The sequence below is a fragment of the Nelumbo lutea genome, chromosome 2, assembly GCF_056320005.1.
Source record: "Nelumbo lutea isolate HS-2025 chromosome 2, American lotus-T2T, whole genome shotgun sequence".
Taxonomy (NCBI): Eukaryota; Viridiplantae; Streptophyta; class Magnoliopsida; order Proteales; family Nelumbonaceae; genus Nelumbo; species Nelumbo lutea.
Window position 1 is genome coordinate 47,532,469 of NC_142685.1, and position 144,179 is coordinate 47,676,647.

General features: G+C 38.7%; 4 protein-coding genes, 4 long non-coding RNA genes and 1 pseudogene across 11 annotated transcripts; 4 read left to right on the top strand and 5 right to left on the bottom strand.

Moving 5' to 3' along the window:
* Positions 1 to 8,101: 8,101 nt before the first annotated feature.
* LOC148870434 (uncharacterized) lies at positions 8,102 to 10,215 on the top strand. Its single transcript, XM_088972728.1, has 5 exons — positions 8,102 to 8,741; positions 8,831 to 8,907; positions 9,017 to 9,053; positions 9,187 to 9,298; positions 9,398 to 10,215. Exons 1-5 carry the CDS (start codon positions 8,390 to 8,392, stop codon positions 10,002 to 10,004), a joined length of 1,185 nt encoding a protein of 394 aa, XP_088828854.1. The 5' UTR covers positions 8,102 to 8,389; the 3' UTR covers positions 10,005 to 10,215.
* Positions 10,216 to 18,549: 8,334 nt separating this feature from the next.
* Positions 18,550 to 38,031, bottom strand: LOC148870435 (uncharacterized). Of its 2 annotated transcripts, XR_016107523.1 has the most exons (4): positions 37,134 to 38,031; positions 31,173 to 31,486; positions 19,381 to 19,852; positions 18,550 to 18,984 (listed from the first exon to the last, which is right to left on the bottom strand). It is a non-coding gene; the product is annotated as an uncharacterized LOC148870435 (long non-coding RNA). The 2 variants fall into 2 exon arrangements; XR_016107522.1 differs by lacking the exons at positions 19,381 to 19,852; positions 37,134 to 38,031.
* A 334-nt stretch (positions 38,032 to 38,365) lies between these two features.
* On the top strand, positions 38,366 to 42,136 carry LOC148870436 (uncharacterized). The gene is made up of 2 exons (XR_016107524.1): positions 38,366 to 38,988; positions 40,230 to 42,136. It is a non-coding gene; the product is annotated as an uncharacterized LOC148870436 (long non-coding RNA).
* On the bottom strand, positions 38,979 to 46,107 carry LOC148870437 (inactive receptor-like serine/threonine-protein kinase At2g40270). The gene is made up of 9 exons (XM_088971207.1): positions 45,806 to 46,107; positions 45,586 to 45,724; positions 43,198 to 43,269; positions 42,934 to 43,077; positions 42,705 to 42,842; positions 41,889 to 42,262; positions 41,213 to 41,403; positions 40,990 to 41,122; positions 38,979 to 39,865 (listed from the first exon to the last, which is right to left on the bottom strand). The coding sequence occupies exons 1-9, from the start codon at positions 45,912 to 45,914 to the stop codon at positions 39,267 to 39,269; spliced, it is 1,899 nt and encodes a 632-aa protein (XP_088827333.1). The 5' UTR covers positions 45,915 to 46,107; the 3' UTR covers positions 38,979 to 39,266.
* Positions 46,108 to 71,516: 25,409 nt separating this feature from the next.
* Positions 71,517 to 72,778, bottom strand: LOC148870438 (uncharacterized). The gene is made up of 2 exons (XR_016107458.1): positions 72,462 to 72,778; positions 71,517 to 71,820 (listed from the first exon to the last, which is right to left on the bottom strand). It is a non-coding gene; the product is annotated as an uncharacterized LOC148870438 (long non-coding RNA).
* A 7,714-nt stretch (positions 72,779 to 80,492) lies between these two features.
* Positions 80,493 to 81,966, bottom strand: LOC148870439 (uncharacterized protein At5g39865-like). The gene has a single exon (XM_088970958.1). The coding sequence runs from the start codon at positions 81,575 to 81,577 to the stop codon at positions 80,795 to 80,797; it is 783 nt and encodes a 260-aa protein (XP_088827084.1). The 5' UTR covers positions 81,578 to 81,966; the 3' UTR covers positions 80,493 to 80,794.
* A 3,600-nt stretch (positions 81,967 to 85,566) lies between these two features.
* LOC148870440 (protein translation factor SUI1 homolog pseudogene) lies at positions 85,567 to 86,000 on the bottom strand (annotated as a pseudogene).
* Positions 86,001 to 89,564: 3,564 nt separating this feature from the next.
* LOC148870441 (uncharacterized) lies at positions 89,565 to 97,708 on the top strand. The gene is made up of 2 exons (XR_016106575.1): positions 89,565 to 89,716; positions 97,316 to 97,708. It is a non-coding gene; the product is annotated as an uncharacterized LOC148870441 (long non-coding RNA).
* Positions 97,709 to 109,316: 11,608 nt separating this feature from the next.
* Positions 109,317 to 113,171, top strand: LOC148870442 (protein LIGHT-DEPENDENT SHORT HYPOCOTYLS 5-like). 3 transcript variants are annotated; one of them, XM_088972001.1, is made up of 2 exons: positions 109,317 to 110,415; positions 112,846 to 113,171. In XM_088972001.1, the coding sequence occupies exons 1-2, from the start codon at positions 109,789 to 109,791 to the stop codon at positions 112,954 to 112,956; spliced, it is 738 nt and encodes a 245-aa protein (XP_088828127.1). In that variant the 5' UTR covers positions 109,317 to 109,788; the 3' UTR covers positions 112,957 to 113,171. The 3 variants fall into 3 exon arrangements, with proteins under 3 accessions (XP_088828127.1, XP_088828128.1, XP_088828130.1); XM_088972002.1 differs by lacking the exon at positions 112,846 to 113,171 and adding an exon at positions 111,236 to 111,720 and having other exon boundaries at positions 109,354 to 110,415; XM_088972004.1 differs by lacking the exon at positions 112,846 to 113,171 and having other exon boundaries at positions 109,354 to 110,612.
* The last annotated feature ends 31,008 nt before the right edge of the window (positions 113,172 to 144,179 follow it).

The following is a 144,179-nucleotide window of genomic DNA, read 5'->3' on the forward strand; positions in this document are numbered from 1 at the left end:
ATGATTGAGGTAATGGCAGCTGCACGACATCCGGAGTTAAGAGCTGCTTCAGCATGTTTTCAGTATTTGAAAAGTCAAAAATCCCCTGATTCCCGTGCGCGCATTTAATATGAGCAGTCAATCAAGTTTGAATTTCGGTCAAATCAACCCGTCACACTTCATGAACTCGTCACGCTAACGCAACACTCTTAGCCCGAGGAGTGGGGGGCAATTGATGGAGGATGATTTGACCTAACCTACTAAGATGATGACACATGGATCTGACTCAGCACGAACAACAACTCAGCATCATGGCCTGACTACAGCTAAGTAATGAGCCTGTAGAGCAACTCGCTACGTCATAGCTCGCTATAGGGGGAGCTCGCTATAACACAAGCTCCAGGTCCCCTGAGCTACCAAGAAGAAGGGAATACTCCAAGACTATTTCAACTCACAAGCTAGGGAAACTAGCTCGCTCCAGCAAGAACTGCCCCAAAGACCAACCTTGATGAGGGTCACCTCGAAATACTCCTAAGAGCTTGATACAAAGTAGCTCGCTGCGCGACAGGGTAGCTCGCTACAAAGTAGCTCGCAACTAAGCAACGCGACGCTCTCAGGAAGCTTCTATCTGACAAGATCGTACTCGTCAAACTGCACCACGTCTCTTGACTGACGGCGCAGTTTCTGCCCATTTGACATTCTGCACTTACGTCTCTCGACAGATGGTGGTGTGCCTGTCCCTTCAAAACGTGTAACTCATCCAAGCGGGTAGTACATTGCAACGATTACCTACGCATCCCTGTCAGGTAACGACTGCGGCAGGAGCCCAATGGCGGTTACACCCGATTTGGCAAGAACGCCCCTATAAAAGCCTTTTTATCGAAGGGGAGAATGCTCTCTCGAATTAGATCTGAACTTGAACTCTTACTTGCTCACAAGCTAATCTCAAGACACAGTGATCTAGCGCAACCTACACTCTTAGCCTTTTATACTCTTTTCTTCTTCCCCAGCGTTCCAACTTAAGCTTCAGAGTATTCCCACTAGGTAAATCCCCCGGGAATCCTTCACCTTCATCTTCTTAGGTGTCGTCCGTTACCAGCAAGGAGCCAATTAGCAGCCAACTAGGAGTGCCCGGATCGTGTCGCATCAAAAAGTATTTTTCTATTCTCTCTCATTAATCCTATATTTAAGATATGTTTTTCTCATCATTAAATTCTTGTAATTAAATCTACAATATTAATTTTAATAATTTAAAAATAAATTGAAAACAAAACCATTTTCTTCCCTCCCAGTGGTGGGTAAGCAATTCAACTATTTGGAGTTAAATGGGTTAATAAATAATGTCATAATTTAATAATAAAAAATTAAAATAAATAACTATTAAATGTAAGAAGTATTTTTATTAATGATGAAAATGAAATGCCAAATTCAAAATCTACCTAGAAATTAAATGATGTCATAGTCAAATAATAAAAAAAACAAAGAACTACAAAAATAAAAAATAAAAAAGATTGAGAAAATTTTGGGCACATATCTAATGTTATATATTTATAAAAAAATAAAATATTGGATACATCTCTAATATTGTGCATTCACTATATTGAACAAAAATAAGTTTTATACATAAGAAATAATTTTGTCAATGATGGAAATGTAATACAAAATTTAATGTCAACTAAGAAATCAAACGATTTTTATTTTTAGATGGCAGGTTAGTGGTTTGAGTCAAATGATACCATAAACATACAAAAATTAAGTGGAATAGTAAAAAAGTATTTTATATAATGTAAATAAAATATATAATTTAAAGGAAAAATTATAGTCAAATTCAGTTGTACATTTAAAATTAAGTTGTAAGTTGGTCCAAAAACCAACAAAACCCTAACAACCGGCTCTACATTTCAAATTATAAAAACCCCCGCCATGTCATTGGAGGCTTATGTGATTGTTGCCAACATGGGACTCATAGTTCATGTTGGACACATCAAAAAACTTATACCGAAAATATGTTTCTAGTTTCTCTCCCACTCCCTCTATCTCTCGATTTCCCTCCCTTCTCTCTCATTCTCACAATCATCTCTCAATTTCCTGCATCTTCTATCTCTCCCACTCTCTCAGCTTCGGTCTATAGCCAAATCAAAATCTCTCTCTCTATTATTCTTCCTCAATCTTTCTCATTCTCCTCCCTCACTCTCCTTCTCGGTTAATATCTCATTCTCCCTTAATCTCTATCATTCTCCAGTTGGTGTAAATTTTATAGCTAAGAGTTTTTTGTGAATTTTTATCAAATTGGTGTAATAATTTTTGAACCATACCAAGTTGGTCTCATGTTCTTTTATACAATCTAATTAATACCATATAAGTGTATAAGATAACAAAACAAACAAGAGAGGGAGCATGAGAAAAATTTAGGGAGAACGATAGAAATTAAGGGAAAAGGATAGATCAACCAAGAAAGAGAATGAGAGAGATTGAGGGAGAACGAGAGAGAGAGAGAGAGAGAGAGAGAGAGAGAAATTGATATAGAGTACGTAAATATAGAAACCAAAAACCATTTTTATTTATTTTCAACTCACATAGTCATTGAGCAAATAAAGATGACTATGAGTGAGATAGAGTGATGAAGATTGAGAGAGAGAGAGAGAGAGAAAAAAAAAACTAAAAACCCTTTTTTATTTTCCAATCACCCAACATTAAAGGGCAATTTCAGTATCAGCTTTTTGTTGTGTCCAACATGGATTAAGAGTCTCATATTGGCAACAACCACAATATAAGCCTCCAATGACATGGCAAGGGTTTTTATAATTTGAAATGTAGAGCTGGTTGTCAAAGTTATGTTGGTTTATGGGACCAACTTATAGCTTAATTTTAAATATATAATCAACTCTGACTATATTTTTTTCTAATTTAAAACTAATCTAGAAGCAATGCTATTTTATTATCTAGATAATAGGTCAATGATCCAACTTTTCTTAGAAACCCATGATGTCATAATTGATTAATAAATATTTAAGCTTATTTTTAATCGTACTGTTACTTTTATTAATTTTTAACTTCTATTTTAATTATGATATATCTAAAATTCAAGTAATTAATATGAAGAAAAATTTCTCACGTGCAATGCATGTGCTTAATTACTAGTGCAAATAAGTGTGAATACAAATACGTAGAGTGTAAAGCGGTTCATATAAATTGCAAAATTGGGTTAGGTTTGGACTAACAAATGTACCTTCTTACCAAACAGACTTTTAGCTGTAATGGATGCAAACATGAATTCCAATAAAACATATGTTTTTTTTAATCAAAGGCCCACTTGAATGCAAATTTACTCCTTTTTTATTGATATACTTGTACGTCTTGTTATCAATGTAAATACGCATTGATTTATCATTTATCAATGCATATATAATATTGCCAAATACAGACAAAACTAAACCAGAGTACAAATTTACCCTGAATCGAGATTTACACTCATTTTCAACACTGGATTAGTCGGAACCAAAATAGGACAAATGGCTTTTAACCTATGAATCTGAATTGGATGGAGATAATATCATATACAGCGCGAAGGGTAATCTATCATGAGTGAATATATCGATTGTTTCAAAGGCATAAAATATGGGTCTGTCATAAGTCCTATATGCACAGAGGACTGACATGTTTACATAAATTGTCACATCAGTGTACATGATTTTGTCTCTAAACCATCCCGTGGCTTTAAATATATCATTCAAAATCGTATAATTAGATGTCTTTTCTATATACCACCACAACGGTCCACCAGAATTTCAATTTTTTTTCCTTGTATTTTATGCTTATTATGACACCTCAAGCTTATAATAAATTAGTAATACCTAACAACAATAGTCAAGAATATGCGATAGATCAATTTAAAATGAGTAAGCTGTCTATTGATGGCAGGTATAGGTAAGATGTAACTAATGTGGGGACGCAATGAAGATTTACAGATACGAAGAAGAAGACATGAAAATATTTGACACAAATATAATATCGTAATATTATTAAAAACCTTGCACATGTACGTTTTGATAAATATGTGTAAACCACTACTCAACTTCAATAGGAAATTGATAATTAAATTCTACTCAACTTCAATATGTGTACACCCCTGGATTAAACCCTTCCTAAAGGGTTATTATCAATCCCTGTTTCCTCCATTAATGTTTTCAGTTCTATCTTGGCCTGTTGGTTTTTTTTGGTTGGAATAAAGTTCTCTTTTACCAAAAAAAAAATTCTGTGTGGTTTGAAGGAAAAAGTAGGGAAAGGAAGGGAAAGATAGGAAAACTTATACATGATTTGTAAAAATTTTTCTATCTTTTCCTACTTTTTCCTTCAAACCAAACACAGTCAGCATGAATTTTTTTTTTCATTGGTTTTTGGAATTGCTACATCAGCAAAAAGATAAAACATGAATATGTTTTTGAACTTTTTTTTTATTTTCAAAGGGAAAAATAAGTTAATTTTTTTTCAAAAAACATTAAATATTTTTGAATTCAACAAAATATTAGTTTTTAAAATAAAAATAAAATTTTCAGTATAAAAATTATATGATTTATAGAACATGAGGTTGAATAATCAGATGAAAACAAGTGTTTGAAACCAAGTTTAAGAATATGTTTTTTGTTTCAATTTTGAAAACAATATATATATATATATATATATATGCACACATAATCAAAAGCATGTTATTTGTGTTTTTTATTTTAAAAAACAATTTATTTTTAAACAAGATGATTTTGATTTATTTTTGAAATCGACAACGAAAAACAATTTACGTGATAAAACACCCCTAAATAAATTCATAAAATTTATTATATGCTTTTATTACAGTCATGATGGTTTTATATGTTACATGTTCACGTCTCCGCCCCACAAGGGGTCACCCCACAACGCCCTACAACACATCTATCTCCGGATGATAGTACCAGTCCCAATAATATCATCATCCAATACACAGCGGGGATGTGCTGTGGAGCGTTGTGGGCGGAGATTTGGCCTTTTACATTGAACAACACGAAATGCGGAGTCCTTTACACCTGCATGTCTGCCATGTGCCTAAACCATTATAATAATGTCTATAAGTTGCATCCGGTTCAACCATTGGCTGAGCCTGAGCCCAAAAAGGGCAGAAAAATGGGCCTAAGGTATTAATTAATAGGACCGTACGTACTATGACCTGGACGATCGAGGGTCGACCAGCTTCTTAATTGAATTGTGTCTCACCATCTCCCACAACAATTTTAAGAAAAACCTGGAGAGCCAAGGCCCAAGGGGGAGGGGGGTCCATTTCTGTAGCCACCCGGTCCCACTGTCTAATCCCAGTCAGTCCATCAGCTGATGAGTCCGGTTACTTCATTGTATTATTGGCGTACGTACATTTCCACAAATTATTAAAACAGAAATATATATATTAGCATCGCCTTCAGCGATGAGCTTAAGGGGTCAAAATTAATGACCAGCCGTGGCATGTATGAATCATGTAGGAGATGGCATGCCATGGGCTATGTGAGATCATGGTAGATTCACATTAATAGTTTCACGTATTGAGATTTGATGCAACAAAAGAAAATTTACCCAAAAACAATGGTGGGTATTGTTATTAATGTTATTCTCTCCTTTATTACTCTCAACTAAATCATACATAAAACCTAAATTCCTTGCAACTGTTTTTTGATCGCCCAGCGGATCAGAGATAAACTTTACTTTTCTTTAAGGCTGTGTTTAATTTGAAGGAAAAAGATAAAGAAAAGGTAAAGAAACCTTTATAAACATTGTATAAATTTTCTTACCTTTTTTTTCCTTCAAACCAAACATAGTCTAAGGGATTTATTTATAGCAACTTGTATGACGCACCGGCTGCAGCGTACAGCAAATTAAATTTGGATTTATAAAACATTAAAAGTATATTTTGTAAAACTTAAATCAATGAAAATGTAATGGATTTAAATTTGGATTCAACATATATATATATATATATATATATATATATAATCAATATTATTGATATTGAATATACCATAATGAAGCTCTTAATAAGAAGCTTAGATTATCAGATTTCTGTTCTTCCAACGATGGTTTTATCTGATTTGATCTTTGTTTCAACCCTGGTCTCATTTTCAATTTCAACAGAAAAATAATACCTCGCTGTGTAACTGAATAGACTAATGGAAAAAATCCAAATCATGGGCCTAGATGTCGCACTACCAGTGGGATATTGTCAGTTAGATCCAGGGAGACGGATGGTTTGTTTATCTTTATATTTGGAAAATGGGCCAAGTAGTGGACCGGTTCCAGCCCATCCACATAAAACCATTAAGTTAGTTGACTTTGGATGAACAAACCACCTGTATCAAACTTCAATAGGGTGGTTGGTTGGGTTGGGGTCAGCTTCTTATCATTCGGTATGTATCGATATCCCTACTAATTAAAGTTATAGATTTGGGATCAATGAAGATTTTAGATTAGATTACAAAATTAAAAGTACTAATTGTCGGGCCTGGAAAAAGCTAGGCATTGTTGGACTTGAGGCAAGGCCAAAAGCCAAAACCTGCCAAACTTGACTGACAATATTGTCTTGGGTAACAAACAACTAAAATTAAGGATGGTACTGTGAATACTGATGGCTCCCAAGTCTCAATTCTGGATAGTGTGTAAAACCCGTCAATTGAAAAGGATCAAACGGGTCTAAGCATTCGGCTAGCACGGTAAAATAAAAATACATGCTTGCCGTCTTGTCTTGTTCAAGCAAGAAAATACCACACAAAACGACAAAATAATATATTCGTCCCTTTCCATACATGGACCCTACCCAAATATCTACCCCATTGCTCCTTAATTGACTTATATTTAACGGATCTTTTTCTTTTACAACAAAAAATTATAATATAAAATAGCTCCAACGAAACCTTTCACTAATTTAAAAAATTAATAGAGATTTTTATAATTTAAAATGTTTTAAAAACTGAGTTAATTACAAAACACAATAACAATGCAACACCACTATACCAAACACCCCTTAAGTTTACATTTTTATGTTAATTAGTATTTTATTTCTTTCTATTTATTTATTCCTTAAATTAATTAAATATGATTAATCATTAACATTAATTACGAGCTACTAAAATTCAACAGAAATTAGTTATTATTATTTATTTTTATTGACAACAAAAAGAAATCTGCATGATTGGACCCATAATTTATGTGTAAGTATTAAAGAGTTTGTATGTCAAAGTACCAAGAAAAAGAGCAAAAGATACAGGAAATTTTGGTTTTGATAATTTTAAATTGCAAGTTCAACAATTCAGGCCTAACTCTTAAGTAATTAGGTTAGAGACTTGGATGGCAAATTGACATATTGATTGACATCAGTATCTACTGACTTCCAAATCAATACTGATCTAAGTTAATAGAGTGGTGACCCACTAAAAAAGTTGATAAGAAGCCTTCAATTGATGCCATATAATTGTCTTCTGATGATCGAGGTTCATGCATGGGCCAAAAGGCATGGGAGCATGGAAGCCGTTGATCTTCCAACGCAAGGCTCACCTATTGGAGTTGAAGCGGCCTTTCTCAGGACGACTATCGGCTGGGGGATTGTAAGTGACTTCAGATCTGTGCCCCACTGTCTCTCACAGCACATTTTCGTTGTGTATTGGGAATATCTTCCGAAGATTGATATTATCATCAGAAGATGTTTTCAATGCTACTGTGGGATACCCCTTTGTGGGGCACAGGTGTAAACTCATTCTAAGTATCGATTACAGAGGGGTTCGGATGTAATAGGCATGTTAGGTAAGCACAATGAATGAACATGTAATAATTGTGTGATAAATATCTCAATTAATATGTTTTTTTATCCAAACACTTTTATTCTGTTAGATTGAAATTATCTATTATTTTATTATCTTTATTAAAATAATTACAAATAAAAATAATGAAAAAGGAAAACCTAAATATGTAGAGAATTAGAATTCATTTATATTTTTCTTTTTATTAGTTTTTATTTTTAATTATTTTGACAAATATAATAAAATAGTGGATACTTTTTCTCTAACGGAATAAAATCATTTGGATAAAAGGCATTAACCGGGACATATATCACACACCTATTATATCTTCAATCATTTTGCTTACCTAACGTGCCAATTACATTCGGATCCATCACAAAGAGGGTCAAATCCGTGATTCTCGATAAGAAGGGAGTGGTCTTTTTCTGAGTTTTGGGTCCTTTTTGGAGGTAGCAAGCATCAATCCATCAGCGACTCGAACCCTCCACACACATGCACCAGGCGTTCTCTATATATTTAATTAATTAATAATTTTCTCTATCTATATTTCATTTCAATTAATTCCCAACTTGTAGCTGGCGCCGATCGAGGTCGGTCGTTTTATGTCCAATTTCGAAAGATTGAAGATTCAATTGTTCCCATCTACTGTTGAGTGTATCCATTGTAGTATGCTGCTTGAAGAAAGAGAGATGAAGGAAAGTGGTGATACCGAAGGTTCTGAGACTAATAAATATCCTTCTGACAAGAACGAGGACGAGGAGGTAAATTGTGAGAGCAAGCCTAAAAATGGAGGGAGCTCCAGCAACAGTACAGTAGAGCAGAATGATCAGAGAAGCTCGGCAACTGCTGGGTCCGTCAGACAGTATAACCGTTCCAAGTTGCCCAGACTCCGTTGGACACCAGATCTCCACCTTTGTTTTGTTCACGCCGTTGAAAGACTTGGAGGACAAGATCGTGAGTGTTCATCTTTACATCCCACCTGTACAAACCCTCATAATAAGCTACTCCTAAGCTAATTAACGGGCTTTCATCATTTGGTGCAGGAGCTACTCCTAAGCTACTTCTCAACCTGATGAACATCAAAGGCCTTACCATTGCTCATGTCAAAAGCCATCTACAAGTAATTTGATCAGTAAACCTCATAAAACACCGAACACAATGTACTCATTTAATTGATTTAGTTCAACAATCAAATAACCATATATGTCCTTTTCTTTTCCATTAATTAGATGTACAGGAGCAAAAAGATTGATGAAGCCGGTCAAGGTAAGAAATTTCTTCAATGGATCTCTCTCTCTCTCTCTCTCTCTCTCTCTCTGACTAGGGTTTTTGGTTTGGTTTCCAATGCATCTCCTCTCAAAAGGTTTCGTAGCCTATGTAAATGACTGTTATTTTACAGTGATACCCGAGCATAGGCACTTTGTGGAAGTTGGGGATCGCTACATGTACAACCTTACTCAACTCCCCATGTTGCAGAGGTTTAATCAAAGAACTAGTTCCTGCAGTTTCAGGTTTGGAATTTGACACCCTGAACACACTTCTGTTCATGTTGGTATAAATTTTGTGACGAGCTTAGCCTCATAGAACATACTTCATCTTAATTATCAAAGATATGAGGAGACTTCTTGGAGAGGAAATGGAAATTGGATGTCTTGCGCCCCTTACATGGTGGAAGCTACAACCAGATCTGGATATCACGGTTCGCTGTCCAGAAGCAACTTCAGCCTCAACAGCGGCAAGCTGACTCCCACTCCTGATTTCAATTTGGACATTTCTCCATTTGAACATGCCACTAAGATAACCCATGAATCCCGGGCGCGGTTGTCCCCGTTTCACCATCCTAAATCCTGGCTAACCCCAATTAATCCAAATCCAACTGAGACCAACCCCACGACACAATTATGGGACAACGGACGGGAGCAAATGGGTTGTCTGAACAATAGCATTATTCCAGAGGCGAGCTGGAATATCACTGTTGAAGAGAAAAACACAGCAAAAAGGAAGGCTTCAGATTGTAACCTCGACTTGAATCTCTCTCTAGAGCTAACACCGAGACGTGATAAATGCACAAGAAATTCAGAGGATGTCGAAGTTGGTAGTAGTTTCTCTCTTTCTTTGTTCTCATCTTCATCCTCAAAGCAGTTTAGCAGGTTAAGAGGAGGAGATGATAGTAGGAAGCTTGCAAGAAGCGCAAGTACTCTTGATCTGACTATATGAATGGTGTTCATTTTCAGTGAGATGTTGAGGTACTTGTCAATGAGAAATGGTAGATCGTTATCGATCCTGTACCAGTATTATACCAGGTAGATACCACTTATTCCCCTTTGTTTGTTTCTTATCGTTTTGCTATGCTTTATCTAGATATATCAAACCCAATTTGTGAAAAAAGCAGCAGAGATTAAGTTTAAAAAAAAAGGCCTTGATGGAACTAGAGTACTTTCGTTATCGATCTTTAGTCTAGAAGCAGATTGACAAAGGCTATTTTTAAGGGCTAATTATATTTAGGTTATATATGAAAAAAAAAAATGAACCTGCTAGTCACACTAGACATTCATAAACAAATTTAGTGTTGATCATATACAAACTTCTTGTATACACAGATTGGTTACAAACTTTTGGCAATCAAATCTGAAAAAGAATATATATCTTAGACTAGACATTCATGAGAAACCATATCTTACACTAATATCTTCCTTTTCCTTTGGATCTAGGAATTCATATTGCTAGACCTCCCAAGACTAATATGATGGACTTTGTACATTGATCAGTAAAGATTTATGTTTTCTATATAGTACGTGGTCAAAATTCTCCTAAGGCAATAGCAAATTGCACCAGAAACTCTTACATTCAACCTAGCAAACATCTCGTTACACTTTCACACCCATTGGAGCTTGAAATTTTGATTCCAAAGGCTTTTAAAGTTCTTTTTTGGATTTGGAGGGGGAGAGGATTGGAATAAGAGGTGCTTATTATTTGATCATAAGCTTTCGGGGGTTGTTGTGGAAGAAGCACACAAACCCTCCACTATATCAACAATGAAGTACAAGCATAAACAGTCTCTCGCAAGCCCTAACACCCTTCTTTACACCCAAACCCTCTCTCTCAATCTATTTTCTTATGCTGAACCCTAAAAACAAGTACAATGTATATATGAGACCCAAATAAAAGAAAATGTTTCAGGTGACTAGGGGTGTCAACGATATTTGAAAATCCGATTTCGAATTCAAGATTTGATATAATCGAATCGAATTCGAATAATTCGAATATCTAATTGGTCGAATTCGGATATCCTATTCATATCGAATAACTAATCATATTCAAATTTGGATACGATCTGATTCAATTCGATAAATATCTAAATTCAACTGATTATTTAATTCTTATATATAATATATAAAACATTTAAATGGCTAATGTAATTTATATATAATAATTAAATTATATGAATAATTTATATATGTATATATTTTATATAAATACAATATTTATTTTGTATATTTATTAATTACCTAAAATAATTAATTAATCGAATCGAATATTTGAATATTTAATCGGATTTGAATTCGGATAATGCTTGATCCTATTCAAATTCAATCCTTTTACACCCCTACAACTGACAGCCGCCCAAACCATCCACATCCACCACATATTGACAGACCCCAATGATATTTTCCCTTTGGGTTCTTCTCCACCAATGTCGGGTTGGGTCACGCACAACAGACCACAACCAGGAATTCAAGGCACATACACAACATAGGCCATATGAACCATCAAGTACTAGTACCGTTAAGAAGCATGAAGCCTCAAGTGTAGAATACATGAAAAGAAAACAATGTATATGAAATACAATATATCTATGCTATTATGGGGTAATAAAATATAGTGTGTATTGTATCTAGACCAGGATCAATTACTTAGGTTGCGTTTGAAAACAATGCAAATAAGTGTGAATGTAAATATGAAGAGTGTAAAACAGTCCATATAAATTGCAAAGTTAGGTTACTTTAGTACTTACAAATTTACCTTCTTACCAAACAGATTTTTAGGTATAACGGATGCAAACACAAATTCCAATAAAGCATGTCTTTTTTTTATCAAAAGCCCACTTGAATGCAAATTTACTTCTTTTTTATTGATGTACTTTTACATCTTATTATCTATATAAATATGCATTGAAAAATATGTTTTCTATCATTTGTCAATGCATAAATATAATGTTGTCAAACAGACAAAAATGAACCAAGGTGCAAATTTACTCTAAACCTAGATTTACACTCCATTTGCATCATTTCCAAACGCAACCTTAAAAAAAATAGCATGAACAAACATGTTGACTGCCTTATATTTAGGTATTTAACCCGTATTGATTTCTCTTTATTTTATGTAGGGGGGAAGGGGGTGTTAGTTTAAATTAGGTACATCAGAACCCGCTATTGACTGGGTCTCATCTAAGGTATTATCTAGCCGGCAAAAAAGTCAGCATGATAATTAAGATAAATAGAATAATTTATTGGTTAATGGTTATATATCCTGGCAAGTTTTCAAAACTTACCATATATGCCTCAAAATAGTACTAAAATATCTTTATATTCTGTGGTCTAAATTTGAACTCAGAGACACTCTCGTTAAAGATCGAAATTCTGAATGAAGATTATTAGAGACAGAATTCGATCAATAGAAATATATTTCCTATATGTCAATCACGAGCATAAAATATAAATAAATACGAATTTGGAGGGATCAGGGCACACAGGCGTAGCAATTAGCAAAGTTATGGTCGCGGTGAAATCATCCATCCCGGTACCGGCCGATGCAAAGCTAACGCCAGTAAGCAAGTGTTGATTTGTCACCCGTGGATCTAAGTAGCTTGGCCGGCAGGAGTTCCTTGATGCCCAAGGAAGAGACGTACGGTGAAATCGGTCACGAGCTTCCCTTTAGTGAACCTATGTGACCAGGGGAGTCACGCTCATAGGCAGGATGATCACCTCGAAAGAGTGTACTGAGGTGGTTGTTATTGCATCTCCTGCCTAAGTCTATCCATAATACATTTTCTCATGAATTGAGAATATCTTCTCTTACATGATATTATTTAGGAGGATGAGATGTTCTTCATGTGTGACTGCGATGTTATGTAAATAGATGTAAGTAAAATTTGTATGAACAGGAGATTCAAACTCGAGGGTTGAATGGCCAAAAGCAAAAACGGCCCATAAGGCAGAACCTCATTGCGAGAGAGAGAAAGAAAATATAAATTGTCTTAATGAAAGCCATGGTTTGGTCATTGGTGAATGATAACCGTAGTCGTTGCAAACTCGTTAATAGGCTGCTGTTTGGGGCTTGTGGTTCGTGTGGTGACGCACCGCACGCTTATATAAATTCTTTTTCCAGACTGCGGCAAGCGGCATGGTCATTACTAGCTAGTTCATGTCGAACTGAAACAAGGGCATGTCAACATTGACTTCCAGCAAAGGCATAAAGTTTCCAAGTCCCGAGGATTCCAATTTGAATCAACATACACTCAACTATGATTGACGCTGTATGCTGAAAACAAGGGCCGTTGTTTTTCAGCGATGTGCAGTTTGCCTCCCAATGAGAAATCTTTCCCATTCATTATGCTAAAATACGCTCACAGATTTGGCAGATTATTACACCTGCAGGATGCTGGAGTAAAACATGAGTACTCCGTAATTATCCGGAGACAAAATCCATACACAGGGAGCTAGCTAGCGGTTTAGGCAAGCTATGAGGACTGAACTCGCCGATTGTCCAGTCCGCTGTGTATGATTTTGTTTTCAACCCATCCTGTTTCTTAATTGCCGATGATCATTCGAGATATTGGGGTTTCACTGCACTGTAGGGGTGTCAATTGGATTGGATTTGGTCCAATATGATACAATCCAATGTGAATTTATTATAAACGGACCAGGTCTAAATCAATTGAATGAATATTTTGGACTAATTTAGACCGATCCAATTTAATGTCTGAACCATCCAATCTATTCAAATTCATTTTGATTTAGATTGATTTCAATTCAAACCTAATCCATTGACAGATATATTCTTATCTTATATTAATGAACCAGATATTATCTTAATCTAACCCAATCCATGGATCAGGTCCAATCCAATCTAATAAATATTTTAGACCGAATTAATCCAATCCAAAATGTTTTATTGATCCGTCCAAATTGATTTTGAATTGGGCGGAGTCCAATCCAAAACGACCCATCCTGCACTGCATTTGATAGGTACATTACAAAACAGCATTTATGACGGTAAAATCATAAATACTGAGATAAGAAAGTCATACACTAAAGCCATGACAATGCAGCTAAGCAGCCAAACCCCAACACCCGGTAGCTAGAGGATGAGTGGGAATAGCCAAGGCATAAATTCATTAATTCAATCCAATTAGATAAAAGCGTGGGATTAACGCATTGGGATATATAGAGCAAGTCCCTTAATTAAATTCAAAGAAACCAAATTTTGACGAGTGGGTCAATATGGGTCAAAGGAATGGGGTCAGGGTGAAGGCTGGAAGCATTAGGAAAAATTATGACTGAGTTATCAATTGAAAACAATACTTGGAAGTGGCACATTCTAGCTCCCAAGCAGGACCGTTCCAATATTTCTTTCATGGCGTTTAATTTGGAGAGGAGTGAACCAGAGTTAGCGGTGTAAAACCTGAAGATAAAAATGCACTAGACTAGTTTGGGTGCAGTGAAGCAAGGGAAAAATGGGTTTCAGGTTGGAGTAGTGGAGAGAAGTGAACGGAAAAGAAGAAGAACAAGGGGAGAGAGAGAGAGAGATGAAGCAAAGACGGACCTCTGCACAAGTTTAGCGATGATAGTGGTGAAGTGGAATGGGAAATGGAGGTTGGAGAAGAGGGAAAAGGACGGATCTCTGCACAAGTTCCTCCAAGTCGTATGAAGAAAACGATGAGCATCTCTAATTAAATTAAATTTGAAACCTTATGGATTTATAAAATAAGAGCAGTTTTTTTAAATATTTAAAAGTTTGGCTGATCATATGAATGGGTTAGGGTGGGTTGTGAGTGACCCATTAATATCCTTAAACATGCGAGGCAAATGGGTTAGTGGGTCAATATGAATGAATTGATATATATTCAACCACAACCCACGACCAAATAGGGGTGTCAACAGACCAGTGTTAGGTTGGACTCTGTCTAAATCAAAGCAATTTGGATGGATTGCATGGACCAAAAAATATATTGAATTAGATCAATTCAGGTTTGATGGTCCAAAGTATTTATTGGATTGGACCTGATCTATCCATAATGGATTTATAATGGGATGGGTAGGGTTGAACAGATATCTGGTCCATTGATAGAAGATAAGAATTATAAGTGCAAATAGACCAATTTGGATTGAAACCAATCTAAATTAAAACCAATTTGAATAGATTGGACAGTCTGGACATTAAATTGAACTGGTCCAAAATGATCCAAAGTATTGATCAAATTGGATTGAACCTGCTCCATCTGTAATAGACTTATGTTGTATGGGATCGGATTGGACCAAACCTGGTTCAATTGACTCCCATACACCCAACCCACCCATTTGTCACCCCTAACTAAATTATTGGATTATATATAATAAAGATCCATAGACCAACCACCGGATGTTCTATTCTATTGATTCTCTGTTGCTCCGGTGGCTACAATGTATTTGTCATGGGAAATTATTTAGGCTGCATTTTTTTGGGGAGTAAAACCTTATAGATGTAAAAGTCCATGGATGGAGTTTGAACCATTGAGCTTTGAAAAATGTCGATGTAAAACTTTACTATAAGTGAGGTTTTACATTAATTTATGATGTAAAACTCCACTCCATTCAAACCCTAACAAATCTGAATCAAGAGTGGAATTTTACATCAATCTTGATTTACACTACAAACAAACACCAACAAAAGCGAACTGGCAGTGGACTTTTACATTGACAAGGTTTTACACTGCAAACAAACACAGTCGTTCGTTTCCTTTTATCTCTTACCTCTTAAAAATGTAATTATACAACCTTTTGCTTTTCAATGGTACATGTGGACATATTAGTCAATGGTCACGCGAGCACCTTGTCTTTTCTTTGCAAGCTTTCTTTCTTCATCTTTCTCCCCCTCTTCTCAACTACTCTAAACCTGAGACGGGATTCCTTCTAAGAAATCTCTGCACATTGTGAAAGTATAGGAATCTATACTGCATATTGAAAACATTTTTTCATGAATTTAACATAAATGTATGAGAGAAATTTCCAATGTGAGGTTCGATATTATTTGAGCAAAATTTTTGCTTGCAGGAGATTTCCACTCTCTAAACCCTACCCATTCTCTCTCTCTCTCTCTCTCTCTCTCTCAACACCCAACCATCTCCATATCATTGGACCTCCACGTCAGTGGCAACTTATTTTCTTGGGCTTTGAATGTCATCATATTTCATTCTAGGCCCAATGCATGCTAGGCCCAGAATTTTGTTCCAGGCACCTCTATTTTTAACGTATGAATCAGGAGTAGCAAAGGTCTCTGTAATGCAATGTAAAACAACACTGCTATACATAGGCATTCTTCTAGTAAGGATAGAAGGGTTGTTTTTTATTTTTAACCTTCAGTTTACTTCAGATGGAGGGCTGGCCATAATCACTGTCAAAAGAAAAAAATAACTACATAGGAGGACGTAACCTCCTCCTTGCCCCTAGACCCAAGCATACTCACCAATTCAACCCAACTCAATACAAAGTCTTTCACAAGAACAGAAAAAACAATTAAAATTACAAGCAAAATCCATCAACCAGTTCGAAGAACAGAATCAAGTCTTAAATAGTCTTCGCGAAGTTGTTTAAGCGCACTCGAATGCTTGATATGCTCTGCAAATAAGTGAACACTACTTGAAACCTCCATCAATGTCCTTATTAACCAGAAAATCTACTTCTCTTGATCTTACGAAGAACATATGTAATCGGCCAAGGATAATCAATCTTATCAACATCTATCTATCTATCTATATATATATATATATAAAACACACAACATCCAAGATAGCAAACTGAGCGCCAAGAGTGTCATTTAGCAGGACCTCTGCTCAAACCCAGATTGCCACAACATTTTCCACCCATATTCAATTTGTAAAAGGAAATTACTGGGAAAGCGCTAAACAAAAGACATAGTTTGCGATTCCTCAACACATGTTATTCAGAAGACCATACCTCCATCTAATAAGCAACGATTCCTCAGTCCCAATCACGGACAGAGTGCAAATTTGCCGTTGCTTTTGAATGGGGGATACTTAATATGTAGAAAATTGCAAAACAAAAAATGTAGAAAATTGCTGAAATTTTGCAAAAATTAGCAAAATATTTATATAAATTGTAGAAACATTGCAGGAAATGCATGAAAGTATCAGGAAATTTGCAGAAAAATGGAGGAAATTGCTCAATTTGTTGAAATTACAAAAAAAATGCAGAATATGCATGAAAATTACCGAATTTTCATGTAAACTGCAGGAAATTTAAGAGTGTCAAAATTTGCAGAAATTGTAGAAAAAATGCAAAAAACATAGATAGCTTTTTTGGGGGGTGGGGGTAGCCTTTAGATAGTGGGTTATTAACTACAAATCAAACCTAATTTAATCATTTACCAAAAATGTCTAATTTAATCTCTAAATGAAATAAAAAAAAAAAGAAAAAAAAAAGAAAACCAACCTAAATGGGCTGCAAAAAATGTAGGCATAGTTGCCCCATATTTAGTATGGGTTGGTCATTGACTAATTATCAGTAAAAAAAATGTTGATTTTCTGGGACTGATTATTGGTGAATGGAATATATCCAGGACTCATTCATCAGTAGGGTACCATGGAGCAAAGTATCAAGCCCCTAGGACTATTTGGGTCACATGGCCATAGAGCCAAGATATGATGGAAGTTATTGTATAAATGTATAGTGGAAAAGCTGTTTATTGTTAGGTCAATTGGTTGGAAATCTCAATTTACTGCACTGTTGTTTGGAGGTCAGCTTACTTTTTCTATAGAAATTGTTTATTGTTTGTTCGTTGGTTAGTTAGGATCCTCGATTTCTACTGTCCTGTTTCACTGTTTATTCCCCTCCTGAATCCGAGATATGGAAAAACATTACGGCATGTTTCTCACCGGGGCTGATGGTGACCATAAAGAAGCAGATGCAATAGCAGAACTTTCGAAAGCCATAGCTTTTACTTTAAGACAGACCTGCAGCTACTTCATCTTCGAGCAGCATTCCATGACTCAATAGGTGACTCTGCATCCACTCTTCGGGACTGTGAGGCAGCTCTCTGCCTGGATCCCGGGTCCCAACCACACAGACACCTTGAATTGTATAATAGAGCACGATGGTGAACAGAAATAAGTTCAGATTTATGTTGCTCAGGAAAAATGGTATCTCTATTGGCATCCAATCGCTCCCAAAGTTTTTATTGCCACAGGCGAAGGCAAAATTCATAACCTCACACACTTAGTCATGGGATTTCGAAGTTCCAACTTTTGCTTGAGAAGAGAGTACGGTAGTATGTATATAGATTATAGACGTATACCTGGGCTTTGAAATTATTGGTAAGTACCAAGTAGTGCAGAGTATTGCTGGCTTGCTGCTGCCCGTTGGACCACTCTGGTGCAGACGGTGCTGTAAACGAAAAGGCCAAGGAAGGAAAAGAGATTTTGTACATGATAAAAAACGGCAAACCGGTGATGAAGTCTGTGGAAAGATCTGGATACACATTAAAATATTAAGAAAACCCTTGTAAATCCGATATACAAATTAATTATACTTAAGGTTGAGAATACAAATACGTAAGAATATATGTAACTTCTGTGTTTTGTCTCTGCCTCATAGAAATGCATCTTTCTGGGAACTTAAAATTTCCCATGTCTCAAGAAAAAATTGCTGTCAGCTAGTGGAAATCCCAATAATGCGATCACAATATGGTATACAATCCCAAGTTGGGTGAATAAATGATTAAATAACAAATACATACTGGAGAATAAGAAGCTCAACTTATCAAGAATAACATATTCGATGTGCCAATTCAAGAAAGAATGATTTGCACCAAGCACGGAATCTTAAAAGTCCAGCTTGTAGAATGGAGAAGAAAGACTAAATTGTACTCCCGTCTTCCCGCAGTCATGTTCAAATTGTTTCAGTATGTAACAGTAGTTTATCTGAAAAGAAAATCAGGTGTGTCAGAACATTTGAAGGGGGGTGAGTGATTAACAGAAATATATTTTTAAAAAATTGGAAGAAATCCATCTTCCTGCTTATTATAAGGTGGTAACATCCAGGGAATATCATCTTCATGATCCAAAGATATCGATCGGTCAAAATTGATCCAATCTCCTTTTTCCTTTCTTCTTTATTGTTTTTGGGAAAACCGGGAAGATAACAAATTCCTAAGAGTGGTTCAAGTTCAAGATATTGTAGGCGAAAGGAAGGCCATGAATGACATGAACCCATACTTCAATAGCAGCACATGTGCAGTATATGTACATGAGGACAGTTCCCATCTTCAGCTGTGCTAAATTGGATATAAGGATCTAAATGTAGATTATAATATATACCTCCATGCGGAACAACACCAACTCCTACAGTGCTACAGAAAGACTCCAAAACTTTGAAATGAGAAATCTCGAAATGCATTTTCTGTTAATTTAGTGAGATTTCCAGCACACATGAATAGGTATCCATGGATTCCAGCTTCTCTGAACATCCACAGTGGAAGATTGAAAGATAGGTCAGCAAAGGCAGTAACAGCAACATCTCGGGGATGAACCTGAACTTTCATTGTCAGATTCGTCAACAATCAGCTTTTTTGGTTCAGTCCAGTCCTCTACACTTGAACCCCGACAATGTTGTTGGCCCCCCTAAGGCGCAGATAGGAGAAGAATGACCACCTAAGAAGAATCTCTCAGGTATAGGGGAAGGCGTGTTCATGAATCCGCATCCCCATGGGAAAATAACACTCGCAGAGATTCCAAAGTTAAGCGCTACATTGTAAAAGCCCAATGGGAAAGCATAATGAAGGTCAAACTCCTGTCAGATATGAAAGGAAAGCAAGTTCATCAAGTAATACTATATGTTAGAAAGAAAAGGTATGCCTAAAGGTCACGGATCATAGAAAAGGGTAAATTCATCAATACCAATATTAAATTTCAAAACATTTATGTTGTCAGCTCATTTAGCCTAAAGGAACAAATTAGCGATAGAAACATATGTAAAATAAAACCTTAACAGAAGTTCCCAAGAAATGGTACATTGTAAATGGACAAGGTAAGCCAAAAGACAACTAATCCAGTACAATAAACACTTAAGCATCCAAAATAACTCATTAAGAGCAACCTAAAAGGCATTCTTTTTTATTTTTTTGGTAATAAACCTAAAAGCCATTCATGTGATCCAAGAAGCATCTCATTCTTCACCTAATCTTTATTTTTATTAGCGAAGTTGCTAACCAATTTTCTTCCAGGGTTGTTAAGCATTCGATCTAACAGTTTTCATGCATCTCTATTGCCCATGATTATACATCCAGAAAAGCCATAACAAAGTCAGATTCCCTTCAGAAGATCAGCAGCAGCAGCAGCATCCAAGCCTTATCCCAACTAAGGCTTGGATGATGATGATGATCTACTAAAGGGAATCTGACCTTGATGATGATGATCTTCTGAAGGGAATCTGACTTTGTTATGGCTTTTCTGTATCTTATTCTTCCATTAATAAGATATAGACCTGAATTCTTAAGGCAATATCTTCTTCAATGCCTCCCTCGTTGGCAGACAAACTTAGGTATTAAAATAGATGCTAAAGGATATCCATCATCCACCAATACTTCTGATCATGCCTTTTTTTCAATGAAAACATTTTTATGGAATCATACACATTTACATCTCCTCTTTTTCATGTATCCTTTTAGCACCAAAACCTCCCTCTTTCTCATGGAAATATGACAAGTGTAGGTTGTTGATCATCTTTCAAGTTGGCAATTAACCTGTCTCTCCCCCTCCACCACCCCCATGTCTATCAACTTTCTTGTTTCTAAATACCAACTATATCATCTCTCCTAATAAAGCAGGATGGGAAAAATGGAGAGGTGCATCCAGAGTTGTATGTGATAGGAAAATCTCACTTAGATTAAAAGGAAAGTTCTATAAAATAGTTGCAAGGCCAGCTATGCTATATGGAGCAGAGTGTTAGGCAATCAAGAAACAACATGTCCAAAAAATGAGTATGGCAGAAATGTGTATGCTGGGATGGATGAGTTGAAAAACTAGAAAGCATAGGATCAGTAGGAACTTAGGAGTAGCTCCAATAGGTTATAAAATGAGGTAAGTGTGCAGAGTTCTCAATTATGTGTAGCAAATTAGCAATGACTTGGCCAAAGTCACATGTTTCATTAGATGACCACCCCATCAGAGCAGTTCAATCTGGTTTCTAATTTAGACTGTCAATTGCTAAACTGGTTGGCAGTGTGCAGTGTTCTGGTCAACCAGCCTGACAATCTTAATAGATCTAGATTTTTGAGAATTGTCTAATATGGAACTAAATACTCGTAAAATCAGTTATCTTTGGGCCTTTTCTTGAAATTGAAGAAAATGGCATAGTCAAACCCTGGTGAGTTTCCGCTCACCTCGGAAACCTCTTCGAGGGAGGCTTGACCTCCTGAAACAGAAGATGGAGAGAAAAGAGAGAAGGGAGGGAAGGAATAAACTGGACTCGGGGAGAATCATTCCTTGCTTTCATTATATGATGATGGCCTTATATAGCTGGCCTACAGGTGTAATATCAGAGGGAATATCCTCTGATTTCTGGATAACTAACTCTGGCAGATAACATGGGTGGAATATCTTCAGGCGGCAGAGTAACCAACTCTGAGTGTAACTAATTCTGGGGCTCTGTCGCCTGTCTCCTCTGTCTTCTTGTGAATGGCTGATAGGTGGTGGCCTGCTCCACTCCCCTAGTGGGTTCTGGAGGGAGTGTTTGGGTCTCAACAGTTCCTCCCCCCTTAGCACTGACCTTGCCCTCAAGGTCTAGGTTGGGAAACCTCTCATTCAGCCTTAGATAAGGTTCCCATGTGGCCTCTTCTGGAGGCAGTCCAGCCCATTCAACCTTGGCTTCTAGCACAACCTGCTCTCCTCGTCGAACCCATCGGAAATCCACAATCTTGATAGGCTCCGTGTAAATGTCCCCTTCATCTGTAAATTGGGATAAGTTGGGTGAGATAGGGGTATGATTCCCCACAGCTTTCCTGAAAGTGAGATGTGAAACACCGGGTGTAGCTTCGAGGTAGCAGGGAGGTCCAATCTGTAAACAACAAGGCCCACTCTCTCCAGCACCTTATAGGGCCCATAATATCTGGGAGCTAGCCTGTGCCAAGCCCGTCTCATCACTGAGACCTGGCGGTAAGGTTGGAGCTTAAGGTAGACAGAATCACCTTCCTGAAACTCTAGTGGGCGGTGGTGAGAGTCATAGTAGGCCTTCATCTTTTGCTGGGCTTTAGTCAAATTGGCCTTGAGCAGTCTAAGGATCTCATCTCTTGCCAGTAGGCGAGTCTCTACTTCTGCCACCTTAGCCGACCCAAATTCATAAGGTAATATGGGAGGCGGTTCTCTGCCATATAGAGCCTTGAAGGGTGTCATTCCTGCTGCTGACTGATAAGTTGTGTTGTACCAGTATTCTGCCCACGGAAGCCAGTGAGCCCACTGTTTGGGCTTCTCCCCTATGAAGCACCTCAGGTAGGCTTCTAAGCACCGATTAAGAACTTCAGTCTGTCCATCCGCCTGGGGGTGGTAACTTGTGGATGGGTGCAGTTGGGTTCCTTGCAATCGGAAGTATTCCTTCCAGAATGAACTCAGGAAGGCAGGGTCCGAGACAATGGATCTTTGTGTCCCATGCAATTTTGTGACGTCCCGTATGAAGATGTCGGCCACCGTTGCTGCAGTGTAAGGGTGAGGCAGGGCAGAGAAATGGCTATACTTGGTGAGACGGTCAACTACTATCATGATAACTTCCCTAAAGAATGGGGAAGTCCAGTGATGAAGTCCATGGAGAGGTCTTCCCATACTTGCTCTGGAATCTTGAGGGGTTGTAGGAGGCCCGCGGGAGACTGTGAGGAGTATTTCTGTTGTTCACAGGTCTGGCATTCAGATACATAGTGTAACACGTCCTTGCGCATTCCTAACCAATGGTAGTGGCTGCTGAGCCTCTTTAGAGTCCTTAGCACTCCTGAATGTCCTCCCAAAGAGGAATCATGAAACAACTTCAATAGTTCTGTTTTGTGGCTGGAATTTGGAGCAATCACGAACCGGCCCTTAAAGAAGAGGTCTGGTCCGACAATTTGGTACCCTGCAACCTGGGAAGGGTTCTGCCTCAATTTTTCCCTAATGTCCTGCAGCTACGGATCAGACCTTGCTTCTTGCCATATGGCTTCAAACAAGGGAAAACTGGGCTGAGAGTAGGTTAGTTGGGCCAGCTCCTCTACCCGCGATAAGGCATCAGCTACCCTGTTGGCAGGCCCAGGTTTATACTCTATTCGGTAGTCAAAGCCCATCAGTTTACTAAGCTATTTTTGCTGCTCTGGGTTGTGCACTCTTTGTTTGGCTATATACTTCAAACTTCGTTGGTCTGACCTTATGATAAATTGGCATCCCAATAGGTATGTACGCCATTTCTGGACTGTCGTTACCACTTCCATCATCTCCTTGACATAAGTGGACTGGTTCTGGTGGGCGGCTGATAAGGCCTTGCTGAAGTAAGCAATGGGTTGTCCTTCTGCACTAGGACGGCCCCCACCCCTGCACCTGAGGCATCACACTCAATCTCAAAGGGCTGGGTGAAATCCGAAAGAGTAAGGACTGGAGGGCTCGAAATTGCTATCTTTAAGTCTTCAAAGGCCCGTTGGGCCTCATCAGCCCAGCTAAAAGAATCCTTCTTCAACAGATGTGTTAGAGGGGTGGCCATGAGCCCATACCCCTTAATGAAACGCCTATAATACCCAGTAAGCCCAAGGAAACCCTTGAGAGCCTTTACAATAGTGGACGCCATTTTTGGATGGCATCTATCTTTTCTGGTTCTGCCATGACCCACCCTACTGCAACCACATGGCCTAAGTATTGTATCTGTTTTTGTCCAAAAGAACACTTGGTCATTTTGGCATGTAACTAATGTTCCCTTAGAGTGGTGAGGGTAAGTCTCAAATGTTCCATATGGGTGCCCCAATCCTTGCTGTAAACCTGAATGTCATCGAAGAATACTAAAACAAATTGCCTTAAGAAAGGCCTGAAAATGTCATTCATGAGGGCCTAGAAGGTGGAGGGGGCGTTTGTGAGCCCAAACGGCATAACCAGAAACTCATAATGGCCATCATGGGTTCTAAAGGCAGTCTTGTGGATGTCGGCCTGGTGAACCCAGATCTGATGATACCCAGATCGCAGGTCTAGTTTGGAGAACACCTGTGCTTCTCCTAACTCGTCTAGCAGTTCATCAAAGAGGGGTATCGGGAACTTGTGCTTCACTGTAATCTGATTCAGGGCCCGGTAATCTACACAAAACTGCCAATTACCATCCTTCTTTTTTATTAGGAGTACAGGGGATGAAAATGGACTGGTGTTGGTCTATATATGCCCTTTGCCCTTTGTTCATTAGCTCTCTTACCGCCTTCTCAATTTCTAGCTTGGAAATAGGGGTATCTATATGGCCTCACATTGGCCGGTTTAGAATCTGGTAATAGGGGTATCTGATGGTCATGCGCCTGGGTGGAGGTAATTGGCTTGGTTCCTTGAACACATCACCAAACTAATCAAGTATCGATCGTAGTGCCTCGTGTTGGGCTTCTGTGGGTTGGTCACAGTCTTGATTGTTTAAAGTTGGAACTGTGGGCTGCATGCCTAAGTGCATAAATAAGGGCTGTCCAGTATCCTTGGAGGCCCGTAACATGGAAGCTACAGTATCACCTTGGGGAATTGGAGCCACACCCCTTGTAGATGGCAAGTCTGACCATCCTGATAAAAGTCCATTGTCATTTTGTCCCAATCACATAGTGCAGACCCTAGGCCACGTAACCAATGAATTCCCAGAATAATATCAGCCCCTGAGAAATCCAATGGGTGGAGATCTACCACAAAATAGTGGCCTTGTATAAGGATCTTTTCCTTCTTGCACACACCAACACATGGCATCTGACTTCCATTAGCCACATAGATTGAAAAGAGTGGAGTGGGTTGTATAGACATACCCAGTTGCCTTGCTAATCGACAAGTGGTGAAATTCAGGGTAGAGCCACTGTCAATCAAGATCATCACAGATTGGCCCACCAACCTTCCTTCTACTCGCATGGACTAAAGAGGGTTGAGGCCCATGAGGGCGTGTAAGGAGATCTCGGCTCCAACAGGTTCAGGTTCAACTGAGATCAGTTCACAGTCTTCTACGTTTTCTTCCGGTTCTTCCTCTGTCTGAAGGAGAAACACTCGCTGAACTCTGCGCTTATGGCCCGGTCCAAACTTGTCATCACAATTGTAACAGAGACCCTTCTCGCGTCGGGCCTACATCTCAGCCCATGAGAGGAGCTTGAAGGGCATAGTGGGCCTAGGAAAAATGGGCTTCTGAGAATCCCCAACTTGTTTCATGGGTTGCTGTTCGGCCCGCTAGGGAGCCCTCACATTCGGGTAGGATGGCTTGCTGGTTCTGCGCATACTATCAATCTTCTCTTCTTGCAAGCGAGCCATACCCACCGCCGCCATGATTGTCGCTAGTCGAAGAGCTCTCACTTCCAGGTGGATGTCTTCTCTGAGACCTCCCACGAAACACCCTACCAAGGCCTTCGGTGGCCATCCATGTACCCTGGTCGCCATTCTTTCGAACTTAAGCTGGTAGTCTGCTACCGTCCCAGTCTGTTTTAGTCGAGTGAGGAGTTCGTCGTAATCCACAAACGTCGTCGGCCCAAAATGGATGCATAGGGCTTTCGTGAACTCTGCCCAAGTTACCTGAGGATGGGTTTGTCGATACCACTAGAGCCATAGAATAGCGTCTCCTTCTAGGTGAATGGAGGCGATGGCGACACACTAGTGTGTAGGGGTTTCATGGTACTCGAAGAATCTCTCTGCTCTAAAAATCCAAGGAATGGGATCTCCACCGGAATAGTTGGGAAAATTGATTTTAGTAACCTTTCCGGCGGGGTAACCCCCAGTTCCTTGGCTACCGAAAACAGAGGCGCCAGTCCCTGCTAAATGACTGGTCTCACCGGATTGTTGTTGGGAGGTGAGGTTAGAGATGACCACCTTGAGATCCCTGAGTTCGTTCAGTACCTGGTGGAACCCAATCTCAAGTTGGCCGACTCTATCTTCCATGGTAGAGGATCTTGTCTGCGGCATAGCTGGTCTGCAATTTGGCTCTAATACTAACTTGGTGAGTTTCCGCTCACCTCGGAAACCTCTTCGAGGGAGGCTTACCCTCCTGAAACAGAAGATGGAGAGAAAAGAGAGAAGGGAGGGAAGGAATAAACTAGACTCAGGGAGAAGAGAATTAAGGGAGAATCATTCCTTGCTTTCATTATATGATGATGGCCTTATATAGCTGGCCTACAGGTGTAATATCAGAGGGAATATCCTCTGATTTCTGGATAACTAACTCTGGCAGATAACATGGGTGGAATATCTTCAGGCGGCAGAGTAACCAACTCTGAGTGTAACTAATTCTGGGGCTCTGTCGCCTGTCTCCTCTGTCTTCTTGTGAATGGCTGATAGGTGGTGGCTTGCTCACTCCCCTAGTGGGTTCTGGAGGGAGTGTTTGGGTCTCAACAAACCCACAGCCCCAAAGGTTTAGGCTGAAAAGTTGGCCTTCCAGATTGAACCACAAAGAAACATGCTCTAGGAGACCCAATTTTAACAAAGTTTACGACTGCTATAGGATTCTCACAAGAACCTAACACATTTTTTTCCTTTAACTGAAGATATGACCATAGAATATAATGGAGGAATTGGAGATCTACGATCAAGTCCACTTGGGTGGAATGGCACAGATCTTGATGATTTTCTAACAAGGAAAAAGAATTGAACTGCAATCTATCATCCCCTCTTTAATGAAGTCTATAAATTACCTGTTCAAATTATTATAAAAGAAAAAGAAAATGAAGGTTTACAAATCCTGTGCAGCTTTCTTCCCTTTTTTGAGTGAGGCTATTATATTTATTTATGAAACTTCACCATACCTACCTTGGATTTATCAGATTCCAAATCCAATGGTTAGGGTTAGAAAAATTATCCAATTCCAATTCATTTTCCCTTGTTTTATTTCTTTTTCTGATTAGTAAATTGAAAACTTTATTGATGAGATATAAATCAGAAATAACATACAACAATATATTATACATAATCCACAGCATATATTGATGAAGCTAGCCCAATGCTACTCCACCATAATCCCCTGATAGGACAAGAAATTGCATATTAATCTAAAGGATATCCATCCCACTTCACATTTTCTCTATTTGCTCCACAGTCATTTTCCCTTGTTTTATTTCTTTTTCTGATTAGTAAATTGAAAACTTTATTGATGAGATATAAATCAGAAATAACATACAACAATATATTATACATAATCCACAGCATATATTGATGAAGCTAGCCCAATGCTACTCCACCATAATCCCCTGATAGGACAAGAAATTACATATTAATCTAAAGGATATCCATCCCACTTCACATTTTCTCTATTTGCTCCACAGGCCAATGAATCCACAATGTAGCTGCCAGACTTTAGGATCCATAAGACCTCAACCTGCAAACAAATAGCCAGGAACCTAACCTCCCTTATTTGGTGTCTGAGACTCCACGGTCCCATTCTTCACATATCCACCATCCGATAATAGTTCTGGAATCCTTTTTGCTAATCAAGTTACAGAGACCAGGTACAATTGCAATTCTCATACCACGAAGGGCAGAAAATAGCTCTGCTTTTATAGAGTTTCCTACACCTGGTGGACCTGAGAATGGCAAGACAATATTGCTTCTGTGCTCCCAAAAAACACCCCAAATTTTCCCATGCTTTCTTTCTTCTTATTTATTCTTTTAGAAAAAACCATGAGTTAAGGATTTCACATCAAGCTCAAACTAAATACAGATGAAATTAGAAAACTCTCAAGATTGTATGCAACACTAAGACTGCAAAACTTTTTGTTCTCTATCATACAGCAACTTTTTGACTATGAATCCTATCATTATAAAAGTTCGTTTTTTTCAAAGCTCTCCACTGACAACCATAAAAGATGTTTTCTTAAAAGTAACCAATTCAAAGTTTTGGTAATTAAAAGAAATGCCTGAAATACTCTTAAGAACTTGAAATACAAAGATACTTCATATCCTGCAGTGACTATTAGTCTATTAAGATGTATTTAGAAATGAAACTTCTCTTCCTATTTAGTTCAATGAAACTGCAGAAGACTTGTGGTAAATCTCTAACAAGAAGAATAGTAATGAAAAGGAATTGAAGCAAACAATAATGGTTGTTTAGACGAATTCATTCTAATATTAAAATTCCAATAAACAATTTACCAAAAAATGATGGGGGAAATTTCAAGCATGTATATGAGATGGTAACAAATATTGAAGTTTTAAGAAATATAAAATAACTTTCTAACCCAAAATTATATGATCTAAATAAACTATTATAACAAGAAAATGCTAAAATTTAGCAAACACAAATAAACTAGGGTGATTTTAAAATTCAGAAAATTTACTATGATGAGCAAACAAAATTTTATGTGAAATATTTATGGCAAATTACCAATATAGCACTATGATAGAAAAGAAAATGATCAAATTATTCTCCAGGAATCAGTTAAGCAATAAAAAGTTTGTAGTTTTTAAGTAATATGATAAGCATATGGTTACATCTTTACATAAGTCTGTGGAAATCTAGATTGCATGCACTCATTGATGTTCTGATTATCATCCCATCTAAATTATCCCTTTAAAGTTTATCTGACTACAAAAGCTGAAGAAGAAGATTCTTCTATAAGATGATACTCTTAATAATATGCACAATCACCAACTTAACTGAACTTTCAATTAGCCTGATCAACAATTTAAAACTTGTAGGAACTAAAGTTCTACTGAATCCCACTTCACTAAATGAATTTTACCAAACAACATCAAGAACTGCCCCCATCAGACCCAAGAAATAGTTCAGGACTACAGATAATTAGATGTAGATCACTTTGATCCATCAAATAAACAGATGCATTCAAAGTGTTAATATCAGTTACCAGAGGCAAGCATTGACAGTGTACACTACAGTTGTGCACATTTACAAGGCCTATCTGAAAAACAAAGGTTGTCCTTGTTAAGCTATTGGGCCTTGGCCTTAGTCCTTCTATTTATTGTTTGCTTTTTATATTTATGGGTCTTAATTGTTGTTTGAAGTACCTTTAGTGAAGCTGCCCTATTAAGGGCATCATTGTAATTATGCCCTAATTATGATTAGAATTAATAAAGGAAGTTTAGAGGGGGCTGATAGAAGGTTCAATTATCTCCCAAAACCCTATTCTCTTCCTTTATCTCTTATCTATTGATCTGAACTCGTCTTTCCAACTTTCTTTTTGCTTTTTCTTTGATTGAACACTAGTTTATTGCTGTTCTGATTTCCATCTATCCTTAAAAAAAAAAAGAGATAAAGAACAGATTTTACAACAAAAGCCTGCCATGCATAGTATCTAGTATGGAAGAAAAGTTCCAGTAATGAAGAACTAGACAGTAGTTATTTGCGCATACCCTAATTTTGATTAGCAGGTATCTGTCCTACTTAAGTAAGGGCACCAAAAAAGAATAACAGTCAAAAAAAACATACTACCAAAGTATAAACCAAGGCATATCCTCTCGCTGGCCTCAATGGCCAATCCCTCATATCAGGTTTAAAAGTGTATTTCAGGGATGAGAGTAGACTATGTCGAAGGTGCTTCCTTAAGGTATGCCATGTAAGATTGTAAGCCAGGCCATGATGCCTAGAAGAAATTAAACCAACAGATAAGCCCAATGATGGATCTTTGTAAAAGGAGGACTTCAACCAATCCTGGGAAAGTAGAGATATGCAAGCCACTAGAGGGATTATTAATCCTTTGAATCTGGGCAAGGACAAGCCAGAACTTAACTTCTGATGTTTGGTCCCACCCATATGCCCACGAACCATCCCAAATGTCCCCATACCCAAACAAGTTTTTCAATTTGAGTGATCCTTCAAGTGACCAAGACCTAGCCTACAAAAGCATGTTTGCATCTTCAAAAACCATATGAGAATAATTTGATAATATATTTATAACCATTTTAAGTATAAAATCCAAAGAATGTAATAGAAAGAGAAATCTACAGGAAAATTTGCCAAGTTCTTAAACATAAAAATATTGAATGGTCCATTTCTACCCATATGAATTAATGTATGTTTTAATAAATGTGTATAATATGGTTATCTATGCATTCACAAATATGTACATCTGCATACATATCCACATGTTTGCTCATGTATGCTGAAATGCATATCTATATCTTGTATATGACTGCAAGGCGAGATTTCGCTGTAACATTTTAATCGAATATAAGTATTAGTATGTAAACTAGATGTTCACATCTAGAATTAAACAACAATGACTCTATATCAGATTCTCAGTTATTCAAACATGCACACTTGGGCAATTAGCAGAGAATGACTATGCACATTTCACGTAAGTTTACACATCTCCCAAGAACTACAGAAATAGAGGAGCACAAAATGTACATTACCTGCTTTCCTTGGTTTAACAAGTGAAAGAAAAATATGTCCCTTAGAAGACGAAAAAATTGTGAAGGAAGATCAATTAACATCAGTGGCCCAATGATTTACAGACTGAGATATAATTCAAATCAAGCAAACAGTAGAGTCCATTCAAAAGTTTGCAAGATTGTTTTCTACTATGTTCATATGAGATCTCTGTGTAGGAAAAAAAAAACCTGCAGAGAGCAAATCTCCTCTTCTTTTCTTGGTATTTGGCAAAAGGCAGTTTTCCCTTTTTTGTTGGGGGAATTTACGTGTGGAACCATGATAAGCTTTTCTTCCTTCTATAAGATGCAGGCTAACTAGCATTTTCATCATGCAAGACAAAATTCAGTGAACAAACAACGGTTACAACATCATAATCCCCCGCCCAAACATACAACAATTTAATTTCCATAGCGATCGGCCACACATTCATAGAAAACTGGACAACCGACTCCAAGTTGTAACAGCAAATTCTTGAGACACCAAAGACGAAAACCCCAGCACGAAGCAACAGTTTCGCCCCCAAAAAAAATGAAAATTCAGAAATGGGGGAATAAGAAAACAATAATAGCAGTACCTCAGGCTTGGAAAAGATTCCGATATATCCAGTGAGGGGATTTTTGGCCTCCACGACCTCGACAATGATATTAGCAGTATGGAGTAGCTCGGGGGTTTCGAGTCAAGAGAAATGGTGACGAAATCGAAGATTTCAAGCCTCTGAAGACCTGTATTGACAATGCCAGCGGCTTGGAGGAGCTCTTGCATGGAGGTTGCATTCTTGAGTACCTCAACTTCAGCTTCGATAAGAAAATCCTTGGCCTTGGCATTGCCCTTGATCACGACGTCCTGAACTCGAAGGGTCAGTCTTCTTCCTCCTCTTCTTCGAATACGCTTCATACGCATCGAAAAAAAAATTAAGCAAAACTAAAACATTATAAATACTTTAATAAATCATAAAAATACATCAATACTAAATATAAGATATAAGACCGTATATATATATATATTAATATATTTATAAAAATATATATTATAGTTAATTATAACTTCATTAAAAATCATATGCTTAATTATAATTTATAAATTATAAATTTAAGTTTTAATGTTTTATGGGATGAGAAAAACTCATATCTTCTATTCAACCATAAAATATGCATAGCACAACTACTATATGAAAATATAATTACTAATTATTTATTATTTTAAAATTTATAAAAAATAAATAAACATTATATAATATATTCAGAAATAGTTATTAAAGAAGAAATTTCAATTGCTTTGTGGATATGATAGATCATTCATAGAATTATAATATATTCAGCCATTGTGATCAAATAATAAAATATAATTATTTATTTATTTATTTTTTATTATAAAAATAAAAAAAAATAAAAAAGTGGATATGATAGATCATTCATAGAATTATAATATATTCAATTGTTGTGATTAAATGATAAAATATGATTAATTATTATTTAACTTTTAATCCTAAAAATCAAAAAAATCAAAAATAAAATATTAAGGAAGAAATTTCAATTGCTCTATGGATATGATAGATAAATCCATAGATCTAAAACATATTGGGTCTTTATAAGCCGAGAAAAAATTACATTTCCAAATATTTTGTTAATTTATATTTTTCCCGAATATCTTTATGAAATTTCCATAAATCTACTGATAACACAAAAAAAGGGAAAATTCATCTGTTGTTAATAAATGTTAATCAGTCAATAAGTAACACTTTAAAAAAGCACACAAATGTCATTCGAGTGTCATCTAATTTTCTTTATCAACTATCCAAACATTGACAAAAAAAATTAATAGTCTCAAATTCTTGCCTCTTCCATTCAAGAAAGTTGGGGTTACCAAAATACCCACTCAAGTGTAACCCCAACTTTCTTGAATGGAAAAAGCAAGGATTTGGGACTAATTTTTTTGTCAAAGTTTAGATGGTTGATAAAGAAAATTAAATGACACTAGAAGGGTATTTGTGTCCTTTTCAAATGTCACTTAATGGCATATTAACTGCTACAGTTACTGAAGTGTCACGTTTTGAAAGTTTAGGTATTGAATTGTCGCATTTTAAAGTTCGGGGACCAAAGTGGCATTAGGCACAAAGTACAAGGTACTAATCGGGAATTTTCGATCATTGCTATTAATAGGGTTGTATTATCATTTTTGAAAATAGGTTTGTTAATGGGGTTTCCAATCCTTGTCGTTCACCATTATAGTTTGCCCATTTGAATAGACAAACATGGCAAGTAAATTTTGAAAATAAAGAAACCTTATATCGTGTTTTTTTTTCAAAAAAATATAGTATCTTTTTGCAATCACATTCTCTCTCGGTTGACTGTAATCTTACCTAATACACTTTGTTGACGTGTTAGCATTTGAATGGAATCGGCGTTAGGATTAGAGCCTTGGGCCCACGTGCAATTTAGCCCCATTGCCCACTTGCAGTTTGGTCGGTTAGTTAAGTTGTTACACCACAACTGACCATCTTTGTAATTATAAATAGGGAAAATTCCCGATCAGGTACTTTGGCTCAAGTGACAATTTGGTCCCCGATCATTAAAATGTGACAATCCAATATCCAAACATTCAAAATCTAACAATCCAGTACTCGAACTTTCAAAATGTAACAATCCAGTACCTATAGTTAACCACTCCGTTAATCAATTGTTAAGTGACATTTGAAAAGTCAAAAATGCCATCTAATTCTCTTTATCAATCATCCAGATGTTGACAAAAAACTGAACAATCCCAAATCCTAGCCTCTTTTATTCAAAAAAGTTGGTGACTATTTAGAAGAATTTAGAATTTGGGATTGTTCATTTTATTGTCAATGTGCAGATGGTTGATAAAGAGAATTAGATGGCATTCTTAGGGCATTTTTGACTTTTCAAATGTCACTTAACAATTGATTAACGGACTGATTAACTACAGGTACTGGATTGTCACATTTTGAAAGTTTGAGTACTAGATTGTCAGATTTTGAAAGTTCAAATGCTAAATTGTTGCATTTTAAAGTTTGATGGCCAAATTATCACTCGAACCAAAGTACAAGGTATTGATCATGAAGTTTCCCTATTTATAATTATAAAGATGGTCGATTGCGGTGTAACAACCCAACTAACCGACCAGACTGCAAGTGGGCCACGGGGCTAAACTGCACGTGGGCCCAAGACTTTAATCCTGACGGACTCGCATCCTCTATCCTTGCCATTAAGAAGTATCCACGACACCACTTCATTCCAAATTCAAAACTAACGGAGTCAAGTATTTAACGACAATCGGAACTCAAAACTTATCAAATTTTGTAAACCCGCTCAAATTTGAAACTCAAAATGTGCATCTCCATCCTCTTCCGCGCCCCCCCCCACCCCAACCACGGTACATTTGTCTGCTGCAGTGGCCGGCTTTCAAGTCTCAATTGCCATTCATTCCCCATCTCAAGCTCCTCCCCCCTCTCTCTGTTCCTCCTTTTCATTGCTTCTTTATTCTTTCTTCCCTCTCGTCTCTCATCCCTAACATTTCAAACATGCTTTAGTCGTAGGGCTGCTTCCTTGGAGTTGAGTCGTAATTGAACAAAGCAGTTTGAGGTCCCACGAGCTTTTTCTAGAAGTTTATTCTCACAACAAATGAAGTGTCTACTCTGACCAAAGTCTTTGGCGGTGGTTCTGTTTTTTGGTTTTCTTATATCCCTCACTCGGCCTTATACCCTATGCAAGCTCTCTCCTACAATGAACCACCTACTCTAGAGCACAATTAAATCCTATTGGCGATGCATGTGAAAACAAATTACAAAATAAGTGGTATCTGGTTATGGCGGATTTGACCCTCTAATGATATTGTGACACATGATACCTCGGAACAACTAGGTGACACCCGGAACCAATTTGGCAATAACTTGCCTTAGCTAAGTTGATGGTGTCCCACCTAGTGGCTTGGCCCTGACGCGAACTGGCAACCTGGCATAGGCGCGACATGGCAGCCTAGCCCTAGCGCAAACTGGTAGCCTGGCACTGGCGTGACCTGGCGACTTGTCCTTGGCGCGGCCTAACCCTGGCGCAAACTGGTAGCCTGGCACTTGCGCAACCTAGCGGCTTGTCCCTGGCGTGGCCTAGCCCTGGTGCGACCTGGCGGCTTGGGCCAAGCGCGACCTGGCGGCCTGGCCCAGGCGCCGACCTGCAAAACGTGCTCAGCGACAAATTCGGCATGCATATCCGAACACTCTCACGATCCTTAGAAGTTAGCCCACGTGCCGAACAATCCGGAGGGTGGTCAACATGCATGGCGGTTGCCTCAGGGAATCTCAGACCACTTAGACGACTTCTTGAAAATCTCGGATATGGTGCGTGAAGCCCACGCCAAACAATTCCTATATAAAGGCACCAACCCCAATGACATGAGAGGGGCAAGTAAGCAAATTCTACCTCTCATACTTTGTGATTTTTAGCTCGCAGTCTACTATGAGAGTATTGACTTAAGCATCAGAGCGACTTCGCCAGGTAAGCCACCCCGAGTCCTCTAACATTCAGTTCCTTGCAGGTCTCTAAAGAGCAACGAAGCTCATCAATCCAGCTCGCCACCTGGTTAGCTCAGCACCTCACAGGCAACTCGGCACCTGGTCAACCCGGCACCTCACAAGCAACTTGGCACCTAGGCAACTCAGCACCTAGTCAGCCTGGGACCTCATAGGCAGCTTGCCACCTGATTATCTCGGCACCTCATAGGTAGCTCGACACTATAGTCAGCTCGCCACCTAGCCTGCCCAACTCGACTCAACTCGGCAACTAAAGTTCTCCACTTCGGTCTGAATCATCGGCCACTTAGAAATAGACCAAATGACGAGGTACTTAACCAAAAAATCGATTCATCAATATATACCCCAAGATCAGTCATGAATGGCAGCCTTTCTCTGTAGAAAAACGACATGGCAGGATGTAGAAAACCAGCAAAATTGATATGCGATTGGTGAATGTCTGGGCATGACACGGCCAGTCAAGTAGCCGATGAGGCTCACCAGTCATCACAAGGAAAATAAAATACCCATTTGGAAAATTTTATTTATCCAAACTAGTGGTGGAAGACTGAAACCCAGAAGGAGAAGCCACTCAGTCACGACCATCTTTAGTGAGCTAGTGCATAACACCTGCTTTGTTTGTCACTTAGAGAAAGTAGCAGAAATCACCAAAGTGTCAAGTTTGACTGTGACTTTTACTTAATTGATTGTGACCAAGAAAAAATGAAAAGAAAAAAGAGAATGGGAAAAGGCGAGGAGGCCGGCCTCTCAGGGTTTCCGTTTTCAAGTGGGAAATGTAGGCAATCCCTTAAAAAAATTCAAAGATGAAAAGAAATCTCAAGAAACGAGAAAATACTATGAGTTGTTCTGATCTCTTCCGATGGTTGTAGCTGGGAAGAAGAAAGAAGCTTGAGAGAGAGGGTCAAGCAGTTGAAAAAAGCCTCCATCGACCAGTTGGTAGTAGTGGTCTCTAGTGGCGTAACCAAAGGTGACCAGAGAAAGAAAGAAGAGAGAGAGAGAGGTTTGAGATGGAATTAATATGTTTGGAGAACCTGGGCGGGAAAGGCAAGATATTAGAAGTTTAGAACAACTAAACAAACAAGATTTATTTTATTTTATTTTTTATTTTTTGATGTTAAAGCCTGACTCCGTGAGTCCGATTTACTGGACCCTTAGGTTTAGGGAAGCGTGAACCCACCAATTAGAAATGAACTTGTCAGCAACACTTAAATTAACAGGAGTTTGCAAGTTAATTGAAGGAATCCGGTTGAACCGAACACAAAAAGGACAAAGACTCATTTCTATTTGCCTTCCGTTGAAGTTTGCCGTTATAATATTTTTTAATCCTCATATTACTCTTGTAATAATTATTTGAATAATTGGAAGAAAAACATTGTTCATCTTTGCTGTTGGCAACCCCTCCTTGACATTTGTGGCAATCCGATGTCAACCCATATTACCCTTGTAATAATTACGGTTGAATTAGAGAAGAAGAAAGAACATAACACAATAGAGCTACAGGTAGAAGTTAGCCAAATCCCATATAATCTCGCATACATCCCTCTCGAGATGAGGGAACATCATCTAAGAATACATCTAGAAGCATATACGAAGAGAGAGAGAGTGTGGATTTTGAAAATATGTGATAATTTATGAAAAAGTAATGAAGAAAACACACAAGATCGAATCGTGATCGTTGATTTCATCAATCGTAATCAATAATCAACATTGCACCAAAACCAAAACGCCTTTCACAAGCCACGCGGGTGTGAGCAAAGTGCACTGCACACATGTGCACTACGCGATATCTAACCCCCATACTCTTTTCTACTATTTATAAGAAGTGTAAATCAACTATATTAAAATAATGAAAAATAAACTTATAAATTTTTCGTGGGATAAATTCAAAACTAAATTTTTTAAGAGAAAAACTAATTTTCAATAGTGTGCATGTGCAATTTCTCATCTAATTGACTAATCAATCACATTGGATTTAATCTTAACATCCACCACCTTGTGATTGTTGGTGTTGCCCTTTCCTCGGCGTTCGTTAGTTCAGCATGGAGAGTCCCACCGGATTCAGGGTGAACAACGGCGGAGAGGGTGGCGGTGGCCAGCAAAACCGCTAGGAGAAAAGGGGTATGGTTTTCATGTCTGGTATGTGATGTGATGAAGAGACGAGAGGGAGAGGGAGAGAGAGAGAGAGTGTGTGTGTGAAAGTGAAGAGGAAAAGAGAAGGGACGGAGGGACCTCACTGCAAATTGGCGTCCGTGAATGTAAAATTTACCGGCGGCCGCAAGAAATCAACCGCTGTCCCGGTCAAGTTCATGGTTCATACAGAGTACAGATTCGCTCTGATGGGTCCGCGCTCTCACAATGTCGCTTCCTCGTCTTTAGAGGAGATATGAAGGAATGAAGTGCTTTACCTCCACAATTTAAAACCCCTAACATCTTCGGATGTGGCGTGACCGGTCGAACCTCATTCGGAGCCTTGCCCGGAGATGTGGCATGGCCGGTCGAACCTCATTTGGAGCCTTCCCCGGAGACGGGCTGGCCTGACACATCCGTGATAGTCTGGTGAGTGACGCCACCGCCATCAAGATGCAGTGGTAGATGCCCTCAATTTTCTGGCTACTATGCTCATCATCGTTGCCGTAACCGATAAAAGAAGAAAAAAAGAAGTAGAAGCGATATCTGCACTAATAACTTTGAGAGAAAGTTCCTCTTCTCGCTTCAGAACATTTTTCTTGAGTTTCTCTAGACTCTTCCATAAGGACAGTAAATCATCGCAGTGTTCAATATCGCATCTGATGTCGTTTGCGCAAGTAAATTGCCGATGATCTTCTCACTGGCCAGGGTTAGGCTCGTAGGCTCGGATATGGGAGAATGGGAGGGAGAGTTCAAATCGTTCAAAACAAAGTTTTCCATTTTTTGTCTTTTAACGTCGGGACGGATAGAAGTTACGTCCGTTATATTAAAGGAGTTGACGTGCACGCCTCCTATTGGAGGGTTCACGGGCTCCGTGAAGCTAAGGGTCCACTTGGACTCCGTTGACTCTTGGCTCCAAGTGAACGAGGGATATGTTCAAATTCTATTGATCCGGACTCACACCCTTCGATTCCATTCAAATGCCGACACGTCAATAAGATTACAGTCAATCGGGAGAGAATGTGATTGCAAAAAGATACTATTTTTTCGAAAAAAAAAAACACGATATAAAGTTTCTTTATTTTCAAAATTTACTTGCCCTGTTCGTCTATTCAAATGGCCACTCCGGTGCTGGACTGAAACGCTGGCAAACTACAACGTTGAACGGCAAGGATCGGAAACCCCATTAACAAACCTATTTTCAAAAACAATGATAAAAGGGACTAGCAGATGCGGACTCCTCACGAGTATCTCTATCTTCATTACTGTACCCAATCTTTAAGCCAGTCGAACCTCAAATGTTGGACATCAACAATACACGAGATTTTCCTTTTCAGTAAAGTTCAAGTTCCTATACGCATGCCATCCGTTGGAAGACAAGATCTTTACAAATATCTGTGGAAGTCAGTTTCAATCGGTCTCTATGTGTTAAATGGGTCCATCCCTGTGTATAGGACTGTTTCAGAGTCCTTCCATAAGCCAAAAACCCTAGAGCACAACAATGAGGGCTTTAATGCACCGGAGCTATGGAGGAAGAAACAATCCGATTCACGAATTCAATGAGGTTTTTGCAGAGGGTCAGGTGCAGGGAGTAGCACCAGCACCCTAAAATCGTCCGAGTAATGCGGCCTACACGGCGTAAGAAGATTTGCCGGTTAGATTACAAGGCTAAACAGAGCTAGATACACAGAACCCGCTGCCGGAAGGTTTTATACATCATGTACTTCCTTTGCATTATCTTTTTTATAATCTCATAAAAGGTAATTTTTTATAGAGTATTCTATCATTACTATCATTGTGAATTTTCATTCCAACTTCATAAACAAAAACATTTTTTTAAGAAAAAACACAGGCATTCTCCTGTTATATACAAAAGACCATTCCATCATCTGACACTGGATACAAGTACCGATCTACACACAACTGATTATGTGTGCCAAAGAAAAAACAAAAGGTTAATGCAGGGTTTCACTACATTCTCAATTCATTTTCGACCTATTAGCTTGCTTCAGTAGATTGAATCTCAAGCTCCGCCCACCAAAGAAGAGATAGTTTAGGCGTTGCCCTATCAGGTCCCATTGCTGTAATTTCTCTTAATTGAGCTGTAACCTCTCTCATTGTCGGTCTCTGCTTGGGGTCAAGATGGACACAACATCTTATCACGTTCAATAATTTCTTGAGTTCCTCCTCTTGGAAGGATTTCAGAGTCGGATCCACCATTCCTTTAAGGGGCTGCTCCCCTCTGAAGTAAACTGATGCCCAGTCTATAAGTGAAATGTTGTCCACCGAGTATGGGAGTCTACCTGTTATCATCTCCAACAAAGTCAAACCAAATGTGTAAATATTATTCTCTAGATTGGAAGATAAAGTTTCAGGGATATCCATGGTGGTCGATCCCATGTTAGAAGCAGCTATATCATTCCATAGACCAAAATCTGAGATTTTGGCTGCATAATCTTCAGTCAGATAAACAACAGATGAGTTCAGATTCCAAAGGATCAAAGGCGGGCTGAGTTGGTGCATGTATTCAAGGCAGTATGCCATTCCCATTGCGATCCTCAGCCTTGTCCCCCAGTCCAAATGTTCTGATTCTTTTACTGCAAGATACCAACAAAATTCATATCAGGAAAAGTAATAGGAACCATAAATAGGCTCCACTAAGTCATGACCTAATTAATGATTAATAAAAGGGTCGGAGCTGGATATAGGATTATCTGCATAATTTATTTTTTAAGATAGAAACTTGCTTATCTTGCCCATATCTCTTGATTCATGCCAAGATGGTCTGCGATACTTCATATATTCTAAAAAGAGAAAAAGGTTAGTTTGAGTTGTATGGTTGGTGGATCTGTAACTGGTTGAACTTCAATATCTAGATCTGAATCATGACACTACAATTCTTTACGATAGGATCTAGTCATTTTACTTTATTTAATATATACATATACATATTTCTGGCAGGTTCGATGGTGAGACTATGTTATGGATGCATTCGTGGGAAAGACATACCGCCACCACCGGCAGCAGCAGTGAGGAGGACCCACACAGTAACTTATCTGGCCACGTCAGTTTATCTTGCCAGCTCTCCATTAGCTTACTTTATCCAGTTCTGTTCTTACTTATCTGTTAAAGATAGGAGTTAAGTTCTGTTCTTAGTAGGAGTCTGTTTTAGAAGTAGGAGTTTGATTTGAAGTTGGATTGCCCCGGCATAGCCGAATTGAATAAGGAGTCACCTCTTGTAATCTCCTATTTAAGGAGCTGTGAATTGGGAATAAAGGCATTCAGTTTTCCAGTTAAGAGAAGAGTGAAGAGAGTTCGGGTGATCTCTTGGACAAATCACCCATTCGGTTGCCACAGTTGGGTCTGCACGCAAGGGAAGGCGCAAGGGGAAGCTAGAGGTTCTCCCCGTGGACCCACAACAGACTATAGTATCAGATCTTCACCCACAAATAAATAATATTCTAATACTGCAAAGCTGATGCATAATCTTTTTTCTGAAAACTACACATGCTATTCTGGTAGGTTGAATTGATCAGCTCAGTTTGGAAAGGTATGTTTATAGAATCCTAATATTCTCAATGATACTCATTATTTCTTCTCAAAAGTCAAAATATAGGCTGATCCAGAAATTAACTGAAGTATGATCAAGGTACTGGATGGTTTCTTCATTAAGTTTAAGATGTTGCTACAGAAATATTGGGTCTAAGAGTAAGTTACTTACTGTGTAGATGCTCAAAAAGTGTTCCATTTGGTGCATACTCAAAAACCATCATTCTTGTAAAAGGTTCCTCTTCCTCACAATACCCAAGAAGGTTCACAAAATTCTTATGGTTCACTTTCGACATTGTGTCTATCTGGAATCATAATACAAGAAAATAGTTGGGAACTGTTGGAATAAATAATGGGCACATAAAAATGTTCATTGAAGTTTGTTTCATAATTACCTTCTTCCTGAACTGACATTCAAAATTCTTTGACCAATCCTTGGCAGATGTCAAGGCAATACTAATCACTGCTATTTCAACTCCACTGGACAGCGTTCCTTTGTACATTGTGCCTTCTGGTGAAGAATCTATAATATTACTAAAATCTTCACAAGCTGTTTCAAGCTCTGACCTCTTAAGCTTTGGCACACCTGAAATATGGAAACATCAGGAATATAGAACTACAAGCTAATTACAGCATAGAAGGAATATTTGCAGGAGCCTTAAGAGGATCTGAAAAACATGATCCCTTTCTTCTACTTTCCATTACTATTAAGGGAGGTTTAGATTCATTGTTCCATTGTTCTTGTCAAGGAATATAAATAGACCAAAATCATGTTGTCACAACCATCCAATCTATTAAGGTAAAATGGGGCATTAGAAACATAAATAGCTTTCCTTCAAAAATATCAAGGAATAGAAGGTTGTCACTGGTTGACTGGGTTCTTTCCTACCCAAGAATATTGCATGGTTGGGACCAATTAAATGATGGGTCTGACCACATAGCTTGTCTGTTATGCATCCAGGCATGCCTATTCTACTTTGCCCTTTGTTTAAACTGTGTCATTATATTGCTAAAATTATAAAACACACACAGTAATTCATTTACATGGAAAAAGTGAAGAATGACCTTCACCTGTTATAAATGCTTTCTGAAGCTGCCCGCTTAACCCTGTCGACCAAGGTTTGACTGTAACCACCTTATTTCTTCGACAATATAGAATTCCAATGACTAAAAGACAAAGGAAAAAGGCAGCTCCTGAAGCTCCCAACCAAATAAGAAATTTAGGATTTTCTGATGAAGACCACAGTTGCACATTATTGGCTGGTGGTGGTGCAGATGGAGATGGAGCTATGACTTTAGGAGAGGGCGATGGCAAAAGTGATGGAGAAGGTGATGGAGAAGGTGATCCCTTATTATCAACAGATGGTTCTTTTGTATGTTTCTTGTGTGGAATTGGACCTGTCAGCAGCCTCCTTTGAGCATAATGTCTAGCTTGGACAGAATTCCTACAAGACATAACAGTAGTTTGTATGATACCATGTTCTATTTCAGTTCCAGTGCAGAAGAGATCTTTTGAAAGAATACAAGATATGAAATGTTCTCATTTAATACATCTGGTACATGTGCAGGTCTTCTGAACCTACCACCCAATGGAAGCCAACAAAGAGAACTTGATCAAAATCTTATTGATCTAAGAATTTTTTGTTGGGCTATAATGTTCTTTATGATGAGTCAAAAGAGTGGTATGCTGATGTTACACTCATTCAATGGTTTCTCTCTAACTATTTTCCTTATAAAATGATTTCCAATGTATGATTCATGGGATTATGGTCTCAAACACCCAAAGTGCGGATGACAATAATTAGTAGTGAACTATCTACATAGCCCACTTCAAATGTATTAAGTGGAAGATCATACAGATTGATGGCACTCAAAATATAATCTTACCATGGAATAGTTCTTCTGTTGCAGGATATTCCTTGTGCAGCATTGCTCAGCAGGTTCTCATCTATTTGAAGTTCAGAAAGCATATTAAGCTCATGAAGTTCAGGAGTGGCACCTAGGAACTTGTTATTATCAAGGAGTCTGCAATATAAATAATAAGATTATATCAGCAAAAAGACATCATAAAAGAGGAGATTAACAGAAAGTTAGCTCGTCAACAGCTGCAACTCACAGGATAGACAGGGAAAGGTTATTGCCAAGGTTGGTTGGAAGTGTCCCGCTGAAGTTGTTATATCCCAAGTCCAACAACTCCAGCTCCTTCAATTCTCCAATCTCTTTAGGAACGATGCCAAAGAATGAATTATTGCGCAAAACACTGCAAAGAGCAAGAAGAATTGAAACAATTTATAGTATGGAAGACAAGGTTCTCAGATAATATAAAAGACAGATTTATAAAGTACTTTGAGGACCAGGTCTTTGACAAACATGTTCTTACATAGACTTTATGTGAATAAGTTTCCTGATTTCAGGTGACAACGTTCCTCTGAGGCAAAGATCTCTTAAATTCCTGCAAATAAAATAATTCTGACTTCAGCAACGGTAAAAACACAAACATGAGAAATAAATGTGTTGTTATTAAAGTTAGTACTAATTTTTAATTAATTGTTACTACTAGAACTTCTGTGGTTGTTTCTTTACTATTTTACTACCATCTCTTAGTTTACATGGACACAGGCACGGGATCTGACATGTTTTTGGGAGTGCAACTTGGTGAATCCCAAAAATGTAGGAATCATGGGCATGTCTCACATAAATAATGTTTTACTTGTATTAAGCATTTTGATTTCTAATATTATTTTTATAATTCGTAGATTTATATAAGTACAAGACACAAAAATGTAGGATCAAAAAACTGTTATGTATCATTCCGGGACCTCTCCGATATGCCCTTACAGTGGATGTATCGGGGTCTGACTGGTTCAGGGGGTGGAGGAGTCTCAAACTAGTCCCCTGAACTGGTTTTGAAAAAAATAAAAAAAATTGAAAAAAAAAGTTACCAAAATTGCCTGATATGCCCCTACCGGCATATCGGGTATATCGATATTATGAACCTTAAGTATAATAACTTAAGTTAACCTCGCAGCCTTTGCCTATTTACCCACATGGTACTACTTGTTTTTCATTAATTTCCTAATTTCAATGTTAACCGGAAAAGATCCAATAAACCGGTTGTTTATTCATCAACTGCTCAACCGTCCATTACTAATACAGACTCAAAAATTGAAGAACAATGGACCACGTATTGAACCAGGATAGATTAAATGCAAATTTTGCAATTTTATGAGCGACCCTATTACACATAATTGGGATTCCTGATGCATTATAGGCTGGTAAAATGGCATCTTAAGTCATATAAATATGGATTTGCAATGGCAATATGGACTGTTGGTTAGGAGTTAGGACACGTCCTTACTCCTTACTGCCATTGATACTACATGACTGCAAAATGCCTCATTAAACAATTAGAAAGCATGGTTCTGACATGGTTCTGAAACCAAATATTGCTGTTTTATGCAAGGTTTTCGAATTGCCATTGATTCGGATGGTCGGACCGTTTGGCCTGAAAATCATTCAGACTACCGGTTCTGTTTTATTCTAAATCTGATTTTTGGCTAAAACCGTCGAAAAAATTAATAATCCATTGATTCGGGCAGTCGAACCCGTTCAACAGTTTTGACTTTTTTATTTATAATTTATTTGTGAGAGTGAATCATTCGTTCGAACCAGATGATCGGACCATCAACCCAGAAAGCAGTGGCGAGAACGATTCTATTTCTGAATTGTTTTTTAAAACGTTGGTTTTATGAGAAAACACCGGACCATTGCATTGTCATTTTCTGAGAAAGCGCAATGAAGAAATGGAAATAGAACCAAACACCACCAAAATGTCCCATTGCTTTTCAGGATTAGCAACTGTACTCCTTCCAAATTGAGCTTAAATAACTTTTTAATGGGGAAATCTCAAATAAATTCCTGGAGGTCTGGCAATTTGTTCACGACTCTGTATTTTTCTCGGCACCCCCCACCACCAAAGAAGGAAAAAAACGAAGAAATGAAACATTGAAGAATGAAGAACGAGACTTCAGATTGCATGACCAAATTATATTTATTTATGCCAACTAATCAAATAATAACAGCAACTCCACCGGGTTTCTGCATTAATTTTCTGAAGCACTAGGCTCTATGTTACCATCATCAGTTACTGCGCAAACATGACTAGAGACCACCTAACAAAGTAACAATCTAGCGATTATTTTTTCAGGTTTCAACTCATGCGCTATGGACCTATGGTTTAATGGATCTTAAAGCTAAAGCTAGCAGAACATATACTTCGACTCTCTATCGTATTCCCAAATGTTGAAGAATAATTTACACTGTATGCAGCTGCTGTGTTTGGTTCGATAGAACACGAGAGAAACAGAATAAAGTTGAGGGGAAGTTCTTCAAAGGAATTTCACCAAAAAAATAAAATCATTCTGTTTCTGTTTCTCTCATATTACAGCTTCAAGTTGTACGAGGAAAAAGTCAAGCTAGAAAATTAAGGAAATAAGTGGAACAATATTCAGAATCCATTTATCGTATGAGTTAATGAAGATGTATGAATTTCCGACGCAAAACTCATGACCAGAGTCGAAAGAAACTGTTTAGTGGTTACCTGATTGCTACTAAGCTCAAATAGCTACAACCCAAACTTGAGATTTAAAAGAAAAAAGAAAATCATTCGAGCAGTATGCAGAACAATTAATAAGCACCATGGAGAAGATGCGCAAAACGAAATCTTCCAGTAATTATAGGATCCCAATTTAGAGGCAGAATCACTTACAGGACCACAACTTTTCCCTCCGAGCACTCGACGCCGAACCACAAACACGGGTCGTCGAGTCCGTCATCGTCGTTCCAATTCGACAGCGCTCCAAAAGGATCGCTCACCACATCTTCCCGAAATCGCAAAAGTGCCCACCCTGCATGCAAATTAATTGAGTAAAGCTCAGTCTTTCCAACCCCGCAACTGCAAAATCAAAAAGAATTGCTAAACCACATGCCTTCTGCGTTGAGACACCAACAGAAATCCGAATTTTGATACAACAATAGCATCGCTAAAGTCAACGCCATGCGAATCCTTAACTGATTGAATCTGCATTTTCCGTCCATCGGAATAAAAATTTGAACAAGGAAAGAAGCCTAAAATCCAACTAAATATTGATCAAACAATAGCTCAATTGCGAATAAGCTAAGTTTCGGATTTTGGAGGAAAATGGAGGGGAGGGGAGGGGAGGGGTGGAAGAAGCTCTTTCGCGTGTCTGCAAATTTTGCTGGACCAGTAGCGTTGAAATTTTGAAAACGCGTTTTGTTGGCTTTTTTTTTTTTTCTATATTACCGAAATGTACAACTAAAAAGAAAGAAAGTAAGGTCTTGTTTGTATAAATAAAGATAGAGAGGTTAAAAAAACAGTAGCGGCTTTCTGGTTTCTACCGCCGCCCCACCCTCACCACACACACACACAAAAAAAAAAAAAAAGAAGTGTAGTTAGTGAATTAGTGATTACTGACTGTGACTGAGTACACTGCTCAAAATTAAAAAACATAGACCCAGGTTACAAGTTAGGGGAGCGTCCCGTGAACGTAACGCCGATTTACGAAGCGTTCCGGTTCTGGCATAAGTGATACGTTGAGTTTCGGGTGCGATCAATGAGCAGATATCCGATCCATGAGTATTTTGGGTAGAAAACTAGAAACCCAATCCATGATTGTATTTGCTCAAACCAGTCTACAAACTGGGATAAACTTTGATAGACTATAGATAAAAGAGTGGTTTGACCCGCTAATCGGATGTTTCCTCTTTTAAAAACATTCTTCTTTCGGTATACGTGTCTATTGCCCCCCACCAACCCCCCCCCCCCAAAAAAAAAAAAATGAAGAGAAAGATGATGAAACCTCACCTCACCTCTTATGCGTTTTGATTTATCGCGATCTGGCTGCTCCTAGCTGGAGATGATTTGGCTTTCAGATGAACAGTGGATTGAACCTGCAAGGATATCAAAGATCCCGGAGGTGCTAACCTGGTGAGGTTGCTCCGATGCTTAAGTTAGTAAGCTAGTAGCGAGCTAAAATTGCTTGAAAGTAGAGAGCTTGAGATCAGGAAAATCACGCATACCTTGCACCCCGGGGGGTGGAGCCTTTATATAATGGAGTCCTCGCGGGTTTCGCAAAGTAGTTCTGGGATCCTCATCATGATGAGATCCGTTTCCATGATAATGGGAGATAGTGCCGCCAACTGATAGGGCTTATCGAGTCTGCCCGAATCGGTTGGGGGAGATAACACTGGCTGTTACGCGGTGTGATCTCGTGAAGTCTGGGAACCATCAGAGGGATTTTTGGGACCCTCACAGTGGCACGTCGGTATCCCCGAGCTGACGCCTTTAAGTCCTGAACTGGTGTGAATGCCGAAGTGCCTTGGCATCGAAGTGTTCTTGTTGCGATCTGGTACCGAGGCGATCTCATTTCGAGGTGACCTTGTCCCGAGGTCACTTTAGCCCAGGGTAGATGGGTACCTGAGACTGTTGTGATGTGGGCTAGTCACACTGAACTGTCATCTGTTAGTCAGGCCATGTCCACATGTCCCCCTGTTACGAGGTCAGGCCAAATCACCCTTCATCAATTGCCCCCCACTCCCCGAGTTAGGGGTCCAATCCTGGTGCGGGAGTTCATGATGTGACAAGTGGATTTGGCTCGAGGTCCAGGCCGCTTCATTGGATGAATCGTTGGTCGAACCAGTTTGGCTACTCAGCTCAACCAAGAATAACCCGGGTCGCGCCTGGTTTACGCACGGATGTCACGCGATCTACAAACTCCGCGAATGTCAAATAACACGCTAAACCGATTTCAACCTCGGGGGTCGCGCAACCGGTTTTCTTAGGAGCTGTCAGATCTCTTTGATCTTGACCGTTGATTCTTCGATACAGTGGCTATAAATAGGGGGACCCGAGACTCATTCTCTTTGCCATAAGTTCACTAGCCTTCGGTCTGAGGTCGCGTTCAAGCTCCTTAGCTCGGGTCTTTCTGTGTGGTATTCCTTTCTCAGTTCGGTCTTCCTCCTTGGTGAGTCTTCGCTAGCTCTCCTCTTCGATTTAGTTTCTTTTTCATGTCTAGTTTTAGTTTCGATAGTCTTCTAGATGAGGCTGAGGTGGGTGCCTTGGCCCAGGTCAATAGTCATACCGAAGTTACTTCGAGTATGGTCCATCGCCCTCCTGAGGTGCGAGAGGCCTATGGTAATCTGGCATCCCCCTCGCACCGAGGTTGGGTGCCGAACAACTTCGGCCCATCGACAATGACAACGGACAGGCTCTAGGCCTTGATAGCTCAGTACAACCTCCCGAACGACCTCATTTATAGTCTTTCGCTAGGCAACTTCCCCTGGGAACATGATCACAATGAGATCGTGATCTTTGAGGAGCAGCTCGTAGCTGGTCTTCGTCTTCCATTGCACCCCTTGATCGTAGAAGTCTTGAAGCTCTTTAACATTACTATAAACCAATTGCACCCGAACTCAATCCACAACGTAGTTGGGACCATCTTGCTTTTTTGTGACTATAACCTGCCCCTTGACCTTTATATCTTCTCTTTGATCCTGTCTATCAAGAAGAACGCCTCCTGTGTCCATCCCGAGCATAGGCATGGCCCTTCCCAACCCTTTGGAGGCCAGCCATTCAAGATCCCGGTGTCAGACTGGACCTGAAAACAAGGGAAGTGCTCCAACCTTGGGCGGAGCTTGACCTCAACTTCGCGAACTATGTGGTTGAAGACAAGCTCGTGCAGACTAGCCTGAGTCCTGTTAGGTCGTCTCTATTTGTGTTTCTACTTTATTTCTAATAACGTTGCTAACATTCTGCTTTTGTTGCAGCTTCCATGAAGCTCGCTGCAAATCAACTCTTTAGCCGGATGAAGGGGAAGAAGAAGCGAGCTGCCAAAAGAGCTTACGTCGAGTAACCGCAGGCTACCGTGCTTAAGTCTGAACCATCCCCCCAATGTGTAACCTCCGGTGATTAATCTGATCGAGGAGGAACCAGGGAGGCCTCCCTACCTCACGCACCCGAGGAGGCATCTTCGGAGCCTGCTCCTGCAACCGCCGCATCTTCGGGCAGTGAGGAAGCAGTTCAGAGCATCTTGACTCTGAAATATAGCCTTCTCAAGAGCAAAAGCGTGATGTATGCTGAGGAGGTCGCTTGCTGGGCCAAACTATTGGTCGCTCAGCTCGGAGCTTGAGTGGCTACTCACTGCATGGTGGTAAGTTTTGTCTTGACTTCTTCAATTCCGTGCTTAAGACTTTTCTAATACTAACTGTGGTTCTCTTGGCAGGTGAACTCCGTTGTGCACGCTCTGACATACCAATCCGAGTTACACTTGAAGCGGGCTCTTGCGGTCGAGTCCTCGTCTTGTGAAGCTCACGTTGAGCTGAATCTGGCCCATAACAATATCAACTAGCTGAAGAATGATGCCCGGGCTCAAAAGGAGCTCATTTCATTGCTAATGTCCAAGAAGGCAGCGCTAGAGCGGGAGGTGGAAAACCTCAAGGCTCATGTCAAGGAACGAACCGAGGTACTCCTTCAGGCAGTGGAAGAATCCAAAGCAAAGGCCGTCGAAGAGTACAAGAGCTCGAAGGAGTTCCAAGGAGTGCTAATGGAAACCGGGATGGAAGGTTACCGTATGGGCTTCAAGCTTAGTAGGTGGCTGACTAGGCGCGAGTTCCCACAGTTTGATCTAAGCGCTATCACCACCTCGAGGGTTACAAATGAAATGGCCATCGAAGCCGCCAAAGACCCAGACATTGAGGTAGAGACTGACGGCGAGTCACTTGACATCAGAGAGGCCGGTGATGACAAAAGGGTTGATCCTCCTACCGAGGCCTCGGTTGAGGGCGAAGAGCATTAAGTCTTCCTTGTAAATCCCGGGCCTACTAGCTCGGCTTAGAGTAGAGAATTTTCTCTTTTTTTTTCTTTTTTTTAGCGAGCTCTTCACATCAATGAAATACACTTTTTTTCCAAAAGTTGTGCAAATAATTCTCTAACTGGTTGAACTAACCAAATAAGTATAGGTTACCCCAAACTGTCGAGCTTCCGAGCTGGACTACAAATAGGGGTAACTTCACACGATGTACCCGAGGTGCGTGGACATCGTAGGGTACCTGACCTGTCTACGTGTGGGTTACTTGTTGAGGTTAGTTGTCCCTTTGCTGGGATTCAATTTTTTCATTGTATGCCGAGGTGGGTTAGACATCGTAGGGTTTATACTCGAGCTGTCTATACCTTAGTCATGAAATGAGTTGCCCATGCCGAAGAGGAGATTAGGTCGTGTCTGCCCATGCCGAGGAGGCGACTGGGATTTTTGAGGTGTCGAGGTCTTTTGTCAGCTCGACACCTTAACCCTTAGGCTTTGAGAGCGACTCACAGTCTGCTCTTGGTTTTGCCCATGCCGAAGAGGCGATTGGGACTTATCATAGCGCCGAGGTCTTTTATCAGCTCGGCACTTTAGTCCTTGGACTTCTGGGAGTGACTCGTAGTCCTCTCTCTAGTTCAGCAATCACAGGTAGTATCGCCTTAGGTTGCCGATGTTCCACGCTCGAGGTACTTGTTTTCCTTCTAAGGTTTTGAGCTCATATGTACCTTCCCCGAGTACCCGTCTCACTCGGTAGGGGCCTTCCCAGTTCGGTCCAAGCTTACGAACATCGACCTCAGGTACCATGACTTTCCTGAGGACCAGGTCGCCGACACGGAAGTTCCGTTTCTTGACCTGAGCGTTACAGTACCGAGCCAACCTTTGTTGGTAGGCTACAGTTTGAATGTACGCTAGGTCCCGTACTTCTTCCACCAGGTCGAGGTTGGTACGGAGCTCATCATTGTTTGTGTCTTCGTTGTATGCCTCCAAGCGTAATGTAGGCACCTCGATCTCAGTTGGGATTATCGCATCCATGCCATCGGTGAGGTTGAAGGGGGTTTCACCTGTGACGGTCTTAATGGTGGTTCAGTAAGCCCATAGTACACTGGGTAGCTTGTCTATCCATAGTCCCTTAGCTCGGGCTAAGCGGGTCTTTAGTCCATGGAGTATAGCTTTGTTCGTGACTTCTGCCTACCCTTTTGCCTGAGGGCGCACCAACTCTGGAACTTGATATCTTCGAATTGCTTACCATTGTCAGAAATAAGCACCCGAGGTAGCCCAAAACGACATACTATATTCCTCCAAAAGAAGTTTTGTATACTGAGGGCTGTGATTGTTGCTAGGGGTTCCGCCTTAACCAACTTCGTGAAGTAATCTACTGCTACTTCTAGGAATCTCCTTTGTCTTGTCGCTGGCAGGAATGGGCCAAGAATGTCGATTCCTCACTATGCGAAGGGCCACAGGCTGGTGAGATACTTCAGGTCGACAGCAGGTCGACGGTGGATGTTGGTGTGCCTTTGGCATTTATTGCACTTCTTGACAAGCTCGAGTGCGTTTGCCTTCATTGTGGGCTAGCAGTACCCTTGCCGGAGCGCTTTCTGGGCGAGAGCCCTGCCCCTCAAGTGTCCGCCACGCAGGCCTTCATGAGTGTCGCGGAGAACGAGCTCGGCATCTAAGGGTCGCAAGCAATGCAAGTAGGGGAGCGTAAAGGATATTCGGTACAGCCGTCCGTCTATCATGATATACTTGGTTGCCTGACGCTCTACCCTTCTGGCCGCGTTGCGATCTGCAGGGAGGGTCTCGTGAAGCAGGTAGCTCGCGAGTGGGTCAATCCAACTCGGCTCTACTTGTGCAACAGGAGCGACCTCTTCTGCCCCCTCAAGAATGCTGAGTCGAGGTAGGTTCTCTATATACATGTTCTTCATGGTGTTGCTGCTCGTGTTGGCTAACCGGGACAAGGCATTGGCTCAGCGTTCTCGGACCTTGGCTAGATAAGCAGCCATGGTGGGGTTGCGAGCTTCATAATCACTGGTGACCTGGTTGACCACGACTTGGGAATCACTATAGATGACGATGTGTTTTGCTTGTACTTCATTCGCTAGAGTGAGCCCGACTATCAGTGCTTTGTACTCCACTTCGTTATTAGATGCTACGAACTCAAACCGAAGTGCGTACTCCAGCTTCACCTTGTTTGGACCGTACAGAATAATGCCGGCTCTGCTTCCTTGTTGATTAGATGAGCCATCTACATGGAGGATCCAGGGCTTCTCGTCCCAAGTCAGCCTTGCTCTAACCGGGACTGGTGCCGCACTGGTTGAAGCTTCCTCTCTGTGCTCGAGCTCGATCAATTCTGGGACTACGGTGCTGAAGGTACATTCTGCAGCGAAATCGGCCAAGGCTTGGGCCTTAATCGCCGTCTAAGGCTCGTACTGGATGTCATACTCGCTGAGTTAGATGGCCCACTTCGTTAGTCTGCCAGATACCTCAAGCTTGAGTAGGATTTGCCTCAGAAGTTTGTTGGTGAGGACGACGCCGATGTGGGCTTGGAAGTACGGATGAAGCTTCTGAGTTGCTATGACCAACGGGTACGCCAGTTTCTTGATCTCCGGGTACCTTGTTTTGGCATCCTGCAAAACTTTGTTGACATAGTAGATAGGTCCTTGGACCCGATCTACTTCCTTTATCAGTTCCGAGCTGAGTACCTCATCACTCGCGGAGAGGTACAACTTTAAAGCGTCTCCCTCCTCGGGTCGGGTCTGCACCGGGATGCTAGCTAGGTAATTTTTTAGCTCGTCGAAGGCGAGCTGACACTCTTCGATCCATTCAAAGTCTTTACTTTTCTTAATTGCCTTGAAAAAAGGCAAGCAACGATTTGCTGATTTAGACATGAAGCGGCACAGAATGGCTATACGACCATTCAACCTCTAAACCTCCTTCAATTTACGGGGTGGCCTCATATCTAGGATGGCCTTGTTAGGATTTACCCGATGTGACAACGGAGACACACTTGTTAGGATTTAGTTTCATATTATACTTGCGCAAAATTTCAAAAACACATTGTAAATCATTTATTAAACATTTTGAAAACTGGGTCTTAACAACCATATCATCTACATAGCACTCAACCTTATTTCCGATCAACGACCCAAAGATTCTGTTTACAAGTCTTTGGAAGGTCACCCCGGCATTTTTTAGCCCAAAGGGCATGGCCTTGTAACAATACAGTCCTAGTTTGGTTATGAATGCCATTTTTTCTTCGTTGACAGGGTCCATCCTGATCTGGTTGTATCCTGAGTATGCATCCAGGAAACTCAGCAACTCGTGCCCTGAGGTCGTGTCCACTAGACGATCGATCTTAGGGAGTGGGAAGCAATCCTTCGGGCAAGCTCAATTCTGGTCAGTATAATCAATGCACATGCGTCATTTACCGTTGGCCTTTTTTACCAAAACTGGGTTGGCTACCCAGCTCGGGTAATAGACCTCCCTGATGAAATCGACTACAAGGAGCTTCTCGATATCCTTGTTAACTATACTCTAGCGCGCTCCGGGGCGAGGTTGTGTTTTTTTCTATCTAAATGCCCTGACTAAAGGATCAGTGTTCAACTTGTGAGTTATGATTCTAGGATCTATTCCGGGCATCTTTGTCGCGGACCATGCAAATACATCTAAATTTTCAATTAAAAAACTTACCAGCTGAGAACAGAGTGGTTCCTCGATCGATGCACCAATTTGGAGAGTTCTGGCTGGATCTTCTCTTGAGACCGGGACATTGACCGTCTCTTCAGTTGGCGTACCTCATTCCTCAGGATACTCCATAGGTCACTCAAGCTCGATATCAGCCGGCGATATAGCACTTGCGAGACTCGAGCTGGTCGCCTCGCACTACCCCTACTTCAAAGTCCTTAGGGAACTTCGTTGCCCAGTAGTAGGTGGAAACCACTACGCGAAGTGCGTGGATAATTGGCCGACCTACTATGGCGTTATACGGGAAGGAGTTGCGACCATCAGGTATGTATGCTCGAACCTCGCGATGTTGAGCCATGTGCCGACCTCTACGGGTATTGAGACTCGCCCTAACGGTCTGACCTCTTCTCCGCTGAAGCCCACCAAGGGTTTATCTGTTGGCTTGAGATCGCCTTCCTGGAGCTAGAGCTTGTCGAAGGGATCCTTGAATAGGATGTCAGCTGAACTGCCTGACTTGACCAGGACTCGCTTCACCTCGAAGTCATTGATCCTCATCTTTATGACCAGGGTATCGTCATGGGGATACTGAACCCCGCGCGCATCATCCTATGTGAACAATATAGGGTCTTCGAGCCTAGGTCGCTTTGGTGGATTCTACTCCTCATGTTCTAATTCGCAAACCGAGGCTTTCCCTACTGCTGAGGTGCACCCCGCAACGATGGACCCACCAGTAATCATATTGATTAATCTGTGGATCGGTATCTCTTCCGGCAACTGTCACTGAGGCTGCTCACTCTGTCTGTTACTGGACTCGGGAGCATTTCTCCTTTGCTCCCCCTGCCGTTCTGTCTGATTTTTATTTTCTTTTTGTACAAGATTTTCAAGTATCCGCAATGGATGAGTTCTTCAATCTCGTCGCGGAGATTTCTACAATTCTCGGTACTATGACCGTGATCTTTATGGAAATGACAATATACATTTTTGTTTCTAGTGGTGGGATCTCTCCTCAACCGAGGTGGCCACTTCACATAGGAGGCGTCCTTGATCGCCATGAGAATTTCTCCCCGCTTCGCGTTGAGGTGGGTGTAGCTAATCCTTTCAATTGGAGGAGTTTGGGAATGCCGATCTGACTTATTTCCTTCCCCGGTTGGGGACTTGCTTTTCCTTCGTTTGTTGCCACAATTGTTCGGGTTGTCATCTTCTCTTTTTCTCTTCTCTGCTGGGGCTTCATTCTTCTGGTTCATCTCCTCTTCGGTCCCGATGAAATGATCGGCAAGCTTGAGGAATTCAGTGATGTCTTTGGGCTTGTTTTCCACTACGTGCCACTTGAATTCCCTGTGGATAATACCCTTATTTGCTTTCGTGAGTCTTACAGCGGGATCCAGGTCAGGAATCTACAAACAGGTGTTGTTGAAGCGTTTGATGTAGTTTTGGATTGACTCCCCTTCTCTCTGGTCTATGATGAGGAGGCTTTCTTGTGACTTCGAGCACTTCTTGCTGGTGATGAAGTGCGAGGTGAACATCTGTACAAACTGTGCCCAACTCTTGATCGTCCCTAGCGCAAGGTTCCTGTACCATGTGCGAGCTACTCCTTTGAAGGTCGTAGAGAAGGCAACACACATGCAGGATTCGTCAACCCCAGCTAGGTGCATCTGGGACTGGAACGAGTCTACATGATCATTTGGGTCGAACGACCCATCATACTTATCCAGTGGAGGCACTTTGAAGTCCTTCGGCACCGGGGTCGCCAGAAGATTGGAGGACAAAGGAGATGACCTAGAGAGGAGGGGAGTGGTCTTTGTGGCTTCCGAGCTTGCCTCCTCTTTACCTTTAGGCTATTCGGACTGACTAGGTCCAGCGAGCTGGCTTGGAATTAGAGTTCGGTGTGCCTTAGGATGCTGCCTTTGCTGCTTCTTGACTGGCTCCGCGTTGGTGCTACTGACCTCAGTGTTGTCGGGCAATGTCCTGGCATGGAGTGGTTCGGACTGCTGACGCTAGTTGCTATGAACAGAGGGGCCTCGCCGGGAGTCCATGGCCAGAACCCCGAACCGGTTCCCTGCCAGTGAACCTTCCTCTTGTGAGGGCCGAGGTGAAGTAGCTCTTGCGGGCTAAGTGTCTTCTGACCTGTTCAGTTGTTGCGAGGCAGGAGGAGTAACTTGCCTTTCCCTCTTGCCGCGAGACGAGACCTGGCTTCCAAGAGGATTTTGAATCTGGGGAGTCTCTCCCCGGTGAGGAGGGCGAGTGTTCTAACGACGAGACTTGTTCTATTGTGCTGCCGAATGCCGAGGTGGAATCGGCTGTTGATTCTGCTACACCGGTGGGAACTACTGCTGGTAGATGTGGTGCAAGACCTGTTGCTGGTAATGTTGAAATTGTTGGACCTATTGCATTTGGGCTTGAATAGCCTGCATGTAGTGTACCAGGTCATCGAGCTGATGGTGTCCGACTCCAGGGGAACCACAGATGGTTCAGCAAAAGTTGTGCCCACTACAAGAGGAAGTGAGGCGTTCACTAGCACAGTTTCTTGAGGCACAGTCAACGTTGGGACCCATCCGCGGAGAGCGGTACAACAAACTGATCGATGCACACAGTTGGAATCTAAGGTTGCCCCTCGGAGACATTCATTTCACCATTCTGTCCTACGTTGCTGGAGGATGCCATTGATTATGAGTTTTCGATTTTTGGTGGAAAGAGGCTTCTCGTAGTGCTTCCCACAGATGGCGCCAATTGATTTAGCGTGATCTGGCTACTCTCACCTGGAGGTGATTTGGCTTCTAGACGGACGACGGACTGAACCTGCAAGGATATCAGAGAACCTGGAGGTGCTAACCCGGCAAGGTCGCTCCGATGCTTAAGTTAGTATGCTAGTAGCAAGCTAAAATTGCTTGAACGTAGAGAGCTTGAGAGTAGGAAAATCACGCATACCTTGCACCCCCGGGGGGTGGAGCCTTTATATAATGGAGTCCTCGCGGGTTTCGCGAAGTAGTTTTGGGATCCTCGTCATGATGAGATCTGTTTCCGTGATAATGGGAGATAGTGTCGCCAACTGATAAGGGTTAATCGAGTCCGCTCGAATTAGTCAGGGGAGATAACACTAGCTGTTACGCGGTGTGATCCCGTGAAATCCGAGAACCCTCGGAGGGATTTTCAGGACCCTCATAGTGGCACGTCGGTATCCCCGAGCTGACGCCTTTAAATCCCGAACTGGAGTGAATGTTGAAGTGCATTAGCATCTGTAAAGAGACTGGGCTGAATGGGCCCTAACATCCTCTCTTGTAATATCTTTTATTTTATGTTGATGGGCCACACTTAATGGGTCTGTTATTTATTCTTGTTTTATTTTTCTTTATGTAACTGCCAAGCTGGCCGCCCACTTAAGGGCATTCTTGTCATCATCAAATTTTTAGATCTTAATAAAATAGGGTTAGAGGAGAATGTAGAATTATTCGGCTCCTTCTCTTACCTCTTCTCTTCGCCATCTTCTTCTCTTGCACAGTTATTCAGACCTGTTTTATTCTGCTAATCACTAAGTTTAATCTTGATATTAAAGGACTGATTTACATCTTGGTATCAGAGCGGGTTTAGTTCCTCTTCCTTTTTTTTCTTCATTCCTGTACACTCTAAAATCAAAAGAGTGTATGGAGAGATAGGTTCTCTATAGTATAGAAATCACTTGCCTAGTTGGTAGAAGGGTTTGGAGAGTTTAGTTCTTGCTAGATTTTGCCAAGAAGTGATGTTGTTCTGCTGCTGCCCGAAACCCTAGTCAACTAGAGATTTTCGAGGTTACCAGGAAAGGTGCAGCTCGGGTGTGGCACTCTGTGCTTGGAAGGTGTCGTGTGACTGCGAAAGGAGGGCAGTTCAGGTTTGGAAGAGCACCCGAGTTCTGGTTTGACTTCAAGTAAGTTTACATAGTCAAAATTTCTGTTCTTTGATTTTCATTTGATTAATGGAGACATACGGAAGTGAGTTCAAGTAGGTGTCAGTTTCTGGACCTGCCTCAGTAGATTCCATTTTGATCGGTGTTAATACAATTAAGCTAGATGGGATGAACTATCTTGCTTGGGCACAGTCTATAAAAATCTATGTTTGTAGTAAAGGAAAATTTAGGTATCTCACAGGTAGTAAGGTGAAACTCGAAGAGACGGATCGTGAATTTGAAAAATGGATGCAAGAGAACTATACTGTTATAGGATGGTTAGTTAAATCTATGCAGCCCCATATAAGCCAACATTATCCTCTTTCCATCCCTTGTGAGTCCGATCATGGGGTGTTCACCTCTTCCACTGGACCTACCTCTGATATCCCTGCTCCTCCTCCTCCTTCTGCTCCTGCTCTCCAAAGGTGGCACCAAAGGCAGAGATTTAGACATGTGTAGGTTGTTTCCACTCCTTCAGAAGAGCATTTTGCCACTCCCATCATTCCTGAAGAAACAGGTCAGCCCTCTACTGACCCATCTCTGACTGTCCCAGACCTTGACCTTCCTATTGCTTTTCGCAAGGGCAAGCGAAAGTGTATAACCCACTGTATCTCCAAACACTTATCTTACAACCTTCTCTCCCCTTTCTACTACTCATTTCTTGCATCTATTTCTTCCCATATGATACCCAGGTCTGTACTGGAAGCATTATCTCAAGCTGAATGGAGGGATGCTATGATGACTGAACTTGATACATTACATAAGAACCATACCTGGGATATTGTGGACTTGCTGGAAGGGAAGGAACCATTGGGTTGTAAATGGGTGTTTACCATTAAGTATCACTTTGATGGCTCTGTTGAGAGGTTCAAGGCTCGGTTGGTTGCTAAGGGTTACACCAAAATGTATGACATTGATTATCTTGAGACATTTGCTCCTATAGCTAAGATGACTTCAATCATGGTTTTAGTTTCTCTAGCAGTTACTTTTGACTAGCCCCTACACCAATTTGACGTTAAAAATGCCTTCTTGAATGGAGACCTGCATGAAGAGGTCTATATGTCTTTACCTCCAGGAGTGTATGCAAAAAAAATGAAAGGCAAGGTGTGTAAACTACACGAATCTATTTATGGTTTCAAACAATCTCCTTGGGCTTGGTTTGAGAGATTTCGGGCTGCTCTTGTCTCCTTTGGCTACACTCAAACACAATTTGATCATGCATTGTTCTTGAAGAGAAATGACTCTCTGGTGACCTTCTTGATTGTTTATGTTGATGACATTGTGGTCACGGGTAATGACATTGAAGAGGCCGGTAAACTAAAAGGATTTCTCAACTCTGAATTTAAAATCATAGACTTGGGAGATCTTCGGTATTTCTTGGGCATTGAAGTTGCTCGGTCTAAGGATGGTATCTTTATATTTTAGAGCAAAAATGTTCTTGATCTTCTTGCTAAAACTGGTAAACTTGGAGCTAAACTTATCTCCACTCCCATTGATCCTAATCATAAGCTTTCTGCCACAGATGGTGAACATTTGTTTGATAAGGGAGTGTTTCAGAGACTGCTTAGGAAGTTGTTATACCTTTGCATGACTCGGCCAGATATTTTCTATGAAGTAAGTGTTATTAGTCAGTTTATGCATTCTCCTAGAGATACTCATCTAGCTGCTGCAGAAAGGGTTATATGCTACTTGAAAGGTACTTCAGGGAAATGTATTCTATTTGCTAAGCATGGTCACATGAAATTGGAAGCCTTTACTGATGCAAATTGGGCAGGATGTATTGATGATAGAAGGTCCACCTCTGGTTATTGTGCTCTAGTTGCTGGGAATATTGTGTCTTGGAGGAGTAAGAAACAATCAGTATTAGCTAGATCCTCAGCTGAAGTAGAATACATGGCAATGACTCATGGTGTGTCTGAATTACTATGGCTACGATCCCTTCTAGAGGAATTGAGGGTGGACTACGAGAAACCAATGATGCTCTATTGTGACAACCAAGCTGCTATCAACATTGCACATAATCCTGTTCAACATGATAGAACTAAGCACATTGAGGTTGATAGGCATTTCATAAGGGAAAGAGTCTCTTTAAGAGAAGTTTGTTTACAATTCATCACATCAGAAGAGCAACTGATTGATATCTTGACCAAGGGAGTTCCAAGGGGGAAATTGACACACTATATAAGCAAGCTGGGCATGATTGACATCTATGCTCAGCTTGAGGGGGAGTGTAAAGAGATTGGGCTGAATGGACCACACTTAATGGGCCTGTTATTTATTCTTGTTTTATTTTTCTTTATGTAACTGCCAAGCTAGCCGCCCACTTAAGGGCATTCTTGTCATCATCAAAGTTTTAGATCTTAATAAAATAGAGTTAAAGGAGAATGGAGAATTATTCGACTCCATTTCTCTTACCTCTTCTCTTCGCCATCTTCTTCTCTTGTAAAGTTATTCAGACCTGTTTTATTCTGTTAATCACTAAGTTTAATTTTGATATTAAAGGGCTGATTTACATTTGCATCGAAGTGTTCTTGTTGCGATCTGGTACTGAGGCGATCTCATTTTGGAGTGGCCTTGTGTCAAGGTCACTTTAGCCCGGGGTAGATGGATACCCGAGATTTTTGTGCTACGGGCTGGTCACGCTGAGCTATCATCTGTTAGTCAAGCCGTGTCCACGTGTCCCCCTGTTACGAGGTCAGGCCAAATCACCATTCATCACATTTCTATACCCGTTTCCAGTCTCTACTTTCTAGTTTCTTCTACCTTGGAAGTTGGAAGCTCAAAGAGTCGATACCCTCTCTGGCTTCCCTCACGTGGTCAGATCCCCAAAATCTGCAAGGGAATTCAAATATCTTTATTCATCGTTCTCTTCCCACCCCCTCCTCAATCCTTACCATTTCAACAATGGAGGATTGGGTTTATTTGAGAGGATTGAGTTGAAGATTCAATTAAGTTGGTTTAGCTGCTGAGATTGTATTTATTTTAAATTAAGGTTTTTAAAACCAGATTGGATAGGGAATCGTTCCGGTTTGGTTTTTGGGTTGAATGGTCCAATTATTCGGTCCGAATAAATGACTTGCTCTGACAAAAAAAATTAAAAAAAATCAAAAAGCAAAAAAGGCCAAAAAGGCCAAAATCTGTTGTCTGGATTGATGGTTCAACAATGTGACCACCTAGATCAACAGTTCACTAACTAAATCAACAATTTTTGGCCAAAAAGCGATTTTGAGGATAAAAAAGGAAGGAATCGATCATATGACCAGTTCTTGATTTTTCCAGTGTGACCCTCTGGTCCAATCTGGTTTTGTAAACGTTGTTTTAAACTGCTGAGTTTGTATTTCTTGTGATTATGGTGATAGAACAAGTTGGATACGCCTTAATAAAATATAGGTACATCAACATTTGTAATCAATCCAAGTTATCACATCAATTGATTTCTTTTTATTTTAAGTGTCGATATGTTTACAATATTGAAATTATACAATATAGATTTTTTTCTATGTCTGGGAGGGTTGAAATGCAGCGACTTCTGTATACATTACATATTCACACTCTTTTCAGATGAAGCCTTAAGACAGTTTGAAAACAGTATAAAATAAATATATATATATATATATATATAGATAGATAGATAGATAGAATGTAAAACCTTATATTATATATTATTTTATATGTATGTATATATTATATTATATATATATATATATATTTATATTTTTCTTAAATTGAGCCTAAATTACATGCTTGATGAAAAGTCCAAACAGCCAAAATTGGCTGCCCATCCGTAGAGGAGGGTGGTCCATTTCAACCTCTTTAAATAAATTATTTTAGAATGCTTCAAAGTGCTGAAGCAGTTTAGTTACGTTGAATCTTCAGCACAACCCCCCAAATGGGCCCTTGTTCGAAAAGATTGAAGGAGATAAGTTGGAATGTGCTGATAAGTGATAACAAGATTGTGTGCAAGCGCTGTCACGATTGAATATTGAATGAATAACCTATTATACACAGCCAGCCTTGTTAACAGTAGACGTCCGATTTGACCCATTCAAATGACTGACGATTTGAGCTCTATAAATTTTTATTTTTTCACCAAACATGTATAGCTTTTAAGCTATCGATATCGAAAAGCCAAAGGGGTAATAAAACTCGTTAACTTGTTACAATAATCGTTAACCACAAGCCTTTGGAGTTTTGGACTGCATATGTATTCTCTCAAGCCGAAACACAGCATAATATTTGATTATTATCAAATTATTAATAAAAAATAACAAGTGGGGCCAGCATTTAGATTATCAAAATCCACGGGCGCTTGCTTAAGAAAACAAAGCTTGGCGTAACGAAGAAGCATTTAATTATTTACCAAAAAATAAAAAATAATGGTAACGAGTCATGACAAATACGAATCGTAATGAAGGTGAGTGAGCTCATTTCAATTCATTTTAAGGGCGGCAATGGTACTTGGTAGGATGGATGGTACCTGGCTACCTGCTACAAGCCAAGGCAGGTCATAGGTGGCCCGGACAACTGAAAATCCCAAAACACGGCGGAACCCAATTTCCTGTTTATTATTGCTTGTTTGGATTATGGTTATGATGGACGATTGTTGATGTTTAAAAATTACTACATTTTCAATTGTTTCTTTTTTCTTTTCTTTATTATATTATATATTTGGTTTGGGTAGGTGGAGAAAATTTCGTTTTGCTTACTAGGGTTGGGTGATCAGATCAGATTAATGTGGTTGTCCAGGTCCGGAGGTGAATAGGTCCATTGCTGCGCGGCTGAATTAGCTTACATTACCAGCCATATTTGATTATTTTCCCTGCTGAAAAAGCAAAAGAGGTTGCACACCAATGACTAGCGACCCATGACCAATAACCGGGTCTACTTCTATTTGTAACTAACCACTACCACTACCATCATTTCTTAAACAACCACTACCGGTTAGACCAAAATATGGTTCGCGGTTTGAGTCCGGATCCGCCACTCTTAACTTGCATTTCCTTCCCTTTCTGGTCCGCTACAATAAATAAACAAATAATCCATTTCTGACATTTTAGTTTCAGAATTTTCCTCATTATTATTTATATGTGAAATGTAGTTGTTGGGATATCAAATTCAAATGTCAAGAAACTAATTCTTACATCTAGATTGTTTTCCTTTGTTTTCATTTATTTTTAAATTCCCATATCAACAAATATATACACGAATGGTGCTTTTCTTTTGAAAAGTAAAGATTGTTTTATTTTGATTCTTTTCAAAAACATCAAAATAAAATTTCAAAATTGTAATATAAACACAGTTTGGAAAGAATATAAATATAAATTTGTAGAGTACAAAATCTTGTATTTACAGTATAAGCACAGTTTTGTACAAAAACCTTAGCTATGGTAGCACGAATTCATTGGAATGCAAGAGCATACTCATCCAACACGTTAAGGACAATTATAGAGCTTCAGAATCACCTTCGACCACAATATTTCCAGACTGGGCCAATTGAATACCCTTGAGACAAGCCATCGTTTTAAGACAATTACAACGGGTTATACAACCAATCACAAGTGATCACATCTTAAGGAGGTGTTTGGAATCAATGATATTTTTTAAGCGACATTTTAAGCATGTTATCTTCTCAGATTTTTTATATGGTACCATTGTTGTTGCTGTCATATAGACATTTTTCAATGTCATGTGAACATTATGTTGCTATCAATAGTAGAAAAAATGGAAAAAACATAAAAAAAAATGGCATTTTCTCAAATTATACCTTTCTTGATTTCCATTTTCAAAGCATGGTCTGAGAAAACATTTTTTAGAAAAATGACTAATCAAACAGTAATGTTTTTTCAAAAAAACAGATTTCTGATGTGACACTAATGTGGCTACCTTTTCTGACGAAACAGCATTGAGTTGATGAGATCCATATTCTTTTAATTCTTTAGCCTTACACGTCTTTTGAAAATAGAGGTGCAAATAAGGTCAATCTTGATCTGATCCGAATCCAGATTCAATCTTGTTTCGTTGAATTTGAATATCCTTCGTCTTTGGAACAGATCAAACAATAGGATTTGATTGAACATTGGATTTGGTTTGGATCGTCCCTTATCCAAATCAAAAGAATCTGATCCGAATCATACCATATATAATTGTGCATTTTTTATATTATTTTTTATAAAAAAATATGATAAAAATAATTTGCATTGTTGTTTTTCTTTATATAGATTATTATATTTTTCCTCTTAATAATTTATTAACTTTTATAGAAATTAAATTGGATTGAATCAGATTCTGATATCCAATACCATGGTTTTTAAAACCAAATCGATTAGGGGTCCGGTTATTAAGTCGAACGGTCCGACTGTTCGAACCAAATGCTCAATTTATTCTGACAAAAAAATTAAAAGAATTTTAAAAATAAAAAAATGGTCAAAATCATTCGAACGATTAACCACCCAATTCAGCGGTTCATTGACTAAAATCAACAATTTTGATGAAAAATCTGGTTTTTTGGGAAAACGGAACCAATCACTTGACCGATTCCCAAATTTTCTGATCCTACCATCCAATCCGGTCTGATTTTGAAAACCATGTCCAACAACCTTAACAAATTCAAATTTAAATTGACCTTTGAGAATGATTGAGTATGAAATTTATATCACCGGATCATATTTGAATATACCTCAATTTGAATATGAGTGGCCTGTGTAATTTCAAGGAGAGAAAAATGCAATGAAAAAGAAGTATATTCATGAATAAGATAGCGCTTTTTGTACGATGTGCAAACTCGACCTGAAAATTTTTTCTTTTCTTTTTTTTTATGTGAAAAAAATGTTCTCTTTTCTTTTATCATGTTTTTGATAACTGACGAATAGTACCCCTAAAATTTTGTGATATTCTTTTATTTTTAATTTATCGAAGACGTTAGGTGGGATTAATCACTGGGTTGGCTTGGACTTGGATTTTCATCAATTCGGACATATAAGAAATGGGCTCGGCAATGATGCCAAAAAACATGATACAAAAAAAAAAAAATACATATATATATATATATAAAACAAATTAATCGGTATCATAAAAAAAAAAGTGTTTGATTACCATTTTTAATGATACCGGAAAATATATGTACGTATGCATGTTAGGCAAATAAGAAATTGCATCAATTAATACTGAATCGTAATTCAAAGAATCTAACAACCAGAAACCGATTATCATTCCACTTAACACCACAGTTTAAGTTTTAACCGTATGAACAACCATTGGGTATTTTAGGAATAGCAATATTTCCCATCCCCGGTGGAGATTCAATTTCTCCGATTTGATCGGATGGGATGGAGATTGTTTTGGCGGGGTTGGAATGGGAACGAAGTTTAGTAGGAATCCCCGGTCAGGGTCGGGGTCAGGGATGGGGATTGAGGTCCCTGCCCCACCCTGCCCCCGATTACATGTACACATATATTATTAAATGATTTATATTATATATATTAAAATATATTTAAAAATTATTTATAACTTAAAATTTTTATTTATTTTAAATAAATTTATTTTTCAAAAAAATACTGTTATTTAAAACAATTTCAGAGATTCGGGTCCTTGCGAGAAATCTATTCCCATCAGGGATTGAGGATGAAAGACAAATTTTATCTCTGATGGAGATAAAAAATGGAGATAGAGTTACTTTTATAATCGGGATCGGAAACAAAAAATATTATCCCCACCCCATTGCCATTCCTGCCGCAGCTCTATTCTTCGAATTCAAATCAATACATGACTAAAATTTACGAACTCTAGCTAATTAAGTCCCATTCGTTTGTAGGTATCTCGTGAGTAAGTTGATTAAACAGATAATTGACCAGTTTCTCCGTATTCTCACGCCACTCTAACAAGTCCCACAAAAAAAAAAAAATGAAAGTTTTTAGAGAATATTGGTCTGAAACCATCCGTTAAAAATCTCCTACCTTTTTCTTTATCATCATCTAAATAAGTGAAATTATGACCAAACACAGGCACCAAAAATTATTCGAACAACTTTTGGTCGGAAATCATTCGTCCAATTAAACGCATTACCCCAAAGTACTGATAAATGAACTACGCCTTAATAGGATGTAGAATTAATCCACCAATAGTTTGCACGGAATGGCCTCCGAAATCAATCGTTTTCATATTATATTTTCTATAGGACGTTGGTAGAAGTAAAGAAGCAATCTTAATTTGTTTTGATCCGAAAATGTCTAAAGCGTTTTATTACTTTTTTTTTTTTTTTGATTAATTTGGAGCCTCGGAAAACATTACAAATCGAAGAAAAAGGAAAACATACGGACGAAATTTAGCTAATGCTGGGAAATTGTGCTTGGCGTCCACTGAAGGTAATGTGTATGTAGACTGCAGAGAGTCAACGGAGCAATGAAAGGGAAAGTGCGATAGACAAATAATTTTGGTGGATGTGTTTGGATCGTTTACAAGCTCAACTTAATTTTCTTGTTGTATTATCTATTTAATCAATTGGGATCTGCACCTCACAGAGTGCTTCTCACCCCGATCTCACAGCCACATTTCCACCGTGTATTAAGAATATCCTGCTGCTATGAATGATAAATATAATTCAAGGAAATGTTTCCCGTGTGCAGCCAAAACATGCTTTTAGTTCGGTGTAAGGAACGCTTTATATATCCGGACTCCCATTTAATTGTGTCATTGAATTGGATGGAACCGAACCCAGGACCATGAGAGCAGACCACCACCACCACGTTGAGGGTGGAACCTCACGAAGTGAATGCAGTGTCTTTTCCAAATATTTGTTTTTACTTCGATTCAGACCAGACCTGTGATATGATGGCAGGGTTGTAGAGTCTAATTAGAAAAAGACCCCCCAGCGACTTTCAAGGAAAAGATAAATGCCGTGGCACCCACAATCTACTTAACCTGTGAATTTGTCTCCTTGACAATGAGAGGACGACATCATATGGTTAGTCATCATCGGCCAATTTGCACCACTAGAGGGCAGTGATCAATAAGTTTCTTTCAAGTACACTTACAAAGATTGAGTCTCTCAGAAGTGGATCCTTCTCAAATCTCAACTCGCCTTTGGTATTTTTGTAGACATCCATCTTGACAAAACTGCATTGAAAGCTGAGTAAGCCTATGGGTCTGTCCATGATAGGTTTTGTTAAGGCTGTGTTTGGTTTGAAAAAAAAAATAAGGGCCAGGGAGAGAATAGAAAGTTAAGGTAAAATTTTTAATGAATTTCACAAATCAAATGTAGCCCTTTTTTTAACTAATTAAGAACACCTAAGTTTTATTGAATAATTATTATCAAAAGTAAAGAAAAGATAACAATTTTGCCACGGAAACCCTCACCATGTGACGAAGAATTAAATAAGAGAAATCCATTAATCCACCCTCCTTGTATTATGGTCTTGAGATTTGCGAAGCTTGCGTCAAATCATCATTCTATTTTTCAGTTGAAAAGTTCAACGGATACAACGCACAACCAAGGTCTGATAAGGAATTGATTGAAAAGGAGAATACTTCTAAACATTTAAACGCTTAAATAAAAAGATGTATCACAGAATAAAGATCTGCCCAAAGATATATCACAGAGTACAAATGCAATTGCAAATGTATAGAGTGCAAAATCTTATATTTTGTATGTATTTATATTGTATATATTTATATTTGTACTTCTTTCAAACTGAACTTTTAAGAAAAATGTTAGGTCTCCTTAGGTATTATGTAAGAAACAAGGGAATTTAAAATTGTATTTTGACTTTTATGCCACTAAGAAAAATTGTTGGAACAGATGGGCAAATTTTTTATACCCTTAAGATTTAGGAAATTGGCTAATTCTACCCCTTCTGTTTTAGTATTGTCTTAAAGTACCCTTACCATTTCTGACAATTGACTAAATCCTCCTTATCATTAACATTCGTTAACAGAAAAAAAAAAAAAAACTATTTTACCCCTTATTTTCTTTCAAATTTTCAAAATGAAATAACAATAATGAGCTTGGACCGCCTGCAAGGATGGAGATAGGAAAGACCCTCAGGATAGGCCAGGTACTAATAGCTAGGACTTAAGTGCTGATGATGCTGAGAGATTACGGATAGTGCTGAAATGGGTGGGAAGAGACCTATGGAGCTATGGAGCTGAGGAGAAATCAGATGACGTCCTCATGAGTGAGCTAGCATAACTCACAGCTCTTGTGGAGTGAGCGGCAATCCAAAGCCAAACACTCACTTGAAGGAGCCCTCCTTCATTGAAAATTGTCAGCTCAAAATGCAAATAGGGAAGTAGGAAACACGAACAAGTCATATTTATGTTTCGTTGAAGTCACTTATGTGTTCCTCTTTCATGGATATCGCAAGAGTCAAAGAAAACCCACCCTCATTTACCTCTGGTTTGAGCTCGCTCCTCTCCCTCTCTCCACTCTCCCTCTTTCTTACCAGTCTCTTATCTCGTTTTGCACAGCGTCTAAGGGAGTAGGAAAGAAAACAGAGATGCCATTATGAGTTGTGAGAACAACGCTGGTGGAAAATTGGAGGGGAGAAAGATCATTAGCGTGAATATTTTGAGAGAGATTTCTAAGGATATTTTTAGAATTTTTGAAAAAAAAGGTGATGTAATATTATATGTGATGGAAAATTAACAATAGGGAAAGATTTAGTCAATTATCAGAAATGATAGGAATATTTTAAGACAATACTGAAACAATAGAGGTAATATTAATCAATTTTCTAAACCTTAAAAGCAGTTTAAGAAAATTGCCCTTAAAAGAACATTTCCCCTTCGGCTGGATTGAGGCTGAGCCTTAGAGATAAAAGAAAAATAACAATTTATTTCAATATATCCTGTGAACTCACTAATCTATTTAAATATACCTAATTGTTTTCAAAATTAATAAAATATACCCTGTCACGTGTACTCCACTTGACACAAATAGGCCTTTGTTTCACTAACGTTTTAAGGCTATTTGCATAGTTTATCTCAAGAAACGGTGGATGGATGAAGGATAATAAATTGAATAGAAGATAATTTGCTTTCTCGGTAGTTAATCCTTAATTAATTCTTTTTTCAAAACAGATATCCAAATTCAATTCAATATCTGATATATATTGAAAATTAATATTCAAATTCGAATTTGAATCCCACTAAATATCTGAATATTCGATTCAATTCGATTTGAATTCGATTAATTAATTATTTTAGATACTTAAGAAATATATAAAATAAATAATTTACTGATATAAAGTATATAAATATATAAATCATTTATATAACTTAATTATTATATATAAATTATATAAAATATTTTATATATTATATATAAGAATTAAATAATCAATCAAATTTGAATATTTAAATCAAATCAGGTCATATCCAAATTCGACTAGTTAGATATTCAAATTATCCAAATTCAATTTGATTATATCAAATATCGGATTTTCAAATACCATTGACACCCTTATTTCAATTTTTGTTTTCTATAAATTAAATTTACTTTAAGGATATTAAAATCAACACTATCATTTTTCCACTTCCATTTAATGGAAGGTCGATTTTTAATTGGTTACAAATTGTAGGGGGTGTTTAGTAAAACACAAACTATAGATTAGGTTTTATTAAATCCATAAAACTAAGAGAATGCTTTTAGCAAATAACACTAAAAAAACTGCTAACCATCCATAGAATAACCAATCTGGGATTTTGGAGTTTGCCATCATCTCATTTGGACATGGTGAAATGGACCTTACAAGTTAGGGCTTCAGTCTTTTATGCTCCTGATGTTGGATTATGTAATTTACATCATATATAGCTACTAGCCAGTTGCCCTCCATATGAAAATATGGAGGGCATTGCCACGCTCTAACATGCTTTTGATGCCATCAAATTTTCTTCTCTCCTCTCTATGAAAATATGGTTTAGTGTCTTTTTTTTTTCCTCCCGAGAGAGAGAGAGAGCCTGATATGCCCACCGGTCACTACCCATTAACATATTGAACAGTGATTAAGTATGAATTTGTCTTCAATTTGGTTCTTTTAAATTCTGAAAGAAAATAGGGAATAAAAGAGTCACAAGGTATGTTTAAATCTATTTTAAAACCTTTGGATATGATTAACTAAAATAGCTTCATAGAGGATAGTAGAAGAATTTGCCCAAAAGTATACATTTAAGTCCAACTCTATTAAATTAACTTTACGGGGTAAAGTGACAATAATGCCTATGCTCTGATTCTCTTTCTTCATTATTCATCTTCTTCTACATTTTGACTTCGGACACAAACCAATGGTGACAAAGTAGAATTGGGATATTTTCCTCATGGAGTACTCCTCACACCAACCTCACAACATGTCCAGCCACATATCAGAAATACCTCCCGTACTTGTATGTTCAAATTTATGGGAAAATGTTCTTAATGCACAATGGGATGTATTGTGAGGTTGGTTTGAGGAGTACTTTGTGAGGAGCAAATCCCGATTTGACAATGTAAGTTCACCCCAATTTGTTCACTAGTGATAAGCTCACTTTCGGATGCTTACTTTGTTACTATTGGTTTGTTTTCAATGTCCAAATTAAGGTGAACGGTGAATAATGAGGAAAATATCAAGAGTTAAAATATGGGCCTTGTTGTAAGTTTACTCTTCAGCATAAGGTTAGTTTAATGAAGTTGGACATAAATGTAATTTTTTGGAAGTTTTAAGTACTAAAGTGGCATGTTTGAAAGTTCAGGCCTAAAGTGATACTGCCTCTAAGGGTGGACACCAGTTTAACTTTTCATGAGCTATTTAAGCTTAGCTTGTGAAAAGCTCAATTCGACTTAGTCTGTATTGAACTTTGAGTTGAGTTCGATCCAATAAGCTTGTTTGCTAATCAAATTAAGCTTGAGCCTAATGAAGTTTGACTCGTGAAGCTCGCAAGTTTAATTGACTCGAGTTGAGCTCAAGTCAAGTTTAAACTCCAACTTATGAGCTTTTGACTCGAGTCAACCTCAAGTCTCTAGCTTGAACTTAAGCCTCAAGTTGTTTGGCGAGCCAAGCTTGAATAGCTAGATATTTAGCTCAATTTAGCTCAAATTCATCCCTAACCACCCCCAAAGTACAAGGGACTCATCTTCAAGTTTACCCTTTTCTTTAATATTATCTAGCCATTATTGTGTTCTAAAATCTTAAGACTTTTCTAGAAGAACGGTCAAGTGCATGTTTTGAAAAATTAAACAACATCCATGGGTAATTTTTGTCCTTTAGGCTATATTTGGTTGCAATGCAAATTTATTTATACTGATGCAAAACCATGATAATGCAAATGATTTTGGTGTAAATTAGGATTTATTTTTATTTTAAAATTTACCTTATTTTTATTAGTCATAGTAGAAAACTAGAAAGAAGTAAAATAAGACGCAAAATAAAGTAAAGTCAAACAAAATTTGCATTGTTTTCATTTGCACTCCCATGCATTTGAACTAATGCAAATAAAATAGCACTGCAATCAAACATAGCCTTAAATTGTTTCCAATCTTTATGGTAATTAAAACTTTAACAATGTATACTTAAGTAATTTGTCCATAGAAAAATCAAATGTATACTTATAAGAAAAATACAACTAATGCTACATACATGTGTGCCTGTGGGCTGAGATCTTCCGGGTCTTTCTGTATCCCTGGAAAATTGGAATTCACAACCCAGCCCGGTCTAGTCTGGTTGGCAGGGCCGCCAATTGCTACCCAGCAAAAATGCAAAATCCAGGCGTGAGTTTTCAAAATAAGCAACCACTTGGTAGTAGAGACTGCATTTCCTGCGGCCACGGTTGTATGACAATCCAGCGACCCTTCTCAATATAATGCAAACTCGCCATCACATCAACTGGGTTTGGTCGCATGTTGACATTTTATTAGGGTCTATGATTTTGAAAACCGGATCAGATGGTTCGAGCAGTTGACTTGAGAACCGTTCAGACAATTGGTTTCATTTCACCCTAAAATCGCTTTTGGGTCAAAAAGTGTTGACTTAATCAGTGATCTGCTGGTTCAGGTAATCAAAATGTTGATCTGTTGTTTTGGATAATAGTTTTTGGCCGTTTTTTATTTTAATTATTTTTTGAAATCAGAAAAGATTATCCATTCAAACCTAACAATTGGACCATTTCACTTAGAAACTGATGGCCAAAATGATTGTATCTGGTCTGATTTTTAAAACCTTGTTAGAGTCATGTCGAATACCACCACTATTGTGGGCAATCTTCTTTTTTTTTTTTTTGAAGGACTACACAATGGAAGTAGCTCATCCTCCAACCCGTAGCCCCCTCAACTCAGGTGTAGGTGGGATTTGACCCCAAGTCTCTGCTATACCAATTGGAGACCAACCAGCTGGTTGACACCTTACAATTGCAGGCAATCTTTTCTCTTAGTAGTTGGTATCATAATGTTTGTTGACCCATTTTATATATATACCAAGGTTTTTAAAAACGACGTGGAAACAGAACCGGTCAGGGGATCGGTTTCCAGTTAAGCGGTTCAACCATCCGGATCAAACGATTCGACCTGTGGCATCATAAATAAATTAAAAATGGAAAAATATATTCATAAATAATAAAAAATAGCATAAAATTAAATAAAATACAAAAAAAACTATCTAAATACAAAAATAATATTGTACAAAACATATAGAAAATATAAAAATAAAATACAGAAAAATTCTAAAAAATATAGAAAAAATACAAAAAAATAAAAAATACAGAAAAAAACAGAAAAGTTCTACAGCTATGGTGCATGGTGATGATGCTAGGTAGATGGTGTTGGATTATGGGTGTATGGTGCATGGTGATGATGCTAGGTAGATGGTGTTGGATTATGGGTGCAATTCAGCCAGCACAAGAACTTAATATGGAAACACGTTACCCTGCTCGAGCCAATATTCCTTGATTCAGTTGATTGTATTATTATGAAGAAATAAAATATTAAAAAATAACAAAACTTGAAATTCATGAATGAACAGCCATGGTATCATATTGAGTTTTCAAATAAAAAGGATTTGTCGAGTGGTAGTTACTTAGGACAAATAAAAAGAATCCAAAACAACACAGGGTATGTGACCAAAGTGGTAATTAATTAACACAACCAATAGCTAATAATCCACTCCCACAATTAAGCAAGGTTAATTAAGCAAAAAATTCAAAACTCACCGCCGGCCACCACAGTCCTTGTCTCCTTGTTGCTGCTGCCAACTGCCAACTGCTACTATCGCAGCATATTAGAAACCCCTGGCCGCCGCTGCAAAATCATCAGCCACCGCTGCTTCTTATTGTTCCTTGTTGTTGCTGATTACAAAAAGAAATCCATCATAGATGAAGCTCACCACTGTCGTCGGTTGTCGTGATTCATCGTCGATTGTCGTCGGTCGTGGCTGCCAAAGGTTGTCAGTCATCTAAGAGGAAGGAAGGGTTAGAAGTTAGAACGAAAATGAACTTTCATTCTAACCCTAACTCGTAAGACTTGGGAATCGGGGGACATTAGTGTCCTTTTTTTGTTTTTTATTTTTTTTAATCCAACGAAAATAAATTTCATAACCCACAAACCGCTGCCTAGGTCTAACGGTTTAGTGGTTTGATTGCACGGGTCAGCATTTTTTTGACCTTTTCAACGGTTATTTAGGCATTAACGGTTTACAGTATAATCGGACCTGAGGGGGCTAAACGATTACCGGTTTTTCCACCGGTTTTGAAAACCATGATATATATTCTGTAACAAACATAACACACTATTTGATCCATTTATTGAAAATATTTTTCGATGAGATAAAATCAGCACATTCCGGCCATGTATTGAAAATATTTCTCGATGATAATACCAAAAATGATAATATCATCATCTGGAGATATTTTCAATACACGGCTTAGATGTGCTCTGGGAAGTTGTGGGGGGCTGAACTCCTTTTTTTTTTTATTCTTAACCACAACACAGGAATTTTTCTTGCCTTTAATCCAAATATTAAAAGGACATAAACCAGTACCCTACATCCTTTGCAATTCAGGCCTTTTTTTTTCATAGGCCGATAGTCCTCCGGCTTTCTTGCTTGATGCCCTTGAATTTGACTCTTCTTCTATGATTGCAAATCGAGATTTTAATGGTTGAATGCAATTTGGTCGAAGGCTTTTCATAAAAAACAAAAAGAGAAAAAAATCATTTGCATTTCCCTTCTTTCGTTGACTTGGATAGAGATAGAGGGTTCATTTACAAGGCATAAATGAAGATTTTAATTGCTAAGACCTTAAACGTAACTGACCCTTAAACTTACCACCCATCCTATACCAAAGCAATGGAACAAATCGGATCAATCATCCACGAATAGCTGATTAATTGATTTCTCTAGACATCTCTCCCAATCTCCCTAAACCATGACCCACCAAAATTTTATTATTATATTCGCATAAACCTCCAATTACGAGATTGATAAGAATCCAAGAGCATTTTATCCACGCTTAGTTCGGATCAAGCAAGCTAGGCCCAGGCTGGGTTCAAGTAAAGGGGCATGGGCTTACTTCCAGGCTAGACCTGGATGAACTCAAAATATTTGTAACAAGCTGCATATTAGATGACTTGGGCTGCACTAGGCCCAGCCCGAATTGTAGCCCTACTTGAATGGCAAGATGTGAGTACAATGCTTAAGCTCCCTTATTTAATTCTCAAACCACTAATTATCCAATAATATCAACCAAATGGTGGCTTTCAACCGAGGCGTCCAACAAATATAATTAAAGGATGAACATGGAGCATGAAATCCCTGTCAAACATTCCGCTCTTATATTAGTTTTAAAAATATTTCCAAAGTCCAAACAAAGAATTTCCATGAGATCTCAAAACCAATCATGAATACCGACCAACCACCAGCCCACAGATCCATATATATGAACTGACCCAACTCAACTGTTTGGCAAATATCCATGATATCATCGACGTTAATTAAAATGATGATTGGATTTGGAGTGACATCATGCCCTCCGCCATAGCTTTTTGTTTGTTTCCAATACTCGTTTAACCATGTAATTTTATTCTAAATTAAATTATTCTTTTATTTTGCAATAATATATATCGCCTAATGAAGATTTAACATTTGCAAAAAAAAAAAAAAAAAAAAGAACACTTTGGTTTCAGCATTGAAGAGAAACCAATGTTTGATATACACGTCTAAATTAAGTGGAGGGATGACTTGGGCTCCCACTTTTATTGATTTAAGATCCATTGTTCTCTTATTTAATTAAATTGTATATTTAAAGACAATATACACAGTTTTAAAGTGTTGTTTCTTATAAAGTTCAATGGATTGTCGAAGGAAATCCAGGGGTGGATTCAATGATACGTACGTGAATTTGCAAACTTCAATGGTTTCAACATTGAATGGAAACCAATGTGCAAGAATACGGGCTTACCTGTGAAGGTGACCCAGGTATATTGCAGCTTAAGTGGAAGCCCAGATCATCCCTCCACGTCGAGACGTCGCACAATCAATCGCCTAGAAACCTTTTTTTTAACCATCGGAGAATTCTCAGATTCAGCCATCACCAGCTAAGATATATATGTGGTTTCTTCCAACTCTTGGCAGTTAAGGAGAGAGTTTCAGAATCCGGATCTCCTGCCCACAAGAATTCTGTTCACGTCTACCCATAACATACTACCCCCATGAATTGGGAATATCTCCCCTTGCATAATACTATGTAGGAGGATGAGATGTTCTCCATGTGTAGTTGAGATGTTATGTGGGTAGATGTGGGCAGAGATTTTGTGGACAGGAGATCTGGACATGGTTTGTTTTTTCTAATGTGGCAATTGTTTTTGTTTTCAAAACACCACCACCCATGGACATGGGATTCAGTCAGTGCAAAGCTAGTTCAAACAACCATCATAACCATTGAGAATATCTTCACATGAAATAAAGCATAGAAGTATGGAGATGTTCCCAATGCAAGGTTATACAGGCTGTTCGAATGGGCCTTGCACTGACTGAAGCTGATCTGCCAACCATGTTGTCAAACACTCAATCTGGAGAGCCACCTATCAGGGCTGAACATGCCAGTGTTCAGTATAAATGGGGCCCACAGTGAGCACTGGCATGCTCACTTGTGATAGTTAGTCCAGCCAAGTGTCTATGATTTTGTCTCCAGCTATACCATTCATGGTTTGCTTTTGCTGATGTGGAAATTATTATTTTTTTTTTGTTTTCAAAACATGGCCAATCATGTTGTGGAAGAAACCAGATCTGCTCCTCACACCGATCTTACAGGCATATCCTATTGTGCATTGAAAACATCTCCTATGAATAATAATTCATAGATACGAAAAATATTCCCTATAAATACAGAAACCAGATCTGCTCCTCACACCCCCGTTGTAGAACACCTCATAAAAATCTGAAATTTATGGATTCGAACACCCATTGTACAGGAGTTTCTACTTTCTACTGGATTTTTCGTTCAGCCCGTTCCTTATATCAACACAACGTATGGTCATCTAAGGTTAAGAATTGAAGGTCATATCAAACGAATAAATCCTTTTTTTTTTTCCTTTCTGGTAAGCATTAAACTAATTTAATTAGTACTATATTTGCCTTTTGCTACCAACTTAAGCCAGGGGCCACGCGTGAACTAATGCAAATTAATTTCTGTTTTCTTATGGGTGACTACATGGACAGATACATTAGTAATATCTAAGTTGATATCTTGTAAGGAGGAGGAGACTTCAGAAGCCATGGACAAGCAGGTTAGTACCTAAACCAATGGAGTCAACAAGGATTTCGAGTTCGAGGCTGCATTCAAGGATTTCACTTACCACAGTGCTCAGCACTGCAATCCTTGAAGCAAATTCCTGGGGATACCAAGATAACAGACGTCATTAGTTTTGATCAGACATAAACATGTGATGTATATGGAGTAGTTGGTCATTATAATGCATGCCCGGGATGTATGTATGTATGTATATGAGTATATACATATACAAATATGTGTTTATATGTGCCTATATGTATGTATATAATTGGATTAAATTCAAGTTAGGTAAGATCAGATAGATTTGGGCCAAGTTCAGGTTATCTAAAGATAAGCTTAAACCCAATCTAAAAAAAATGGAAAAATTAATATACTGTACCCTATTGTAGAATTCTGAATTCCACTGTAAGTCTACAATAATTTAAAATGTCAAATATACCCACATTAAATATCAATACCTGCTTTTGTATTGTCATCGATTCCAAGCTGGCACTTACCCCAACTGTACCATAAAGCTAAAAATTCTAATGGTGGGTTGAAAAGCTATTCTCGCAAAAAACCACTAAACTTTTTGGACCCAGGTCTAATCAATTAGAAACAAAAAATCAAAACCCAATTCGTTCAAAATTTTGACTGAATCGGTTCAGGCCTAGATTGGGTCCACCCAAATTGCATCCCTAATCAAACCTTGACAAAAGTGATAGGAGGGTAGGAGCCGCCCAGGTTGCAATTAGTCGGCCCAATCCAATGTATTCCCTAATCTTTTAAATTTCACATTCATCTTGCAAGAAATATCATATGGATAAATTGATTTTGGTCAAAGTTAAGAATGAGTAGTTCTTTGTTGATTCAATCCTCGATGTGTTTATACCAACCTGCTACGAATTAGATTAGTGTTTTGCATAAAAGGATTTCAAGATATATAATTATATTTTGTTATATAATATATTTATTATATATATATATATATATAATTTCAGTTTTTATATTAAAAATTAAGACTTAAGGTCAACAAAGGCATTTTTGGGCAAAAATGGTGGGACAAGATACCCAGGGCACCGTGGGAACATGTAGATATCGAAAGGTTACCTAAAAAAAAAAATCAAGATCACCCCAATCAAACATTTTTCAAAAATTTGCATTTATGTGTTAAAAATTTTTCAAAAAGTTAGCCAGTTTTCTAAAACCAGGACAGGTTTATCAGTTTTCTTGTTCAATCAACTGGATTGACAGTTTTGGCCTTTTTCTTACCCAATTAGTTTTGGGGGCATGACCAAACCAGCTAGAGGCTTGGGCCACAGTTCAACTGGTTTGATAGGCCATTCCAATCCAATTTTCTGAATACTGGTGTGGATCATTTGGTTCCAGTCCACGGCAGAGTGTAAAAAATGTTCTTTTTTCAGTTCAATCCACACTAAGCCATTTTGCATTTTGTCACCATGCTCAAATCTTGTGCATCAATCCATGTTATAGTAGATACAATCACTTTTGTATAGTTTTACAATAAAATTTGTAAGATATATTTTTTTTCAAAATTTTGTTTAACAAAGTATCCACACCATCCCATCCACGGTATAGAACACCTTGATAGGGTGTGGTGTGGTTTCATCTATGCCCCTGGGGCCAATGAATCGAAACAATCAAACATTTTATTGAGCTACATTACCAATAACCCCTTAGGCTAAGTGTAGAAAAAGTACAAATATAAACCTATACAGTGCATATACATGCAAAATAATATAAAATAAAAGATGTTGCATTCTACAAATTTGTATTTATATTCCTTCCAAAATAAGCCTTAGTAGCAGCCGTTTTAAGAGCCAATTATTTTTTTACTTGCTGCTCTAGTCCTTAATTAATGAAGCTGGAAAAGGTAATATTGTGTATGATGCTTATAATTATGATTTTCCATAATTGGCAAGCTGAAAATAAATGTTCTTTTTTCATGTATCAAGTGTGGCCTGTCAGTATAGACCTTACCTAACAATTTACGTTTTTAGGTTGAATGGTTCTTTTGAGATGATATGAGAGCATATTTAACCAAATGGTTTAATGTTCAATGTTTATTGTCTGTATAATTAATTAAAATTTCAATACAAATTATGAGTCCACTTATATTTGCCTATGCTTCAAATCCAATGAACATAATAAAAACCTAAAAACGTAAAGTAAACACTTGTTGACATTGGACTTGTGTTACCTCAATACAAATTATGAGTCAACTCTTCTCTTGTTAACTCAATCCTCCAAATCCAACCAGTGGTTCATGTGTTCATTTCAACCGGGTATAAGTAAACACTTGTTGACATTGGACTTGTGTAAGATGAGATTCAGTTGCAACTTGTAACCAATGTGCTGGTTGCAAGTAGACAAAACACAATCTAATAACACATTCAGCCATTAACACAAGAAGCGAGGGGCATGTATCAGAGAATTGTAATTATTTTCTGTTCTCACTTCGTTCTCTGAAAAGATGAATAACAAGTTTTGGGATGGATGACATTGAAATCTCAAATTTTTATATATCGGATCAAGTGAAGTGCCACACACAAACCTTTAAGACAAAGAAACGAAGAGAGAGAGAAGAAAAGAAAAGAAAAACGTTCATAGGTGGATGGTCCACAAAGTTGGTCGTGTTGGGCATCCGACCCATGTGCAGTTTGCAGAGCTCCATTGTCAATTGACTCGCCAACTCTGCCCCACTCCTCTCTCTCTCTCTCCAACAACTAACAACCCCTTCATTACATTATATGATATTATCCACTTCCTCCTCAGAAAATAATATTAACAGAGAAGCACATCCCCAACGCGCCCCCCTAACACGCAAAAGAGAAAATCTGGCTGCAACATACACCAACAAACGATGTTGCATCTGATAGGAAGGTGTCAACAAAAGAGAAAATCTGGCTGCACATCCCCAACATCGCTTGATTCCGTCAGCGATGATCCTGATGGAGTCCTATAAATCTATAGGCCCCACACTACTGTCGAGTACAATCCTATATTATTGAGTTGAGAAAGAAGAAGAGAGGAGGAGAAGAAGACGAGGAAGATGAATAAGAAAACATTGAATTGAGCCTTTTACATATTTTAGGAAAATTTTGCAATTAGTACCCTTGGTCCCCAAAATTTAAAATGCCACAATCCACTATTCCAAATTTTAAAATGTGATAATTCAGAACCCCAATTTTTAAAATGTGTCATTTAGCACCATTACATAATATCATATGCGAATTAAATAATTAGAAAATTCTAAAATTACCTTTGTTGATGTTTCTCAGTCCATTTTATCCTTTCTCTTGAAATAAATAAAAGAAGGGAAAACTTGTCTCCCTGAGATGCTCAATTGCTTCCTCAGCTTACCTGATTAATCAAAAAAATTGCTTCCTCATACGCAGAAAATGTATATACCGAATTACATAGAAAATGATAAAATTTTGCATCAAAATCAAATAAAGTCGATAAAACAAACCTTATAATAAGTTACATAGAAAATGATAGGAAATTAGCAAAAAAAAAAAAGCCTTGCTTGTCTTCTCCGGCAACAATGAGGAGAATTGGTCTATTCCACTTATCAGCACGAAACGGGGAGAGTTGGTCTATTAGGGCATGGAATGGATCCTACTCGCAAAGGAAAGCTATTATCATTGAAGTCGTTTCCGTCATTTCAAAAAGTCATCTTCAGTTTTAAAAAAAAAGTCATCTCATTCAAAAAGACGTCATACATGATTGTCGCATTTTGAAAATTAAATTATTATATTATCACGTTTAAAAAAAATTTGAAAACAGACCCAACTAAAAGGTGCTAATCGAGAATTTTTCCTATACTTTACTACACAAAACGAGATGGGAAGCCTTAAAAAAAAAACGAAATCGAAAAACAACAAATAACAAAGCGGATCCACCCAAACCCAACAACCTTGTTCCATATGACAAAAATATCGGTGACCAACTTACCACCAAGTAGCAAGTAGCATCAGCAGTTGGAATGTATTCTATATATTCTCTTTCCCTTTCCCTTTCCCTTTCCCTTTCCCTTCAATGATCAAATGATCCCTCATCCCTCCAGGGTCAGGGTCAGGCTCCACCCAAACCCAAAGACCGAGGTCCACTGGACCATTAGTCCAGTCCAAAACTCCCAAATGAAATGCCGTGGCCTGTAAGTCTAAGCCACTTCCAAATGGGCTGGACCCAGGTAATCGATTCCTCCTGACAAAGCGCAATTTAATAAAGAGTAATGATCCAGCAATACAGGGCATGCCCCATCACGTGATTATGGCATGCCCTCTACACAATTACCGAATTGCCCAAACACGATTCTGCATCCTTCACATCCCATTATCTTAACACATGCACATGCCCATCACAATAGTCAATAGAGTAAAGAAAAAGGAAACACACAAACACAGTAATCGAGGTAGAATTATAAGACTCCTTTGGTCAAGATTTCAACACAAGAGGTTAGCTTCTATGATCAGCGTTCTGACTTTTAGAATTTTAATCAGAGAAAGAAAACAGGATACATTAAAAACACGATTCCTTCTCCATTCTCCCCTGTATCTGTTTGATATTAAAACAATAAATAAATAAATAAAAAGATTTAATCGTTTTAAGAAGAAAACAGAAAGAGATTAACAACATCCAGATTACAAAGCACTAGAAATTTGTTGTTTAATCTCTCTCTCATTCTCCCTCTCTCTCGTTTGTTTGGTTGTTTGTTTCCCCATTTCCCAATTCCTACCCCCTGATCCGATGGATCAAAGGACTACAGTAGAGCAAGTAGGGCACCTGATCAGGCCGTTCTCGTTGCAATCCAAGCAAGTCCTGAACCCTCCCTTCTCTGTGTAGCATTTGTGGCTCCCATTACACTGCTCGCAGAGAACAAACCGGTATCCTCCACATTCTTCACAAACTCCGGGCTCAGCCACCGGGAAACCTTCGATGTATTTCTTCAATTCACCCATCTCGTGAAGTTGTCTGACCTCGTCGGCCCCACCAATATATCTACCGCCGATGAAAACCCTAGGTAAAGTCGGCGGCTTCTTGCGACCCAGGATCCTCTGCAACTCCTCCAGGAAGCCGGCGTCCATGGACAGATCTCTCTCGTCGATGGAAACACGAAAGCCTCTCAGTATGGATCTCACGGATCGGCAGTCCTCGAAGGTCTTCCGGACGACGCGGAGGCTTGTGAAGTAGACAATAATGCGTTTGTCCGCGCCGGCGAGATGGATGGGCAGCTCCGGTGAAGGGAGTAGCCCATTGGATTGGGGAGGAGGGGGAGTAGTAGTAGTAGTAGTAACAGGAGGAGGAAGGTCGGACAGGGAGGGAAGGGAGGCCCAGGTTCGGAGGATGGAAGTAGAGATCCAGACGCGGTGGAAAACGGAGGCTTTTTTATTTTTAGAGCGAGGATGGTCGGCTTCTTCCTTGCAGAGTTGTTGAATGTCCTTGAATGAAGAGCAGGAGAAATTGGATGAGATATGTGCATGAATCCGACCTGCTCCTGGACCTGGACCTGGTGATCTTCTCCATGGAGGCCACATGAGGGGGGAGAGACAGAGAAGAAGAAGAAGAAGAAAGGAAGGGGGAACAGAGAAACAGAAACTGAAACAGGACAGGGAGAGAGATATAAAATGGAGAAGGTTTGTTTGTCTTAGTTTTGTTCACCTTTTTTTGTGAGATTGCTTAAATCGAATGCGAATGTCTTGCCGGTGGGATGGGGAGGAGCTGCAAAAGCGGAAGTTGCAGGTTTTTTTTTTTTTTCTTTGAGAATTGGGGGAGCAGCCTTTTTTTAGTGAGTGCGGCTCTCAGACTCCTCTCAGAATAGATAGGGATGGAATGGAAGAAATTGATATGAGAAAGCGAGAGATAGAGGGAGAGAGGGAGAGAGATGCAATGAAAATTGAAAATGAGGGCCAAGGCCTTAAGGGGGTTTGTTAATTCGGTTAAAAAAGGAGGTGTGCTTTTATTAAAGTTGTTGGAACATTGGAAGAATATTTCTGTGTTACATCGTCTCATTCTCATTGGTAGGTCTGTGTCCTGACTCTTGAGTAGCAATGCATGTGCTATTGTGCTGTGCCAACTGCCAACTCTAATTTAAAAGATAACACAAGCTGTGTAGACCAGGTAAAACCTTGTCTTCTTTTGATCGATGGCCATGATGTAGCCTGTACAAGCTTCCTATCAATCCTCATAGTTGTTGCCATTTACTGGATCAAGGGTTTCCATTCTTCTTATCTGCATTTATAAATAATCACGTTCACATTGACATTAGACAACCACCACGGCAACGAATAGCTTTAATTAAATTAAAATAATATTAAAAAAATGCATGCTTCTTCTTCTCATGTATCGATGACAGGTGGCACAAAACTATGAGGAGCTTCTGTTAATCAGTGAAAGCATCATGCAGAGAAATTTTGGGTCAACAGAAACGTCTAGTGTTCTGTCTTTAATCGCCAGTGTCGTTCTCGTTTGGTATCGGATATCACCCTCCTCTCCATATATTTCACAGAAGGAGGATGAAGATGAATGTGGTACATGGCGCTCATACACATAAGACATGGAGACCAGACCGGGTCCGGGTGTTTATAAATTATATTATAATTAAAAAAAAAAGAAAAAGAGAAAGAATATTCATTGAAAGCAGAACAGCAAGAGAATCCAAAGTCACTTTTGTGATGATACATCACTATTACCACCCTCTCCGCTCCTCTTAGGTTGGGCTTTGTGCCTTGCGATTTGATGGGGGCAGGGGCGGAGAAGAATGAGAGATGGTGTTTGGGCTCACAACTCACAATTGGTTTGGAACTTTTGACCATTATTATGTATTTTTGTTGGATATATGCTATCTGAGTTTCATCAACAATTCAACATCATCCTCCATAAAAATCGAAATTTGATTGCTGTAGCCAATGATCCAAATCCTTACGAATGACAACCCAATGATCCAAATCCAAATCCTTACGAATGACAATGAGTAATATATACATGAAAGATATAAATCTTGTTTAGTTCACTGTTTCTTCTTGTGACTCTTCTTACTATTCTTTTATAAATTTTTCAGAGTCAGATATATATAATATGTAAGACTTGAAACCAATCAACCAGTATAATAAAATTAATAACCAATCAGGTGTGATCTTTCAAATTTCGCAGCCGATTGGGGGTTTGATTGTTCAAAACCCCTTCCGGTATCATGTTTTGTTGGCAACGAATTGAAGTTTTCATCATTTCAATAAGGCGGCTATATAACGCAGTTCAACCAGATTAGGCGGATGTATCTTCTCCTTTTCGTTAATTTTTTTTTTCAACTTTTGCTTTCGTATTCTTTTACACAAAATTAGGGGTGCAAATGAATCTGATTATGATCCAATCCAATTTTAGATTTAATTTTATTTGGTCAAATTCGGATCGCTATTTATCATATTTTCGGATTGGATTGAGTAATAGAACCTAATCAGAAATCAGATTAGATTCAGATCATCCCTATCTAATCTGAGAAGATTCCATCTAATATATTATATATTTATAAATATAAATATATATAATACATATAAATGTTATTTGTTTATTTATAAATATTTTTATATTATATTTTTATAAATTTATTATATTATTTATTTTTTTATAAAAATATATATATATGATAAAAATAATTAAAAAATACTTCTATCTTTTGTTTTTCACTTTATTTTAAATTAATATATTTTGTTTTTCTTTTAATAATGTATTAATTTTTAAAGACAACAAGTCGGATCAGATCAGATCCGAAGATCCAACTTACCGACAGGATTCGAATTCAAATAAAGTCCTATTAGATCTTTGGATCGGATCCGACATTAACAATATCGGGTTGAATTCGAATATACTCCGTTTCAAATCCAATCCGACCCATTTACATCCCTAGACAAAATGGTTTGTTTAATTACAAATTAAATCTAATTCACTCCTAAATCAAATAAAAAATCAACCTAACCAAATATTCAAATACAGCCATACTTGCCACGAGGAATGGGGTGTATTAACTAATTTCAGTCAAAAACTCAGTTTATTCTGAGAACATATTTGGGCCTACATTTGTATCTCCTCTTATGAACGAGGGAGGGGAGCACCGTTTTTGCTCCAAACAGCCGCTAAAATGACCAAGCAATGTACCGTAAAAAGTAAATGTAAGTAAATAAATAAAAGATGATCTTTTGCTTGGAGCAGCGGAGGGGAGAAGGAAACGGGCTTTTATTTGGAGACATTTTTTCAAAGAAAATGGTGTTTCAAGTTATACCTCGAAAACCGGGAAGCCATGGCTTGGAGCAGCGCCAAATTTGATGTTTCCTGGAGATGTAGTTCATTGCTGCAAACAGGGCAGTGATGTGGTGCTAATATGGCACTGGATAATTAATACTGGTGCAGAAAACCTTTCATGGAGCATTGATACCAAACAGAAAAAGTAGTTGTTGCTCCAAGAAAAATTATACCTGGCAGAAGGGTTCTAAACAAAAAAAGACATGCTCCAAGCCACATATCAGCAGCATTGTTTTCTTTAATTAATGAAACTGGCATTTTTAATTAAGTTATGTGCACTAAATTTCTTTCTAAAGCTCTTCGTGATTCATAGGTTAAAATATAAAAATCTCTCCTAAAGTTTCCAACAATCATAAAAATCTCTTCTATAGTTTTAATTTAGCAAAAAACCTCCTCTAGATTTTTAAAGAAATCAACAAAAACCTCCCTTCCACGTCCAAGACGAAAAACACTAAACTGAAGAATCATTTTATTCCAAATACTTATTTTAGCCTTTTGCAAATTAGTTTGCATCTATTTTTAATGAAATAATACCTTTGTTGGCATGTTATACTCTTTCCTCTCCCGTCGACCTCTTTACCCCTGAACTCCACCCGTCTGAAGAATAGGAACACAACATTGACTTCACTAATCCAAACCCATTGTTCAGCTCTCTCTTCTTCTCCTCCCTCCTCATTGTCCCCACACAACACATCGAACCACCATTGGAACCACCTCTCTGTGGGGACGGTTCGGTGTTGTATTCCAACACATGAAATCAATCCAGCTCTCTCTTTTAACCCCGAGAACATGAAATTAATCCAGTCATATTCTAACTGAATAGAACATAGAATCTGATGAATCTTAGATTGATATTTGAGGGATCATACACTGCTATATTGGAAAAGCGGAGGTTGCGGGTTAACTGTCAACTGTCCTGCAAACTGCAATGAAGATTGAAGAATGATCATAACTCATAACATAACATGACCTCTCTCTCTCTCTCTCTCTCTCCATTTGGCATTTGAATCTAACCAACAGTTGTCACCATCGATCTGAGTGCAAACTTGACAGTCTATCTTCTTCTTTAGACGACGCTTGGTTGGGAATGGCGACCACCATGGTTCTGACGATGGTGTTGTACTCGTGGTGGAGATTCGGGCTGTGTGGGGATGGTTTGATGCTGTGTAGGGACAATGATGAGCGAGGAGAAGAAAAGAGAGAGATAAATAATGGGTTTGGATTGGTGAAATCAATGTTGCATCCCTCCTCTTCGGACAATGGAGTTCTCTGCTGACATGCGTAAAGTATGATAATGCAGGGACTGGTCCGTTGCTGCTAAAAAACCATGAATCTTGATATGTTCCTTCTTCACAATTCTGGCATGAACGAGGAATGTTGAATGTTGATACATTCTTCTACTGATCACCTTGAAGTTGAATAACTCGGCCTAGCTTTGGGTCCCGGACAATATAGTACCATTGCAGCAAAATTCCTTCTTCAGATCCTTGAGTATTTTGAAGTAATTGAATTCCTTCCTTAAACCTCACACTGTTAAGATTTTCCGACCATTTCTTTGTTGTACACGCACATGCACATACTCCTTGCCCCAATAACTGAGTCCTTAGCATTTGCCTTTGTAAAGGGATGGAAGGCTATAGGAATCTGGATGTCGAGTTTAGACATGAACCTTGGATGTTGAGAGTGGAGGACTACAAATGGAGTTTCGAAGGTATGGCCAGTTGAAGAAGAAAGAAGTCCGCAAGAGAGAAAAAGGGGATAACATCCTGACATGCGTAAAATAGGTATTTAGAAAAAATGATTAATTGATTTAGGCTATGTTTGGTTTAAAGGAAAAAGTAGGGAAAGGTAAGGAAACTTTTACAAATCTTGTATAGGTTTTCTTGCATTTTCCTTCCTTTCCCTACTTTTTCCTTCAAACCAAACACAGCCTTAATGTTTTCCGTCTTGGTCATTAACGAGAGGGAGGTTTTAATTCTTTAAAAATCTAAGGGAGGTTTTTGCTAAAGTGAAACTATACGGGAGATTTTTATGATTGTCAAAAACTTCAGGGGAGGTTTTTTGTATTTTACTCTGGTTCATAATTTCTCATCAATAACTAATAAGGTTGTGTTTGGCTGATTTTTTTTTAGGACTTCATTTGGAAAATATAATTTAAGGAAATTTCCACTTTAGTACCTTGAACTTTGGGGGTAGTGTCAAGTTTGTACCTGAACTTTCAAATGTGTCACTACAGTACCTAAACTTTCAAAAACTGTCAAGTTGGTCCCTGCCATTAACCAACCATCAGTTATCTATTGAAAAATATCAAAACTACCCTTCAAAAGAAGGCACTATTTATTGTATTCTACCTTGAGACTGAACCGGTTATCTTCAAAGAAAAAGAGAAAAAAAAACATAAAATATGATAAAGAGAAACAATAAATGAAAACAAAGAAATAACTAGACAAAAATGTATTTCAGATCTAAAGGTAGAAAACAATGATTTCATTAGTCAAGAATCTTAAACACCTCAACCCGTTCAGTCTCAAGGTGGAAGACAATGAACAATGTCTTCTTTTGAAGGATAGTTGACATTTTTAATAGATAACAGATGATCAATTAACTACAAGGACAACTTGACACTTTTTGAAAGTTTAAGTATTACTTGATACATTTAAAAGTTCACGTATTAATTTCACACTACACTCAAAGTTTAAGGTACTAAAATGAAAATTTCCCTATAATTTACGTGGAATAGGAAGGAACATTGTTGACTCATCAACCGGTAAAAAGAAAAAAAGAAAACCTTTCGCATGACATAATAATTGCAAGGATTTGAATTAAATATATATATATATATATATATATATATATATATATATATATAAATCCCATCCAGTCATGATTCGCTGGTATGCTACAGTTTTTATTCTGGATAGTATAGAAAAAAGTGTAGGAGATATGGGGCTTGGTTGATATCGACGTACGGTAAGCAAGAGCGGCGCTGTAATCGGATCAGATTGAGTTCGGATTTAGCAAAATCCGCATCCCATCCGATTACTGAAAACATGCATCGGAATTCGATTGGATTTAAATCCTAATATATTTGGATTGGATTTGGATTTAATCCAATTTCGATTTAATTTTTTAATATTAGAAAAATAAAAATTTAATTATTTTCAATTTTTATATAAATAAATTAAAATATATATTTTTTATAATTTTAAATATAATTATATAACATTTATATATTAAAACTAATAAATACTATAATATAATTGGATTAAGATTCTAATCAAATGAGGTTAAATCCAAATCTGATCCAATTATTAATCTAATTTTGATCATAACATTTAAGTTCGATCCAATCTAACATTTAAATAATCAATCAGATGTTAGATGAAGCCTTAAATTTTCAGGTATCATTGTCAGGCTTAAACAAGAGTAGTCATTGGAAAAAGGGCAAATGGACATTGAGCTGGCTTAACCGATATTAAACCCGATACAAATCGCCAAGGCTTTGGCAGCCACTCTCAGTCTTAGGCAACCGTGGTCCAGGTCGCAGGCCCTTGACAATTTAAAGAATAATCTCGGTATAGTACCTTTGACAAAAAACTAAACCAGGGTTTACACTCTTCCTTTTTGCAATTTAATGCATTTTTACTAACTTAGCACATCTTATAAGTTTAGCACTCTTTATTACACTGGGTTTGGTTTTAAACTTTTAATGGTTATCCTGACCTGAAATTGATGCAAGGGAAGGGATAGTACTGCAAATAGAATTGGATTTGATTCGGTAAAGGGTATATCTCTGATTAAAAAAATTGACCAATCTGAATCTAAAAACAATTTATCGGATTTTGAAGATTATGATTCCAATTTAAATTCGAACATCTTATTGGGATAACTAATTTGATTTGAATTATAATAAAAGAAATAATAATATATTATATTTATTTATATAGTATAATAATATATAAATGATATATAATATTTAATAACTAACAAAGTGATCAAATTAGGGTATATTTGAATTTTATCCATCAACTAAATAGATCAATTTTTCTTATCTGATTTATTAAGATTAAGGGGGCTATTCGAATCTGGCTCATACCAAATTGAATTCAAATTTGAATCAGATCTAATCTAAATTATTTGCAACCCTAGGGAAGGGCTTTTCTCTTGAGGAATTATGATTAGCCAAACACTTTAACGGCTCAGCGATCTGTGGAATCAATGATGGAAATCGGATTCAGTCGGTGCAAAGCCCGTTTGAACCCCTATTATAGCTTCTTTGGAAATATCTTCCTATAAAATAAAGCACAAAAGTGCGGAGATGTTTCCGATAGTCTGCACCGACTGAAGCCAATCTCATAATGATGAAGTTTCATGCCAATAATAAATTTATGGGCTCCACGGTAAAAATGCATGTCCCATGTATTTAAATTCTGGCATGAAACCTTATCTAGTTATCATTGATGCTAAACTTTGTTTAATTTCAAGCGGCAATGTCCAATAATTAAGCTGAATTGGCCTAATTTCATGACCCATTTATTAGTCAAGCCAGACTTTTCATGGCACAGTGGACCGGGCTCAGTAGGATCTGTTCCAACAACTTTTATGGCCTTGCATTGGGAATATCTCCCATAAAAAAAGTAGATAGGTACGTAGATATTTCCATTGCAAGGGTGTAAAGATTGGAGACTGGATCTGCTCCTCACACCTGGCGCCTCACAAGTGCCTCACACACACACATCTTATTATGCATTGGGAACATCTCCCAACTTATTAATTATAATTTACAGGAGATGTTTCCAATGCAGGATGGATGTGCCTGTGATGCCCATTTGTAAGGAGCAAATCTCATCACTAAAGGTTGTTCGAACGGGCCTTATACCTATTGAGACTGGATCTGCTCCTCACATATGATGCCTCGTACGCATATCCTATCATGTATTGAGAACATTTTTCCTACTTATTAATTATTATCCACGGTGATATTTTCTATTCTCAATGCACGGTGGAGGCGCCCATTTGTGAATAGCAGATTCCATCACACACTGATCAGTGAAGCCGATCTCACAGTCCATAAGCTTTACCACACACAGTATACTAGCGGGAAGCCCGGAATGCATCGCAGTTTATTAAAATAATTTGAGACAAAAATATTTTCTGGTACAATTTGTGTGGGCGCAACCCGAGCCCGACTCAGCTCAAATAAAGGTATTAAGGCTTGAAAAAATACTCAGGCCTGCCTAACCTAACTCAGGTTGGACTCTTTCCACAAACAACACGGAACCATGATTGACAATGAGAGTGTAGTGCAGACACTATCAGACTAGAGAATAGATACGAGAAAAGACGATGAAGAAAATGAAAGAATGGATTTGGAAAACCAGGTACTTTACCTTTTTTAAAAAAAAAAATATTTGATTTTTCGTTACAATTGCTATTTTTTCATTAGAATATTTCTTTTTTACATCCGTTTATCTGAAAAAGATGTCATTCGATTGTGCGTTTTCTTTCCCATTGCCTTCCTGTTCACTTGAAGCATGATTACGCATACAGTTTGGTGTTTCCACCACCAAGTTTCAATTTAATCCAATACGAAACTATGCTATGCGTGCTTTACCAATTTGGGTAAGTATGTCTGGGCAGTCCGAACCTAAATAATTTCTTCTTTGTGTTTGTCACTCAACTGTGAGGACCAATTTTGATTGTTCTCTTACATATTTTGCAACCTCTGCAAAAATCACCTTGGCTATTGTTATTGGTATTGGTATTTTGCTTATATATTTATGTATATCTTTTTTGTATGACGTTTCATTTGCTTATTTGTATGAACTGTTCGATTTTTACTTAAATTGGTATTTTGCCCATTGGTTTTGAACGGGAGGTTTATGAGTGTTTCTTGGATGGGTTCTAGCTTAAAAAGGAGATTATAAGATGAGATGCCAAAGAAAAAAATAAAGAAAAAAGAGATGTTGCAGTAACTCATGTAATGTTACTTGGCATCGGTTGATCTCCAGCAGCAAATTATTTAGGTGAGAACTTTCTTTGAGCAAGTGAAGTGCAGTCCTTTTATTGTTTCATTTTCTTTGGGTTTAGAGATTTCTACTTTCTAACCAGAACATTTGTCCCTCCCTTTTCTTTCAAAACAGATGTTTAGTTATTAACTTTTATTATTCTAAAGTTGTTTTTGAAATTTCTCTTCCAAGTAGCTCCATTTTTTTCTCATTTCCTCGCCCTTCGATGATTTTTTTTTTTTTTTTTTTTCGTGGGTGCCAACTAGCTGAGTCTAGCCTTCTCAACATGTGGGGCTTCAACTAAATGGTGTTTTTAGTCAACTTAGCTCAAGCTCATGAATGTAGGATTCAGCTTGGCTTGTTGGTACTTCTAGAGCTTGAGCTTGGTTGAGAGAGATATTGCACTTTCTGAAGTGAAAAGAATTCCTGTCTAAGGGTGGGGAACTCGTGGAATGTTTTATAATAGCACAATCCAAAATCCACTAAGAACATTGGAACATGGCTTATCTGCTACTGTCTGTTTTCTTTATGGTTTCCTTTTTCAATCTAAATCATCAAATTCAAGAAAGTAATAGATTCCACATTTCTTGTTCTGTCCAGTATTTCTGTTTCCATAGCAATCAAATACAGTCCAGTAAGAAAAATACACTAATACCGTAGAATAATTTAGCCATTTTCATTTTTTAAAGCAACAAAAACAATCACAAGCACCACAAAATACAAATGCCTAAGGCTATGATTGGTTGCAATGCAAATAAATTTGCACTGATGCAAAACCATGGCAGTGCAAATTCTGGCCTATTTTTGTTTCAAATTTTAATTTATTTTGTTTGGTTGCAGTACAAATGAAGTAAATTGAGACATGAAGCAGAATAAAGTAAAATCCAAAACAAAATTAAACGAGGATTTGCATTTTTTACATTTTCACTCCCATGCTTTGTACTAGTGCAAATAAAATTGAACTGCAACCAAACACAGCCTAAGAGGAGAATGACTCAAACAAATTTCATCATCTCTAACCTGCCCTGGCATCTGTGAGGAGATTAGTAATGTTTGAATGAGCATAATAAGTATCCCTTGCTTTTTTATCAGTAAGTTGGTAATATTTCTGAGATTTCTACTAATCATGAGTTATAGAGTACAAGATCGGTATGGAGAGTAGAAGATTAACTCTCCTTTAAGAAAATTAAACATGAGACCGAGACCCAGAGGCTGCATGCCCAAAACCAAAAACAGCAGCACCCCTACATCAGGGAATGAGGTCCCCAACACATATCCTTTATATCATCCCATTCCCTAAGTGAATCAGCTAATGAATTTGCTGTTCTTGGAAGTTGTAAACTACATGAATGAGGTATTCAATATCTCAACCAAAGATCTTGCCTCCTGGTTAAATTTTTTAATTCCATGGTTATCGTCCAGATTCATGCATCCACCTAGGAATCCATGACTGTCAAACAATCAATCTTTTTGTTGAGGAGAGAGCCAGATACCACCAATCTGTGATCATTTCATCTGTAGTGAAACTTCAAAATTCCTCCCTTGTCAAAACCATATGGCCATGTACAGGTTTGAGCTCAATTAGTGTTTCTTGGATCTGAACCGTCAACTGTGTTGGAGAAGATTCTAGCATTTCTCCCCTCAGAAACTAACCATGGTATTGCTGCTACAAAAATCTTCCCCTTAAATTTTGGAGGGGAAAAAATAAGACCAAAGGAAAGCAGGTATTGGGGATTTGGGGGGGTTAATAGTTTATATGATGGTGGGCCGGTGTGGGCTTTTAGTGGCCCCATAGGGCACTCAGTTATCTCTGAAGCTGAAGTCTGAGCGCCTCTTTGTGGATCTTTGGGCTGCTGATTCTCTTGGCTTTGATTCTGGTGGAAGGTGACTAAAAATGTTATTGGTTGGGTAAGCAGGCTGCAACAAGGCCTGTGGAGATTTGACTTCCTTATTAATAAGATTAGGTAGATTGCTGATAAGTTATTTTTTGCTTTTAGATGGATCCCTAGAGAGCTCAATAGCGGTGCAGATGGATTAGCCATATGGATTTTTTGTAGTAGTGGGAATTCTATGCCTGTGTAATTTGGGGGGAGGGTTTTCTTTTTGGCTTTGTTCTTGATGTTCTGAACTTCTTGTATATCTTCTCATGTACATCTTCCCTTTCTTTTTTGAATGAAAGTCACCATTTGTCAAAACAAAGAAGTTACATATATCTTATAAAATTTATTAGTGACTTATGCCCAAAGCCTGGCACAGCCCAGCTGCCCAGGCTATAGGTGCAAGACCCATACAGGCCCATGATCACCCCTAGTCCCACCTAGAGAAAGAAAATAAGCATTCCCAAATAAGAATCCTTAATTGCTCAAAAGGTTCTTTTGCCACTTGGTCTTAATCCTCTCAATATACAATAGGGCTTTGACAAAGAAATCCTTTTTGAGATTCAAAGAATGGTGGAGTTTGTAGAAATCCATACATTGCAGTAAAGAGGGTGGTGGTTGTAATGATGTCAAATTTAGTTATGGAGTACAGGTGTGGAAGGACCTCATATGGCTAATGATGAATTCTTAAAATACATCCAGTGATGAGATTTTGGTGAATGTGAAGTTTTGGGGAAGGTATTTTGTATAAGAAGAATTCCTAAAGAAACACATTTCTACCTTTCTCCAATCTACTGGAGGATCTGGTTTAGAATCCAAGGATTAGTTACCAATCATCACAATTTCGAGATCCTAAAACATAGTTTCCTCTTTTCTAGGATTAACAGTACACTGATTTTTGAATATTTAGAAGATTATGAAGTTTTTATCCAGTAGCAAATGTTAGAGTGTGCTAAGCCCCTAGTGACATTCTTGCAGGAAAACACTCAACAGCAGGTCCTTCTTTGACATGATTATAATTCTTAGGAATTGGGATGATCTGGTAAGGAGGGGTGTTTTAATCACTTTAACAAATTTGTAACTTCTAACTTGTAAGTGGGTATGGTCTTGGAATCCTATTAGTTTAGTCTTAGAAGAGTTAGGTTTGAAGAGTTGTAATTTTCTGTTTTCTTATTTCTACTAGACTACTATGAGGCAAGGTTTAAAAAACCGATCTGCAAATGGACACTGCTTTGGCCACGGGTTTCCAAGCCAGTGGTTCAACCATCCAGGTCAAAGGGTTCAAACATTTCAACAGTTAAAACACATGTATATATCTTACCCTTGGATTGGAATATTAGGGTAAGATGGATATAAATATTATGAGAAGGGGACTGAGAATGAGAGTAAGAAGGGGGCTGAGAGAAGGAAAGATAGAAGGCTGAGAGAAAGAAAGAAAAAAAAAGAAGAAAGAAAGAAAGGAGGAGAAGGCAGAAATTAGGGTGACCTGCAACAGTGACAGCGATGATGACAATAAATTTTAGATCTCTCTCTCTCTCTCTGTAATGTCAGAGATCTGAGATCTCTCAGATCCCTATGTAACCCTTTGAGATTGATCTCTTTCCCTCTATTTTCTTGTTATTTTAATTTTTTGAATATTTTAAATAATTTTTATTAAACTGTGGACCGTTTTCCAGGTTGAACAGTTCAGTGGTTTGTCCTGGTCATTGGTTCACTGACTAATTCAATGGTTTTTTTTGGCAAAATGATGGTCTGGTACTAAAATGGAACTGGTACCCTAGCGGATTTCCAGGCTGAATGGTCTGACCATGTGGTTCAACGACGGTTTTAAAACCATGCTGGGAGGTGGCCGACCCATATACAAGCCCATATACATAGATGCTACACATGCTTCCAGAAATTGAGGCTTTAGTTGTTCTTGAGGTTTTCTGCTTTGTGCCACTATTATGGTGGTTCCCAAATCTGATACCTTAGAGTGGTTCTTGGTGCCTAGCCAAAAGGGGGAAAAAATCTCAGAGCCCTCATTTCTCTTTCCCCCACATTCTCTTCAAGAATTTTGCAACAGCTATTTGTTAGACACCAGAAAACCTAGAGAAAGCTATTTTTAGCTTCAATAAAAGGACTGACACTGATTCTATTTAAGTGCCTATGCTAGTGAACTCAAAATCCAACCCTCTCCCACTTTCTCAAGGTAGAGAATCTCTCACTCCATATAGCTCCACCTAGAACCTGATTACACCTTGGTTTGATCCTGCCATCCCCCTTAATTACCTCAACAATCAATTCTCTTAAAATAAGTCTCCTAAAATTCCACAAAAGACACTGGTTTATAGATATTCTTTCTGTATAAGATTCAGCTCAAGAAGTCCCAAACTAATGAAGCTGCCTCCTCTATCTTGCCATTCTAGTCCATCCTATCATGTTTCATTGAAAAATTTCTTTCCAAACTCCTTTACTTGATTTTTCTTGGCTTGTCATCCAGGAGATTTCTACCTGAAATAATCTCCCTATACCTAATTGCCCAGCCATATATTAAAACCCTAAATCCACCTTCTATAACTTGTTTTTAATCCCATAATGTTAAATCCTAGACCTAAAGTTGAGAAAGATGTTGTTACTATTCAGTTTTTTAGCCATTGATCATACCAGTCCTACATTGCACCATGTCAGAAATATAAAACCCACCTGGAGCCAAGGATTCTGAGGGCAAGAGCTAACAACCCAATTCACTAGAGGGTGAGAGGGGTACAGAATCCATGCAAGGACTGTGGGCTATTCACTGCCCATAATGATCAAACACTTAACCTCTTAGTCCATAATGATCAAACACTACCTGACATGAGAGGACTTCTCCCTCGGTTGCAAGGTGCAGTGCTGCACTCTCTACTCGCATGGTTCCCAGGAATTAAAAACATTTTGTAAACATTTTGAAACCATAATATATATATATATATATATATATATATATTTTGCAAAAACAAATTTCAACGGTTGAAATCAACTGGCGGTAGTTTAGGTTTCCATCAGAGAGAGTGCATCCCCAATCATTCACTTTGTCCGATAAATGGGCTAATCCTGTCACTATGATCACCCACTTAGATGAATTCTTGGACTGTCCCAACATACCTAGGTTTTGACCATCTTTAAGGATCTTACTGATTGTCACATCAAAAACAGCCCAATTCAACACCTAGTGCAGTATCATAATCGAATCTAGGGGTCAGGTGTAACATTCCAGTTTTGCCCATCTATCTCCAAAGTCCAGGGCAATACTGGAATTTTGGTCTGATTCAGGGTTTCAAGAAAACTCACACTGCATATACCTCAAGTCTCACCTTAGCAGCTGAGACAAGCCACTCCAACCAATTTGGCAGTACATCAGTGTCAATCTTGGCAGGCTAAATCTCTCCAGATCTATAGAACGGTTGTGAAGATTCTAAACAAACACGAGTCTCATATGTGCCCAATTTAAGGGTATTACATAGAAACACACCATAATAACATGAATCAAATATGTAGTTTATTCATTTATAATAAATGTCATAATGCACATCATGTTGATTGGAGCTAAGGGCATGCACTGTCTAACAAAATGATTCCAAATTGAAACAAGAACCCAAAAAACTATAGAAAACAACTGGTCTTGGTGCATTGTGGCAATAACTGATCAAACAATTCCTCTTCCTCTTTCCTGTTAAACACATCATGCATCTATCGGGATCTTTAAGCCTTCAGCTGTTGAGGTGACCAACGTATAGCTCCTTGTCAAAGAAAAACAAACACATAAAATCCTTCCACCGTGATAAGAGCTACATTTAAAAAGTGAAAGAGTCAAAAAGTGGTAAGTATTATGTTAAATTAATAGTGTTGGGATATAATAGTGACTTTGTTCTACCTTTTGGTGCAATTAAGATCGTCTTTCTGACCTGGATTTCTCCTCTTTTTCATGCTAATATACAGGTAACTTTAAACATTCTTTTTATTTGATGAAAAGTGTGTATTTTTGGAACTTTTTTCATTGGATTTCACAGCTGGAAGTGTGATGCTTTCGTCACCTAGGTTCTATGTATAAAAGGTCTTTCCCTGGTGCTGATCATAAGTTGCTTCTTTGATTTTCTCCCAATAGCTTCTTTGATGTAGTATTGTTCTCTTATTACAAGGCTCAACACCTAACAGCCCATCCTTCAATCGATGAAAGACTTTTGTGTTAGCATATATGTAACAAAAGAAAGGGGTAAGAGGTAACTATCTATTAAAAAAAAACGTCTCTACATCATGGTCTCATCATTTGTTAAAACACGGATTGGCATAAAAACCCAAAATCTCTAGTCCTTCAATTCCAACAGTACAGTGGCCCAGAATTAAATAAAAGTTTTAAACTTCTTAAGCCCTCGTTGAGTATCTTATTATTGTTCTCCATTAAATTCCAATAGATTGCAAGTGCTATTAGATTCCAACATTTGTTTCCTTTATTGCTGAAACCTTAATCAGTCAAGATTAACAAATGACGAGACCATGTGAAATGACCCAGTGCTGCGATAACATTTTCGTAAAATGTAGATATACCTTGATGGAGTACTGAAGATGGATCATGGGGCAGCAGACTGATTCTATGAAGTAACTAGAAAAGGCCTACACATTTTTGATATCTCGTCCTCTACATGCAAGTATCAATACTAAGGATTTTATCCAAATAGACAGTCCATGTAAAGAAGAGATATTAGAGAGAACATTTGGAGCTCATATTCATTTTCATGAAAAAGCATCACCTTTTTTTATTTTTAATTTTTATAAACTTCAAATAAGAGTCAGGTAACTTGATTTGACAGTAAAGTTCCATTTGGATCTAAGCTAAAACCCTCCTATCATCTCTATTTAGCAAAACCTTGTATTGCTGAAGTCTGGCCAGCCTCCCAATTGACATGTGACAACTTTTAACCATAGGAAGCACATCACTTAAGTGGCTACCAACCCAAAATAGTCACCAACAATATACCATTTGTAAAAGTTTCAATTTCTGAAACAATTTGTTTGCTTCCTTTTGTATTGAAAGTTTCGATTTCTCATTGGGTAGCCATGGTTAAGGAATTCAAAGGGATCAATTCTGGCATTTAGATGTCAGGCTTAGGTGGCAGATTCTGTTATGGGTGCATTCCTTGGGAAGACGTACCGTCGCCACCGGCAACAACAAGCACCTGACCCATCGCCAGCAGCAGCAGTGATTCAATGATTCTCATCCTACCCAGTTCGGCAACGACAACCTTATCTAGATTAGATTAGATCATCTTGCTTGTTCTTATCTTATTCTATTGCTCTTATCTTGTTAGTAGATTATCAGATTAGGATTAGCTTATCTGATCCTTAGCAAGATAGAATTGAAAGTCTTCCTATTCAGCAAAGAGACTCCCTTTGATTAGGACTCTTGTAATCTCCTATTTAAGGAGGCCCCATTATTGAATGAGGATATATCAAATTTCCAATCAAGAAAGAGAGTAAAATGAGAGTTCGGTGATCCCTTAAACAAATCACCCTTTAGGACGCCAAGACAGGTTCAGCTAGGAAGGAGAGGAACAAGGGAAAACATGAGCTTTTCCCCGTGGATCGACCCATGACGAGATCCTACGCCCGGGCCAATAACAAATTCTTCCTTTCAAAGTTTTGGAACATGAACAGCTACTGAGCAACTTAGTGGTAATTGAGCTAATCCAGGCTAGGAGATTCTTTCAATAAGAGGGTCAAGATTTACTGCTTCAAATAAAAAAAAAAGGCTCAAGATTCTTTCTTGTGTTAATTTTGTGGCTATTTGGCACTAAAGATTCTTCACTAGCTTATCTAGAGGCTTTTGGGCAGTGTAAGATCTTTCTTGCCTAGTGTAGCCACATGGGTGAAAGCGAGTTATGGTGTTCCTATTAGAGAGGCTTCCTCCTCCTCGAGGGGTCTTTGCTGTCAGTCCCATATTTTTCAAATAAATCCACATCTTGCTTCAACGCTTCCTGGTTGTGGGAAGTTCAAATGAAGTTATCTCAGGTTCTCTTGCCCAATTTGATGTGAATGAGAGTGCTAAAGACTGGCACGACCTTCTTGTATTCCTATTCTTTGTTGAGTTGTTTAGACTTCCTCATGGCAGCACCATTAGTGCCTAAATGGATTATGAGGCAAATTCAGCTAAAAAACCTTTGCCATGTTTCTCAAGTCCTTTTCTGTGGGCACTTCAGATTGAAAATTTGAAGTTTAAGATGGCTAATAGCCTAATATAAGTTATGAACTATGATAACTCCAATTAGAGATCGTTTACAGGAGAACATAAACTCTTGGAGTGAACAACTAACAATTCAAAGAGGTCCCCTTTTTGATGGATAGTTTAAATGGGTTGTATGAGTACCTCACTTGGCACAAATAGATTGTCCAGAAGAGGTAATTGATCCAATGATCCAATTAAGTTATCTTTTCCACACCCACAGATACGAAGGCTTACTACTTGGGCCAAGTAAGTAGCTTCCCTACGCAAACCGCCATATTTCTGCTACATTGAAGAATGATACGGCCAAATCATACTGTACATCAAGTGAGAACCTCCTGGAGTGACCACTAATTCAATCCTCCAGTCAATATCAGCAATTTAATCCAACTTGGCTTACAGTTCTTGGCAAGCAATAGTAACCGTTGAGAGTTTCAATATTTTAATACTGAACTCGTCTAAAAAGAAGGATTTATTCTAGCCGCTCAACAATGATTTTTTGGGGCTGAAATTTGGTCCATTAATAGAGGGTAGAAAGAGGAATAAGTGGGGTCATTTCGAGCTCCAAATCAATTTTCACGTTCCAAGAATGCGTACTAGCTTAACTGGAAGCGAATAATCAAAAGGTAAATTGGAATGGGATCTTTTTAACATAATTCTCATTTCTCATTTCCATCTAGGAGATCCATCACATTATTCTGAATTTCTGATGGGGCAATCACCGTTGACCACTATAGTACAAAAGGGATAGTGAATGGTTCAGAGAAGTCTACATGTTGGACGATTGATTGGACAACCCCTTGCATACACCATTTGCCAAGAATAATATTTATGGACCATATTTAGCCTTTATAACAACAGGACTTAAAATTATCCATTCGAGTGCCATTCCAGCAATTATTTCATCATCAGCAACATTACTTCTCAGAAAATGCAGTTAATATTGCAGATGCGACTGTCAATTGTATCTTGCTTAAGTTTAACATGGACAGTCCGTCCATTCAGTAACCGTGAACTGATCCAAAAAGGTAGCAATTTTTCCTTGCACAGAGGTGGCATTTAACCACTGAAGGTCTGTCGGTAGGAACTTTTCGTTTACGTGATCGCTGGAGCCTGGAGGTTCAATACATCCTAGTGATTAAAGTGAAATCTAAGGGTTTTAGATTGTAACCATTAATCTCTTACAATCCTTTGCTTTATTTTTTAGATTGTTCTGAAATTTGAATTGATTCACCATTTTGGTATTGTGAAAAGGAGGAAAATTACTGTTGTTCGATGGGCCTGTAGATGCATTTCTTCTCACATGTAGAGGGAAAAACGCATGTTTACGGGAACAACCATTGTCCTCTGCCTGCATTTGATTCAATTAAAGTGATTAAAACAGGAAACGAAACATCCTTGATCCTTCCCTTGTATTAAGCTCCAGGTAAATTTGATTCAGAGGTGAAATAAATAAATAATAAAGTTGTTGTAGTGACTGTTGAAACTGTGGGTGGAAACTATATACCATGCTTGTTTTGGTGAAAGCCTATGTGATAGGTTGATAGCCAGCGCCAATTCATTCTTTGTTTCTCTCGTGTTCATGTTTGTCTTTTAATACCCTATAGAAAAGATGGCCTCGTGCTATATTATTTGTTTTCTTCTGAGGATGAGAAAAATGAGAGCTGCTGGAAGGTTTTCATTTGGAACGGAGACAAGCTTTCCAAGTATTTTTACAATCAAGGTTGGATTTAGTTTGCACGTAAAACAAACAAAAAACGAAACAACTTTCTTGAAAATGATATTCAATTAAAAAAACAAATCAACTTCCCCATTTTCCTAATACTTATTGGTTCAAAACTTGGAAAACAGACTTAACGAATGAGAGATATACGAGTGTGATGGGATTTGAATCAATAGTATAATCCCTTTGTTTAGAAAATGATCTTAATCCTGCATTTGGTTGCAGTGTAAATTTATTTATACTAATACAAATGCATAGGAGTGCAAATGTAAAAAAATGCAAATTCTTGTTTAATTTTATTTTAGATTTTACTTTGTTATGCTTCATTTGTAATTGCAATCAAACAGAATAAGTTAAAATTTGAAACAAAAATAGGTCCAAATTCACACTCAAACCATTTGCACTGCCAAGTAGTAACGCTTGCAACCAGAAGGTTGGGTGCCCTCTACAAGTACTATTCTCTGATTGTATTTGCCCGTGTAGATAGGAACTTGGGAAGTGGATTTGATTGCTAGGTTCACGGGGTGGAATAGTTTTTCATGGAAAGAATAAAGATGTGGGCAAGACACTAAGACCCATGGAATGGTCTGAAATGCAACTGACTGCTGACCTACTCCATGTTCTTCACATAAGGCTGACTATTGAAGGGCTAGGGTCAGTATCCCCCTTAGACATTAAGGTTGATTTTATAGAGCAAACAAGACAGAAAAAAAGGGGATGGCGTATACACCCGTGAGTGGCCAACTTGGACAATTCTGCACTCTTCCTTGTGTAGTACTTGAAAGAAACAAAAAGAAAAACCCCCTCACACTCCCATATGGCTGTCTTGTAATACAATTATACGAACATGCAGCATCTAGGGCAAAAACCCCTCACACTTCCATATGACTGTCTATTAAGACAATTATACGAACATACAGCATCTGGGGCTGCAAATGGTATCTGTTTGTCTGAATTCAAATTCGAATTCAATCTTTCGAATCCGATTTGGTAAAAGGTGACTCAAATGTGGACCAAACATATCCAATCTTATATGGTCTGATTGGATTTTGTTTAGATATATGTTATTATATCTACATAAAATTTGTACTACATCTATGAACAAGTTTCTTTAAATGTTGTGTATTTACCAGAGTGATAGGTACAAGTTTCATAAAAGTTATTTCAGTTTATTTTATTCATGACATATAACAACAAAGTCATATTCAGTTCATTTTATTGATAGTTAATAGAAGGGGAACCATGCAAGTATGAAAAAGGGTAAAAAGATAAAAAAAGGCATTTAGATCTCGAATATATATATATATATTACTGTATTCCTTTAAATGACTTAATTTTAGTGATTGGATTTAAAAGTTAAAATGTTTGAACAACTACGTTTGCAAGTACTGACATTATTCGATGCTATTAAAATATTCTGATTTAGCTTTTATGACTTGGATGTGAAACCAAGTATTGGCATTATGTAATGTTTTGACCATATTAGTTTGTTATTAATGACATTCAATATCTAGATAAAATTCAAATCCAATCTAAATCCCACGGGCGAGATTTCATTCAAATTTGAATTTAGCCATATCTTTTCTTTTTTCCTTCTTCGTTTGTGTTTGATCCAATTTTTTCCTCAATAAACTTTCACTACTTTTGCCTCACCAAAGAGACCCTACATCAAAATGGAGACATCAATGAACAATAGTGGGTGGAAGTAATAAATACAGTCCTGATGCATTATTTGTGGGATGACCATACAATGAATGCTCTGAAAAACGATAATGCACCGCTGATACATTCTATAACAAGGATAGAAGGCTGCCTTGGCTTGGGTACCCAAATGATCATCACTTCATTTCCTCTTATATAAAGTAAATAATGTGAATCATTTCTACAGAAAGGGGTAAGATACTATGTACATTCCATATATTGTTTTTAATCTAAAATCTCAGTCAAAGGTTCAAATCTCTTCTTTCATTCAAAAAATCAACTATTTCCTTTGATAGTTTGGTGAAAAAACTAAAATGGGTCAAACCATACTGCAACCATTGCATCCAAACAGACCAGATCACAAGGGTCGAAATCCTTTCAAAGTGCAGTTATGTAGAAAATTAAAGGGGGCTTAGACTGGTTCAAGCAGATGGACCATGAAAGTTGAAACCCTAGCTTTATTGCCCACTCTGATCAATTACTAAACTACAGTTCGTGGGTTCCATTCTAAGGGATCGATAAAATAATAGTTAAAATGCCAGACCCATGTGGGCAGCTTATTCTGATAAATGACAACTAAATGATGGATTAATTAACCATAACAAGGCCACCAAAATAAAGTGGCGATTCAACTGTGGCAACCATAGCTTAGCTTCAGGTTTTGAATAATTGAAGGGGAATCGTTTGTGGTGGGACCGTTTGGATATTAAAATACACCCTAAGAAAAATTATGGAAAATTTTGTGGGGTTGTGAAAATTGACCCCTTTTAATTTGATTTTTAGGGTTTGGAGGAGGATTTTTGAGTGAAGGAAGCATTGGATTCGTCTACCTTTATTCAAATAAATAATAATAATAATAAAAGCAAAGAAAATGCATGAACCGTACGATGTAGCAACCATCTCCCCTTACGCTACTCCACCTGTTGGGGTTATCATTTTGACCGTTAAATATTTAAAGAATTATACAAGTAGGCCCTACACCCACCCCAACAAACATGATGCAGCTACTTTGATCTTTTCCTCCATTATTTTTTTTTCTTGAAATTACTTAATATAGTCTCTCATTTGATTTATTTCATCCATCTTTCTTTCTTTCTTTTTTCCACTATATATGGATACAAAAAAGAAACAAGGCGTTGCCTGCATCGGATCTAGCTCCAACAGTGGGACCCAAAATTAATAAGAGAATACATGCATGCAACGAAAGATGCATACCATATTTTGGTGTCCTAGGATGGCGTCATTGTTAGTGACCAATCGAGCGGATGACTTGTACATTGTTTTTAATGCTCTTCAGTTTTCATTGAGAATGATCTTGTATTTGCATGTTAAACCAACACAAATCCACAAGTATATGAAGAGGAAAGTGTAAGTAAACATCTGGTTAGACTTTATATATATAGGAGAGATTGATCTGGGTCTCCTAGCTAGACTGTTTTTTTTTTTTTTTGCTTCATTCAGTTTTTCTTATACTACTCATTCTTCTGTTTGTGACATATGTTCATTAAGATGAAAAAGAAGAATCTAACGGATATATGATTGATCAAAATGAATGCTTTAATATTTGACAGCTTTTACAATAATTTGAATTATGAAGACAGAATAAATAAAGGTGGGACTCAGGAGGGGGGGTCCTGGTTTTCTCTTTTGTTTTATTTTTATGTCCAGTGAGTAGTGAGAGCTTCCTTTAATTATCTCATTCACAGAAAGCCCTCCTCCACCTTTTTTATCCTTGGTGTACGGACAACCCATGATTTGAAGCCACTAGACAGTGTGATCACGAGACTCTCTCACACACACATATAAATATATATATGACCTCTTTCTGTAAAGTTTATAAGTTTTAGTTTTGAATGTGTTCATCAAAATAAAAAGAAAAAGGTTTTGCATGTGAACAAATTAACAAACTAGAATAGATGTCAATATTTTTCAAACTTCTATGCAAAGATTTTTTAGTGAGGCATCTTTTCTCTTTAATAAGTACATAAGAACGCATACATGTCGGACTACAAATTTAAGAAACACAAATGCTCAAATTGTTAATGTGGTGACAATAAATCATAGATTCACAGCCAATGGAGACCTAATTGGCTCAATATGTTATTCTTATACAAGTAAATATATCAGTGAAAAGAAGGGGGTAAATAGCCTTTTTTTTTATTCTTATCTTTAGGCAGATAATAAAGTTTTGTAGAGAGCAGTCAATAGAACACAGTATTGATAGGGAGGATGTAAGCCCACAAGCCACTACATGTGGTAAGGAAGTGGTGGTGGTGGTTTGACTCCCAATGTCCGGAGGAGAATGACAGTAGAATGGCAGGTGATCCTCGGAAAAGAAAGAGAAAGGGAGAGGGAAAATATGCGATTCTCCACCTTCATTAAGGTTTATGGACATCTTATTAATGGGTCTCCGTATAAATTATCGTCAAATTAAGATATCTATATAAAAAAAAATACTTAAGACTCGTTCGCTTTTCGGTAAGTTAATTACTTGGATAAATGCACTTACGCAAGTAAGTGTTTTCTAGGAAATATTTAACAAGTAAATGTATTTATTCATGTTATTTTATTTTTCAGGTAAATAAGATAATGGCTATTTTAACCATAAAATTCCATTATCAAAAGGGATGTTTTTTTTTCCACAAGTATTGGCAAATTTTCTAAGATGGAAAAATTAATTTACCCATCTAGAAGGGGAGGAAAATAAACTTTCCCTGATCCCCACATAAATCAGAAAAAAAAAGAACATGGATTTCTCAACGCCCCATTTGGTATGTCTTTTTACATAGGCTGTCGGCTTTTTAGAAGCCCAACAACCTGCATTTTTGTCTTTTTCCATTTGGTTGGGAAAAAATCTAACTGCAGCCCCAAAAATATTTAAAAAGCTTGTTTTGAGCTATTTTTAGGAAGCTCCAAATGGAGCTTTTCAATTTTTTTTTCAACTCGCATTCACATGGATAGATGCATGAAAAGATGTGCCTTAACCAAGGTTCAAATTATTGACACGTATCGGTTGATACGTATCGTGACGATGGCTTCCCGATACGCCCTTCCAAGGGTTGTATCGGGTCAGACCATGGTTCAGAGGGTAGCCAGGACTTAAATCGACTCCTTTGAATCAATTTTGAAAAAAAAAAAAAACATAAAAAAAAGTACAGACACAAACCGATACCAATGTATCGGCCTATGTCAATATTTTGAACATTGGCCTTAACCAAACGATCTTTAAGCTGCTAAGGTCTTAATGCCAGAACTTACGTCATCTTTTGACTGTCAGATATGTTAGAAGATGTTTTAAAAAAGACTTGTCAAACGGCTCCTCCCACAATGTAAAAAAGAAAAGCAAATTAGGCAAATGTGAAGAATAACCATAGATGGAATCAACTGTTTTAATCGCAGTTTGGGAATGACACACGGCACAGTAAAACGGGAAAAAAAAAGAAAGAAAATTGAAAAGAAGATAGCAGATCCGTAGAATTGCTAGAAAAGGATGTCTACTATCTAGACAATAGATAGATACAAGTCTTTTTCAAGGTCCTTTCATGGAGTCATTCCGTTATGTCAATCAATTTGACGCATGAGGTTACACCAGGAAACACAATCATAGTAAGGATTCCCTCATTTGGAAGATGATCAGTATTTTTTCAGTAACAATTTGTTCACTCCAATCAAAAATACCAACTTCAATGAATTCCCCATTCCCTCTCAGGCTCTCACATCTCAATTTAACGTCATTTTGAATTTTCTTTTGGTAATTGTGATTTAGATTGGTATATAACGAGAAAGGAGGGAAATACATCCTCTGTGATGGATGCTTTGTTTGGTCTGAAGTATAAATCCCTTCCTTTCTTTACTTCCTCCTTCAAACCAAATACAGTATAACTTGATGATTTTATCTATTAACCATTATTATGTAGAGTAGGTCCGTGTCTGACATAACATAATGGCTACATATGTGACTTGGTCTTCCACTCCGATTTTCTTAATGTCATTGCTTCGTACTGAGATGTAATTTTTCTAAGTTTAATTAATGCAATAAACCTAAGGGGGATTTCAAAATAAATAAATAATAATAATGGATTAAAATTAAAGAATTAAATAGGTAAGAGAAAGTAGAAGGAAACATAAAGCTACTGCTGCTGATGATCTCACTATTTATTTATTTATTTATGACGTCCCAAATTCCCAATGTCCCTTAATAATATTCGTGAACCCTGTATTTATATTATCTATATCTATATTTCACTACCTCAAAGGATAATAAATAAATATTGAGATTTCAATCCAAAAACACAAATTTGCAGGGGCTACATAGCTTTTTGGTTCTTAGGTGACATATCTCATCCCTATCCTTATACCAGCTAATAAAAAAAAGATAATTTTAACCCATGAAGCAACGCAAAGGTTCGATTTAAAATGGTTGCATTGAGATGTGATTGGTTAAATAGGGGCTCCACACCTTTTTCCTAGACTATTCTTTTAATTTTCTTTCTCTTATACGAATGAATATGCATGCACCTATACCCTACAAGTTTGTCATGGTTTATAATTCTCAAAACCATAGCAATATTTGTCTTGCTTGTGTATATCAGAGCCCATTGGAAGATGATGATGTTTTCAACTAGGGTTGCGCTTATATTAAATAATAGGAATTCAATAGATGTGTTTAATTTAATTAAGACATACAATAACATCTAAACAGTAGGCCCTGAACCATATCTTTTATTTTACAACTTTGGAATTTTATTGGGCATAAAAGAAGAAAGAAGGTGAACTAGGTGGTGGAATATTTCTTTTAATTTGCATTCTTAAGCAACGTTAAGCACTACTTAATGCTTGAATACTTATTTATGCTAAATTTGTATACTAGGTTCTCTCTCAATAATAGAATATAGTAAGTATAATGCGCAAAATCTATGGTGCACCCACTCCACCATGTAGCAAAAGATGTAACTGGTTGGACATGATGGTAAGTTTACCTTGTTAAGCATGAAATTACAATTTATGAAATGCAAACCAATGAAAAGTAAGCAAATTTTAATATAATTGGTTAGGAGCTGATTTTAATGTACATCCAATATTAGTGAATGCACCATGGATGAATTCATTATAAGGGTATCTATTTTAGTAAAAAATATTGAAACATGGATTTGGGAATTTGTTTTTTGTTTGATTCGGCAGTTTATACTATAAAGATAAGATTTTGGAAAGGGATAAATGTGAAAGAAAAAATAAAGAACAAGTTGAAATAAAACTAAAGGGAGAGAAAAGGAAAATGAAGTGTACAGTAATGAAAATACAGTTAGATACAACAAAAGTTCATATTTCTTACTTAGAACATAGAGTTTTGAGAGAAACATGTATTAGAAAATTAGGGTCCATTTGGTTTATAGTTGAAATTGGAATCAGAATTGAAATCTATCAGAATTAAAATCAGAATCGGAATGGTTTATTTCATTGCCTTGTTGGTGCAAACAGGAATTAGAATCAGTTAGAATGAATCTTCACTCCCAAGGGGGAATGGCCATTCCACAAGAATGGATCATTCGGATTCCGATTCCAAACCTCTATTCTTAATACCTTCGAAAGGTGAAACTAATTTGAATATTCACAAAAAAAAAAAAATATACTCTAAATAGAAAGAAGAAATTAAAACATAAATTTTAAAAATATTGAACATCAAAACCTTGATGTTTTTTCTTAGAAAACCCTACCGTTATCAAATAACCCTAATTTAAGAAAATGGGATTTCATTTTTAATGGACACGTATTTACGCAATTGTAAACTCTTGTAAAATGTGGCTGTGTAGTGGTTGAAATGGGAAAAATATCTGCTTTCACATAAACTGGACCAAAACTATTAACAAGTTCTACTTGAAGCAATATTAATTTATTTTATCTGGTTTTCCTAAAACATGATAGTGAATTTTGTATATTGTAAGGAATATGCAAAATGCATCAGATTTCCTCTATTTATTTGAGCATATATGTTATTTTGTCTAAATCAAAATTTACACACAATAGAAAACCATGTATTGTCCAAGAAAACGTTACTAACTATAAGACTAACTAATTAATCCCTCTACATGCCTTCCATGTGGAGGGTATTATAATCGTTTATTTTGGCTGAAATAATGCAAGTAAATTATAGTATTCGGAGCCAAACTCTTTGAAGTCACTTCAACAAAAAAATCAAAGGGAAGATATAAGAGATGAAAATTTGTTATAAATATATAGCATTAAATGTGATGAATATGTTTTGTAAATAATATAGGTAAATAACATTATATTTAATTTACTATCTTTTAAGGGACAAAGATATTAAGAAGAACGAATAATTGTACTTATTGTAACTCTTCCATTTCACTATTATTACCACTCCCTTTTGAATAATCTAAGAAAATTAGGAACTGTAACCTACTCTATGAAGACTGGTTCTAAGGTTGGTTTTAGTCTCGGCAGTTTCTAGGATTAGTTCCAAGGTCTATTCATGAAATCTTGTCTTTCTTTACTACACACAAAAAAAATGAAATTTCTTTTTTAAAAACTTAATATTCAATAATAATAATAATAATAAGTTCAAAACTTATATTACATTTATTCATTAAAATGAATAATAGTTAAACTTATTATAATTTAAATTTTATAAATATTATCTTTTACATCACTTATTATATACTTTCAAATATTAAGTTAAAGAAAAATTATCAAATCATTTAACTGACTCAATGGTCAAATGAGACCATATTCTTTGTAAACATGAATGATTGAATTCAAATCTTTACATCTTAAATTATTTTGAGATTTATTTCAACACAAATTTGATTTCAAGGTCAGTTCTTTGAATAGGTTTAAATAAAAAATAAAAATAAAAATAAAAAACCCTTAAACCTTAAAACCAGCTCGAATGAGGATTGTTTCCAAGAGTTTAAAACCAAACCTTACCAAATAAAAGATGGGATAGAATCGGTCCAAAATTAGTGAGAGATTGGTTAGTAGTTACATTCGGTTCCGAGCTCATTAATTTGCTCACCCATTATAGTTATAGCAGGCTAGCAGCTCTTATAAAGTGGGCAAAATTGTTTTTATACTGAGACAACTGTTTTGTTTCATTATTTATTGTGTAAGATAATTGGATTTGTCTGGTAACAGTCAATTACAAAATTCCAAGGGCATTTTTAAATAACCAAAATTCCACACCCAGGGCCAGCTGATTACGTAAATTTGTTTCAATTAGTATTAATGTCAGAAATGTAGCGGAGCAAAGGTAAATATCTGCTGAGTGCTGACTACTTCATAACTCACGTTAGCGAGACACAACGGGAGGGAGCGAGAGCGGACAACGAACGGGAGAATTGGGAGCGGAGTCACGTCGGGAGGGGCCAGAAGGCCCACCACGTGAATAGAAGAAGCATTCACTCTCTCTTTCTCTCTCTCCTTTTCTCACCGCGTCGCTCGTTCATCCATACATCCCTTTTTACGTCCCATCTTTCCTCCTTTCTTTCTTCTTCTCTCTTCTCTTCTCGCTTCAAGTCACTGTTCATTTCTTCCCCAAAACCCTCTCCCTCTCACAAAAGCCTTAGAGCCCACCCTTTAAAGGATACCAAAATTCAGGAACCAAAATGAATGAAAATAGTGAAAACATAGAGGAAATCTCCCTTTCTTCAATGAAAGATCCTTAGCTCAGTGCAAAAAAAGACCTAGCTACAGCGAATCGAAGAAAAGAAGAAGAGAGGAGAGATAGCCATCAAACTACCAAAAGGGAAATTGAGAAATTGGGGGTAGCAAGAACCCACCCCCAGAGATCAAAAGAGAAAGAGAAGAGAGACAACCTACCACGAAAAAGAAGAAAAGATCAATACCCACCAAGAGGAATATAGAGATAGATATACACGACACGACAGTGATGGACTCAACATCAGGTGGTGCATCAGAGACCAACGCCGGCGAAGGCCCGTCAGCAGCAGGACTCGGAGCCATAGAAGGATCAACGGCAGCGCCTCCGAGTCGGTACGAGTCCCAGAAGAGACGAGACTGGAACACGTTCTTACAGTACCTGAAGAACCACAAGCCCCCTCTATCGCTGGCAAGGTGCAGTGGGGCACACGTAATCGAGTTCCTCAAGTACTTAGATCAGTTCGGTAAGACGAAAGTGCACCTCACTGGTTGTGCCTACTTCGGACACCCAAACCCTCCTGCGCCCTGTGCATGCCCGCTTAAGCAGGCCTGGGGAAGCCTCGACGCGCTCATTGGACGGCTCAGGGCTGCCTATGAGGAGAACGGTGGACGGCCTGAATCCAATCCGTTTGGGGCGAGAGCCGTGAGGATATATCTGAGGGAGGTGAGAGAAGGGCAAGCCAAGGCAAGGGGGATACCATATGAGAAGAAGAAGCGAAAGAGACCAACGACGACGACAACCGCAACGCCTTTAGCGGCAAATGCTTCGTCAGCGGTGACTAAAGTGGTTGATGGTGGTGGTGGCGGTTCCTCTTCAGAAGCTGGGTCTGCTAATGTTACTCCCGCTACTACTTCCGTATAGCTTCACTAATTCTTCTCTTCCCTTTTTTTTCTTTATTTATTTTTAATTGTTATTTCGAGTTATATTATATGGCGATTCTCTTTATATCTTGATCAACTCTATGACCTGATGATCGAAACCAAATGGAAATCTTCTATCTCTCACTTGAGATCAGTCAAATTGGATAAACCCCAGTTTATTTTTCTTTCTCATCTTCTTCTGGCTGTACTGTGGAGTATGCTGAGTTTTTTTTTTTTTCCTCATTACATGAACCATGAAGCAAGAAAAGGAAGAAAGATAAATTCTGAGATTTCAGGGCGATTCTCCTTGCTTGTCCTTTTTTGGAGCTAGTTGCTTTCAAATAATGAAGCGAAACCACTCACCCATTATTTTTTTTTATTCTTTTTTGGATCTTTTTTGATCCATTAGCATGTAGCCTCATCACTCCGATCTCATCTGCCCATTGGGAGAAATAATTAACCTTTGAACTAGAATACAAGATCAAAATATAAAAAAAAAAAGACAAGAAAAATCCAACATGTTCTTACAATAAGAAGACATGGTAAATTTAAGAAGGAAGAAACATTTCATGTTTACTCCTTTCGTCTTTCTTTGAGACCTTAAGTATATATCGTTAAGAACTCCCAGATTTCATTCTGCTGCCAATTTTGTATTTTGATGGTTGAATGTTTTTCAATGTTCTTATCTTTACTTGTTCAAAATTGGGATGGGGGTGGGGGCTGGTGTTGCTCTAGAGTGCTAGAGCTCGCTTCATTTAGGTTGATTTTCATCAATGACAATAGTAGTGCTGATGCTCTACTCATGTGATGAGCAGGCAAGGCGGGTCTCCACAATACTAATAGACGTCTAGACCACTGAGAACAACTGGTCCCGGATCGGCTCGACTTCCGATCCGGAGGAATCTTATTCTTATCAGGCTTTGATGGGGGCACACGTGCGTCACTGCCCTTTTCAGGTGCTCGCCTCCCATTCTTCAACCAAGGTGAGAGACCCTGATTTGGGACTATATATATATATATAGAGAGAGAGAGAGAGAGAGAGAGAGGTTAGTGAAAGTAGGGAGGGAACTCTGTCTTGTCTCGTCTATGGTGGTGGATAGAAGAAACAAAATTTTTACACCTGCGATCAAATGAAAAGGAAAATGAAGAAGTGAGGAAGGCAGAAGAAGTCTGCAGGGCTGTTTCCACTTTCCAGTCTTGTTTGTTTTATATCTGTAACAACCAGCTCGGTGTGAAAACGACCAGCTGCCGACCCCTATTCCGCTCAGTTTATTTAATTAATGGTAGATCTCATTGTTGCTGTGTTGTGTATTCTCTGTATATATATATATATTAAAAGAAAACCCACGAATCACTGGCCTATGATCCCCAGTTGAGATTTTCTATTTTAGAAGTTGGGACTCGGAGTCGGAGAGCTGTTGGAGTTGTTCCCTCGGTATCCACGAGCACGAACGACATCCCCACGTTTGTGTGTTTTTCTCTTCTTCCTCTTTCTATACCTAAACCTAACTATGATGTGTTTCCATTTCTTTTTAATGATTAATAAACTATTTGTAGTTGAACCTTTACCTATATATTGCAACTTGAGCTAACTGAAAACCAGAAAAGTTGGATCATTAATTGATGAGCTCGTCTCCGGCCAGCGTCTACAGTCTTATTTGAAAATGTCCGTCTCTTCATTTTTCTTCCTCTTATTACGACTCTCGCTCGATGAAACATCCTTCACAGTAGTTGAAACATGACTTGCCTCTCTCTTTCTCCTTTTATTTTGTTCCTGCTGATGAATATGCCAGGCTAATAAGACCTACAAATTTATGTATGTTTTCCATTTCATGTTGAAAGCATCCCAATAAATAATCACCAAAGCTATGTTTGCTTTGAAGGAAAAGGAAAGGAAAGGTAGGGAAACCTATACAAACTTGTAAAGGTTTCCTACCTTTCCCTACTTTTTCCTTCAAACAAAACATTAGGATTAAGAAGCCCAGTAAACATATAGGAAAACGCCAAATATTTTATTATAGTTTTTGCTCTACACTGGGTCTATGTCACACTGGTTGACTGTACGTAAGAGGGTAAAACTTCTATAGAGAGAGACTTATATTAGATAAATTTGATCAAAAGAAGCAAAGCTAATAAATAAGAATATGCTTAATAAAAATACTTCTATCAATTTGAACACCACAACCACGCCACGTCACCCATCTCCTCAGTCCTCCCCATGTTCATTGCTCTCCGGTCTTAACCCTTTTAAATGGTATTGGTTCCCTTGTGCAACTAAAACATTTTTCTGCATGCAGCAAAAATTTACCACAATACCACCCAAACGTGAAAATTTAATTAATTCAAAACGACAAAATTAAATTACACGTGACTAGTTTGTTGTAGCATTGGCCGTATGTTGACTCACCCAACATTTTTCTTGCAGGGCTGTTTGTTTCTTTGTTATGACTTGCGAACCAACCCTACACACCACAGTGTCACAGTGTCAGTGTCGTGTGGCGGCAAGGCAACAACGACTACTCCCCTAAAAATCTAAAAGTAAAGATGGAATCCTCCTCTTGTTCTCTCTGGATTTTGACTCCTACCGCTCGCTCATTGTAATTTAACGCATATATTCAAAAGACGTATGATATGGACGATCCATATTCTTGTCTAATCGTAATCTTAATCAATTCTGGCTGGCTCGTCTATTGCTTATATTAGCTTATATATTGAATTGAATACCAAAAAAAAAGCTTATATATTGAATTAGATTTGAGTATCAAGTGTGGGCCCTGATTGTATTTAAAAGCTTGTCTGTCATTTGAGGGCCCTGATTGCCCTTCTCTTTTTAAATTCTCAGTCGGTTGGATTGAGCATCCAATGGTGGGTCTAAGATATCCCCTTTACCCTTTTGTGTACACCATGAACACACCAAAAGAATATAGTTGCCAGTTTCCAATACCAGTCGTTTTAGGGAAGGAAGATATACAGAAGCTTATGTGGCAACCCCAAAAGGCTCCACATTGTTTGCCACGTTTCCGTCACTTGATTTGTCAAGTTCAGTCTCCTGGCCCACTGGCCAAGCCGTATGTCACGAGGACAAGGAGGTAAGTAGGTAACATAACATCTCTCTCTATCTCTCCTCTGGTGTTTCCCTTAATTTATTGCCAAGGCCAGAATCTAGTACAGAACGGGGGAGCAAAGATCATGTGGCATTAGACACGTGGCTAGTCAATTTGCAATAGTTGTATTAATTGACCAATGACAAGAGCTGGGAAAACGTACTGGTCGTCCAGGGAGGGAAAATAACAGGAAGCCGTGTAGCCGAGACATTTGGCTTTTCCTTTTCAAAATTATTGCTAGGTTTTATTAAACTGACATCGAATGAAAGAAGGCTGGAGAAAAAAAAAAAGAAAAGAAATATATGCAAATGACGTCGTGTTCTAGAAGAGAACTTTTCACTTTGGGTTTTGCAAGCTTTATATTTATGTTATTAGGATGAATAATTATGTGTCATGTGTGGTATCTTGTAACCCATCGGATTAGCTCGGGGTTGTTTGTTTACCCAGATGTAAATTCAATTAAGTGACATTGTTTTACCTACTTTCATGTATCGGAACACGACACGAGATATAGCATATACGCCAGTAGCCGATTCGCAAATTGAAATGTGAGAGAGACATTGTACAGTGCCGTGTTGTACTGACCACCGAGTGAGTACTGAGTACTGACCGAGGACTGAGGTCGACTCGATATGGTATTTATAGGCCCAAATTTTTTGTGTACCTCATTTCCCCAATCGAATTAAACGGTCTCCTGCCTCTCCAACACGCAATCAATGGTGTTTGTTTTGATTTTTTTTATTTTTATTTTTTATTTTGAAACGCCCAAACAAACGTGAAGTGAAAACCTACAGAAATTAATTCTGCAGGATCACTGGATTGACTAACCCAGGCCCATGGATCATACCTGTTTTGTTTGGATGATTTCACTTTAAAAGTCTTTAATCTTAAACCGTTTATCAGATCTCCACTATGTACAGAGTATCCTAATTCCTAAGGTGGGCCTCTTCTCAAATGGTTTTATTGCTATCCAGCTCCGATTAGATGATTAATACCAACAAATGGAAATAGCGGTGTCGGTCTGGGAGGGAAACCAAGAACCAATGGTGGGTTCCACCAATAACTCCAACATGTTGGAAATTTCTTGTGTTATCCGAAACCCAAAGGAATAATAGTATAGAGGATACGTGTGGCCCGATGCCATATTACTATTGTTTATTTTCTTATAATCGGTCTCCTACGTTCTAGAATCTAGCTAGTCTACCCTCTACGTTAGTCTCAACTCTCAACTCACGCAAATATGCTTTGACCATCATCGTGGATCAATTCGGCAATAGACTTGTCGCTAGTCCAACTACTGCTTATTCCGATCTAAAGGCCATCGTTTTACATGCGTTATTGTGAACATCGTAGTGGTCGACAGCGTGGACTGCTTGAGTGCTTATCACCATGCTATATCTCCTACCCCAAGATCATCAGAAATGGGATTCAACAAAAATAATGAAACACTTGGCATGGACTGACTTGTCTTGGCCGAGTTTATAGAAGAGCAATATAGGCCCTGAATTTGCTCCGATCATTTGTAGTCGTGGTTTCATTTATTCATTTTGGATTGGCTTTCTTAATTTACTTTTTTTTTTTTTTAATAAGTTGTCAAAACTTAACTAAGTTGCTTTTTATTTTTATAAATATTTATAAAAGTCTTAATATTTTTATTTCTTAAAGAGTACGTATGTGGTGATTTGATTTATCAAGTAACGTTTATGTATAATGTTTTAATTATTAAAAAGTTCATTTGGAGCCAAATTTGGGGCGAGGTGGACAAATACCACCCTCACCCCATTTCTAGTCACCTGTTTCAAGTTTCACTGAAACCCACCCTCAACACAACAGTTGAAAAAAAAACTGCCCCATCCAGCCTCAGTGTGGGATGGGATGGGACAAATTGCCATCCTAGTAAACATCAACAAAGCAATTAAGTTAATTCAAATTCAGGCAATATTAAGGCAGTGTTTGGTTGCAATGCAAATAAATTTGTAATGATGCAAAATCATGACTGTACAAATAATTTGAGCATAAATTCTAATCTATTTTTGTTTCAAATTTTAGTTTACTTTATTTGTGATTGCAATACAAGTACAAATGAAGTAAATTAAAGCATGAAGTAGAACAAAGTAAAATTCAAAACAAAATTAAAATCATAATTTTCGTGGTTTTCAAAACCAGATCAGACCAGAAAAACTGAGAATCAGTTAGGTGATCAGTTTTATTTTTCCTCAAAATCGGGTTTTTGCCAAAAAATATTAATTTGGTCAACAATCCACTGATCTAAGCGGTTGAATTGTTGAAACTGTTCAATGATTTTGACTGTTTTTATTTTTTTGTTAGAACGGGTTGACCATTCAATTTAAACGGTAGGATCGTTCGACCCAAGAACCAAACCCTTGATTGATTTATTGTCCTGATCGATTTTAAAAACCTTGTCAGAATTAATCTATTTTTCATTATATATAGACATACAGCTTACAATGATTATGTTGGATAAAAGATGAATTAAAAACAGACAAAGGGAAAAGCTGCCTCATTATATTCTGCAGACAGATTATTTAATTATGAATGTAAAGCTCAGGCCTCAAAGAGTAATCAAATGCTGCCTTCTGCTCATATCATACGGTTTTCCTGTGAAGTCCTTGTATTTTGAATGAGGGAATTAATACCAATATTATATAGCTAGGATGCAGTATGTTTGCCAAGTGGATTCTAATCTGACGGGTTAATGGCAGTCCGTAAGCCCACTAGCTATTGTTTTCCCCCTCTGCTCTGCTTCCTAGTTCCATACAACACTGTCCTGCCCTGCTGACAGGTCTGGGTCAATTGGTGTATGTCTATTACACGTTATTATTAATTTACCAACATATAAAATTTCAAGTTTTATATATATATTATAAAGCAATTACGTCCCTCGTTTTCATTTTTCTTTCTCTCTTCTCTCTTTAAACTTTTTTCATTTCTCCCTTACCTCTTCCTAGTCCTCCCATATAGCCATGTGGCAGCCCTCTCTTTTACACTAGAATCTCACTCCAAATCTCTCTATCATGTTCTCAAATCCCTCCTAAAATTTCTCTTAAACTATCTCTCCCATTTAAAAGTTTTCCTAACACACATATTAATCTATATTGCCATGTGGCATCCCTCTCATCTTCACTAGAGTTGAACTCCAACTCTCTCTCTCTCTCTCTCTCTCTCTCTCTCTCTCTCTCTCTCTCTCTCAACGTGGATAAATTAATTTGGAGTTAAATTAATTTGTGAATATTTTTTTATATTTTCAATAATTACTGATATTATTGAATATTATTTAGTAAATATCAACACAAAAACTGTAATTTTTGTAATTATTTTTTTTGAAAATTAATTTTTAAAATCAATAATTACTATAAAATTAATAATTAATTAAAATATTAATAAATAAAAATTATCATTAATTTTTAGCAATATGTAGTTATTGATATTTTCAGTAATTTTGGTCAATTTATAAAAATTTAATGATATTATCAAACAAAAATTAAAAAATTCAGTAATTTTTTAGTGGAAAATTAATTTCAATAAATATAAATGTATTTTTTATATTTACTATACTTATTAAGAAATAATTAGATTTTTTTTTTAATTTAGTGAAACTTAAATTATAAAACTTTCAATTTTTCAAATAAATAATTGAAAATTGTTAATAATTTTCATAAGTACCGAATACTACATTTATAATTACCATAATTAATGGAACTATATTTATGGGTTTGGGGGTGTTATGGGTTTAGGGGATGACCCCCAGGGAAGGGATGACAATAGTGGGTTTGGGGTGGAGATCATACTCCCCATTCCGACCTCAAGTTTTAAATTAATCCCTATAAAAAATTTTAGCCTACATCCCTAGTCCTCGACAAAGAGGGCTTCCCCATTGGGGACCTGAATTCCTAAATTTTTTTTAATTAAAAGTTTGTTTTTAGAAAGGTATTTATTTAAAATAAAGGAAAAATTAAAATGCAAATAATATTTGCAATACATTTTGATATATATATATATATATATATATATATACATATTATAAATAATATTAATATTTAATATAATATATATATACACATATATTTAATATATACAGTTGAGGTTGGGGTGGGGTGTGGACTTCATTCCCTCTCCCCAATTAGGTATTCCTATTTATTCTTTCCCCACACTATCCCCACTAAAGCAATCTCCATCCAACCCATTGGGGAGGTCGGGTACTTGGAGGGGATGGAGAAAATTGCCATCCCTATATGAAAAAAATGTCAAATTTTATTTCACATTTGAAAAACGCTGAACCGCAATGCATTTGACCCCCATTCAGTTTTGGAGGCAATTGGTAAGAGAACATTTTTGTACTTAAAATGATAATAAATTTATTTTTCTACTAAATTTTAATTTAAAATGAGAGTAAACCAACTTTGAATTAAAATTTGTTTATATAAGAAAATGGTAAATTCCAGAATATTCATCACAATCAAATATATTTGAGAGGAATAGGAATACAAAATTTATATGTAAAGCCAAACCAAATTTGCATGTTCGTGAATGATACGTATTTGTATTTGCATTTGCACTTTTACAAAGCACAAATAAAAATATATTAAACAAGAATATGAGGCTAATATTTTACTATTAATGCTAAGGTTTTACAAGAAAATTTGATGGTGTTGGGCTTTGAACGTAACTACTTCATAGAATTTAACCCCTGGCCTACCCTATAGTGTTCTTCCTCTTTCTCTTTAAATTCATAAATATCATGAGAATTATCTAGCCTTCACTGTCTAGACCTCAACCGCCATAGCCCTGAGCAGTTAGGTAGAGATAGGGGTGGCAATTTTTCACCCAACTCGCTGAACCCATCCAGCCCACCTAGTATCTAATCTGCCAATTTACTTGGCGAGTTGTGTGATCAATCCATCACTCAACACGCCCATTTAAATGGGTTGGGTTGGTTTGTGGATAACTATTGGGTTAATCATTATAGACATTAGTATTAATTCCTTAATTTTTTTTTTATTTTCTTCATTTGAATTAAATAATTTATAGTTAATGTATTAATTTTCTATTAATTATTGACTAAATTTAGTTGTCTTAATCAACACACTTCACCCAATATAAATCTAAATCAATTTGACCCAAGTTCGGGCCAGTTCTACGTGATCTGACCCGATCCAACATATACCGATCTAGGTTGACTCGAATTTGAAATAGACCTCGAACAGGATGGCTCGGTACCACTTGCTTTGCTCGATTTGGGTCACACAGCCCAGCTCGACCCGACACAAGCTGATATGGGTCAACCCAAATCTAAAATGGGTCAGACCGGGTGGGGTCCGAACCCTGAACCGCTCCACTTTCTATGCTCGGTTTGGATCTTCCAGTTTGGTTCATATCCATACAACACGACCCGAAACCCGCCTGGTCCGATTTACTTCTTTTGACCCACTTCGGGCCAATTAGTTCGGCCCCAAACCCGTGCACAAACCTGATATGAGCTAACCCAAGTCAATCCACCCAAGTTTCAAAGTATCGTTACGTATCGGCCGATACGTATCATTCTGGGACCCTTCTGATACACCCCTACAGTGGGTGTATCGGGGGTCTAACCGGTTCAAGGGATGGAGGGGTCCTAGACCGGCTCCCTTGAACCAGTTTTGAAAAAAAATAAAAAAAAAAGTAAAAAAAAAAAGTATTGAAACACCTGATACACCCCTACCGACGTATTGGGTGTATCGATATTTTGAACCTTGAATCCACCATTTGACTTGAATTGGTTCAGTCTGGTCCGACCAGATCGGACCGATCCGGTCGAGATCTGGTTCGATCAGACTGAACTGGTTTGGGCGGGGTCTAGTCCGACCAGACTTATTCGGATCTAAATGGTTCAACCACTCTTGAGCTTGCTGTGATTACCTCGAAGACAATCCAATTAGATAGTTTAAGTTGGTCTGACCGATTTGAACCCATGTGTTTTGTCAAATCCGAAACCCGAACATAGTTTTTGCTGCTTGTATAAAAATAACATGCATGTAATGTGATTTGAACTTTCACTACTAGTGTAAATAAAAACTACTATTACCATGACTAGCATATTTGTTAAAAAGGATTTAGCTTTTTGTTTTAAGTGCATAAATATAAGATTAATGGGTTTGGATGGGTTGGATTGGGTTAAAGCGGGTTTAGGTTGAATCCAACCCATTTAATTTTATATAACTAGGTCATTAATAGGTTTGTGGGTTAAATGGGTTGGGTTTCAACCCAACCCAACCCACCCAATTGCCACCACTAGGTAGAGATTATTCAGATTAGTCTTTAGGGTCCGTTTGGTTCGTAGTTTGAATCGGAATCGAAATCCTTCAGAATTGGAATCGGAGTGGTCCATTCCCATAGTCTATTTGGTTTAGACAGGAATGGGAATGGGAATTAAAATCATCAGGAATGGGATTTCATTCCCAAGGAAGGGACAGGGAATGGCCATTCCCTCAAATGGGGGAATGTCATTCCAGTAAGAATGAGAATATGATTTAGATTCCACCCAGCCAAACTGTTGGAATCAAAATATCCCATTCCAATTCCGATTTTGATTCCAGAACCCTATTCCCGCAAACCAAACGGGGCCTTAGTCTTTACCATGACAGTGTTAATTGGATGGATTTGGTCCAACCCAATCCAGTCCAATGTGAGTCCACTTATAAATGGACTAGACCCAATCCAGTCTAAATTCAATACAAACCCAATCCAATCCAATCTATTAAAATGTAAATGGATTGGATTGGATCCAATCCAAACCGAATGAAATATCAAAAATTATATAAAAGCACTTTTAGCATTGAAAAAATACTTTTGTAAAAGTACCTTGACAAAAATATTTTCATAAAAGTACTTTTATAAAAGCATTTTATTGAAAGTACTTCAGAAAAGTGCTTTTGTAAAATCACTTTTTGAAAAGTACTTCCATAACCTTTATTGAAGTACTTTTGTAGAAGTGCTTTTGTAAAATTACTTTCGTAGAAGTGCTTTTATAAAATTACTTTTGTAGAAGTGCTTTTATAAAAGTACTTTTGTAGAAGTGCTTTTATAAAAGTACTTTTGTAGAAGTGTTTTTATAAAAGTGCTTTCATAAAAGTACTTTTGTAAAAGTGCTTTCATAAAAGTTATTTTTGTAAAAGTGATTTCATAAAAGTGCTTTTATAAAAGTGCTTTTGTAAAAGTGATTTCATAAAAGTGCTTTTATAAAAGTGCTTTTGTAAAAGTGATTTCATAAAAGTACTTTTGTAAAAGTGCTTTCGTAAAAGAATATGGGTAAATGAGCTTACCCGGGTAAGTGTTTCCCAAAAAAAACTTACCCAAATAATTGCACTTATCCAAATAAGTAACTTATCGAAAAGCAAACAGGGCCTGAATCTAAAGCAGCCATACAATTCCTTCAACTGATTTATTATTTGCAAGGTGTTTTCCATCTAAAAAAATATCAATCCTTCCTCATTCTCAACTCAATAATAACTCAACAATACAATTGATTTATAGAATATGAGAAACTAGAATAGTTCACCCACACATTAAATCCTTTTATACATATAATTGTTAGACATTGCATGCTCTTTGCTCCAATTAGACTGACGCATATAAACATTTATTTGTAAATAAATAAAGTATATTCTTTTTTCATTTTGATATTGGTATGTCTTTTGTGTATTATCCCTTAAACTGGACAGTTATGAGACTCGTGTTAGTTTAGAATATTATCAATTGTTAAATAGACTTGGAGAGTTTATCTTGACAAGGCTCACACTAATGTGATGTCAAACAGTTGGAGCAATTTGTCACAACTACTAGGGTTAGACCCCAAGTACATGCAATTTGTATTTGAAAGAAACATTGAACCCAGACCAATTTCCAATTATACTTTGGACCTTGAATATAAATGGGCAAAATTGGAAAGTTACACATAACTCCAAACTTGATTATGATACTGCACTAGGTGTTGGGACGGACTGTTTTTGATGTGCCAATCAGTGAGATTCATCAAGGGTCAAATACCTGGGCAAGTTGGGGCAGTTTGGGAAATCACCTAAGTCGGTGATTATAGTGATAGGATCGATCATTTTTCCAAACAAAGTGAATATCAGGGTTTACACTCTCTTTGATGGAAACCTAAACTATCGATAGTGGATTTTAACTATATTTGAAATCTGATTTTGCAAAATGTATTTATACATTATATATACTACTATTTTATGAAAAAAAAAAGTTTGAAAAATGTTTTAATCCCGAGATCATTCTGAATAGAGAGTGTGGCGCTGCATCTTGCAGCCAGGGGAGAAGTCATTCCTTGTTAGGCAATGTTTTGATCATTATGGACCAAGATGTTAAGTGTAAGAGACTATTACAGGGCTAATTTACCTTATGGGCTTTATCTCACTTAAGTTCATTATCCTTAGGTCTTCATAGGGTGGTTGAATCCAATTATCATTTCGGTGTATAATGTTGAGTCCATGTTGGTTGGCTCAATGATTCATTTCTCTAAATAATGAACTCAACCTAGCCTCTTTCAAAGGTAGGGCCGAACCCTCATGGACTTGTGTAAGACTTTTGTGAGGTCTTATACCATACAATATCAGGCCCAAAGTGCCCATGTAACACTTGGGGACGTGAGTCTTTAAGGAAAATGGGCCTAAGGCCCATTATTAAAATGATTAGTTAAATCGTCACATAACAGTTTAAGTTGTCATGTAATTTGGGCCAAAACTAGGCATGGTTCTGGGTATGGAGAATATATTCTCTTAAAAGAGTCCAGATCCAAATCAGTTGGATAATCATTAGGAGAGTGCTCCAAATCAATTGTCACTCTCTTGCTCTCTCCTTCTCTCTTCTCTCCCAGAAACCCTATCACAACCAAGGCTTTTCAATAATTGGTTTTGATTAATTTTTTCTTCTACTTTTTGCAAGAAAAACATTGAAGAATATTAGGCTCACTCATCCCACAAGATCCAAGCCAGTTGGATAGTAGATTTATTGAAATCAAAGTTGTCGAATCAGTTTCTTCTGTACACTGCGCCATCTTCAAGTGAAGGATGATTTTTGAGACTGATATTCGAAATGAACTTCCACCTTAGAGATGCAACTTATGATGTCCATATCAGGTATAATGTCCTTTTAATTTGGTTTCATATTTGGTCCATTTTAGTATAAAATCAATCCTGGAAATTCAATTTTCAAATTTACTAGAAAATCAATTACCGAAAGGGTTAAAAAATTTTTGAAATTTCACCCAACCATCTAACATAATTCAACCATCCATACGATGAATTCTTAACTTAACTCCAACAACAACATCCCATCACCCCACTAATATACTGATTACAAACTAGAAATCCACTAATTGATTAACCACCAAAAACGCAACAACGATCAGTTATTAGGTCCTAGCTAATAGATTATCATATGTTGTAAAATATCTGTCATTTATACATCATTGGGTTAGATTGACCTATACTCCTTGTTAGGTAGATTAATCTAAATAATGGAGGTGGAGTAGACATGTTCATGGGCCGGGCTTTCACTCTGCATTAACAGATTTTTCTAAGGCCCAAGCCTGAGCCCAGCCCGACCGTTGGGCCTACAACTTGGTCCTAAGCCCGACCCTCATAAAAAGCCTGAGGTCCAGGCCTGGGCCTGAGCCCGAAGTCTAGCTCATGCTGCTACTATTGCTGAAGCGGTTGAATATATATATATATATATATATATATATATATATAGAGAGAGAGAGAGAGAGAGAGAGAGAGAGAGAGAGAGAGAAATTATAAAGAAAAAAATAAAAATGTATATATTAAATTATTAATATATATATATTATAATAAATATTATATAAAATATATAATGCTGAGTCAGAGTGGGCCGAACTTTTTTGACAAATCCTAAGCCCGGCCCAAAATAGTCGGACTTACTGTTTTGGGCCTGAGATCAGGCCCGCAGGCCTAATTACATGTCCAAGCCCGACCAAGGTACAGGCCAGGCTTTTTTGACAGATCCTAAGTCCAGCCCAAAACATAGTCAAACTTACTGTTTTGGGCCCGAGGTCAAACCCGCAGGCGTAATTACATGTTCAAGCCCAACCAGGGTGCGGGCCGTGCCATCGGGCTACCCGGCCCATGAATAGGTCTAACGCGGAGGACCTTTATTTTCCCATCTTTTCATCCAAAATTCGTATAGCCAATTCGATTTCGTATTTAAGTCCTATCCTTTCAAATGTTCGCAAAAGCTAAAACGAAATGACATAATTATTCCCCACTGCTCCACAAGTAACAAAGTGGGCCAGAAACCTCCGTATAGGTATTACTATGACCACACTGCTCCACGAGTAGAACACTGTGCTGTACTACGAAGCTTTTATTTAGACACATTAGCTATATATCCAATTCCTTATGATATCAGAAGGTAAAAAAAAAAAAAAAACCAAACAAAACAAAGAAAGACTCCACAAGTAATTTGACACAAAGTTGATCGATATTAACTGAATTTTATGAGAACTGACCAACCTCCATGCAAATGGGTGAAATGAATTTTACATTCCTGAAAGGATTAGTACTGTAATTGAACTTGCAAAGTTCTGTTGGAAATATTGTTGAAAATTAAATGAGTAAGAGCATACTGAGATTAGAATGATTATATCAAAAAACATCGGAGAAAGGGAATCTATAAGGATGTGACTATGTGGTGATGTGCACTAGGAGTCAAATGAAGTGTCTTTTAAAGCTAACAAAAAAATTCAAATGGGCGATGATAATTCAATTTGACAAGCAGACACAGTGACCCCACAAGCTTCAATAATTCACCTATAAAGTATATATATTTTCCATGATAATAACAAAACAATGGAAAGAGGATATGTTGTCTTCAAGAAACACGTCTTCCTGTTAGCCCTATCACGCAAGTGACCCTTAATTTCTTAATCAAGTCATATTCTGTTTTCTTGTCTTACACCCTGAATGTTTGTGAAATCTATTTTTATTTTCAAAAGGAAAAATAAGTGATTTTGTTTCAAAAAATAATACATATATATTTTTGGAACCAACAAAATATATATTGATTTTAAAAATAAAAACAAATTATTTAATATAAAAATCATATAATTTATGGAACATGATATTAAATAATTAGATAAAAATGTGTTTTTGAAACCACATTCAACAACATGTATTTTGGTTTCAGCTTTAAAACCAAGAAACTTTGAAAGTTTGTGTTTGGAAGAGCTGTAAATTAAATTTAGTTTGGTTTCTGCAGTGAAGCTGAAGCCCCCTTGCTCTATTTGAAAGTTTGAAATTTGCTTCGGAGCTGGGTCGGCCTTGATAACGTCATTATTATAATGAGGGAGATGCTCAGGTTGTCATATAAGAGATTTTTTTTTTTTTTTTTTTTTTGAGGATTCACACAATCGCGCGATTTACTCTTTGAATTTCTCCCCATTCAATCCTGGAAATTGTCCCATTCCGTTTGTTGTTGTTTACAGCATTATTAGAGATTGTAATCACAAAAACATTCAAAGGAACTCTACCTATGAATATAGTTATCGATAAGAAAAACACATTTACCTGGCAAATATCATATTCATGCTCCACATTTGCGTGCTGAATTCGTTTGTTCGGGCTTCTTTCGTCAAGTGGTAGGTTTTTTGGATTTGGGATATCGGGATTATACCAAAAGTATAAATACAAATATATAGAGTTATTCTATATTATTTTGTATGAATTTGTTTATATATCTGTATTTGTACTTTTTTTAAATTGAGCTTTAGGTTGTATTTGGTTGCAATGCAAATTTATCTGCAATAGTGGGAGTGTAAATGTAAAAAATGCAATTTCTTGTTTAATTTTGTTTTGGATTTTACTTTATTTTACTTCATGTCTTAATTTACTTTATTTGTACTGCAATCAAATGAAATAAGCTAAATTTTGAAACAAAAATAAGTCAGAATTTAGACTCAAATCATTTGCACTGCCATGGTTTTGCATCCGTGAAAATTTATTTGCACTACAACTAAACACAGCTTTAGGCCCCATTTCAAAGGAGTTTATATATTTTTTATAGCTGCTTCATTTTACTAACAAGATATAAATTTTTTTTATCATATTTTGATGTAATTCATTAATATTATATAATATTCAAATACTAAATGTGGACATGAGTCGGATCCAAAGGACAGATCTTTTGTTCTATCAAAAAATGTAACTTCAATCAGTTGGGGAAATATTCAAATTAAAAGACAAATAAAGAAATACAAGTTGGGCCAAAAAGGTAGGAGTGATAGAAAAACATTCCAAACATTTACACCAAAAGTCTAAAAGGCTGTGTTTAGTTCTGAATTGGGATATGGTCCTTAGAGAGAATACCTTACACCAACCTTATAGCCACATCTCACCTTGTATTGAAAACATTTTTCCATTAATAATAAATACAAATGCGGGAGATGTTTCCAATGTGTAATCAGAACATACTGTGAGGTCAGTGTTAGGCATGCTCCGTGAGAAACAGATTTAAACTCATCACGTCTCTTTTTTTCTTAAAGAAAATAGAAAAGAAATATGTTTTAATATTTTCAGACAGTGAATAACTATACAACGTTTAAGTTTATATTACCAAAAAAAAAACTATTAACAAAAGGTTGATCTATGAATTTTTTATTTAAAAAAAAAAAAACAGATGTACATTATTCAAAAGGCAGAGTAAGATAGAGAAGTAACAAGAGAGGAAATCAAAAAATGACAAACAAAATCGGATTCGAAATTTTGTGATGGAAAACTTGCAAGGGAAAAAATCCTCGAAATTTCTGAACTTTCCAAAGAAACAGATAACGAGACCAAAGTAGCTTGAGAGCCGAGTCGTCCGTCCGGTGTCGTACTGTTACTGTAGCACAAATTTGGAGGGATGGCGATTGGAATCCAAGTGTGCAACTGTGCATGCTTAATTTTCTACCAAAACAAAAAAAAAAAAAAAAAGAGAAAAGGAAAAAGGTTAAAGAATCCAAGTGTGTACGTACGTTTTCGATGGCTAGGAAGCGTTAGGACTCAAGAGAGGTATGCTTTTTCTTTGAACCAAAGACCTGTCTTACTCTCTGGCATGGCCTAGTGAGTTGAAAGTTTGAAACTTGAAATTTGGTCCATTTGAGTAAGTGGAAGGCTGATGCTGATGCGTCCAATTCATGGCGCGGGAGTCCCTTTAGTCTTTCCTGGACAACTCACGGTCTACGGGTCCAGTCCATCCTACTTTTACTTGTAGGTGCAGACAATTTCTGTAACTTCCTTAATATCTATATTGTTTTTTCTTTTTTTTTTTTAAGCCTCAAATCATACTCCTCCTTAATATCAACTAACACTTGGCAACATCTAGAGCATCACAACGTTTCATCCCATATGCTGACTGTGACTGACCCAACTCAACTGACCAAACCATTCATTGCTTAATCCCTCCCTTTCTTTACTATTAATTCATCAGTTGGATTAATCCCTCTACATTTCTTTGATGTACTCATATATAAGGTGGCGGGCCCTCTACATACCTGGACCCATGTCGTCTGTTCAAATAAGAGCATCCGAAATCAGCATGGTAATTAAGTATACGTTTGGTATCAATGACCGTTCCGTTTTTGTTGATGTGCAAAAAAAAAATGGAATCGGCAAAAAAATCGCATTTGACAAGGATGTTTCTAAAAAAAAAAAAAAGGTTTCTGTAATAATTATTCTTGAAACGTCAAATTGAAGTTTCTTGAATCGCCTAGATGATCCTACATATTGAAATTTGAAAAAACTTATTATTTTTTGAGATATTACATATTTGTCATTGATGAAGGAAGATTTGGCCCGACCTCACAGTTATGCGACATATGGCAAAAACAACAGCTCGGCACAAAAGCGAGCCTAAGGCGCGAACACCAAGGGGAGACACCAATGGACCGAACTCCCTACTGGGGGCCCGAACTCACCCTTGGCCCCAAACCAGAAAGTAATCCGAACTGGCCTACCTTGTAACAATTCGGGATACACTTCACCGAACTGGCCAACCTTGTAACAATTCGGGATACACTTCACCGAGCCGGCCAACCTTGCAACAGTTCGGGATTCACCTCGTCAAACTGGCCAACCTTGTAACAGTTCGGGGTACACATCGCCAAACTGGCCAACCTTGTAATAGTTCGGGGTACATCTCGCCGAACTGGCCAACCTTGTAACAGTTCGGGGTACACCTCGCCGAACTAGCCCGCCCTATACATACCTCCGAACTCAAGACTTCGCCTCGCTCACCACTCCGCGTCACCTTCCAAGTACCAAAACCAAACAAATCGTACATTGCCTGACACTGAGGAAGTCCGTACCCGAGGGCACCGCACCGAACTGACTTGGGATCTGACGCTCGACGGCTGCACTCTAAACGGCCACCTGCCACCGCCACCCGACACCGCCATCTCCAGTTAGAGAGACGGTTAGGCAGTGACGGTTCTGTCCCAACAGAAAGGACGGCGGCCGAATTGACAGACGCAAGGGTAATCATACCCGACTAGACAAGGGCCTCGGAGCGAGTGCACGAAGTGATTATAAGAACTCCCTGCCCCCAACAAACAAGGTATGTGAACTTTGCGCTATCTGGTCTACAATTTGCCTTTGAGAGATTACTGACTTGAGCTTCGGAGTTATCACACCAGGTTCCCCCCCGGAGCTCTCTCATCTTCCCCGTTACAGGTCCCCCGACGCTCTAGCTCAGAGGCGAGTTCGTTGATAGCTAAGACTGGTCGGATTGCGCTCCATCAATTGGCGCCGTTTGTGGGATCGCTTCTAAAAGCCTCCCTCTAAATATCTTTTACCTACCCTTCTTTCAAAAACTCCCAACACCCACTCCAACACCGAAATGGCCTCCTCCAACAGTGCCGGACGTGGAACCGAAACAGCCACTACCAGAGAGCAACTAAATCCTCCGGCGGTGTGCATTGGGCAGTTCACCATCCCCCTTTCAGTGGATGGGATCCCAAGTTTGAATGTGCCACATGCAGTGGCACCTCTGAACACTCCCTCGCTGAACATCCCTCTCCTACTCCCCGTCGAAACGAACTTCGCGGAACCGACTGTTGTCCCACTGGCAGCCCGCCAAAACCAGATAGATGATCTGATGCAGTGCATGCGGGCAATGCAGGTCCAAATGCAGCAATTCCAGCAGCACCAACTCCAACAACACCAGGTGTTGCACCACCTCTCCCATCACCATTATCAACAGCAATTCCCTCAGCTACCCTTGAACCAGCCACTTCCCCCCCGACACCCTGTTTCAAAGCCGGTCAAGGTCTCCCCTCAAGGTGGACGACCTCACCAAGGAGAGGCTTCCCGACCGTAGAACCCCCCTAACAGTCATGCCTCATCCCCGGGCCGAAAACAAAGAAAGATCACTCCCGCCTCGCAGCCTGCGGGTGGGTCAAGAACCTCGCCAACAAAGTCATCTTGGCGCTCTAGGCTCGAGTTCCCACTCATGGAGAACCGCTTCAACGCCTTGGCAGCAGGCCAACAATCCAGGCCCATCGAGCTCGGCAATACAGAGGCAAGCAGCACCAGCACCAGGCCCACTCAAAGAAGGCGCCGGCGAAGTCGCCGAACTGCTACCTGCGTGCTACCCGAGCTCAGAGGAAAGGAAGAAACGAGCTCTGGCGACGTAAAAACCATCCCCATTCTCTCAGTTCCTTCCCCCCTTTCAGCAGAACTGTTGGCAGTCCCCTTGCCTAGAGATTTCAAACTCCCTTCTCTGGACAAGTATGATGGGTCCTTTGACCCCAACGACCACGTCGACGCGTTTCAGTCGCAAATGCACCTCGCTAGGGCAAGCGAGTCGTGCATGTGCGTGGCCTTCACCACCGCCTTCAGAGGGGTGGTCCGCACCTGGTACCGGAACCTAGCTTCCAGGTCAATAAAAAGCTGGCCCCAGTTCGTGCAGATCTTCACTGTGCACTTTATCACCAGCAAAAGGTGTCCCAGAACCGAGGAAAGTATCTTCGGGGTAATCTAAAGGGAGGGAGAACCCATCCGGAGCTACATCAAATGGTTCAATGAGGCATGTCTGTAGATCCCTCGGTTAGACCCCGCGGTATAGCTCGTCACGGCCAAAAGGGGTGTGACGCACAAAGAATTCAAATGGCACATGGTGGCCAGCCAGCCAGCAACCGTGGCCGACTTCCTCAAGCTCGCGGACAAGTTTATGAGAACAGAGGAAGAGATCAACCAGAGAAACGAAGGCGGTGTTGAAAAAAGAAAAAGAGAAAGCGAGCCCTCTAACCTTGGCGACAGAAGAGGCCACAACCGAGATGCGAAGCCAAGTCAGCCGTCTCGAGCTCCCCTCGCAGTTCAGACGGATTACACGCCATTGAACACAAGGCGGACCGAGATCCTGATGACGATCAAGGACGCCCCTTACTTAAAGTGGCCACCTCGCCTGAAGAGCAACCCCAACGATCAGAACAAAAATTTATATTATAGTTTCCATAAAGATCACGGTCATAGCACCGAGCAATGTAATAATCTCTGCGACGAGATAGGACTCATCCGTCGCGGGTACTTAAGAAATTTTGTACATTATGACAATAGTAATAAAGCAGGTCGGCAAGGGGAACATGGGAAGGATGTCCCCGAGCCGAGCAACAGACCGGCCGAAGCCTTGTAGCGACCTTCCCCAGAAGAAATGCTAGTCCGGGGAACAATCCACGTGATAGTGGGCGGTTCGGTGGTGGCAGGATGCACTTCGGCGGCAGCAAGGACGTCAGTTCGCGAAGCAACCCGAGAGGAGCAGAACCCTCCCAAGAGGCCAAAGAATGAAGACCTGATCTTTTTTATAGAAGACGACGCGCGAGGTGTTCAATACCCACACGACGACGCGCTCGTCATAAAGCTAAGGATCAACGACTTCGAAGTCTGGCGCATACTGGTAGACTCAGGCAGTTCGGCGGACATACTATTCAAATCGGCGTTCGACCAATTGCAGTTGCAGAAAAACGATTTGAAACCCGCTCACACTCCTCTGGTAGGCTTCAGCGGAGAGGAAGTCAGGCCCTTGGGAAAAATAACAGTACCTGTGGAAGTCAACACATGGCCGTGCACGGTAAGACTCAACCACGATTTCCTGGTGGTCGCGACCCCCTCCCCATACAACGCCATAATAGGGCGACCAATTACACATATTCTGCGTGCAGTGGTCTCAACCTATTATCTGGCAATGAAGTTCCCCACGGACTTCGGTGTGGGGGTAGCACGGGGCGACCAACTCGAGTCCCGCAAGTGCTATGTTGCCGCCCTAAAGGGAAAAAACAAGGCAGTCGTAGTCCCGACCTCGGTTACAGATCCGATGTGAACTCTACAGATCGGCGCCTCCGTCAAGGAGCCTTTGCGAACTGAATTGTCAGACCCATTAGACAGAAGAAACGCAACTTAGCCCCGGAGCGCTGGAGGGCGGTCGACGAAGAAGTCGAAAAGCTCCTCGCAGCGGACTTCATAAGGGAAGTTCATTACCTGAGCTAGGTAGCCAACCCAGTGCTGGTGAAAAAAGCCAACAGCAGGTAGCGCATGTGCGTCGACTACACCGATCTGAACCGAGCTTGCCCAAAAGACTGCTTCCCCTACCCCGAATTGACCGCCTGGTGGACGCGACCTCGGGACACGAGCTGCTAAGCTTCCTAGATTCCTACTCAGGCTACTACTAGATTAAGATGGACCAGTCTGACCAAGAAAAAACCAGCTTCATTACCGAGTTCGGCCTGTACTGTTACAAGGTCATGCCCTTCGGGCTAAAGAATACTGGCGCGACCTTTCAAAGACTTGTAAATAAACTTTTTCGGCCTTTAATTGGCACGAAAATCGAATGTTATGTAGACGACATGGTCGTCAAAACACAGTTTTCGCGAGAATTAATAAAAGACTTGGATTCTGTCTTCCAAATTCTGCGTCAGTATAACATGAGACTAAACCCAAACAAGTGTGTATTCGGTGTCACCTCGGGTAAGTTCCTAGGGTACATTGTCAACTGACCAGCATTGAGGCCAACCCGAACAAAATAAAGGCCATCCTTGATATGAGACCACCTCGAAAAGTAAAAAAAGTTCAAAGGCTAAACGGCCGCATATACCTCACCACCGTACTGACCTTAGCCAGACCCGAGGAGGGCGAGGTCCTAGAACTGTACCTCTCGGCGAGCAACGAAGTGGTCAGTTCGGTATTAGTAAAACAAGTAGATCGGGTACAGCGGCCTGTCTATTATGTTAGTAAAATTCTGCAGGGAGCAGAAACAAGATACCCGCAAATTGAAAAAATTGCCTACGCACTGGTGATATCAGCTTGGAAACTCCGCCCGTACTTCCAACCTCACACCGTCGTTGTCTTAACCGACAAACCCCTAAGACAATTTTTGCTGAAGCCCGAGGTCTCCGGTAGGCTGACGAAATGGGCCATCGAACTTAGCGAGTACGATCTCCAGTACAAACCCTGGACCGCAATTAAGGCCCAAGCTTTGGCAGATTTTATCGCTGAGTGCACTTTCAGCCACAAAGCCCTACAGGTCGAGCCCAAGGTCCCCAGTTCAGGTGAACCCGGAGCTCCCGAGCCAATAGAGTTTGAACCCCGTGAAGTAGCAGCAAGTGTGGCATCTCTCCTAGTCAGGCGAAACGCGAACTGGGATGAGGAGCCCTGGATCCTTCACGTGGATGGTTCCTCGAACCAGCAAGGCAGCGGGGCTGGAATAGTCTTATGCGGCCCGAGCGGCACAAAATTAGAGTACGCACTACGCTTTGAGTTCGTGGCATCCAACAACGAGGCAGAGTACGAAGCACTGATAGCTGGGCTAGACCTAGCGCGAAAGGTGAAGGCAAAGCACCTGGTCATCTACAGCGATTCCCAGCTCGTGGCCGACCAAGTTACGGGCAAGTATGAAGCACGCGAGCTCTCCATGATCGCATATTTGGCGAAAGTAAAAGAGGCCCTGCTCAACTTCCAGTCACACTTCATCAGGCAAATCCCGAGGTCAGAGAACACTGAGGCCGACGCTCTGTCCCGGTTAGCCAGCACAAGTCACAACAACATGAGAACCGTGTACATAGAGGACTTACCTCGGCTTGGTATTCTCGGGGGGGCAGAGGAGGTCACTCCCGTCCTGGAAGCAAAGCCGAGTTGGATCGACCCACTCGCGAGCTTCTTGATAGACGGAACCCTCCCTGCAGAACGCAATGCGGCCAAGAGGGTGCAACACCAGGCAGCCAAATACGTCATAATAGACGAACGGTTATACCGACGGTCCTACACGCTCCCCTACTTGCGTTGCCTACGACTTGCCGAAGCCGAGTTCGTACTCCGCGACACTCATGAAGGCCTGTGCAGCGGACACTTGGGGGGCAGAGCACTCGCCCAAAAAGCACTCCGACAAGGATACTACTGGCCAACGGTGAAGGCAAAAGCTGCCGAGCTCGTTAGAAAATGCGACAAGTGTCAAAAGCACGCCAATCTCCACCATCAGCCTACCTCCGACCTCAAATACCTCGCCAGCCCGTGGCCCTTTGCACAATGAGGCATCAACCTCCTAGGGCCATTCCCACCAGCAACATGCGGAAGAAAATTCCTAGTTGTTGTAGTAGACTACTTTACGAAGTGGATAGAAGTCGAACCTCTAGCAACTGTTACGACCCGAAACATACAAAACTTATTTTGGAAGAATATAGTATGTCGTTTCGGGTTACCTCGGGTACTAATTTCCGACAACGGCAAGTAGTTCGAGGATATCAAGTTCCAAGAGTGGTGCCAGAACATGGGGATTCGGCAAAACTTCACATCAGTCGCGCACCCGCAGGCAAATGGTCAGACGGAAGTAATGAACAGAGCCATCCTGCGCGGGCTGAAAGCACATTTGGGTCGAGCTAAGGGATTGTGGGCCGAAGAGCTACCAAGTGTCTTGTGGGCTCACCAAACTACAGAAAAAACCGCCACGGGAGAAACCCCCTTCAACCTCACCTACGACACTGAAGCAGTGATCCTGGCGAAAATCGAAATACCAACATTGCGACTAGAAACATACGACGATCGGACAAACGGAGATGAGTTACACACCAACCTTGACTTGCTGGACGAGGTAAGGGACCTCGCGCACATCCGGACAGCGGCTTACCAGCAGCAGGTAGCTCGCTACTACAATGCCAGAGTAAAGCAATGAAGCTTTCAAGTCGGTGACCTGGTTCTTCGTAAGATTATGGGGTCCGAACCCGGCGTGGGCAAACTTGGACCAAACTGGGAAGGGCCCTATAAAGTAAAGAGAGCGCTCGGGGGGGCATACGAGCTCGAAACTTTGGAAGGCAAACAAGTACCTCGAGCGTGGAACATCGTGAACCTAAGGCGATACTACCTATAAACCACCAAGCGAGGTGGACGAAATCAGGTCCTATGGGACACGGTGCAAGCCAAGAACCTCGGCGTAAACAAAGCAAAGAAAAGGGCATATTATCAGCTCGGCAAAAAAAAAAGAAACAGCTCGCTGCAAAAGCCTCCGCGGCAAAACAGGTCACGGAAGTATAATAACCCAGACAAGAAAAGTGGCATATTATCAGTTGGACAAAGAATCATTTCAGGACAAAGGAACACTTGGGCAAAAAGATTATCTATTCCATTGCAAGAAACAGGAGTACATTGGCCATCAGAAGGCACTTCAAAAAAAAAAAAAAGATTATCTTTACATGCCCGGAGCTACTTCTTCGCCATCAGAAGGCACTTCAACAACACCCGAAGGCCCTGCCTCTCCTTCAGAGTCCAGCTCGCCATCAGCAGCATTGGACATCTCCTGAGTTATGCGCGAGGTGGATATGGCACTAACATCGAGGTCGGGGTACATGTTCTGGATCATCCACCGGCTCAGTTTGAACCCCCTTCTGTAAGAATCCACCATCAGATCTTCAAAACGCGAAGAGGCAATGTAGTCTTCAACAGCCTTCTTCTTGGCATCTTCCATGCCTTGGGATAATGTCCTCTTGAAGATACTCAACTTGATGCTGCAAATCCAACTTCAAATCTGCTATGTGCTTGACAACAACCCCCATGGCCTCGGCATCACGCTGAGACCTCGCCTGCCTGGCCATTGCGACGCGAGCAGCCTCTTCGGCAGCATAAGCGGCCGCCTCAGCAGCTTGGGTATTCGCCTCTACAGCACGGAAAGCCTCTTCAGTAGCATGAGCGGCAGCCTCAGCAACTCGCGCCTGTCGCGAGCTCCTCTCCACTTGGGCTGCTAAGGCATGAATTGAAGAATTCACCTACCAAAAGAAACAAGTGAGCAATGACAGCAAAAGCGATAGAAAATGAAAAAGGCAAACAAAATCTGACTTACCACCATAGCATGTGTTACAACGCGGCAGGCGACCTGGTTCAAAGGAAGATCAGTCCACACCGCGATCTCCTCAGGGAAAGTAGCCTCCCTACTCTTCTGAAGAGCGTAGTTCGGCGTCAACACGCTCCTGAACTCCCCTTGAGCTCCCGAACCCGAGGGCCCAACCCGCGTATAAGCGGACCCAGAGTGAGCAGGAGCACTTGAGTATGCAGGAGAGCCCGTATAGGTGGTCTTAGCGTAAGGCGCCCCAGCAGCTTCATGAATCGGAGTCACCTCGGGCTCTCTGGGCAGATCCTCCGGCGTGTTGTCTGGAACTTGAGGCTCCTCTTCCGGGGGCAGCTCGGTACGAGTTCGCTTGGCAACCCGCTTCCTCCTCTTCATACCTTGGAACAGACGCCCCCCATGAGTTCTCTCCGCGTCCATCACACCTACAGAAACGAGTTCGACATCAGAAAAAATAAAGGAACAAAGCAACAAGAAACAGTAGTACTAGAAACCTACCCGAACTCAGGCCGACCGCAATAAGCTTGGCCTCCGTTAAGTAGTGATGGCACTTTAAACCTTGCCGTGCCCATTGCCGGAGGCCCTTCACCGTCTCTTTGTCGAGAGTAACACCTGAATCAGGAGCGGCCTCACCCCACCCGGTCTGAAAGGGCCATTCTTATGCACTTCGCACACCGAAGTAGTCCCGCTTCCACGCCGGGACCTTATTAGGAAGATCGTGCAGAAGCTTAAAGCCCGGGTGAGGAGAAAGGTAATACGCCCGCCTTCCCCCAGGAAGAGAACCCGCCTGTCTCTTGAGCATCAAGATGGAGGAGAATATCTCTAAATCTAAAGGGAAATTCTGCTCGCAAAAAAGGGAGACTGTCCCCACCAGGTTCTGAATAGAGTTCGGATGAAGTTGGCCAATGGTGACACCGAAATGGTTTATGACTTTGACGAGAAGGGGGTCGAAAGGAAGTGACAGCCCCGTAACGAGTTGCTCTCGAAAAATCACGATCTCATCAGGACCGTGTTCCCAAGGAAAGCTACCCGACGGAATAAAATATGTATACCCCCCAGGCAAATTCTAAGACATAAGTATAGATTGAAGCCCCTCGGGCGTCATGGTCGACGGACCAAACCTGTCTAGCATCCGACCTCGGTGAGAGGTAGACACCAAATTGCCCGAAGCGGCTCGGCCTACTGGTTCATAGTCCTCGAATTCCACCTCAGAATCACTGAGGCAGTCGGGGGATACGGTTTGGTTTGTAGAACCTACGTCAGTCCTACTTGAAGAGTCGTCTGAGCTATCAAAGGTAGACATTGAGGAAAAGAGGTGGATTCAAGAAAGTACTCACCGGAAGAAAGTTTTGAAGGCTCCGGAGACGGGAACAAGCCAAAGAAACCTTGGAGGCTATGTAACCAGCCTAGGCGCAAGCTGAAAAAACTTGGACGCGAGCTGAAAAGTTGGACGCGAGCTCAATAGGCAAACCGCAGAAGTGACAAATCAACTGGGGTCCCCCACTATTTATAGCTACAGTAACCAAGAACCGATTGTACAGATCAAATACGATCCGACGGCCCACATTCACGCTGACCGCACGTCCCCTGAGGTCGAGACTTGATTGGCGCACGTCCTTCCAAAAAAAGTGAAACGTCGGCGCACGTCTTTTTGAAACCGACGTCGCGCTGACGCACGTCTTTCTGAAACTGACCGCGCCGCACATCTCCCTGACAAATGCCAGCACACGTCCAGCAGTGGCGCGCTTTTTTCAAGTTTGAATGACCCGCTGTCACGACCCAGCAGCGCGAATTTTTGAAATTCAAAGCGCGCACAGTCAACCATCAACATTTATTAGGCACGTTTCCCGCCTTCTCAAAAATCGAAGAGCCCTCACAAAAGCAACTCGCGCATTCAAGGTTCAAAGGACAGGACAAATCCACCTACTACCTCGCAAAACTCCCTGCGCCTGGGCAAGACCCTTGCACGAGGAGTGGGGGGCAATTGATGAAGGAAGATTTGGCCCAACCTCACAGTTATGCGACACGTGGCAAAAACAATAGCTCGCACAAAAGCGAGCCTAAGGCACGAACACCAAGGGGAGACACCAGCGGACCAAACTCCCTACTGGGGGCCCGAACTCACCCTTGACCCCAAACCAGAAAGCAATCCGAACTGGCCTACCTTGTAACAGTTCGGGATACACTTCACCAAACTAGCCAACCTTGTAACAGTTCGGGATACACTTCACCGAGCTGGCCAACCTTGCAACAGTTCGGGATTCACCTCGCCGAACTGGCCAACCTTGTAACAGTTCGGGGTACACCTCGCCGAACTGGCCAATCTTGTAACAGCTCGGGGTACATCTCGCCGAACTGGCCAACCTTGTAACAGTTCGGGGTACACCTAGCTGAACTGGCCCGCCCTATACATACCTCCGAACTCAAGACTTCGCCTCGCTCACCACTCTACGTCACCTTCCGAGCACCAAAACCAACAAATCGTACCATGCCTAACACTGAGGAAGTCCGTACCCGAGGGCGCCACACCGGACTGACTTGGGATCTGACGCTTGACGGCCGCACTCTAAACGGCCACCTGCCACCGCCACCCGACACCGCCATCTCCAGTTAGAGAGACGGTTAGGCAGTGACGGTTCTGTCCCAGCAGAAAGGACGCCGGCCGAATTGACAGATGCAAGGGTAATCATACCTGACCTGACAAGGGCCTCGGAGCGAGTGCGCCAAGTGATTATAAGAACCCCTTGCCCCGAACAAACAAGGTATGTGAACTTTGCGCTATCTGGTCTACAATTTGCCTTTGAGAGATTACTGACTTGAGCTTCGGGGTTATCACACTGGGTTCCCCCCTGAAGCTCTCTCATCTTCCCCGTTACAGGTCCCCCGACGCTCCAGCTCAGAGACGAGTTCGTTGAGAGCTAAGACCGGCCGGATTGCACTCCATCAATCATTATAAATATATTGCAACATTAAGCTAAATTATTTTTAACGCCTAATCAGCCTGTATCTCTTTTTTCATTTTTTTCTTTGTGTGAAACGATTCACTGTAAAACACTCTCCAATGCCAAACAATTCCCAAGACTCAGTTTGGGACGCCTAATCAGCCTGTAACTCATCTTTCGCAAAAGATAAAATTAGAGAAAATCTGAACCATCACTATCGAACCCCACTTGCTGTCAGCATATGCATGCTGGCTGCATCAGGGCCTGATGTGGGACTGCATTTGCCCTATCAAAAGCATGTTACCTGATTCATCATCATCATCACCTAAGGGTCTTTTCCTTTGCAATGAAATTTGATATTTGAATACTTTTAAAATTATAAGAATTACTTCAATTAAGAGGTGCAGTAGAGTTTGTGAATTTTTTCTTCGTTTTAAAATCTAAATGGCGTGTTTGGAAATTTTGATTATTAACTATTTTAATGGTTGAAATGATATTATTTGTTGATTATGAGTATTTTAAACAATTTTCAGAGATTTATTAATTATTTCAAACAATTATATTAATTGTATTTTTTAATAAATAGTTAAGTAATAATTAAAAGTTATTGTTACTTGTGGGGGTTTAGAGATGGCAATTTCTACCTTACCCAATACCCAATATATAATTATACATACTAGATAGCATTTTTTGTTAATAAAATAGGTTTTGGAGTGGGAATGGATTTTAAGATTTTACCACTCATACAAATATAGTTTGAAAGGTTTGGGGAGGCAAGAAGGGTTTATAATTTATAAATTCCTCCCAAATCCAACATATTGTCAATTTGCATCCCTAATAGGGTCCACAAGTTTTAGCAACCAAATTTAACATTATGCTACAAGAAGCATCAAATCATTTTCAAATAAAAAAACAAGTATGTCTTAATTTAAAGTCACTAATGGGCTTCCAACAAATATAGAGAATTTCTAGGGGTTTGTTTTAATATCCAACAATTAATTTTTTTCTCTATATTAACTATGCAATCCTAAGGATGAAGCAATTAAGTTATTTCTTTTGTTTTGTAAAGCTTAGAAATTTCTTGTGAGAATCAAGACGGGCTTCTATTGGATGAATAAGTCTCTAACCTTATTGTCTCTTTGTAATCCACTTTATATTCACAAAACCCTATCCAATTTTATTTTTCTTTTCATTTCTTCTTTGAACAAATTTCTTCTTTTTCTTTCTTCATAATACTTAAGATGCATCATTTTAGGGTATCTTTGGAAAGCAAAATAAACCAGCAAATTGGTGCTGGTAAAATAAGGCTAAATAACAAAGTTCAACCAAAGGCATTCAAAAAAATTCAACTGAATGCAACTTTTTCATAAGAAGCACTTTAAGCGTTAATCATTAAGTGTTATCCAATAAGCGCGAAGTCTTATTCCATACAAGAACAAGTTACACGAATCCTATTTCACTATTCTTTTTTGTTTAGTGTCATATGTATTGTTAAATTATGAATTTTTAATTATAGGGTAAAATCACCCAAGCGGGTTGGATCGAGTTAAGGGTTAATTCAAGCCCAACTTTAAAGGCACAAATCTCGAGTTTGGGTTTAGCCCAACTAGACCTGTTCATGGGCCGGGTGCCAGCCTTACCCCCGGATAGGCTTAAACATGCAAATGAGCACACGGGCTTAACCTCGGGCCAAAAAGCCTGGCCCGCAATAAATTCGAGTCGGGCTCAGGATTTGCCAAAATAGCCTGGCTCGACCCGATCTATAAACTAAACTTTAAAAACCCTAAACTAAACCTCTCTTCTCTTTCACCTCTTTTCCCTTAGTCGAACCTCTCTTCTCTTCACATCCTCCTCAATCCTCACACTCTCAAACAACCACACAACCGGCGAGGTGGCAAACATTCGCCAGCGCAACAACTTCGGCGGTGAGTCCTCTCCTTCTCTCTCTCTCTCTCTCTCTCTCTCTCTCTCTCTCTCTCTCTCACACACACACACACACACACAAACGCAGACTGACACACTTTTCACTGTTAAAATCGCAGCTCACTACGAACTCAGCTCTGGCGAACACAATCACCGGCGGTGAGTAAAAGCCCGGACTCGGGCTTGGGGTCGGGCTTCGGGCTTTTTATCAGAGCCGGACTCGGGCTCGGGCCTAATAAATTTCTATTCATGAAGAGTAAAAGCCCGACTCATGAACAGGTCTAAGCCCAACCCGAGGTCAAATCCAAGTTTATCAACACAAGCTTAACTTAATACAACTTGGGCCAAATTCGAGCTCAGGTTGGGTGTGGTTGGGCTTGTTTGAGTTAATCAAGTTAGGAAGTATTTATGAATATATTTTGATATGACTATCAGGCTTTATGACTCCAATAAAAGAGTAAATTCCATTAAAAATATGTATAAATTTCATTTACAATTATACATATACATATTTTGTACATATATAATGATCAGAAAAAAAAAGTTTTAAATCACACTTAAAATGCGTTTTGAATCAATCAAATTACATATTTCCTACCCATAATACATTGCTACACAATTTAACATACAAGTATACATGTGCGTCTTTTAGTGTCATGTGGGTGGAGGTTTGTGGGCAAGAAATCTCTGGGTGATCTCTGGGTGGATGTATGTATGTTCTTGTATAGGTGATCTCTGGGTGGATCAAGCCATGTTGGATCGTCCAGCTTGGATTAGGCTTGAACCACATATGGCTTCAAACGAAACCTAATCCCAAGTTTAGTTACTCTCGAATTTTTATGGCCTAATCCCAACAAAAAACTTAGGTTTGATTAAGTCAGGCTCGGATCGGGTCCGTTCAATTTGCAGCCCAATTTGTGAGGCCAGCAGTGTTGTAAGTGGTTTTCTATGTACAATGTGACATTGGATTGGTCATGGTATGTCAAGTCAACTTCTGAAACTTCAAGTATGTTTAAATCCTATATCCTTCAGGCTACGTTTGTTTGAATGTCAATACCGGACTGGTGCTAAGGAGTGAAGCAGAAGGGAATGGGTATCCATATGCCGAGGTGTCTGTAGGAAGGGTGCGCTGAGCGCAACGCTGCAGAGCGGAGCTCTATCTAGCTTTCTAATTTCCAGTATCCTCATATTAACATTACCATCCAAATATTATCATCAAAACTCAGTAGTATCTTTAACTTCTTCTTTTCTCATTAACTAGGACCTTAGAAACTATTATACATGTTTGTGAATAGCTACTTTCAACTTCATTAGTTTTTCTTATTTCATCGATCAAATGGTATTTTAGAAACTTTTATACTTGTTTGCGACTAACTATGTTCAATTTCAACTCTTTTGGTTTGGTTCTCCTCGTTTCCCTCGATAAGCGTCCTCTATTAGTCTTTTCACTTCTTCCTTTCAAATCTTATTATTACTTTTGACAATTTGATTTGCTATTCTCCTTTCTACAGTCATTTGGTTTCGAAAATCTTTACTTATTATTTACAAATCTTTTCTGGAAAGATCTTAGGGGAGACTTTACTATTCTTCTTCCTCTTGCTTATCCTTAGGTTACTGACTTTCCACTTCTCTCCTATCTTCCTGGTTCTCTTATCCTGCATTCACCATTGAAGATTTGGATGCTCTAAATGCTACAATCTATGCTCCAAACTAACAATATTCCCGGTATTGATCTTATTGACATCCGCCCTCATATACCTGAACATCTTCATCAAGACTGGGACTTTTCCTTCATCTGTCATCTATTTCCACACCTCACATACCAATTTGATGAGTTAGAAGGAGGCCTTTATTCCCTGTGGAATCTAAACCATGACTGCCTCTTAATGTCACATTTTCAACGATGTCACTTTCATCTTCTTTTTCAACATGAGGAAGATTATATTTGAGTTCATTATAATGGCCCCTAGTTGTTAAACAGACAGTGAATTGTTCTAAAGCCTTGGAGGCCTGGTCGCCCTCAATACGAATGACAACTAAACCAGATTGATGTTTGGGTTCAACTCCATGATCTTCTTTATGAGATTCTTTCAATAGAAATAGGACAATCCATCTTAGAAAGTATTGAACCTACTAGCCACATCTCAGTCATTCAACACTATATTCATGCTAAAGTTACAGTCACCATTGATCAGCCTCTCAAAATAGGTTGTTTCTTTAGTGTCATGAATTGGGTCACTTTTTGATATGAAGATCTTCCTGCAACTTGTTATATTTTTGGACGAGTTGGACATTTTTTTTTATGCTGCTCTCAACCTATTCCCCAAGTGTTTGGTCAATCCTATGAACAGTTCTTCAACCAACGTTTTATGCATCAACCGGTCCCTAGTTAAGAGCAAAAATTCCAATGAGACGTAGCTGGAAACGTCATTTATTTAGAGAGTTTGTTAATCTTCATGCACCAGAAAGTATCCCTCCTTCCACCACTTCAGCACCATCTACTCCTATACAACCCCAACCTTCCACTCACCCAACTGATTCTACTCTCGCTAGGGTCACCTCTATTGGATCTAGTTTCGTTCCTTCCACTGTAAGAGTCTTCCCTGAAACCTTTCATCTTGCGCAATACACCCAGAGTATCCTATCTCATGTCTTTTCCCCTGGACTTTCTGACCCATCATCCTCGGTAAACGTCCCGCATTGACCTTCTGCATCATCTGGAAATTGAGGAGTCCACTGACCTTCCAATTTATGACCGACTAGAGTCCTACTCTCAAAGTGACCAAACAAAGAGAAATTGGTATATTTTTCCTTCCAACCTCAATGATGAGACAACTCCAAGCCAAAATCTACAGACACGGGACCATACAAATACAACAAATCTGGTTAGTTTCTTATCTTACTTTTTCTGTTCTCTGAAAAGGGCGGTGGTGGATGGCCCCCAACAGCCACTAGGTCACCAATGTTGATTTTGAGCTGGAACTATCATGGGGCAGAACACCCTAAGGCAGTTCAAGGACTAGGGGTTTTGATTAAAAATCATAACCTAGGTTTTATCTTCCTTTGCGAAACCAAAATCCCCTTTGACAAAATGATTTTATTAGCTCGTCATTTTCATTATCCTAATATATATTTTCTGTTGTCTGAAGGATGAGATGGAGGACTAGCAATTTTTTGGAAAGATGGTATTAATGCTTCTGCCTTTTTGAGCTATCCAAGCATTGTGTTTCTAAAAGTATCTTCCACTCTGTTGATTAATGACTGGCTAATAGGATTTATCTATGGACCTCTAGTTAAAGCCCATTGTAATGAATTCTGGTTTCAATTAAATCAATGACTCCACCACTTTAACCTGCCTTTTCTTTTAATTGGAAACTTTAATGAAGCAGACAATGTCTCTATCCAAGATCCTTCTACTTCTAACAACCCTTACTGCTTTTCCTCTACTTAATACCGAAACTTAATCTTCGATCATAATCTTATAAAACTTTACATTCAATGTGGTACAATTAGCTGGCCCAATAAACGCTCTATTGGCCTTATTAGCAAAACCTTACATAGAGCTATAGCCTCCCCTGAATGGATCTTTTTTTCCCTCTTGCTACTCTTTCCACATCTACAAAATGGGGATTTGATCACTTAAAACTCAATATCCTAAGCCTTTTAAATTCTTTGAAATGTGGCTATCAAATGACTCTTGTAAATCAGAGATTCTCAATGGCTGGAACTCTCAAGTTAATGGATATGCATCCTTTAGAAATTCCTCAAAACTGGATAAAATAAAAAACAATCTTATCAATTTGAGGAAATATAAATTCCTAGATCCCTATCATAAATTGAAGGATATTGAAACCCGAATCATTCAGATGGAACAATCTACTCATTGGAATCATCCAAATATTATGGCTCTCTATAAGGAATTTGATGAGACTCAAATAAAAACTGAGAGTTTCTGGAGACAAAGATTAAGACAACTTTGGCTAAATCTAGGAGACAAAAATATTAATTACATTCGTAAGAGCACAATATGTTGTCAGAGAATGAATGAAATACAAGAAGTTAAAGATCATCAAAGGAACTTTGATAACTTATCATAAAGATATTGGAGCCACATTTATTGAGTACTTCTCCAATCTTTCACTCAAAACCCACCTACTGTTCTGTTTTTTTTTAATACTCTTTTTTCTCCTATTATTACTGAAGAGGATAATCAAAGATTAACTACTATTCCTTCTGAGGAAGAAATCAAATTAACCCTCTTTAGTATAGGTAGTCTCAAATCTCCAGGACTTGATGGTATTCGTGCTTTAGTTTACAAAGAATTCTGAGATCTCATGGGACCTGAAATTGTTGAATTTACTAGGGAATTTTTCCAAAACAATAAACTTTAAAGCGCCTGAATCATA

Bases quoted from the DNA above. Each gene is read 5' to 3' on its own strand.
- LOC148870442 (XM_088972001.1), top strand. From the start codon at position 109,789: ATGGACTCAACATCAGGTGGTGCATCAGAGACCAACGCCGGCGAAGGC. The intron at 110,416-112,845 runs GTATAGCTTCAC...TTTTTCTTGCAG, and splicing joins TTACTCCCGCTACTACTTCC to GGCTGTTTGTTTCTTTGTTA.
- LOC148870434 (XM_088972728.1), top strand. From the start codon at position 8,390: ATGTCCAATTTCGAAAGATTGAAGATTCAATTGTTCCCATCTACTGTT. The intron at 8,742-8,830 runs GTGAGTGTTCAT...CATTTGGTGCAG, and splicing joins AAGACTTGGAGGACAAGATC to GAGCTACTCCTAAGCTACTT. The intron at 8,908-9,016 runs GTAATTTGATCA...TCCATTAATTAG, and splicing joins ATGTCAAAAGCCATCTACAA to ATGTACAGGAGCAAAAAGAT.
- LOC148870439 (XM_088970958.1), bottom strand. From the start codon at position 81,577: ATGTGGCCTCCATGGAGAAGATCACCAGGTCCAGGTCCAGGAGCAGGT.
- LOC148870437 (XM_088971207.1), bottom strand. From the start codon at position 45,914: ATGGACGGAAAATGCAGATTCAATCAGTTAAGGATTCGCATGGCGTTG. The intron at 43,078-43,197 runs GTAAGAACATGT...TGCTCTTTGCAG, and splicing joins CTTATTCACATAAAGTCTAT to TGTTTTGCGCAATAATTCAT. The intron at 41,404-41,888 runs GTGAAGGTCATT...TCCATATTTCAG, and splicing joins TCAGAAAGCATTTATAACAG to GTGTGCCAAAGCTTAAGAGG.